Source organism: Pieris rapae, chromosome 24 (assembly GCF_905147795.1).
Source record: "Pieris rapae chromosome 24, ilPieRapa1.1, whole genome shotgun sequence".
Classification (NCBI taxonomy): domain Eukaryota; kingdom Metazoa; phylum Arthropoda; class Insecta; order Lepidoptera; family Pieridae; genus Pieris; species Pieris rapae.
Window position 1 is genome coordinate 4,380,426 of NC_059532.1, and position 117,809 is coordinate 4,498,234.

At 33.2% G+C, this 117,809-nt stretch overlaps 10 protein-coding genes, 2 long non-coding RNA genes, 1 other non-coding gene and 1 pseudogene across 18 annotated transcripts; 6 read left to right on the forward strand and 8 right to left on the reverse strand.

Annotated features, from left to right (window-relative positions):
* Positions 1-1,117: 1,117 nt before the first annotated feature.
* LOC111000523 (transferrin-like) lies at positions 1,118-20,607 on the reverse strand. The gene is made up of 16 exons (XM_022269980.2): positions 20,436-20,607; positions 17,858-17,948; positions 17,023-17,162; positions 14,186-14,334; positions 13,819-13,963; positions 12,449-12,642; positions 10,371-10,513; positions 9,482-9,648; positions 8,412-8,652; positions 7,881-8,038; positions 7,424-7,566; positions 6,283-6,346; positions 5,231-5,347; positions 4,110-4,251; positions 2,727-2,845; positions 1,118-1,644 (listed from the first exon to the last, which is right to left on the reverse strand). The coding sequence occupies exons 1-16, from the start codon at positions 20,494-20,496 to the stop codon at positions 1,436-1,438; spliced, it is 2,283 nt and encodes a 760-aa protein (XP_022125672.2). The 5' UTR covers positions 20,497-20,607; the 3' UTR covers positions 1,118-1,435.
* An 11,879-nt stretch (positions 20,608-32,486) lies between these two features.
* LOC111000510 (pickpocket protein 19) lies at positions 32,487-39,910 on the forward strand. 2 transcript variants are annotated; one of them, XM_022269965.2, is made up of 11 exons: positions 32,487-32,610; positions 33,340-33,499; positions 34,111-34,305; positions 34,381-34,508; positions 35,102-35,195; positions 36,001-36,183; positions 36,924-37,014; positions 37,164-37,308; positions 38,571-38,674; positions 38,982-39,106; positions 39,743-39,910. In XM_022269965.2, exons 1-11 carry the CDS (start codon positions 32,585-32,587, stop codon positions 39,824-39,826), a joined length of 1,335 nt encoding a protein of 444 aa, XP_022125657.2. In that variant the 5' UTR covers positions 32,487-32,584; the 3' UTR covers positions 39,827-39,910. The 2 variants fall into 2 exon arrangements, with proteins under 2 accessions (XP_022125657.2, XP_045489633.1); XM_045633677.1 differs by lacking the exon at positions 36,001-36,183.
* A 2,247-nt stretch (positions 39,911-42,157) lies between these two features.
* On the reverse strand, positions 42,158-57,118 carry LOC111000511. Its single transcript, XM_022269967.2, has 16 exons — positions 56,377-57,118; positions 55,515-55,693; positions 55,096-55,211; positions 54,590-54,705; positions 53,762-53,878; positions 53,090-53,209; positions 52,475-52,590; positions 50,758-50,940; positions 50,211-50,330; positions 49,179-49,316; positions 48,719-48,831; positions 47,629-47,749; positions 46,756-46,846; positions 45,387-45,463; positions 43,984-44,043; positions 42,158-43,189 (listed from the first exon to the last, which is right to left on the reverse strand). The coding sequence occupies exons 1-16, from the start codon at positions 56,609-56,611 to the stop codon at positions 43,076-43,078; spliced, it is 2,016 nt and encodes a 671-aa protein (XP_022125659.2). The 5' UTR covers positions 56,612-57,118; the 3' UTR covers positions 42,158-43,075.
* A 254-nt stretch (positions 57,119-57,372) lies between these two features.
* Positions 57,373-58,639, forward strand: LOC111000515 (dioxygenase tasH). The gene has a single exon (XM_022269970.2). It carries the CDS (start codon positions 57,605-57,607, stop codon positions 58,523-58,525), a length of 921 nt encoding a protein of 306 aa, XP_022125662.1. The 5' UTR covers positions 57,373-57,604; the 3' UTR covers positions 58,526-58,639.
* Positions 58,640-61,084: 2,445 nt separating this feature from the next.
* Positions 61,085-62,113, forward strand: LOC111000520 (dioxygenase tasH-like). The gene has a single exon (XM_022269977.2). The coding sequence runs from the start codon at positions 61,157-61,159 to the stop codon at positions 61,961-61,963; it is 807 nt and encodes a 268-aa protein (XP_022125669.2). The 5' UTR covers positions 61,085-61,156; the 3' UTR covers positions 61,964-62,113.
* A 448-nt stretch (positions 62,114-62,561) lies between these two features.
* Positions 62,562-67,608, reverse strand: LOC123690379. Of its 3 annotated transcripts, XR_006751049.1 has the most exons (6): positions 67,090-67,608; positions 66,472-66,540; positions 66,387-66,398; positions 64,922-65,059; positions 64,245-64,347; positions 62,562-62,812 (listed from the first exon to the last, which is right to left on the reverse strand). It is a non-coding gene; the product is annotated as an uncharacterized LOC123690379 (long non-coding RNA). The 3 variants fall into 3 exon arrangements; XR_006751048.1 differs by having other exon boundaries at positions 65,200-66,540; XR_006751050.1 differs by lacking the exon at positions 67,090-67,608 and having other exon boundaries at positions 65,200-66,611.
* Positions 67,609-68,110: 502 nt separating this feature from the next.
* Positions 68,111-71,277, reverse strand: LOC111000519 (tetratricopeptide repeat protein 1). 2 transcript variants are annotated; one of them, XM_022269976.2, is made up of 5 exons: positions 70,970-71,277; positions 70,487-70,714; positions 69,521-69,677; positions 68,724-68,905; positions 68,111-68,221 (listed from the first exon to the last, which is right to left on the reverse strand). In XM_022269976.2, exons 1-5 carry the CDS (start codon positions 71,142-71,144, stop codon positions 68,124-68,126), a joined length of 840 nt encoding a protein of 279 aa, XP_022125668.2. In that variant the 5' UTR covers positions 71,145-71,277; the 3' UTR covers positions 68,111-68,123. The 2 variants fall into 2 exon arrangements, with proteins under 2 accessions (XP_022125668.2, XP_022125667.2); XM_022269975.2 differs by having other exon boundaries at positions 70,487-70,717; positions 70,970-71,274.
* A 2,233-nt stretch (positions 71,278-73,510) lies between these two features.
* On the forward strand, positions 73,511-77,542 carry LOC111000512 (serine hydrolase-like protein). The gene is made up of 7 exons (XM_022269968.2): positions 73,511-73,827; positions 74,313-74,429; positions 74,990-75,142; positions 75,419-75,518; positions 75,987-76,074; positions 76,234-76,331; positions 77,197-77,542. Exons 1-7 carry the CDS (start codon positions 73,773-73,775, stop codon positions 77,489-77,491), a joined length of 906 nt encoding a protein of 301 aa, XP_022125660.2. The 5' UTR covers positions 73,511-73,772; the 3' UTR covers positions 77,492-77,542.
* Positions 76,759-76,832, reverse strand: Trnai-aau. The gene has a single exon. It is a non-coding gene; the product is annotated as a tRNA-Ile (tRNA).
* A 133-nt stretch (positions 77,543-77,675) lies between the features above and the next one.
* LOC111000513 lies at positions 77,676-79,832 on the reverse strand. Its single transcript, XR_006751022.1, has 2 exons — positions 79,687-79,832; positions 77,676-79,605 (listed from the first exon to the last, which is right to left on the reverse strand). It is a non-coding gene; the product is annotated as an uncharacterized LOC111000513 (long non-coding RNA).
* A 134-nt stretch (positions 79,833-79,966) lies between these two features.
* LOC111000516 lies at positions 79,967-85,948 on the forward strand. Of its 2 annotated transcripts, XM_022269971.2 has the most exons (6): positions 79,976-80,176; positions 80,418-80,498; positions 80,909-81,117; positions 81,518-81,703; positions 82,402-82,561; positions 83,898-85,948. In XM_022269971.2, exons 2-6 carry the CDS (start codon positions 80,418-80,420, stop codon positions 85,341-85,343), a joined length of 2,082 nt encoding a protein of 693 aa, XP_022125663.2. In that variant the 5' UTR covers positions 79,976-80,176; the 3' UTR covers positions 85,344-85,948. The 2 variants fall into 2 exon arrangements, with proteins under 2 accessions (XP_045489670.1, XP_022125663.2); XM_045633714.1 differs by lacking the exon at positions 82,402-82,561 and having other exon boundaries at positions 79,967-80,176; positions 83,898-84,027.
* Positions 85,949-87,698: 1,750 nt separating this feature from the next.
* On the forward strand, positions 87,699-95,817 carry LOC123690340. Its single transcript, XM_045633679.1, has 4 exons — positions 87,699-87,829; positions 90,126-90,220; positions 91,040-91,163; positions 95,584-95,817. The coding sequence occupies exons 1-4, from the start codon at positions 87,813-87,815 to the stop codon at positions 95,693-95,695; spliced, it is 348 nt and encodes a 115-aa protein (XP_045489635.1). The 5' UTR covers positions 87,699-87,812; the 3' UTR covers positions 95,696-95,817.
* Positions 91,573-100,783, reverse strand: LOC111000507. Its single transcript, XM_045633678.1, has 5 exons — positions 100,715-100,783; positions 94,909-94,977; positions 94,018-94,622; positions 93,136-93,511; positions 91,573-91,820 (listed from the first exon to the last, which is right to left on the reverse strand). The coding sequence occupies exons 1-5, from the start codon at positions 100,722-100,724 to the stop codon at positions 91,600-91,602; spliced, it is 1,281 nt and encodes a 426-aa protein (XP_045489634.1). The 5' UTR covers positions 100,725-100,783; the 3' UTR covers positions 91,573-91,599.
* An 11,582-nt stretch (positions 100,784-112,365) lies between these two features.
* On the reverse strand, positions 112,366-113,764 carry LOC123690390 (annotated as a pseudogene).
* Positions 113,765-117,809: the final 4,045 nt, after the last annotated feature.

Sequence of the window (117,809 nt, forward strand, 5' to 3'; positions counted from 1 at the left end):
TATATCATGTTATTTTTGTATAAGGTCACTTGAGTAAGTAAATATTTTTAACTTTTTGTAGATAAAACAAAAAACGTAGCACTTTATTTTTTTGCCCTCAAATGGGTCAAAATTGAAACAAAATAATTAAACTGAAGTATTTCCGAACCAATTCGACTTAGGGTCCACTCACAGGGTACGCCCTCGCGAGCCCTCTGGCATTGAGAGTGTCCATGGGCGGCGGTATCACTTAACATCAGGTTAGCTCACCTATCAATGCCAGAGGGCTCGCGAGTGCGTTGCCGGCTTTTTAAGAATCTGTACGCTCTTTTCTGGAAGGATCCTAAGTCGAATTGGTTCAACTAGAATTCCTAATTCTATTGCAGTATGCGAGTGGTTAGTAGGAATAAGTAACAATAAAATTCTCTATAATTTAAAGCTCCTGGATGATGGAGGATGTGACTACAATGTAAAAGTTATTTATTTATTTCAGAAATAAACACCTTATCTTTACAGCCTATGCTAATACGACAATGTGGAGAACCATTGAATAGAATATAATAATGTACATTAAAAATTATACACGCATAATATACACAATATCGCAACTGTGAATTCACTCTGCGAACATACAAATATGTCGATAGTATCGGAGACAGCATTTAGTAGGCGCAAAAAGTTCTTGCTAAATTATGGGGAACGTGACTACAATTTAAAAGTTACTTTCTAGGATTAAAAAAAAACAAATTTTAATTAAAAAACCTTTATTCTAAATGTAAAATGGAAAACAAAATGAAACATAACTTAATTTAAACCTACACTTGTACCATTTTGAAGTATAAATATGTGCGATTTCGCTAATTCATACAAAAAATCGCTTATTTTTAATGTTTTAAAATTAAAAATCACGTAGATTGATAACTCATTAATTTCTGTTGTTTTGTTGATGCTAAATGTCATTGCTGACAGAAGTAATACTCCATCTGTCAAATTGTCATTTGTGATATGAAATGTCATGAATGTCCCGCGGATTCCTATTGAATAAATTTAATACCACACATCTATTTTTTACGACATCTTCAAAACTAACTTTTTATACGTTTGGGTTCCAAAAAATTAATTCAATTAAAAAAAACTATTATAATACTTTTTTTTGGGATAAAACGTGTATGATATGTCAAACGGAATGATTTAGCTGTCAGAAATTACACACTCTACACTGTTCTGTACACTGGAATGTCAATTATCTATTTCCATTTGGTATATTGTCAATGTCTAAACTGTTTAAACTAAACAGTTTAGACATTGACATTGTTTAATTTAAACTCTAAGAGAAAGAGAGTTGAGAATTAGCGTCATGATTCCTGTATGTCAAAAACTTATTGGATTTTGACAGTTACGAGAACGAAACTAAGCATCGACTCTGAATCTCACTAAGACAAGATACAAACAATTATTAATAAACAACGTATTTAGTCATAATAGCCATGAGGACAAATGTGACATAGCTGTAATAGCTCTTAGCTCCATTTCCTGAGGCTGATGATGTACAGGAGTCGAGATGTTTGAACAACTCGTTGTAGTTACGTGAAGGTTCGTTAGCAGCTGCACTGGATGGCTCTGATAAGCCAACTGCTGTGTTTTTGAAGAGGAGGTCGTTAACACCTGGGGAAAAATTTAGAACTAACTCATTCACTCTCTCACACACTTACTCATGCCCACAATCAGGTGTGATGATAACGGTTTAAAAAGTAAAAAATAAAAAGGGAATGAATTGGTTAAATTATTTTAAGTAATTAAGTTTGTTATGGAAGAGCTGGGAACCCTAACACAGGTATATTTACTTAAAAGGGTTCCCAAATCTTACACTATGAAAAGAAAGATGTACCAACATAAAATGAATATAGACTTATTATTATTATATTATTATTATATTATAACATCAAGCAATGTGCATGAGTAACCCAAACAGATTTTCAGCAGGGTGCGTGGTATAGTCTGGTTCACTTCTTCGTCGCTCACGCAAGAATTTTGTTTTATCTACGGATAATTTGTTTTTTTATCTATTCAGAGTATTTAGACCAAGCTTTGAGAACGGTTATGTTTACAACAACTGTTATTATTATGACATCATGATAATTAATACAAATAAGAGACATTCGTATACCTATTTTAATAGGACTGATTGGGTGTTTTTTTTTATAAATCATCAATGAAAATGAAATGAAAAAATTATGACGAAATGAGAGTAACTTATTAAAACTTTTATCTGTAATATTTTCTATCGGTGTAAAATATTGATTTGAAGAAAGGTTTGATAGGCGTCATAATAAAATATTACATCTAGGTACATAGTATAGAGAAAAGGAGACTGATTGTACACATTTAAGAGGCAAATGCAGCATGCTTACTATTTAATCATTATTGTAACAGAATACTTAAAACTTAGCTAAAATATGATTTATTGACTAAGATCATGGGAATAGTAGATTAAGAATCTAGAACGTTTCTACCAAAGTGAATAGAAATATGAATTTTAATATCCATAGTGTTACTTCCGCAAACCTTGAATTACGTTTGAAAGCTGATAAAACCAGAATTAAATTTAATTACTATTGAAAATAAGGGGTATGCCAAGGTATATTACTTTGACCCGATTTGTTTATCATTTCCATGAATGAATAAAAATAAAATACATGTAGACTTTGCAATAGTTTCTTAATTACTAGATGAAGACATGTTCTTACCATCGAGAGGTGAGTAAATCGCCAAATTGATGAGTTGGGTCGATGTGGCCGCGTTGTATCCAAAGTGTAGGTCAAGAGTGTCCAACAGAGCATTCAAGCTGTTTAGGAGTGGGTCATTTCTGAAACATTGAAAGTTATTTTTAATTAGATACCTGTGTTAGTTAAATAATTCTTATAACGTTTGCAAGGTACGGATGTGATATATATGAACAAACATAAGTACCTGGATGGCCGAGCTTTGCTCGGTATTTTTATTTTTTTATAAATTGTGTTTTTGGAAATTATATATACGAATTACATACTAATAAAATGATGAAATATGAACAATATAGATTATATATGCTGGAATAGCTTTAGTGTTGTTGTGTCGTTAAAGCAATTTAAAAAAAATAGTATTATTATTCGCCGATAGATGTCAGGAAGATTCATTTTTCAGTTTAAATTGGGACTACTCAAACACCACCTTTTTGTTTTTTTTCTATAATTTATTCCTTCTTCTTTCTTTCTTCTTTATGTCCTATAACCCCTAGGTGGGGCAGAGGGCGTCCACAGCGAGCCTCCATCCTCCTCCTCCCTCCCGTTCGGTCTTGCGCCTCGTGCTTGAAGCACGAGGCGATTTATTCCTAGCTAGATAGATTTATCGCCCCCGAAACCCCCCGTATACTAAATTTCATGAAAATCGTTGGAGCCGATCCCGAGATTCCAATTATATATATATATATATATATATATATATATATATATATATATATATATATATATACAAAAATTGCTATTAAATTAGTAATTATTTTTGGGAAAAGGGATACTCTTACTTCTTTAATAAAATCCCACAGACTCTTTTATCTCTGCCTTTTAATAAATTTAAGAAATGTATTAAAGAAAAGCTGTGTAAAAAGGCTTACTATAAAGTTAGTGACTATCTAGTTGATAAAAGGGCCTGGGACTAGCTCCGGGCAGGCTACTTCTAATTAATTTGCTGTATTTGTTAAACTAAGTATTGTTTAAGAATTTTTTCTCTTCGTCTTCTTTGCCGGTGAGTAGAGATGCCTACAGGTTCAAATTCAATGATGTGGAATAAGTGATACCTGTCTATCTTATGTTCCATAATAAACGTATTTTATTTTATCATTGGTGATTTCGCAATTAAGACTAAGTAGCTCATTAAGAATATTGAAAAAGAATATAAATAATATAAACATTGATCAAATAAAAATCGTTTCAAATTTAGAATGAAAGCACTAATTTTGGAAATTACTTTTCGCTTTCCAAGTGCATATACGTTGACGAAATACATTTGGATTTTTAGCAATAGTAAAAGGAGCACAATTTTAAGCGGATTGCGTTTCACTTTTAGAAAAATAAATAAAATTCATAACTCACCTTCGCGTCAAGACCTCGGAGTCGACAACATCAGCGAGGAGACAGTTCGAATCGACCGAAACACCAGTCGACAACGCCAGGGTGTTGTTGCGACAGAGAACTCGAATTTGTGATGCATCTAGACCCGCTGCTCGTAGATTAGCTGGAAACAAATATATCCAGAGTATGAAGATAATGTAACATAATAACAAATCAGGATATATAAAAATAAATACAAGTTATAATTGAGGATTTGCATCACAGATAAAAAATAATAAAGTGTGAGTTGTAAAGTGCTGTAAAGCTGAAAGTAGTAGTGACGAGTAATTTTACATACTTACGACTAGCAAAGCAAAATTTATAATTTTTAGGGGCATAATATCAAAAGATAAAATATTTTTATCAATTTTTATATCTAATGAAGAAAATGAGTTTTCAACTTCAATAACATTAAAAACATGACCCTAGCCTACTAGATGATGATGCCGTTTGTGTTTTAAAAGTTTTGTTGAAGTCCAAAGTGCAAGCGTAAAACTGACTTAAACGTGACGATTTTTGCTTGGCCACATCAAAAGAATTTGCCCCGGGCAACAGTATAGTTCTGCAACTGGCCGTGGGTTTCAAGTACACAGACGCTAATTTTAAGATTTTGTTATCCCGGGAAATACGAACACAGAACTGGTGCTTTCTCTTTCTCACACTCAAACTTTATGATTTATTTAAATTTTTTTAATTAAAAAAAATCAGTGGCGCTACAACCTCTATAGGTCCTAGTCTCAGATTTCTGAATCTGTTTCATGATCATTTTTAAATCTAATAAGCAAGAAGGTGATCAGCCTCCAGTGCCTGACACACGTCGACTTTTTGGGTCTAAGTCATGTCGGTTTTCTCACGATGTTTTCCTTCACCGTTCGAGCAAATATTAAATGCGCACATAGAAAGAAAGTCCATTGGTGCACGGAGATCGAACCTACGACCTCAGGTATGAGAGTCGCACGCTGAAGCCACTAAGCCAACACTGCTCGATAAAAAAATTGGTGAATGTTTAATTATTATTATTACTATGTAGATAAATACCATTAGATACCTCGTTTGTTCAAAAAGCAATAAAATTGTCTCGCTAGTGATTAAATATCACTTACCATCGATATTCTCCAACTCCACGAACGCTACATCACTGTCTGGATCAGCTAAACATGCCACCGCACCTGCATTGCCATAGTATCTGTTGTTGGAGTCGTATGAACAGATTTCCGTTCCTGCAAATATTTTTTATACCATGTATTAGGTACTTCATCGTGTAAATTACTACAAAAAAATATGATGATAACATCTTAATATATATAAATCTCGTGTCACAATGTTTGTCCTCAATGGACTCCTAAACCACTTAACCGATTATAATAAAATTTGCACACCATGTGCAGTTCGAACTTGATAGATAGGATAGTTTAAAATCTTAAATTATAGTCGCAATTTTATTTTATTGCAAATTCTTTGTTTATTATTTGATACAGTTCTAACAGATGGCGCTGTGTTAAAAGTACCAACGTTTCACATAAGTTCTCCTACCGTTTCCCTTGAATAGTTTACTACTATGACGTAATATAACAAAAACCTTAGCCACAGCAAGTCTTGGACGAGTCTGCTAGTATTATATAGATTTAAGAACCCTTTAATAAGTCAATTTAGTGTTTTCAAACCCATTCAAACCCATCTTTGTTATAAGCTCATGTTTTAACGATCAATTGACACCCATATTTCTTTTTCTTCTTCTCTTTCCATCTTCTTGAACATATATGCTACAGCTGCCACCGAACTTAAGTGTAGATAAAAAAAGTAGCTAAATGCGAGTAGGCATTGTTTATGAAACGTTTCTAAGATAGAAGCAAAGACTATACAAATATATTCTGTACTTTATTATACCAAAAACAGCTGATTTTAAATAGCGGGTTATGAATCCTGTTTTCAAATGATGTCATTGTCATTTTTTTTTGTCAATTGCCAGTCACAGACCTCCTTATAGACGTACCCCGTACGTATATAATTATTTTAGACTAAAATACCTATGATAATTGTGGTATAGCGATGGACTGGCATGAAGAATCTGTAAGGATCCGTTTTGCGGTACGGTGAAAGAACTCAAATGAAGGAGCATTCTAGGTTTCAGAAATATAATATTGTTAAACGTTACCTTCTGGGGCTACGCTGGTATTAGCTGGTTTGCACAAAGAACAGAGAGATTTGACATCGTAATCCTGAAAAAAATATAGAGAAGTGGACATTGAAAATGATTTCTTGAAAATGGCTTAAAGTAAAAACTGTTGGCATTAAAAAAATATTTCACAAGTCAAAGTCCTCCATTACATAATTTTTTACAGTTTATTACATGACCATGAATAATAGAGTGCATTTTTGATAAGATAACAATAACCAAAAATGTAATGAAAAATATCTAAATTACTACATACAAGTGAATTCTACATTTTTTCCTCATTGCTAACAAAAAATATTACCAGCAGATTAAATTAATTAAAAATTATGGAGTATAGGATTAGGTACCAAAAAATATGTGAAGACAAACTAAAACTAATGTTATATTTAGTAAATCAAATAAATAAAACATTTATTTTATTTACTGTGTTAGTAAATTCGTTACATTAATATACAATAATTGAACATTATTAAATGAAAAGGTCAATTGCCTTATCGCTTTCGACCGATCTCTTCCAGGCAACCACTATTTAACTTAGTCTACTTAATCTACTGCTTTACTCAAGTTTTGTTTTCTGTGGAACGTGACTTAGGATATATTAATACTTCTAAAGTCTGTTTTATACTGCCTTTCCTACAACTAAGATTATATTCTCTTTAGAGTAGAGACTCTTGGCAGTGGGGTTCAAGTTTTCATGCGCTAATTTAACATTTAAGTTGGTGCCTGGTTGATAGTACAGGGCTGGTGTCTTCATCGCTCAACAAATAAGTATTCCAATAGCGAGGAAATGCTGCAAGCATTCAAGAGACACTACAGGGACCAAACTATTAAAATGTACTTAAGTTTTCTTTTAGACATTTTTGACAGGCTTTAATTGATTATAATAAAAAAATATGTTGGTTTAGTTTTCTTGTGTTATTAATAATTTTAATATACCGCCTAATACTATACACAGATTATTTTTAATTAAAATAATTAAACTGCCACGATACACGAGTAAATCAACATTATTTGTATACAAAATGGCTATTTCTCGGTGGTTATACAATGAACTACCGTCCGTCTGACCGTTTCATGCGTGAGTTGGCCTGTATTGGAAATAGTCTTTTTCAAAACTTACAGATGAAGCGATAACGTGTGACGCATTGAGCGCTCCCGGTGCGCAGGCCCCACTAAAGAACTCGCCGACCGCGCGGGCGTAGTCGCATTCTGAGCGATTGATCACGTCGCGTTCTTGCGCGGCTCTGATGAAGGCAACGTATGCTGAAATAAATGTTTTAAATGTACTCTGTGTATGAAAACCTGTCATGAACATGATAGGTAGTAATCCGCGCTTAAATGAGTACAATACTCGTCAAAAGTAATGGCAAGGTAATTCAAGATTAGAAGTGTAGCTCTTTTAGTGTTAAAATAAATTTAAATGTATATACATGTATATATTGTACACACACACATATATATATACATACAGATGAAAGAGTTTCACTTCAGTTGTGTAGTCATAAGCACACTCGTTTTTTATTACTATGAGCTGTAGGAATACAAAACTTCAAATTTATTAAATAATTAACACTTACAAATTCCTCCAAACTCGGGGAAGCAGGCCTTCTTCCCGCGAAGGTTCTCGAAGCGTGTAATGGAACTGGTGGCTTGCAGAAGTGTCGCGACGCGGGAGAAGGCGCGCGGGTCGTTGCGAGAGTTCTGAACTAGCTTCACTGATGAGAGACCGTAGTGTCTGCAATATTTAAGGAATATTTTATTATAGAACATAGTCGAATATATTCGGAAATATTTCAGCGAGCAGATGGCACCGATGGTACCTGTTAGCAGAGGCTCCTCTAACTCTTTCCACTGTTCTCTATCCTTTCAACTCTTCTTCACTTGTTCGTCCTCCCATCTTTTGCGTTGTGGGTCTCTTCTTCGTCTTCAATCTCAAGGGTAACATTCCGTCAATTTTTTTTTTTCAATTTGTCATGGTGGCTCCATAGCATATGACCCTCTACCATATTTCTACCACTTACCTAGCTTATATACAACTATTCATCAAAATCAGTAGAGTTTGGTTACAAAAACTGCTGTATATCTAGGAGTTATCAAATGCTACTCACTGTCTGGCCAAAAATCCATAGTTAGCTGGTGCAGCGATAAAATCAGCAGTGTTATCCTTGATGGCGGCAAAGCATTCGAAGACGGATCTCCTCAGTTGGCAGGAAATCGCCGGTTCAATTCCCAGGGTATGCGCAGCTAATTGCACCCAGAGACATTTGGAGTGTTCAGCTTCGGAGATGGTGCACCAGCGACGGGCTGGGATGCAGCTTGGAGACGCATCGATTGCCGATATGTTTCGTACTGCAAATATTAAAATTTTCTAGTAGAAGTAATCTGTAGTTGACTTTAATAAATAAACTGCTACCGAATGATATTTAGAAGAAATATCCTAATCCTTCTAAGGCACCATTTTCTAAGCCTGTCTTATGGTCAAACCGAACCGATTTGGGCCTCAGATATCTGTATCTGTTTCATGATAATTTGTCTTAAAGGCAAGTACATGATCAGCCACCCAGTAACACATACTAACTTATGGGTCTAAAGCCGGTTTCCTCACGATGTTTTCCATCACCGTTTGAGCGAATATTGCATATAGAAATTACATTTGTGTACGAGATTGAACTTATGACCTCAGGCATGGGAGTCACATCTTTTACTATATTTTTAATAAAAATCAATCACAAAGCGCAGAAACCGAAGACAACTGGACTAAATAACAGTATTATTTATTATTTCTTGAACTTTGAGTAAGATTTTTATGAACAATTTTGTATAGAATAGTTTCTAGCAAGATTGTTGGTATGTAGCTACTAAAAGGTGGGCTAAGAAAAAACACATATAATGGCCAAAATTAGAACGCAAGGGCACATAGTAGTTGTATGTAATAAAGTTAAATGTTATGTATTATGTTAAACATAGTAGTATATTATATCGGCAGTAGGAATACGGAATATTCGGCGAGGCCCCTGACTGAATCGCCGAATGTTAGGCAAAATTATGTGACGTGATTGTAGAATCATAGAATCCTACATTTTTCCAAGTCAGAAGATGATTAATACCTGTCCTATGTACCAATTACTACTTAAATGATTACTTAAAATATGTATATATAAAGTAAAAATAAACTTACAATTAGCAGAATAAGACAAATTTGGGAGTGTCTCGTCAAACAATACCCTGGCATTGGAACCTCCAACGATTGCACCAAAGAGCACTGCTTGCCAGGAATTACCACCGGGACTGGCGCCATTTTGCCACCACTGTTGCAAGTTGATCTGGATTCCCTTCGCTTGGTTTCTGGATAAAACAATAATACACGTTTTACCCAACAAATATTAACACATTGAATACTTAAACAATTGATACGAAGTAATAGCCAGAAATCAAAACTTTTTATGGCGAATTTCGATTGAGTAAATATGAATGTTTGAAAATATGTATATTATTATTTTCTGATCGGATCCGAGTGGTCGGCATACAGGTCGAATGCTGAATACTCGGATCTGAAAGCTAGGGATGTCAATGCTTTAAAAAATGAACGGGGCGCTCGCACGGATCCGAGTGGGCGAGACCGCTACTATGGCTCCACTCCACTCGGATCCGAGAAAAGAGCACTTAATGTGTTATAAGCTAAGCTTCTAATGCTCTTCTAAACCTTCAGTAAAAGGAAAGTAAAGAGCAATTCCAAATGGAAAATTCAAGAAGAGACCTTATTAAATAATTTCATTTGATGGTATGACGAAATGATGACTCTGTGCTGTTAAGTAGTAGTAGTAGTTAGTACAACAAACTTGTTGTGTAAACGAATACAATTTCCATATAAAGAGTGGTTTATCTTCTGGAGTCTGGTTATTAAAGATTTTGTTGATAGTACCTGGTGCTTTTCTCGCTCAACAATTGACAAAGCTTTTTAAATTTATTTTAATTTGCTATTGAAGGTTAAGCATAATATTACTTTTCACATATGTAAATTAGTTAAAGAAACCTATTCACATTAATATTGATTGAATAATACTCACGTTGGTGCGATGAGGGCGCTCCATGGCTGCTTAACAAAGGAGCAAGGAGAAGTGCCTTGAGCCAAGACCTCACTGGTAAGTACTACAAGGCTTTCGTCCGGACATAGCAGAGAATATGATGTCGCCTCTTGAGGATTGCGGATCTGGAGAACCGAGATTTTAATTTTTTTTATTAGTAAGGTGGAATCGGAGGCTCTATGAAATAGTGTGTCTATATAGTTAAAGAATATTTATTTTTAATATAACAAGTGATACCGATGGACACTTACAATGCCAACGTTGGCAATATGTTGCCGGCCTTTTAATAATACGCTGTTTTCTTGAAGGACCCTAAGATTTGCCTATTAGATTGACAAATGACCATGAAACAGATACAGAATTATGAGGTCTAGACCTAAAAAAGGAGCCACGTGAATTCTCGACTAGTAATCTTTGCGACTATAAGTAGATACGTTGAGTGCTTTTTGAATTATAATAAAGTAATATAGATTATTAATTTATTGATCGTGCACCTCATATCGGGCCGATTTAATAAATTTAGTATAGTCTCAATTATTGTACTAGTCATTAATTAAAGTTCTTCACAGGATGTGTTCTTCTTTAGATTATATCAAAAACATCGACCCTTTTTCGCACTCCCCTACCGCTTTATTAAAAAAAAACATATGTGCAATTCACACATGGTAGAAGTGAAACCTTCAAAAACATTTTTTTTATTATTAATCATATATAAATTATCTAAATGTGTGTGTTCTTTTAAAACAGTATATTTTAATGATAAATTTTAATTTATAAGTTTAATATAAATTTTTAATTTGGGAAAAACTAAAACATCGAAAGTTTGAAATTCGATCAAATGAAAAAGCGGCAGTAAAGAGAGGCTGTATAATGCCTGCTATCTCATTTTCTCCCACGTTAAATCATATGATGAATTGATGTTTCTGTCTCTCTTTACCGCTGCATCCGGTTTGAAATCACGACGATTCGAAAGAAGTTTATCTATCTCATTTTCTCCCACGTTAAATAATATGAATTAATGTTTCTGTCTCTTTTTACTGTCGCTTTTCCGTTGCACCCGGTTTGAAATCACAACGATTCTAAAGAAGTTTCACTTCAAAAACAACTGTTAATGTCCTAACTCTTCCATGTATATGTGTTGTTGTCATGTTTTTATTTGTATCATATAGTTAGTTATATTAGTGAAACCTATTGTGGGTACATCCAATGTGTTTATTTTATGTTTTATTTTTATTGTAAAGATGTATGTTTTGTTTCCAAATAAATAAATAACTTAAAGAATTTTGTTGTTTTGTTTTGGAATACACTCCACTCACATAATTAGCTTCAAACAAAGCGTTTCATTGTCTCAACTCGCCACTGCTTTGTTTTTGTTTGTAATAAAAAATAAAATAGGTTTATTTTGGAACATAAGATAATCATGGTATCACTTATTCCACGGCATTAAATTCGAACCTGTAGGCATCCCTACTCATCAGCAAAAAAGACAGAGGTTGTACGCCGAGAGAAAAAGCCGGCGTAAAAACTCTCGGCACTCTTTTAAAAAAATGCAAATCGTCAAACTATTCTACAATATTTAAAACAAATATAGCAAATTAATTAGAAGTAGCCTACTCAGCACTAGTCCCAGGCCCTTTTATCAACTAGAAAATCACTAACTTTATAGTAAGCCTTTTTACACAGCTTTTCTTCAATACATTTATTAAATTTAAGAAATGTATTAAATAAATATAAAAGACCCACTGGGATATTATTAAAATAAGAGTATCCCTTTTCCCAAAAAAGAATGACTAACTTTACATAGTCTAGTACTGCAAATTGCATCCTGCGTTTGTTCCGAGTATTGACATTGTGCGTATGTTCTATTCTAGTATACTTAATGACTAAATAATATATACTGATGACTGAAGTATTTCCGAACCAATTCGAATTAGGGTCCTTCAAGAAACTCGCGAGCCCTCTGGCATTGAGAGTCTCCTTGGGCGGCGGTATCACTTAACATCAGGTGAGCCTCCTGCCCGTTTGCCCCCTGTTCTATAAAAAAAAGACGAAGTACTCACATTAAAGAATTCACGAACGTGTTGCCAGGCCACGTATGCCACCCGCGACTCATTACCACGTCGCAGACATTCCAATGCTTGTATATGCCTATTGTCATTTCGTACTCCTGATACCGTCACGCCCATGTCGATGGTGTATCGGGAACAGTCCGAGCCATCACCACAAAGTGAGCAGAGGGATTGGTAGCGGTTTTCTGTAAGTATATTAGTTGTTTATACTACGTATTTGCGTGTTGTTCTCACGAGTATGTAAGTGCGTGCTCCTATTCCACCATGCCTCCTGCTGATAGAGGACAAATCTTTGTTTTTAGTTTAATTTATTATTCTTTATTACTCCAGTCATGTCATATGCATGTAGGTGTTGCAGCTCCTTATAAACATTGTGTAAAAAATAACTGGGCTATTAAAAAGAGTGGCGGAGAGTTTATTGCCAGTTCTTCTCTGCCGTTCTACGCCCTTGATTTGAGAACTGGTAGTAAATGTAAAATTTGATTCATTTAATGTATATTTCTTTTTTTTGACGTTCATAAGTATACATTATGTAACCAATATGAATAAATTATTTTTGACTATGACTTTATTTGAATTTCTTAATATTACCAAACTCAAAATCAAAATAACTTTACCAATATAGGTAACCAAGTACAAATATGAACAATTATTAGCTATTCAAAGAACGCTGCCAGTATCTTCGGAACCTTGCCTAAAGGGACCCCTTTTAATAATATATTTTAGTTATTATATTTTAAGGTTAGTTATTATATTATGCTAATTTAATATGTAAGTTAGTATATCTTGTAAATATTGTTTGGCATGCTGTTAATTATGATTGAATTGGCATTTACTACCAGCCCGCAAGTCACGGCGAACTGGCAAGAAACTCTCCGCCACTAATATAATCCGCTAGTTTTGTGTCACACAATTTGTTTGTAAGGCAAGCTTACCCTTGCCCTTAGTTTGGGCTACTTATTGTGATTTAAACATAATACTTAGATCTATGCTGTCGTCGAGAACTGAGACGAAAATATCTTAACGAACTAGCGAACGCATTTTAAGGAAAAAGTCTACATTTTTTTTTTAATTTAAGTTGGCGCCTGGTAGATAGAACTGGTGAACCCAGAGAACGATTAAGTATCGCAATACAGAGAAAATGACAGCATTCAAGGAACCCTCAATCTTAGAGTATTAAGCCAGAATTCTGGCTTAACACTCTAAGCCCTCAATGCAAACTCTTTAATTTTTTTTAAAATTCTTTTAATCGATTTTGAATTATTATTACTATGTGTGTTAATAATGTATATACTGTATATTTCTTGTAAATAACTAAACCTAACAAGACGCAAGTTTTTAATCTTATATATGATACATACTCAAATCCGCGTCGACTGTTGTATTAGCGCTCCATGGTCCTGGTCTGCAGGCGCTGTTAAAGAACTTGGAGAGCGTTTCCACCTCCATCTCTTCAGCAGTTTTACCGTTGGTGTTTGCATCGGGACAGCTGTCGGTTTTGGCAGCCTGCAGACGTTTACATTTATTGCTATGTAATGCTATATTGAGGATATAAGTATTGTAATAGATAGTTTAACGTTAAATATTTTCTGATAAATCTCGATCGTCAGGCTGCAATTAACTGCTAGCACAGTCATGCATATTTTATTATGGACTCGCAGCTTCACAGAATTACCGCCAGGTTAAACAAGTTACATTCTTTATTCTCTTTCAATTTTAATAGCATACCAGCTTCTCCAAAGTCTTCAAAACCCTAGGTGACCAGCGTAGATCCGGCTCATCCAGTCCTGGGTGGCAGTAGCGACCTCCACGTAGTCCTTCCAGACCACCAGTGTGGCTCGATGCTACCACTGCCACGGCTTCGAAGGCGTAGAGTTCTGGAACAATATTGTAACATATAAACTTGATCATGTTGACGACTGTTATTGTTTTTTTTTTAATATAATATCATCAAGGTATCACTTATTTCACGTCATTAAATTTGAACCTGAATTTGGACATTTGTCACTATTTAAAATGAGTTTCATCTCACTTTAAAATAATGATTTGATTTAATTAAGGGACGCTAATATCGCTTGCCCCGGGAAACAAAGTCGTAAAGCACTATGTATGCATACTTTGTGTGATGTATCATTACTGTAATTTTTTTCAGATTTTTGCAAAACATTTTATTAAAAAAATACCTCGAACTTTGTACTTTTTGTCTATTCGCTGAAAGAGGGACATCGCAAGAACATCGACTTAAGACCCAAAAAGTCGACAAAAGCCTATGTCAGAAACAGAAAGCATATTAGGAAAAAACTTATGACCACGAAACACAAAATCCTAAAAAAATTGCAGAACTAGAGGTTTTGAACCATCTTGTAGGATGCTCAGTGGTACCAGCATCAAATTATACTAAAACTTTAATTCGATTCCTGATTTGACAATTTCAGTGTTGCAAAGTTATGAAAAGTAATAAATAGTGACGTTGCGAAATTATTCGATATGATTCCTCTGGTTTACCGTAGTATATTTAAACAACTACTACTTTAATAGAAACTAAGTATATCAGGAAAAGAAATATTTCTGAACGGATAATTTAGTTATGACGATTAATTTTATTAAGTTCATTACTTTTTCAGTAACAGTGAAAGCTTTTCGTAGACGTTTTTTTTTCTTGGGGACAAGAAAATATCCACGTCTTTTTGTGATGAACTTGGCTGAGGATCCATTTTGATGAAAAACAGAAATATTAACTTTAAAAAAAAAGCAGATGTTTCTAATTAATAAATAATTATTATGAATAATTATGTATTTATTTAAATTAGTAATTTATTCGTTAATATGTACACCAAGATTATGATTGAAAGACATAAACATACATCGCGATTTTTTATCAATTTTTGTGCACATCTCTAACTTTTATATGTGGTATAATTATTTTACAAAATGACAGTAGCTAATGTCAAATTCGGAAATGAATGTCGTGGTATAGTAACCCATATATTCACATGTTTGGTCAATTTAATTATTATTAATAAACCTGTACCCTGCCAGGTTTTGCTGCGGCACATTGTGATTTAAATGGTTGAGAAATAACAAAACAAAGAATACAATTGAAAAAGTTGAATTTAGCAATACTTGTGGATATGCAATATTTTTAGTTTTTTCACTGTCTGCGTTGATATAAAGTGAAAGTCCAGAGTCGAGAGTCCATGTGAAATGAAATATCGCATCGAAATCTAAACCATAGAATTCTAAAGATATTTGAGTTTTTGAATCGTACACAAACTAACATAACATAAAATACCTTTTTTTGTAATAATAAACAATGTAATTGGTAACGAAAATTCTTTCTCATGTGTCTGCGCCATTTCTATTACGATTGTCAGCGAGTGTTTTAGATGGCGCGGGCACTGTGCACAGCTGGTCTTTTAAAAAACTGTTTTTTCGCGGTCGCGTATATGTGACTCATGCGAAAAAATCAAACCATCATTGATGAGGATTATATATCATGCTAAAATTTCAGCTCGATCCGTGCAATACTTTTTGAGTTTTCAGTTTCACAAAGCAACATAACATTTATATATATATATATATAATATATAGATTAGATATGCGTAAGTGTTCGTCTGCATCTGTAACGAGTGCTGATGACCTTGCATTGTTATCATTCACCATAGACACTTCAAAATAAAGCATGCAAATACGATTTTGTCCCATTTTGTGCCGAGAGTCGTGGTTCTAGCGCTATAAGGCTTTTTCTTAAATAGCAAAAAGGTAAGTCGACAGAACTGGCAGCTACCTCGAAAAATATATCTATCAGGTAAAAAAAAGGTATCTTCGAACCCTTGCCTCAAAGGACTCTTTTTAATTATATATTTTAGTTATTATATTTTAAGGTTATTTATTTTTTTATATATAAGAACTGAATATTTAATTCAATTTATTCATTTAGGTAACATAATGTTCATTTATGAACGTCAATAAAGAAATAGATATTATATGCGTTAAAATTTTTACCCATTAGCGTGGGAGTTAAAAAAGGGATTGTATTTTAACCAAGCAATATTTTGATAAAGAAAGTCTTATAATACATCAAACTATGTCTTTAAGATAGCACTGTTCTAAAATTTATTAACGCCACGGTCGGAATAATTTGTGAGCCATATTCAGGCTATGATTTCATTTTAGTGATTTGTATGAGCTGAAGAACCAAAAATATGACAGCTTTATCAAATAAATCAGACGTCAAGGCAGAACACCATCGGTATCACCTTGACTTCTGTCGTACCACAAATGAGCGTTTCTTATGGTAGTGTCTGCCGCGTACCACCACTATGTGGAACCAGCTGATCACTGAAGTATTTCTAAACCAATTCGACTTAGCGTCCTTCAAGATAAAACCGTAACATTGCTAAAGGCCGGCAAACCACTTGCGAGCCATCTGGCAATGTTAGCATCTATGGACGGTATTTTTAACATCAGACGACTCTCCTGCCAGTTTGCTCCTATTACATTAAAAAAAGTATAGTAGGCCCTATCACTTGTCCTCATATGATTTTCGTATGTTTCCGACTTACCATTTCTTGTTACGTCTCTGATGGAACCTACGATTCTGTAGTTGTTACCAGAAGGATGCTGCGGCAGTAGGACCATCTCCTCTTCAGAGAAAACGCCCAGATCCGCCTCACCGCGAGATAATTTTATGGCGCAGTCGATTCTAAAAAATATTGTTTACTATAGAAACCCGATAAATTATAATAATTAGTATAGCAACAAATATAAAATTGTCTGGAATCTTTAATTAATAATTGGGCCTCAAATTTCAGTAACTATTCATCACTTGATGAATTGCAAGGCACTTGCCTGATACAAGTCAAATGGGTCACAGTGAACAAACCTACGACATCAGAGATGAGAGTCGCACACCGAAGCCACTACGCCAACACTGATCTTGCACTCAGTGCTGATGAACAACTCAAAATTAAATTCTGGTGGGAGTTCCTAGACCCTACCTTTCATTTCAATATAAATATAATAATAATAAATAATAATAAAAAAGTCTTTATTCATTTTAAGTACATTTTCTTTTCAAAGTGTAAGATTTGGAGACCCTTTTAAGTAAAAAAATACCTGTGTTAGGGTTCCCAGATAATAAACAAGACTAATCAATTCAACTTTTTCGCACTCCACTACTGCTTTGTTTACGAATAGAATGAAGCAACTGTTAATGTCTTAACTCTATTATTATGTATGCTGTTGTCATGTTTTATTTTTTTTTGTATCATATGGTTGTATAAGTGTAACCTATTGTGGATGCATCCAGTGTGTTTGTTTTGTGTTTTATTTTTGACTTTGTTTTTATTATAAGGATGTTTCTGTTTGGTTTCCGAATAAATAAATAAATAAACTTACTTGGACTCGACTGCCTCGCATTTGACCTGACTCCCGTCTTTGTCCAAGCTCTGACATAATACAGGCTGTGAGTTTGGGATGCATACTCGGTCTGGAAATAAAAAATATATATACATGTTTAGTTACGCCAAATGAATTAGTCATGAACTATAAAATCGCATGTGCAAGGAGTAAGGAAGTGAAAGTTGAAAAATCCTGCTATGGAAATCCTTGATATCAGACGAGCTCTATAAATTCATTTAAAAAATATTCTTTTGTAACATATCCCATTTCTCTCATTAAGATTAGCTTTTTCATTTTTTTAGATTTTGTTTTGTTAATTATTTATGCACTTCTTATACCTTACTCTCGGCAAGTTCTTGTTTATTTTTCCATATTACGGTTGCCTCGCAGAAATTGCTAGTTAGCGATAAATCCGCCTTTATTTCATAATTTAACAATACAAAGAGTTCCCTCGTTACTTGTGTACTATTATTACTCAATTGTGAGGAAGTTTCATGGAGACTGGTTTTCTCATGTTATTTTCATAATTATCCTTACTATAATACTAATATTTTCATAAGTATCTGATTGTCATTGGAACATGACTAATATTTACGACAAAAATTAAGCTGTCAAAAACCTGTGTCATTTATGTACCGCCGAGATTTAAAAAAAATCGCTTTTAGAAGAACCACAGAAATGAGATGGTTTATGTGCAAATATTGTGGCTACATATTTAAATACTTGGTGTATTAATTTGACTCATATAGTATATGTACTAAGCCTTATCTAGAGTTATCTTTAGATAACGATTCTCCGTATTGGGAAGGGCAAACTAAAGAATTCGATTAATCATGGATTTTACTAATGCAAGCGGAAATAGTAAAACTTCTATTGTACCGTCGTTCTCCAATAGAGTTTTTATCATTGAGTTCGGTTAAGTCATTTCGTAATGACATTCGTAATATAAAAATATTACGAATATTATATTATTAGCTATGTGCTTAGTACAATGTTGTTTGAATAATCTTTTAGTGTATCGCATGGCTAATTGCCTGATACAGTATAGACTGCATAATCAATATTATTGTGCCGGATTGTACTATCGGATCACGAGGTCATGATTATCAATGACTGCTACACGGCTGAAGAATTGTTTTTGGAGTTTCTTCGTTTATGGCATTTTTTTATAAGATTACTATAGATCAATTCAAGAAATTTTGTTAGTTATATCAATACTGTTTCCATGCAAAGTTAGATATTCTTGAGGGAGGTGGTATTTCTGGAATGGTAATTAGCCCCCAAACATCTTCATCTCTTATAATTAATAGTACCTGGATGACCGAGCTTTGCTCGGTATTTTATTTTTATTTTTATAAATTGTGTTTTTTGTAAATTATATTTAAGTACGAATTATAGACTAATAAAGTGTTCAAATATGAATATAATTATCGAATAAAGATATTCATATTTGAGTTTTTATTTGACTGACATCTTTAAACGTGCAATTCTATGTTTAAGTTGATAAAACACGAATAAAATGACATTTTATAGAGATGATTCCTAGATGGATCGATTTATCGCCCCCACAACACCCCGTATACTAAATTTCATGAAAATTGTTGGAGCCGATTCCGAGATTCCAATTATATATTTATATACAAGAATTGCTCGTTTAAAGATATAAGATAATCCATACCATCGCAAAAGGGTTATGGAAAATGGATATAGATAGTACTTTGATAATAATAAATTGGCTTTTGGAATTCGACTAGTCGAATAGAACTTCTTTAACAAACATACAGCCACACGTCAAAAATTATGTTTACTGGTTTCTCATTTATAATAGCTAGAAATAACACTCAAACATTTACATTTAATAGTATTTTATGATCTCAAATATACTAGGGAGCGATACATCGAAGATGCTTCTCAAATAGTTGGTAGTTCAACATCGATTTCCTGTATTAATGAGTGTATCTTATATCATTTTTATTATAAGTATTGAGTAATAGTATTAATAGTATCTGCAGGAGCCGAAGCAGTACATTTTGCTTAATCAAGCTTACTTAGTTTTATGAGCGTGGCATTTCCTAAATCTTTGGAGTAACGCTTCAAGAGTATAGCCAGACGCAGGCACTCTCTTCTACTGTTACATTGCATTCGTGTGTGATATAGCAATTAACATTTAATTATTTCGCATATAGTCTATTGCTGTATTATTCTTTTGTACACGAGTTATTTAAAGCACTCCCATGACCCGGGAACGCTTTTTTTACGCTTTCAAGCACATGTACTAAGTTTCCTATGTTTGCTGCCTGCATCGTTTGACATGCGTTTTATACCTAGCACAGTGACTAAGATTAAATGTAAAGTGAGTGGTATCATTTAACATGAGTACCTAGTATGAAGACAGTTGAATATTTCAAAATTTCTCACTTTGACTTCTAGTATAACACAGATAACTATTTTTTAAATTTAGTCTTTTTTAATTGAATAGTATTGTTGCATTTATATTTTTTCAAAACCCGAGATTCAATAAATAGACTTTTAGCCACGCCTAGATTAATTGAGATAAGGATTTACAAATACTTACAAGCGTTCTGTGCCGATGAAGCAGCAATCACAGTTAAAAATAATAATAAATTAACACCCATTTTTCACAACACTACATCTAAGTCAGTCTTCGTATTAAACAAGCGTTTGATTCACTTGCGGATACATATATAACTATATAATAGTGCAAAAGTGTTAGGTGTTCGTAATATTGTTATCAACGTTTCGAAATTCACTGTAAAGGTGGGTGATAAATAAACACTGATAATGTGATAAGAGGAACGATTAGATTGGACGGGCGTGCTACAAGGTTCGGCATTGGGGCTTATTTTATTTCAAAGTTTTATTAGTCCTATATTGAATTGCTCTATCGTTTTGAAAAAATGTATAATTATTATAATCATATTGAACGGAATTATTATGTGCATTTCTAAAGAATGAAATTTTTTGTTCATATCTTTATGGGTTAATGAGGTCCTATATAGCGTTTGGCTCGATTTAGGCACATAACTTAACTGTATGTAACAAAAAAAATAGTCTATATATATTTATTTTCCCAGCAGATATTTTAACAATATGGTTTAAATAATTGAGTATAATAAGGATTAAATGTCTAACAAAATATTGAAATCTTTTATGTCATTAATATAATACATTATTTAAAATGATAGTAATAATTTAGTTACTAACCGATAAAGATAACTGAATATAGGGTTGATAGCATATCTCCTTATCAATATATTACGGACGAAGCGCGAGTATATCGATGAACTAATTCAGATAATTCAAAGTTAGCTGTACAAATATTAAAAGCAATTTAGAATATTTAAACCGTCTTTATCAAGTCAACACGCGAAACTATAAAAAAGGATGAATACAATTTAGAAGAGATAGGCCTCACTCATAAAACAGCCGAGGCACATGGTAGAGGGTAGCAGTTCAGAAATGGCACATGGAAAAGTGTAACATAGATGAAAGAATGTATCTAGTATCTGAAATAATGTGGCCATTGTTATTAAGGCCGATAATAAAACCGCTTTAACTATTACTTGGACTGTTCTAAGTTGGAATATAATTTTAATCAAAGTCATAAGACAGAAATTTGTGGAAAAACAAAATTTTGAATGCCTAAATATGTGTTTAGTAAATAAGAACAGATTAATTACACAAATAATTTATTAGCTAAATCCCCAGATATGATGTCATCGCAGGTAATAAGTCACGTATATGTATATACAACTTAAGTTAATGATATTGAGAACCCGGATGAATAAGGGACTACTACCTATTTCTTGGATAACATTTACATAAATAAATGATAAATTCCATAAAAAATTGAAATTAAATTGAAATCAATCCATCCAATTAACCAATTGAACATTATGTATTTTAAGTTCGCCTCTGTTACTAATAAATTAAACTAAAAATCTAATCTCCCGTATTTATGAATTGCGATGCAATACATAAGATAATATATACTATTACAAAAATCATGATTGAGCAGGATAGAATTTTAGTGTATATAGAAGACTTTTAACACATTAAGTGCTATTTTCTCGGATCCGAGTGGAACAGGGTCATAGTAGCGGTGCCGCCCACTCGGATCCGTGCGTCCGTCCCGTTCATTTTTTTAAACCATTGTCATCCCTAGTTCTCGGATCAGAGTATTGGGCACCTAATGTGCTGTATGCCGACCACTCGGATCCGAAAAATGTTTTGTTAAAAAAAAATTAAAATACATATTTTCAAACATTCATATTTATTTACTCAAATTCGCGATAAAAGTTTTGGTTTCCGGCTATTACTTGGTAACCATTGTTTAATTATTTACAGTATATATATATTTATATTTTTATTATTATATATATTATATGTATATGTATATATATATATATATATATATATATATTACAGTATTTAGGCCAAATTGTAACACAATAATAACTACATAAAAGTGGTAGCCAATCGTATGGAGTCGGGTAGCGTATTCCACATTTTAATCAAATCAATATCTTTATTCATATAGGTAAACATGTACACTTATGAACGTCAAGAAAAACTAATTAAATTAACTGTAAATTTACATTTACAACCAGTTCGCAAGTCAAGGGCGTAGAGCGGGTAAGAAGAACTGGCAAGAAACTTTCCGCCACTCTTTTCAATCGCTAAGTTTTTAATACAAATTGTAATGACAGAGATCCTAAACGAATTAACTTTAATTACTAATTGCCTAAGGATAAGCTGTGAGATAGATATACTTATTTGTAGATTAATAAATTATTTAGAAAAAATAATGTGAAATGCTTTCCGAGCATCGAAAGAAAATCCAACCCTCCACGTTTTTTTAACACAATCACCAGCCATTCCAAATGATTTAGCCTTGTCAACATATGCATATACACATATAAGTTCTAAATAAGTATATATAGGTGATAACGTATTCTGGAACGTTATCGTAAATTTCTATGACACGTGAAAATTTCTTGAATTATTACAAGAATTCCTAGAATTAATAAATATATACCTTACAAAAATTAATAAGAAACTTTGAGTCATAGGTGTCGTTATATTTACCGGAAGTGAATCATATTTATGTCACGAACGCACACTATAAATATCTACAATAAATTAAAAAATATTTATTTCAGACATAAAAATAGAAGATTTATTTGGTCTTTATCATTATATTAAACCGTTCTTACAAAGTTTATTAAAATAAAACTTTTGATAAACAAAATTAATTAAGATTGAAATTTATTTATTTATTTAAATTGCATTTATAACCCATTTTTAACATTAAATTATACTAAAATAAAGCGTTTTTAATAAAATGACCAGAAACCCTTTTAATCTGTTCTAAGTACATTTTAAAATTAGGATGGGGCTATTTTACCCCTGCCCCCTGACGCTTTACAAATACATCGAATACACAATTAACTGTCATTTTAAATAAGGTAATTAACATTATAAATGTTATTGAACGTGAATAATATTTTATTTAATAGTCAATTATCCATATTTTTCCTACAAGTTCACAAAAAAGAGTGCGGATTTAGATGAATAACAATATATCCTATACAATAATTATGACAATTATATATAATACTAGTGACCCGCCCCAGCTTCGCACGGGTGCAATGCTGATGAAAAGCAATACATAATAAAAAGGTTTTTATTATGTATTGTTATTTCCGTCGCTGGAAAGCTCCGATAATATACGCGAGTCAAAATATCTCAACCAGTGAGATATTTAAAAAAAACTTTATTTTTAATGATTACACTTTTAATAAGAAAAATATTACAAAATTATTCTAAAGATAATAATAGCTTAGTGCTAGGTGGTGATGTGAATGTCGTTTGTCGTGGTCTCCAACTTATATAGTGTAGGTGCGACGTCTGCGGGGGTAAGATGCCGGTGGTCACTGGTATCATTCTCACAATGCATCATTATTTTACAATGCCTCATTAAAATTAATGACTTAGGGTGTCATTCCAGGGTGTTATGATCCTCGGTAGTTTATCTTTATGAGAAGTATCAGGATTCTCAATGATAACATCGTTATTATTTCTTTTAAAAAGAACTCTAGTGACTTGGGTGGCTTCACTCTCCCCTTCCAAATTCGAAGTCCTAGGTTTCCAAACCTTAGATCTGAGAATTTTAACTGAAATTATAATAACAATTATTATGGTTATAATGCTGATCCAACTATATTGAATGATCTCGTGTTGTCTGTGTTCGCTGAAAGAATCTAAAACTTTTAATTGTTTTAACTTAGATTTAATTTTTGTAGCATCGTATGTAATATCCATCTCTGCTGCAGTTTCTATAATTGGAGTTTCAATATTTGCAATTATTATTTTGTCTTTAGATTCCGTAGTCTTGAACATTCTAATACCAGAGATGTTTAATTCACAATTTTCTCCATATAAAATGTTCGATCCTTTTGTCCATATAGTTTCTTGATGATCATTACAATTTGCACTTACTTCTGTAGTTTTATTAAAAAACATGTATATGGCTTTTGGTGAAATCTGAAATACTTCCTGAACTGGACATCTTATTGGAACAGCTTGACATTTGTCGCTTTCCTTTTTATTTAATATTTCTGATTCACAAGTGTTAATTTTTATTAAGTTTCCTTTACATATAAGAAAATCCAAATCTCGGCAGTCTTCCACTTCATATATCTCTTCATCATTATATGCTAAAGTAACCTTTTGCATTATAGGATAGGTACAGGAGGGGTTATTCTGGATAATAGGAACAATTTTCCTTGACTTATAAATTTGGATCTTAACTAATGGTATATAAATAATAAAATATATTATTTGATTTATAATACGACTATTTACTGTTATAAAGGATTCAATATCATTTATATTGTTAGACAACATTACTTCTTTTGGTATATCCTTTAGAGTATCTTGCAAAATATGAGATTGTAAAATGCTATAATGAAACATATTATGTTCCGCAAACGTAATCGCAGTACTAAGTCTTTCAGATACATCTTGTAAAGTTTGAGCCTGTAATAATAAAGAAATTGCTATTTTTTGTTGTATTCTAGAATTAAAGGCTCCTTGAAATTGCTGATTGATTTCCTGTTGAATCAATGTAATATTAGCAATTTGTTTATTATATTCTTCTAATGTATCATCTGTTATAGATATTTGCTTATTATATGCTACTCTTAATGTTTCTAAATCTTTTTGAATATTTTCTAAATCATTTTGATCTAAATTTCCTGTAATGGATTTAATTACAGATCCTAATCCATTAATTAACCCTCGCTTAACACGATTATTACTCTGTATATTTAAATGTTTACAAATTTCCTTAACATGTTCTAAGATAATATCAATCCTCTGATATATATGTTTTGCTTCATCAGATTTAAATCTATTGAGAGCATTTTTCATAGAACTTTCAATATTATCTAAGTTATATCTTATAGGTTTTATATCTAATTTATGAATAATTGCCCACCGTCCTTCTAGTAATCGAGTTGGTTTGGATTCTATTAGAATTACATTTTCCGAAGGGGTTAGCTTTCTAAACTTGAATGCTGTGACGAAGAAGATGAGTCTGGAACAATATTTAGTTCTTCAACATGATATGATCGACCATTACTCAATTTATATTTATTATGTGGTTCTATACTAACTATGGTAAACGGACCTAAGAATCTAGGTTTAGTTTTGTGTCGATCTGCCATGCTATTTTTTAAATAAGCTACATCACCTATTTTATATACTTTAGGGTTTTTTACCTTTTTATTAATTCTTTCATTTCTAACCTTTTTTCCTTGTTTTAATACTTCGTGTACATTTTTATTTAAATTCTTTGAAAACTCTCGCTGTTGAGCTGTATAGTTTTGTATAACTACCTTGAGATTGTCAAAGCTACGTAGTTTTGCCTTTCTTCCAAAATGGACTTCAAATGGTGTCATATTTATAGAACTATGCACTGTATTATTGTATGAATGTGTGATTAAGTTAATTTTTTGATTCTTTTCTAAATCTGACTCTCTCTGTAAGCGATATAATTCTTGTATAGTGTTATGTAATCTCTCTACATCCGAGTTAGATTTATGATGTTGAGGCGTAGTTGTATGATCTTTAATATTATAAGTTTTAAAAAGTTCTTGTATAATAACACTACAAAATGATTGTTCGCCGTCATGAATTATTTTATTCGGTGTACCTATTAATGCAAAAATTTCACCTAAAGTATCGTAAACTGTGCTCTTTTCAGAAGGTTTTACTATAGCGTATTTTGAGAATTTATCTATTACTGTAAGATACCATTGTCCTTCTAGAGACATGAAATCAATGTGCCATATATCCATAGGTTCGTATGGAGTCTCCGTTTCTAAAGATAGAGATACATTAGGATGTCTGTTATATTTTTCCTTTTTACATATTTCACAATTTAAAATAAATTTCTTAATTTGTTTACGCATATTTTCCCAATAATATTTATTTCTTAACTGTTTATACACACTTTCTATACCAGCATGTCTATTTTCGAATAAATGATATTCTCTAATTAAAGTTAACTGTTCCTCTTTTTCATCTATTTCAATTAAATTTCTTGTATACCTTACTGGCTTAAATTTACTATGATCAAAATATTTTCTATAAACTTCTGTGACTTTATAATATAATTCCTCATTAGGTATAATAAATGCATATTTATCCTTACTTAAATATTCTAACATAAATTCTTTAATTATTTGTTCCTCATTATTTGGTGGAATGTAAAAATACCACATACCTCTTTCATAATTCGCTTTCTTATATGGAGCAGCTTCAAACACTACACGTCTTAATCGTTTAGGTGGATAACTGTTAATGATCGGTATACCTCCATCACTGTTCTCCTGACACGAGTGTATTGTATTACTTAATGACTTATTGTTCTTGTCTGATATCCAAGAATTAGTGTCAGTATTGACTGGTGTATTGTCTAATGATCTATTGTCAGTGTCATGTTGTACAGCTAATGAGTCTTCACTTGTGTGGTGTAATTGTATTCTACTTAAAGCATCAGCTACATAATTTTCTTTACCTTTTACATGTTCGATTTTATAATCATAATCTTGTAACTTTAATTTCCAACGGGTTAATCTTTGATTTGGTTCTTTTAATTTTGATAACCAAATTAAAGCTTTATGATCTGTTCTTAGTATGAATTTTCTACCATAAATATAAGGTCTAAAATGTGTAACCGCCCATAAAATACCTAGTAATTCTTTTTCTGTCGTATTGTATTTTTGTTCGGTTTCACTAAGCGTTCGCGATGCATAAGCAATTGGGTGACTTTCTTGACTTAATACGGCTCCTAATGCTATATCTGAAGCGTCAGTAGTTAATACAAAAGTTTTATTAAAATCAGGAAAAGCTAGAATGGGAGTATTACTTAATAAATGCTTACATTTTTCAAAGGCTTCTATATATTTTCTATCTGTAATATCTATAACTGCATTTTTCTTAGTAACCTCTGTAAGTGGTTTTATAATTTTACTTAAATTGGGAACAAATTTTCTATAATAGCCAATTAATCCCAAAAATCCTCTAACTTGTTTTAAAGTTTTTGGTATTGGAAAATTTTGAATAACTTCAATTTTAGATTGATTTGGTTTTAAACCATCTTTATTTAATACATGACCTAAGAATTCTATTTCTTCTTCCATAAAAACGCACTTATTTTGGTTTAACTTTAAATTAGCTTTTCGTAATGCTTCAAAAACTTGTTGTAATCTATTAATATGGTCCTGTCTATTTTTTGAATAAACAATAATATCATCTAAGTAAACTAAACAAATGTTATGCGAAATCTCATTCTTTAATACGTTATTCATCATACGTTGGAAAGTTGCGGGTGCATTCTTTAAACCGAATGGCATTCGAAGAAACTCATAGTGTCCGTTAGGTGTACTAAATGCTGTTTTTTCGATTGAATTGCTTTCCATTAATATTTGATGGTACCCTGAAGTTAAATCTAATGTGGTAAAATAATTATTGCCTTGTAGTTTTGAAAATAACTCCTCTATGTTTGGCAAAGGAAATTTATCTGATTTAGTCCCTGCATTTAATCGTCTATAGTCTATTACCATTCTCCATTTCTTAACACCTGATTGATCCATTTTCTTTGGAACTAAATGAACAGGAGACGACCAAGGAGATTCAGATGGCCTAATTATATTTTCATCTAGCAACTTATGAATCTGATTATCGACTTCTTCTTGTTGAGTTTGTGGTAACCTAAATGGTCTTTGATAAATAGGCTCGTCATTAATTAGTGTGATTTTATGACGTATTGAGGTGGTTGCACTATTCGTTACATCTTCAGTAAATAAATCACTATATGTTTTACATAAGTCTTTGATATTTAATGAATTTTCATCGGACATATGAAAAATTAATATTTCATTTTTTGGTAAAATTAATTTTCTTTCCCTTAAATCGATTAATGCCTCTATTTGTTCTATCATATCAGTACCCATAAGAATGTCATATTTATTGCTAAAATTAAATATATAAAACTTCATATTACCCTTATCTACTTCGCCAAAATACTTTTTCCAAAAAGGTGTTTCAATTAATCCGTCATGATGTGTTACACCATGTGAAGTACGTACCGTAAATTTTTCTGGCCTATAGTATTCGCTAAAGTTTTCCGCAGCTTTTTTTGTAATAAACGAACGTTGACTACCGGTATCTATTAAAATTTTTAATTTTGGGTTATTCGTTTCGAAATATGGTAAATATGATTTAACATGGTTAAATTCTATGACTCTTTTATCGGTTTCTCTTTTGGTTGAAAATTTTCATTTTTATTAACACTAGGCTGTAAAGATTCTAGAAATGTTATATCATATTCATCGTTATATTGTTCATGAGGATATTCAAAATATTCGTCTTCCCCTACATTTTCGTCATGGTAATAAACTTCTTCTGCTACGACGCCTTTCCCTAGGTTAATTTGGCCTGGTTTAAGCTGAGGTGCTGTTCGCATTGATACGTCAGCCGTTTCATTTTGAACTTTACTTTGATATCTTTGAGGATAGTTAGGTTGTTGGTTCCTAAAATATTCGTGTTTAGGTCTAGCAAATGCATTATTTGGACTCGGTGTCCAAGAATAATTTGGTTTATTCAATGGTATTCTTTGTTGTGTTGGTGGATACATATGTCTTGCGTTGTGTACATTATATTGTCGTGGATACTGATAACTAGGTCCTGCTTCATCATGTATAGGGTAGCTAGGTCTAAAATTTTGTTGTACGATTTTTGGTGGAGGTAGGATTTGTGAAAACTTTTGTTTTATGTTATCAAATCTGCCTTCCGCCTCTAATTGTAATACCCTAGTTACTGTCTCCGAAAAACTACAGTTAGTTACTGTATTTTGGTCATGAAAAGGAAGATTATTACGTAATGTGTTCTGAGCAACATCGACATATGTTATCATCATATCCTCTACTCTACTCCTATCTTTAAAAATATGCATTAACCTACTTTTTATAAAGAATAATTTATGCTTTAATTCAAAAATTAACTCACCAAACGTAGTTTTTCTTTTTAAGTTTATTATTTCTATTAGCAACGTTTTTAATTCGCGATTATCCCCACATTCTTTTTTTAAAATTTCTTCTACATTTTCCCATTTAAATTCATGGTCCATCATACTAACACATTGGGACGCTTTGCCCTCTAATTTACTAATTAATAACATAATATTCTCCGGGGACTCACCTCCCGCGAGCATTAACCATTGTTTGGCCCTATTTAAATAATTATACAATGTATTTGCGTCTCCATTATATGATGGGACGTACACTAGTAATGTTTTAGGATCCATTACTTTTAATTCCCTTTTTACTTGTGTCTTTAAATTATCTAATGAACTTGGCACACTATGGAGCAAACTAGAACTTCCCTCAGTACTAGAAGGAGGGTGATTCACACCACTATTGCTAACACTTACTCTATTATATACAAAAGTCGGAGGCTTTAAAAAGAAAGGAATTTTGACGGGATTTATAATGCAAAGGTACTTACAGAAGACCTTGTAGTAGTTCCCGGAACATGTCCTTCTTCTTTCTTCCTTTTAAATATTTTGACTTATTTATTTCTGTGATTCCCAGCGATTTTGTTTTTGAAAAAACTTCGTAATTTCTTAGCCGTTGGAGTCAACTGGATCGATGATCGCGTTGTTAAATTATTTTTAATTTATAATGCGACGAGAAATTACACTGCTGGGCCCCACGTTGGGCGCCAGTCAAAATATCTCAACCAGTGAGATATTTAAAAAAAACTTTATTTTTAATGATTACACTTTTAATAAGAAAAATATTACAAAATTATTCTAAAGATAATAATAGCTTAGTGCTAGGTGGTGATGTGAATGTCGTTTGTCGTGGTCTCCAACTTATATAGTGTAGGTGCGACGTCTGCGGGGGTAAGATGCCGGTGGTCACTGGTATCATTCTCACAATGCATCATTATTTTACAATGCCTCATTAAAATTAATGACTTAGGGTGTCATTCCAGGGTGTTATGATCCTCGGTAGTTTATCTTTATGAGAAGTATCAGGATTCTCAATGATAACATCGTTATTATTTCTTTTAAAAAGAACTCTAGTGACTTGGGTGGCTTCACTCGCGTTCCATCGCTGCTAAATAAGCTGTAATGGGCTGTATAGATCTATATTAAATGCACAATGTATTCAAGGTATTTAATTGGTTAAGCATTAATGCTGTATTGGTTAAAATCGCTTCGAAAATTAGCCATTATTTGTAAAAGTAAATGACAAAAAAAAGTTATTGTGGGTTATCCATAAGAGATAGACATATACCATCACGGACTTTTCTATAGACCTTTTCAATGTGTACAATACTTAGTACATTATTTTGATAAAACTCGTAGGGTTAGCCTGCGTTTTCAATGTAAGCGGAAAAAATGTAATTATTTACGACATCACATTAGAAACCTCAAAAATAACAGTACTTCTCCACTATTTAATGGATGTTATTATACATATAAATCTTCCTTGAATCACTCTATCTATTTAAAAAAACCGCATCAAAATCCGTTGCGTAATTTCAAAGATTTAAGCATACAAAGGGACATAGGGACAGAGAAAGCGACTTTGTTTTATACTATGTAGTGATGTTGACTTACATGTCTACAATACTAATAAATAAAACTAATGTTCAGTAACAGTCTTAGTGTTTAATCATGTTGTGACACAATGTTCTTGTGTCAGAGATACCGCATAATCTCTATATATAAAAAATTCTCGTGTCACAATGTTAGTTCCCATATTCCTCCAAAACGCCTCGACCGATTCCTGTAAAATTCATTATGCATATTCAGTAGGTGATCGGCTACTATATTATTGATAGGGGGTGTCCAGCCCAATAATTTATTTTTTAGACATTTTTTTTTTGTTTTTATTTTTTTTATACAAAAATATATACAACCCTTAATTTTCAATTGTTTAATTAAAAGCTTATGACATGAACTCTGAGGTTCATATAGAGATAAATTCACTTCCTAAAAAGTTTTCATTCCGGAAAACCAAACAGTCTCTGGGGTAGCATAGTAAGATGATCCATGTTGGTATGTACTAAAGGTAGGCTAGGCATTAAAGAGAAACAAATTTCATGGGGGCAGCTCTAGTAATATATAACAGTACCCGGAGTTGAATATATTCGATATTGGGTTGATCGGTTTTAAAGAAAGCCTTGTTCTATCTATCTTAAAACTTATCGGCTGTTTTGCTGGGTGCCTAACCAACTTAACTTAACTTTCGTTATATTTTATCTTGTATTTCTTTTGGTAACATTTATGATTAGCTAATTAGTTTGTAACATATAGATTTAGTACTATATAATTGGTAAAATTTAATAAAGAAATAGCAATTTTGTATTATATGATAGTATTTATGATAAAAGTTCCACACGAATTGGACATTAACATGACTATTGCATTACCATTACTGACACGCATTAGAAGTGGCACATTTGTGGGATATTATTGTGGTTAGTGGGTGTTTGGTGCCTTTTTAATCATGTCTAATGTAATTAAAAACATTGCGTCATAGAGAAATAATACTTATATAAGCATTTTTGCAGTATGAATCGCGTCAAGTTTTACAACCACAAAAAACCATCCCGGCCGTTTGAATAATAAAAAAATATTAAAAAGCCGTAAAAATAATAACAAACTTTAATTTAATTATTTCAAGCAGTTCTTAAGTTAATTGAATTAGATTAAATAGCTTGCGATATTCTAATAAATAGAGAAGAATTATATAAATTCTACTATTTATACTGTAAAAATTAGTATTAGAGAATTTCCAGTAGTTTAGGTAATCATTTTTTTTCACTGTTTGTCATCAATGTAACTTGCCAAATAAAAAATATAATTGTAGTTAACTCTAATATACCTAATAACTAACCTTAAAATGTAATTATTAAAATATATTATTAAAAGGCATCCTTTTATTCCAGGTTCCGAAGTTACTGGCAGTAATTTGAATAGATATATATTAATAAGTGTTTTCGTCTGATATGAAAATGAAAAGAAAACATAGTCTTACAAAAATAATTGTTAAAAAACTAATAAAATGTGGGAGAAATTTCTGTCTACGCACAAGTGTACATGGGTTGAATCATGTGGCCATGCCGCATCGTCATTGGTGTGAGCGGTAAGATTTGTTTTTGAAGTGAACCTTTTTAGGCGCATGGGGGTAATTTTTTACGCAACGTCACGAAGACGTGCAGCGTTTTTGTCGAAGAAAAGAGAAAAAGCGATTGAGAACGAGTGAGAAAGGGAGATCGAGATGTATTCGTTTAGTACATATTTAGTACCTTTAGATGGCAATTCTGTCGCATGACGTCGTGTAAAACACTGTTCTTTTGTTTATTTATATTATCATTAGCACGTATACAGTGTGTGAAAAGTGTGAATATAGCTAAACAAATACATAGAGTGATCACTGATCATTTACTGGTACATGATCATCTATTGGAGCTTTTACCTGAGCAAATTTTAATGTACAAAGAAGTATCTGAAAGAAAGAAAGAAATAACTTTATTAGACACAAAATACATTAATTGTTTCTATAAAGTAGAGTGCACTGGCCCCCACACTAGGATTCCCTGTGTTGTGGGCAGCCAGTCTCTTCCTTCTTCTATCTATCTATCTATCTTCTTCGTCTATCTACTTCTGACATGTGTACTTTGTACGCACGTGTTTTTTTTTACAAACAAGGTCCACATCCTAACCAGGCAGATATGTGACTGAGTGGCTAAGCAACAGACATTATTAACTGAAAGAAGTTTATCCTAAAATATAAATAATAAATTGGATAATATTGCAAAATTTTATATTTTTCTACCCGTATATAGTAATAAAATAGTTGTAATATTTTCAGTTTGCTTTGGACCGCTATAACTATAGGCGCCGTATGGGCAGCTTTAAACCTCTCACTTGGGCAATTGCAACGCTATAATGACAACCCTACGGTGGTAACACTGGAAAAGGATTACCGACGATGGCAATACAGCTTACCAGCCATTACTTTATGCCCTGGGGTAAATTAGTCTCCGCTACTGCTAGAGTAACATTAATTAATATTTTCTTAGCTTACGTTCTGACTTATGACCAATTGCAGAGTTTTACTGCGAATTTTGTACATGTACATTCTTTACCAGTAACATGCACTCATGAGGGAATTTTATAATCCATATAACCAAGGGCACATACATTTTTTATAGATATTGATATTGTTACGAGCTAAGGGATCGAATAGCCGTAGATTTTTTCAAGGATTTATTTTCAATTAAATCTACAAGGAATTTGTTTAGACTAAAAAAAGGGAATTACACACTGATATTCACTAAATACACATACACAAAATACTGTCATTAATCACTTAATTAACGGACACTTCACACAGTACTTTATCACTTGTGTTAACTTTATTCGCACTTTTTACTTGAAATGAAAAGAAGTTCTATTATTTGCTAGTAATTAACTTAAATTCAATTTCAATGATTTTTTGATCTCTTTACATCACCTTATAGTCTATAAAAACGTCACTGGATTAAAATTATTAATAAAACTTCAATAACTTTATAATAAATTGGTTTACGGTTCCGAAATTCATTAAATTTGGAAGTTAATTTATAACGTTAATTTCTAGAATCGAACTGATCCAATTAAAATGGTAAAAGCAATTAAAAAACGATGGAATCTGGGCCCAGACGACAAAAGATATCCGTATTACGCTAACTTCGTTTTAGCCGTGGCCAATTCGGACCTGTTCCATCTCCAGGAGTATGAGAAGTACAAAGATGATGATAGTCTTGATGTAGACCTTTTTGAATTGGCTGTAGAGGTAATTTATTTATTTATTGACACTTCGTTGCAGTACTTATAATACTAATAAAAAACACAAATACATCTTCATCAGGTGATGCCAGAATTTCTGATGAAGATCTCAGCATCACAGCCAGTAACCTACAAATGGGTACCAGTGATGACAGAGAGTGGAACGTGCTATGTCACCAACTCCGTGGCAACCGCGGATTTAGCTCTTATGTTAGTATTGAAGAACATACAACGCGTTGTATATGAGTTTTTATAAGTCTGTTATTATGACTCGTATCTTTAACGAACGATAAATCTATATAGTAATTGTATAAGATATTGTATGGTTAAAGTCATACAAATAAAGCCAATCATATCTCATTGAAGACAGTTAATTAATCAATTTTTATCAGTTTTTAATTATTAATATTATGTAGGTTAATAATATAGTAGATACTTTATTTATATATTTATTGATATATACTAAAACAATGTGTATGCTTAAAAAATACAAGAAAATATGACATCACAAATTTACACACATACACAAACTAAAGAAACGACCATAAAATAAAATAAAATAAAAAATAATAATAACTAAAACTAAAAGATAAAAATGACAGTAATAAACACACAAAATGAAAACATAAACCACATTAAGAGCATGCCAAACAAGGTAACGTTATTTTATGGCTTTATATCGATTGATTTTATATATGGGATTATTTAAATAACTTTTAAGTAATAAATTAAGTAGTATAGCCCCAAAAAGGCACACACCTAAAGTTAGAAATTTTTTAATCTAAACTGCGATTATTTCTCAGAAAATTGCATCCAAATTCAACACATCAGCCAATCACCTGCCACTATTCAGACAGCGTTTGCTATGTTATATTTGAAGTGACGAAAACTTCATATGTGAGTGACTTATTCATTATCAAAGAGAATAGATACAAAACGAAACAAAAAATCGATTTGTCTGTAAAGTCGGTTAAATGACGATAGTTGAACGTGACGTCATAAGAAAATACTGATGGAATTGTTGCATTTTTCAAAAGAAAAGTTTAATTTTATTTGTTTGATAGATTTATCACTTAACATCATCTTGAAGGACCAAGAAAAGAGCGTACCAATTCTTAAAAGGCCGGCAACGCACTCGCGAGCCCTCTAGCATTGAGAGTGTCCATGGGCGGCGGTATCACTTAACATCAGGTGAGCCTCCTGCCCGTTTGCCCCCTGTTCTATAAAAAAAAAAAATATTTTGAATGGATATAGAGGAGCATAACGCGATATCCTGCTTCAGTATGGTAGGCACTGAAGAGCGAACCAATTCGAACTTTCATAAAAAATAACATTAGTTCCTAGAAGTAACACCATAAATCAGTGGCGCTACAACCTTTTTAGATCTAGGCCTACGATATCTGTTTCTGTGGTGATCAGCCTCCTGTGCCTGACACACGCCGTCGACTTGTTGGCTCTAAGGAAATTTCGGTTTCCTCACGATGTTTTCCTTCACCGTTCTAATGTTAAATGCGCAGAAAGTCGATGGTGCACAGCCGGGGATAGAATCTATGACTTCAGGTATGAGAATCGCACGCTGAAGCTACCAGGCCATCGCTCTTTGCTCTGCTCCAATAATCCATCAAAAAAACCTTTTAAAATTTTGGTTTGTAAGGAGTTAAATGGTATAACTGGTTCTCCAGAACTTGAATTATGATTTCAGTACCACATTCATTCACCATACGACGTGGCAAAGATGTCAGACAGAACTGGCAAAGTGTATCCATCATTAAACCGCTTCATAGAGCTGACTGTGACAGAAACTCGTACTGGGCATGGCGTAAGAGAACTGTCTTCGCGACGTAGAGCCTGTCTTTATCATGATGAGAGCGAGGAAGGGAGACAGGTATATACGTTAAATGTTTAATACTTCGTGTAACGCAATCGAACCATGTTATGTATTTATAATTTAACAATAATGAGTTTTGTTCACGCACTCCAGATACTTCTAGTCCTCTCTGTTCACATTTTTTGTTTCTCTTTTCTTTCCTTACCGCTCCTAATCCTAAAACTGTTTTCCTTCTCTTACTGTTCAATTTTAGGAGCCATTATTCATGCTCCCACGCTGGAGAGAAGATTTGTAAGCTTTAATGATTTATACAGAAAAAATAAAACTTCAAGTTTCTGTATATATTACTAACATATGATGTAAAATTATAAGTTATTATTTTAGAAGGAACCCTCTACACGGACCAGTAGTCGTTCTTCTTTCACAATTGGGGTCACTGCTCCGTTTTGGTACTTTTTTTAACGTCACTCATGTCCATCTTGAGGACTCCCCATATATTCTTCCAAGGCCATTTTACATTAGATAAGCCACCATGACCCATTAAAAACCGTGGGCCATTTAAGTATCGCAAAGCTAGGAAATGCGGCCAGCATTAAGATACACTGTCACAGGGACTAAACATCTAAAATTTGTTTTTATTTTCTAATTAATGAAGTGACAACGTCTTAAAATACTATCGCACGCACGAAAAAACATGATGCATGCAAAAAGTCGACGGCGTGTGTCAGGCACTGAAGGCTGATCTGATTGTCTTGTATTCATATAATTATCTTCTATATTAAATAAATATTTTCCAGGTGTATAGCACACAAATGTGTCGTCTGTCGTGTCGCAGCCGCCTCGCATTGAAACTGTGTGGTTGTCGGCCATTTTACTATTTTTACGAAGGTAAAAATGAACGCCTGTAATTAATTAGCCCCTAAAAGATATTCTGGAAAAATACTGGATCGTTGGAAGAATCTACGAAGACAATTCATAACTATAGGAAGTTTTTTTATATATTTAGAATAAGTTTAATTCAGTATTTTCGTCGGCAGCGGGTCCATTCTGCAACCCCAAGGGCATGTGGTGTTTGTCGCAGTACAGCAAAGTATTGGCTAACTTCGGAGGCATCAAATGCAACTGTCAGGCCTCCTGCCTTCACGCTGAGTTCAAAGAGAAATTCGTGGAGGATAAGATATGGTATCACATCGATATTTTACTGCTAACTGAGGTTTAAACGAAATCTCGCCTCTAGTTATAAGTAATCCAACAGCTTATACATACATATACTACATACATATACAATACATATACTTATATATACTTATACATATTAATGAGACAATGCAGAATATAAAACAGGAAAAAAGCAATATACAAAGATACAAAAAAATTAAATTAAACTGAAATTTAACATTTAAAACAACAAATAATACTTAGAATTTAAAGCTACTTAAAATTAGAGCCTTCTTCAAGAACTTCTTGACATCTTTTTTTTGGGGTGGAAAAGATCAATGTCCTAGTTCGATAAAATCCGAAACATTGGCTAATCATGCAGGTAATTCGAGTTCGTACGAGGCACACGGAACAATATTGTGTATCTTGTCGCATGAGGAATTTTAAATGAAATTAACGATAGCAAATCATTTCAGATACTTTTATTACACATTTATATCTATATCATTATTTTTATGTATCTGTCTGCCCTTTTGGCAGAAGGCTACCTCCAATTCTTGCTTGTACAGTGCCAGTTGCCACTCTCTGCCATGTATTCCCTTGCACCTTCTAAAATGACATCTTCTTCGGATATTATGCTTCGTAAACCAATACTTTCCTATTCCACTTTTCACTTGCTCTTGTCACCGCCATTTCCACTTAAGTTTATTTAGATTCTGTTATGCTCAATTTTTTTATGTCATCTTGAAAAAAGGGCTCGAGAGATGTACTTCTTCTGTTACGACTTTTAAGTATGGAATTTTTTATCTCATGTTATTAAAAACTGGCAAAGAACTGGCAGTAAATGTAAAATTAGAAGCATTTAATGTTACATTTTTTTTACGTTCATAAGTGTACATTAAGTTACCTACATAAAAAAATTATGTTGAATTGAATGTTTTTTTATAGAACAGGGGCAAATGGGCAGGAGGCTAACCTAATGTTAATTGATACCGATGGACATGGACACTCTCAATAATCTGCTAGTACGCTCTTTTCTCAAAGGAATAAATAATTGACTTAAACGCAATTTCGGCTCCGTTCTTACTCAACAACAGTGAAGTATCTACAACCGTGGCTAATAATTTACGCCCCGGTCAGTTATTACATAGCAAACAACATACAAAACAAGATGAAGGATAATTTTACATTAGTAGCGCTCCAAACTTTGCTATTATACAAACCACAGCCGTTTTCAAATGAACCATGTTTTCGATTGTATTGGTTAAAAAAATTGGAACTTTTAGGGGCAAAGGACCATTTCAAGACCGCGGTGCCTTAAGACTGTCAGTGGAGGCTCCAAGGACGCGCTACACACGCGAAATTGTCTTTCACTTCGAAGATTTAGTTGGTACGTCTTGATTTTATGAATCCGATATATAGATCTGTAATGTATATTTTTTGGGTCCAGTTTACCTTCACCGTTTGATGTTAAATGCGCACATAGAAAGAAACTCTAATGGTGTACAGCCGGGGATCGAACCTACGACCTCAGGTAAGAGAGTCGCACGCTGAAGCCACTAGACCAACACTGCTCATAACATGGTCCGTCTGTATTTTACGTATGTTTAGATGTAAGGCTTGATGATGATGATTCCTTTATTTTTTCCTTCAAAAATATTTGTGATAAAAATTGTCGTAAAAATAAAAATTTACAGTGTCATTTGGAGGCGCAGCTGGCCTCTTCCTTGGAGCAAGTTTCATCAGTTTCGTGGAAATAATATACTTTGCGATGGAGAAATTATTCAAGTTTTTCTCGAGGGAAGAGGAGATACAACCAGTGGTAATCATTACGTTAAGAAAATTGTAATAACACAAGTTTTTTTATATAATTTGCCCCCGGGAATAGACAGTAGACTCACCCGGCAAGAAGGCTTCTTTCGGCGCGATGGAGAGAAAAATGATGAGAGTGAATTTTTACGATGCGCGGGCGACACCTGACATCGTAAAGTTAGGTCTTGCATGAAAATCGATAACTATGTTCAAGTATTGTTATATTTAGAACTCGTATTTCGTAACAGAATAAATAAATATTATTTTGGTTTTTAAATCAATTTCATATACGACGGTGATAGTATTTACTAATAATTCTATTATTTCATTAATTGTATTATTTATCGTTAATAATTATAATAAAAGCCCTCTATTCGCTGACCATTTATTTAGTTTAAATGCTGTTCTTAGCAAACAGTAATATTCTTAAATCTAATATAATGAAAATAATAATTTATCTATCTATTATGTTTATGTCACCTGGGTCGAACACCTGATTTCTTTTTTTTTATTTTTTTTATAGAAGAGGGGGCAATGGGGCAGGAGGCTCACCTGATGTTAAGTGATACCGCCGCCCATGGACAACAGGGTTGAGTACCACTGGCATGAGAATAATCCTGTGATGTTTGGTTTTTGGTGGTTTCAGATAAAACAAAAACGCCCGTACGAGGAGCGATTAGAAGAAATAGAAATCATGCTAAAATCCCTTAATTCCCGGCAAATATCTTAGCTAAAAGTAGATTTTAAAATAAATGATGACTTTCACCAGTATAATACGCGTAATAAAACTAATTTGAGTGTGCGACCAACCAGGCTCCAGAAGATAAACCACTCCTTATATGGAAATTGTATTCGTTTTTACAACAAACTCCCAAGCGAAATTAGAGAACTATATCAGTAAATAAATCAAAGCCCTTGTTAAAAGTAAATTAATTAATAAAGCCTTTTATAAATGTGACGAATACTTAAATGATCCTAATCCTTGGGATTGATTTGCTCCAGTTCAAACAAATTGTATTGTTTGAACTGGAGCTATTGCTTGCGAACTGGTTGTAAATGTAAATTTACTATTAATTTCATTTGTTTTTTTTTTGACGTTCCTAAGTGTACATGTTTACCTATATGAATAAAGATATTTTTTTGAGTTTGAGTTTGAGTAGACATAGACATAGACATATTATTTATAACAAACAAAACACACACACATAAATACACAACACAGCAGTAATCAAAGAGAAAAAATTAAATAAAAGATATAAAGAGAGGTATATTATTTTTTTCCCTTTCCCCTTCGGTCCGTCTCAAGCATATATTGCGTGTGTGCTGTGGCTGTAAATGGCCCTGGCTCAGCATTATGCTGAGGAGCAAAGTGTTCCACAGCGCTGGTCATTCTGCCAGAGACCACATCAGCTAGTTTGCGCCTCAATCGTAAAAAAAAAGAATATATTAATACTCAGTAGGAAATGATAATAATAGTATTATTGAAACTTAGCAATATCGGTAACAAAGTCTTGTGTAATATGGTGTGAAGTAAATAGGTAAAATTGAAGGTTTAAATAAGAATAATTGTTAAGTTTTATTATTACAATTTTTATTTTGGCGGATTAAAAACTAGATTACTGAACTACTGAACTGAGTCAGATACGAAACCGAGAATGTTGTATTTGCTTTACGAAACTAATGATTAGATTATATTTAATGGATTATTTAAGTTCAAAATTACACAAAAAGATTATGAATAATAAAATAAAAGGCATGTTTGTTATGCTGTTTATTCATTCCCAATCAACTTTAAATTCAGCTACATAAATAAAATAAAAAAATAAACTCCTGCAGACCTCTCATTTCTTGCGTGGAATTTACAGTAATGGCTTCAGTCTAGCTTCCCCCAACCTTAGCCAGGTTTGGAGAAGCTAGGATTTGTATTTAAAAGTGTGTTTAGCGTTTGCACTACTTTGTTACTTACGACTCTTCAGAAAGCCCATTGGTACACAGCCGGGGTTGAATCTACGGAGTCACACTCTGAGGCCTCTAGCGGCCAAACCCAATAACCTATCTCAATCCATTTTTGACCATCTGAGATATCTTAATCCAAATATTGATAAAAGTATGCCAATAACCAATCGACGGATTGTAATAGCCGTCTGTCGATACAAGCTATCCATGGTAGGTTGGATCGGTGTATGTGGATATATCTTTGTATCAAAATGAAAGTTTAACTGTGCAAATAAGCTATCTTAAGAATTTAACTTACACCAGTTTAAAAATAAATAAAAAGCTATTTGATATGTTTTAAACATAGACATGTATATTTTAATATTAACGGTTTTTTTTACTTTATTTGGTATATTGATTATAAAATATGAGCGTAAAGAGCGAAGAGATTGGATTCTATCCGTCGCCAAAAATGGATTGTCCTCGTAGGAGAGTCCTGAGATTGTGGATAGGTTGTTTTCAGATAAATCATGAAATAAAATAAATTTAATTTTAAACACATTTTAATATTACATTGATCTATTTTATAACAAAATTACAACTTTTGGAGCGTTAAAACAATAAACTAAAATCTAGAACATTCCATAGATCCAGGGGTCCCACACAAATGAACAAAAAATACAAGGCAAGAAAATATTTTATTTAAAATAAGTTTTCAATAATTAATTAATTGTACTGTGAATTGATGTCAAACAGTAAAATTCATTTTTTATCATACTCTATTTATTTTATTCCGTAGAATTCTGACATTGTATAAGTGTTACTACTTAAAAAAAGTTATACGCCGAAAAAGGGTCAAATTTGACCAATTTGGCCCACAAATGGGTCAAATTTGTCCCAAAATAAAAGGAAAATCTAAATATTTACTTATTCAAGTGACCTAATAAATATATGTATATATTTCCATATCACGAACAAAATATTAAATTAACTAATGACTTTATATTATTTCTTTAGCTGGCATCACTGGCTACTAATTATTATTTATAGTATAGTAAACCTTTAAAAAAAATATCTTTACTAGTGCATTTTTTACTGTTATAATGAAAAGTGATGTAATTATCACTAGCCGATAAACTACTTTTAATGAGGAGCAATAGAACTAATAAAAATGTATATATTCACTAACAAATAAAATGTATGTATAAACTCACATGTTCAGACGGGTATTGAAATTTAAAAAATGTGCGCAGCCAAAAAAGTTTGCCATCTCTGACATGTCAAAAAAATGACAGCTGTCAGAATTCTACGGAATTAAAAATTAAAGTATAATTAAGTAAACATTTTTTTTTTAATTTTAATTGGAATTCCAAATTCAAAAATCCAACGATTTCCAAATATTCTTGACAAGGAACATGTTGGTAGTATAGGGTGTCCACTGGAACCAGAAAAAGGTCTATGAAAAAACATAGTTTAAAATTAATTTTAAATCGGAAATGCGTTGCAGGCCTTTCCTTTTCCAATTTCTTACAACTAATAGATAATATAAATAATAATCTAGTTAATATTTACACCTTATCACCTGGTTAAATTATTTAATCAAGAACACAATTTAACTAAAACGATATTATACATTTAAAAATTACTACAGATCTAAGTAGATAAACAGTTATATACAGTCCGACAATTATTTCCAATATGACGTCAGCGTACTTGATGTGTGTACGTCTACGTCGAGGCATTTTTATGACGTAAACATACTTTACCGTCTACGTACATTTACAATGTATGCCGTAATAGACGGTCCAACTAACATTCAAACATACGCAACCCCTCGCAATATCAACTAAATTCATATTGTCAGTTACGTCATTTATCGATATGACGTCACTTATAAACACACTATAACGTTAGTAAGGCTCTTGGCATACGGTAATGACGTCATCCAACATTGCGACGTCATCAGACCCTTTCACTCTGTGCAGTCAAGGAAGCGTCTCGACTCGAGGTCATTTAGTGACGTCCATTCCTAGTTGTGACGTCATCATTGGTGTATAGCGTGGTGTGGCGTGAGTACAGCGCCCCCTGCCGGGAGCACCGACGTGATCACCGGAGCGCCTCCGCCCACGTTGTTGACCCCGCCACCGCAGAATATCACCTGTAATAACAATCTTTATTTCATATATTTTACAAACTAGCAGACTCGGCCAAGCGTTGCTGTGGCTAAGGTTTTTGTTATATTACATAGTAGTAAATTAATCAAGGGAAACTGTAGGAGAACACACGGACCTAAACTAAACTACCTTTAACTCAGCGCCATCTGTTAGAATTGTATCAAATAATAAACAAATGTTAATGTTATCGTAATTTTAGTAAGGATGCCTATTTTTTTTGAAAATGAAATATAGCCTATGTCACTCAGGAATGATGTAGCTTTCCAACAGTGAAAGAATTTTTAAATCTGCCAAGTAGTTTCGGAGCCTATTCAATTCATACAAACAAACAAAAAATCAAACCTTTCCTCTTTATAATATTAGTATAGATAAGATGCATCTGATAACGATATTCAATAGGTGATTAGTTTGCCGATTTATCGGTATCGGCGATATTTGAATTGCCGTCATATTCCTCTTATATACATAACTAGCTACTAGCAGATCCGACAGACGTTGTCTTACATAAAAAAAAACTCTTATAACTCCACTTGAGAAAATTAAAATTTCATCAATTTCTGTCAAGCCGTTTACGAGTTTACGCACTTAACACATACCAGCTGTTTATTTGCTGTATATATAAATATAACCAACATACCGACTGCAGCGCCATCTGCAGGGCTGATCTGTGAATTTAAACCATCCAGGGCGCGAAATAAACGTAAAAAATCACTAAAATCGATCGAGCCGTTTAAGAGGAGTTCAGTGACACACATACAGTAGAATTATATATATTCACCTGTGAGACTGGTGTGGCCGCTTGCCCGGGCGTGGCTAGCACATATTGCTGTTGTCTGACCTGAAATTATTAAAATTGGACTTTTAAAACATATTAAGGCAATAACTTTAAACACTGGAAATAGAAAATTTGACTTGATGAAATAAGATCATCAAATGATTCTGCAATCATCAGCTATGGGAGCTGAAGAATGAAAGAAAGAAAGAAAGAAAGAAAGAAAGAAATAACTTTATTAGACACAAAATACATTAATTGTTTCTAGAAAGTAGAGTACACTGAACCCCACACTAGGATTCCCTGTGTTGTGGGCAGCCAGTCTGAGCCAGAATGAGGTGACAAAGACGTGGGAATCCAAATCACATTGCAATTGCTGGCAACGTAGCATAATTTCAGAGGCAAAGGAAGCTAATTACGATGCCCACAGCTTTGGAAGATTTCAAAAAGGAATACAATATACTAGGTGTCTAGTAATAGTAAGTCGTTTATCAAAAGAGTGCTAATTCATTATTAAAGTATACTCTGGTTTTTAATTCTGTACAATTCTGACAGCTATAATTTTTTAACATGTCAGATATTTCCATATCTGACATGTTAAACCCTTTGCCCGGGCACATTTTTCAATTTTAATACTAGTGCACATATAGTCTATGCATACATTTTATTTGAATGTATCTATGTTATTGAGTGTGGTGCTCTACATTTAAAGTTGGATTTACGGCGAGTGCTAACGTCCATTATCATCACAAACAGTAAAAAACGCACAAGGAAAGATAACATCTTATTGTATTAAAAAAGTTTATAAAACCTGGAATAAGTAGCCGGTGATGCCAGCTAAAGAAATAAAATAAAGTTTATTCGATATATTAGTGATATTGAAATATTTGTTATTTTTGTGTTCGGTCACTTCAATAAGTAAATATGTAGATTAACCTTTTTGTAGGTAAAAAACTTAAGACCTTTTCAGTAGCAACACTGAAATGTCAGAATTAGAAAAAAATCAGAGTATATTATTCATTAATTTTTTCATCTCATAAATTAATTTCATCGTCAATAAAGAATGTTTATTTTTTTTATGACGTACTAGACTCGACGTTCTGATGACGTCATCGTACGTTTCAAAATTATTCAAAATTTGTTTAAAAATTGACTGCTACTTTATTGCATACTTTTATTAATAAAATTTAATTAATTTTATTGAATAATCACTATTTTTTAAGGATACAAACACAATCAAGTGGAAGAGAAATAGAGATAGATAGGCGCAAGCGTACAATGATTGTAACGGGACAATTAGCGTAACGGGACAATGCGCCTTGGCGAGAAACAGGGCCTTATTTTAAATAGCAATTTTAGGTATATTTTAAATATACTTTAAGGTCAAACAAAGTCAAAATCAAACTTACGGGATGTATTTGTTGATGCTGTGTCGTCCGCGTTGAATCACTCTCAACAACCACTTGTTCCATATATGTCCCACTCGCTGTAAAAAATTTTTCATTAACAATACATGATATATATAATTTACAATGGTACGACATATACACAATATAAATAAGAGATAAATAATAACAATTAAGTATACATTTTCTTGAAAAACAATAAAACAGTAATATTTTTACAATTTTTGAGTTTATAATTTTAAGTATATATTCGTCTAAATCAGTGATTCCCAAAGTGGTCTATATCGACCCCCTAGGGGTCTATGACGTCAGCGAGAAAAAAAAATTTGGGGTCCCACGAGTGGATCTCAACACATACACTGATAGTATACTACGGTCGCGGAGCACGAAGAATTTCGTAGAATGACCCGTCATCTTATGTCTTTGTCGCTCGCGCATAAACATATTGCCGTTGCGCTCACACAGATGCAGTGACCGCCGTATTCAGAGATTGTCAACCTTTTAGTCATAACCATTTGTTTGTTTTGTTATAAGTAGTAATTCCTTTTTTAACGCTTATCGGTATTATTTTTTTATGTTATGTTACTGTTAACATGGCCAGTAAACGGAAAGCGATTAAAAATTCCTATTAATTTTAATTCTTAGAAGAGCTTGTCAAAGAATAATACATACATACCCTCGAAAAATATAACCCTCCTTCTGGCGCAGTCGGGTAAAAAGCTATCCTTGGGTACTTACCTATATTAAGTCGATCATCTTATTTACAAAGCTTACTCAAATTCTAAACTACCGTTTTAATATTCGTACTTTGAAAAAAAATGTTTTCAACCACTGGCAGTAGGCCCAAAGGTCATTGTACGAAATTCTTCGTGCTCCGCGTCCGTAGTTATAGCTATTTACTTACATCGTACTATCTTATAATATCAAAACATATACATTATATATAAAAGTACCAATGAAGTAAAAAAATTAAGTAGTTTTAATTTAAATTCAATTAATAAATGTATAAATTAACATGTGTAACTTTTAAATTTTTAACACTACACTTCACTACAGTCAGTAATTTACAGGAAATCAATATCAGGTAAGTATGGGGTCTACCCAAAAACATGGCAAAGGGTCTACGACGCAAAAAAGTTTGGGGATCTCTGCTCTAAATTACTGTCAAAGTAAAAAAGTCTAAATCCGGGACAAGCTGAAAGCAGTGGATTAAAAAGATCTTTTTTTTTTTTTTTTATAGAACAGGGGGCAAACGGGCAGGAGGCTCACCTGATGTTAAGTGATACCGCCGCCCATGGACACCCTCAATGCCAGAGGGCTCGCGAGTGCGTTGCCGGCCTTTTAAGATCTAGATCTAGATAATAATGTTTACCTGTGGTGGTGGGTGTGTTGCTGGCACTATCGCATCCGAATAGACAATGCTGGACCGTCCAACGCGGTTCGAACGGTATATGGGTTTTCACCTTTAACAAAAAATATAATATATATATGTATGTCATGTTTGCCTCTAAGTGCTTGTCACATTCAAAATTGTATTTTGTGTTTGTTTTTGTACCAATGTATCATTGTACATTTTAGGACATTTTTAGTACACTTTTAGTGCATGTTTAGTACATTTTTAAGTGCATTTTAGGACATTTTTAGAACATTTTAGTACATTTTTAGTACATTTTAGTACATTTTGTCGTGCATTTTTAGCACATTTTAGGACATTTTTAGAACATTTTAGTGCATTTTTAGTACATTTTAGTACATTTTGTCGTGCATTTTTAGCACATTTTAGGACATTTTTAGAACATTTTAGTGCATTTTTAGTACATTTTAGTACATTTTAAGTACATTTTAGTGCATTTTTAGTACATTTTTAGCACATTTTTGTGACATACCAACATGGAACTTTTTTGCTATGCAGAGATTGTTCGGTTTTACTGTGATTTTTTTTCTCTATATAAACCTCAGAGTTCAAGTCATAAGGTTTTAATTAACAAATAAAAATTAAGGTAGATCGTAGAGGGTTGAAAATTTAGGGTTGCGTGTATTATTTTTTTTTATAAATTATTATTAAAAAATTACCCTACCCAATATGCACACAAAATTTCATGAGAATCGGTCAAGCCGTTTCGGAGGAGTTTAACCACAAACACCGCGACATGATAATTTTATCTATAAGATAAAAAGACAGAATTGCCATCTAAATTTCTAAGTAACTACTAAACGAGCAGCCCAAATATGAAAAAAAAATTACCTTCAGTTCAGTCGTGAGCATTAGAATATGTCTGCAGGGCAGCCGGAAGACCTTGCTGAAGAGACAGGAACACTCCTGGGTCGAGGTTCCGTATTTGCAAATGGCGGCATTACTGTGTCGTCTGCGGATAATTGTTATTTCCTTATAATTTTATTGACATGCAACCAATTGTGTAACTTTTTTATTTCTTATATCTTTAAACGAGCAATTCTTGTATATATATATATATAATTGGAATCTCGGGATCGGCTTCAACGATTTTCATGAAATTTAGTATACGGGGGGTTTCGGGGGCGATAAATCGATCTAGCTAGGAATAAATGATAGAAAATAACAAAAAGGTGGTGTTTGAGTAGTCCCAATTTAAACTGAAAAATGTATCTTCCTGACATCAATCGGCGAATAATAATACTATTTTTTGTTTAAATTGCTTTAACGACACAACAACACTAAAGCAATTCCAGCATATATAATCTATATTGTTCATATTTCATAATTTTATTAGTATGTAATTCGTACTTATATATTAATTATTATTCTTTTTTTTATTTAATTTCCAAAAACACAATTTATAAAAAAATAAAAATACCGAGCAAAGCTCGGCCATCCAGGTGCTAATATATAATACATATAAATGTAATAAACAGTTCATATCTATCTATAGCAAAAAAATATTTAAAAAAAAATGAAATTAGCTGTTCCTTAGAAGCATGATTGCATTGTCATTTGAAATTAACTTCGTAGGCGTGCATGGTCATCGCAAACTATTTAATTCGTTGCAGTGTCACTCAAAATTAATTTTAAAAATCACCTTTATCCCCAAGAGTATAGTTGTCCCAGTATAATTAGCCAATATATATATTATATATATGCCAAATCCATACATACATTTAAGGCCGCCCTTTGCCTTATAACTTTTGTAACTGTTTTTTTTATTTTTGTTATGTGTGTTTTTGTATAAGGCGATAAAGGATAAATAAATAAAAATTTAAGACAAAATTCGATCTTAGCGCTAAGTGTTAGTACATATAAAAACTACCACTGAATTGTAATTAACGCGTTTTAATCCGGTAGATAATGTGAAGCTCACCTGCCACCCCTCTCATCCAGACACTTTTGGGCGAGCTTCGTCTGATGGCTCATCAAATTGTACGCGTATTGAGTTATCGTGTCCGTCGGAGATTGCTTCAATGTTTCCGTATCCTGAAAAAATTTAATATTAATTTAAATTACGCATTTCTCACTTTTTATTTTGCATTATCTGTGCTTGCTTCTCGCTCTCTACTCTGTGATATTACAAGTTACAAATATTATCTGATATATTTTTTTAATTAATAATATTTATATGAGCATTATATGTTTATTTTTCAATTAAGAAAACTAAAATAAATGTGTGTTTTAAAAAGTAGTCTAACCAAATTCATCAAAATCGGCTCAGTAATATTAGATATGGGCATACTCTATTTCTAAACATGTATGTAATAGTGTTTTTTTTTTTAAAATAAACTGCTTTAAAGTGACCATGCAACATTTTTAATTTCATAACTCACCCGCAACCTATTAAGCGCGAACGTCCTCCTCTCTTCTTCCAGTTGGTTAGCGACATTAAAGAAGAGAGATACAAAATCATCTGGCTGCATGAAGCTCCGTATGAGACTGCTAAATTTACCAATGAGACGCTCTAAACCCTGAAATATACCAATATGAATCGGTTAGTTCTCGCTGAAAAATAGTGGCGCCTTGGGGTTTGGGTATGCGCAATGCATTCCCCCCCAAAAAAAAACAGTAATACGTATTACGTCACGCAATTCTTGAAGATTCTTGACCCCCCCCCCTCCCATGTACGTGGCCGTCCATATATTACGTCATTATAAATAAGGGGGGGGGGGGTTTGGTCTGCGGATGACGGTAAAATGATTGATGGAGGGGGGGGTGTTTCGAAATTGACGTCATTCTTATTTATTTACTTAAAGTTTATTTTTCACGTACAAAAAGATTTATTTCTAACTAAAATAACTCATAATAAAAGAAATGGTAATTAAAAAGGTATATTATATCAAAGTAAAAATAATAAGAATGTATATTATATCAAAGTAAAATAATAAAAGGTGATTCTATAACCAAGTGTTTTAATCATATAATACCCTAATTTTCTCTAATCTGCAATGTTTTATATTGTCAAACTGGTAATGACGTCAATTTTGGGAGAAGGGGGGAGGAAGAGAGAAGGAGGGAGAGAAATGACGATAGGATGATTATAGGGGGGGTCTAAAATCGGGAAAAAATCGATGACGTAATTTATGGACGGCCCCTAACGCTTTTCTGTACCAAATAGTAAAACGTTTCGTGAAACGTTTCGTGATACGTCAAACTTACCATTACATGGTGTAAAGTATGTACTGGAAAGTCGTCAATAATATTAACAATAACGCCTGATTTAATCCCCCCACCCCGTATCGTAACGTTTTAAGCCAACCCCCCAAAATTGATTTTAAATTTATTTTCATTATTTTATAATTATTACTATAAGTATAAAAATAAAAAACATCCCAAAACTTCCAAGATAATTAAAAAATAATTACCTTATGCAATATATTAGTGTAGTTATCCTGTTCCAGCCAAGCGTCCAATTTGGTGATGGGTTCACCGGGTCGGTTGAAGAGCTCACCAGCATTGGTGCCAATTATTCCTCGCTTTAAGACCTAGAATTATATTTTTTTTTATGAGAATAATGGTTATACTTTTTGTATAATTGCTTTAAGACATCAGGTGTAGCCGTCTGCATCTACATCTTAGTCTGTATATGTATGTCTATGTCTGTCTATGTCTATATATGTCTGTCAATGTCTGGCTATGTCTATATATGTCTGTCAATGTCTGGCTATGTCTATATATGTCTGTCAATGTCTGGCTATGTCTATATATGTCTGTCTACGTCTGTATTTGTATATATATATGTCTGTCTATGTCTATATATGTCTGTCAATGTCTGGCTATGTCTATATATGTCTGTCAATGTCTGGCTATGTCTATATCTATGTCTAAGCAACTTCCAAAAAAACAATCCGAAAAATTGGACTGAATTCAAAAACACTTCTAAACCTGATCATCATCAGAGAAACTTCTCACCTGAAGCTGCGCTGGAGTGTGTTCCCCTCGCAGCAAAGCCAGCGCATATATCTTACACCTAGCTGCCACATCCTCAGCTGCCAGCTGAATCTCATCCGAAGCTGACACCAGCTTCCCAAGGGCTCTGGACGCTTGCCAGACAGAACAGGATACATGAGATGATGGAAATGCAGCACGCACCGACTGGAATTAAATAAACTAATATTTAAAACAATCAAATATTATTGGAAGAATTTATATCTATTTCAGGATATTCATTGATTATAATTAAAAAAATGTGTTTCATAATTTTCATTCATTATTGTAAGCACCTGGATGGCCGAGCTCTACTTGGTATTTTTATTTTTTTATAAATTGTGTTTATGGAAATTATATAAAAGTACGAATTACATACTAATAAAATGATGAAATATGAACAATATAGATTATATATACTACTCAAACACCACCTTTTTTTATTTTCTATCATTTATTCCTAGCTAGATAGATTTATCGCCCCCGAAACCCCCCGTATACTAAATTTCATGAAAATCTTTGGAGCCGATCCCGATATTCCAATTATATATATATATATATATATAAAAATTAAAATTTTTATATATATATATACAAGAATTGCTCGTTTAAAGATATAAGATTTAAAAAATATATCTTCTTTTTTTTTACTATATATACTACTATCGGGTTTTCCTTCCTGACGCTATAACTCCAGAACGCAGGAACCGATTTCCACGGTTTTGCATTCGTTGGAAAGGTTTCGTGAGGTTTATAGCAATAATTTTTTTTATTTGCATAAAAATTTCAACAGAAAAGCGGGAAACTATTTTTTTCAAATACAGCGCCATCTCTGATACATAGCATGTACATACCATTATTTTAAGTAGTTACATAATTCATTTGCTACATTTAAAAAAATAATTCATGATTTTCATTTATGATTGTACTTAGTCTCTGTACCTTAATTTTCATTGATATATATTTATTTATATTTATAAATCTCCTGTCACGATGTTTGTCCGCGATAGACTCTTAAACTACTTAACCGATTTTAAATTAAACTGGCACCGTGAGTAGTCTGATCCAACTTAAGAGATAGGATAGCTTAGATCTTTAATTACAGCAATTTATTTTATTGCAAATTATTTGTTTATTATTTGATACAATAGATTGATATAATAGATGGCGCTGTATTAAAAGTACCAATGTTTCACATAAGTTCTCCTACAGTTTCCCTTGAATAGTTTATCTTATATCTTTAAACGAGCAATTCTTGTATATATATATATATATGTATATATATAATTGGAATCTCGGGATCGGCTCCAACGATTTTCATGAAATTTAGTATACGGGGGGTTTCGGGGGCCGATAAATCGATCTAGCTAGGAATAAATGATAGAAAATAACAAAAAGGTGGTGTTTGAGTAGTCCCAATTTAATCTGAAAAATACATCTTCCTGACATCTATCGGCGAATAATAATACAATTTTTTTAAATTGCTTTAACGACACAACAACACTAAAGCTATTCCAGCATATATATTCTATACGGCCATCCAGGTACTTACTATGTAATATAACCAAAACCTTAGCCACAGCAGTGCTTGGCCGAGTCTGCTAGTATTTTATAATTTAAAAAATATATATTTCATGATTTTCATGTATTACTGTAAACTGACCAGGCCTGTCAACAAATTTCAATAAATAATATTTTTTACCTGTTGGTTCTTTGTAGGATCACATACGACACACCTCACTTGTCTCCAGGCGGGATTGCAGGACTTGAAAGTTTCCAACAGCCATGTTAAGTCTTCACCAATCAATGTTGATATACCTGAAATTAAAGCCATTTTTGCTTACAAAAGGAAAATATAGCCAAGAATCTATAATCTAGGTTATTGACCCCTTTTTATTAAAATTGTTTAAGGGGAGGTATTTTACAAACAGATGATCCATATTGAACCTTTAGGTCGTACAGGTATTAATGTCTTACAGGTATTTAGGTCTTGCATGTATTTAGGTCTTGCATGTATTAAGGTCTTGCCGGTACTAAGGTCTTACAGGTATTAATGTCTTACAGGTATTTAGGTCTTGCATGTATTTAGGTCTTGCATGTATTAAGGTCTTGCCGGTACTAAGGTCTTACAGGTATTAATGTCTTACAGGTATTTAGGTCTTGCATGTATTTAGGTCTTGCATGTATTAAGGTCTTGCCGGTACTAAGGTCTTACAGGTATTAAGGTCTTGCATGTATTAATACAGTAAAAATACTTCGTTAGCGCGTTTTAAGGTATGACGTCATGGCAGTGTTTTGTTTCATATTTGTTACTTACCACCACTGACTATAACGGATTTGCCATTTCCATCTTCAGCCAAAAATAATGTGACATTATGCCGAATACTGGGATTCCCCGTCCCACCGACCATTGGTATCGCCGTGTTGAATTCGATTCCTGGAAATAATTGTTTATTAATCAATAAAACGTTAGCATCTCTAAACAGGTCATGCTTAAGATTGCGGGCGACTGAACTGAAGTAAAAAATAACTCTATAATAAACATGATAAGCGGTACCGCTAGTAGGCTCACGCACATTGCCAAATGGCTCGCAAGTGCGTTGCCGACTTTTTAATTACTGAACTCTCTTATTAGAAAATAGTGACTAAAAGAATGATGAACGAATAAGTTAACACAATGATTAATGAAAAAATAATGGTGGAATGTATTAGTAAGTAAATGAAGGACGAACGAAACAACAATAATGGAATGAATTACCAAGTAAATGAACGATGAACGAAACAAGAATGATGGAATGAATTAGCAAGAAAATAAACTATGAACGAAGAACTTTAGTGAGCAAATGAATAATAACCGAAACAAGAATAATAGAATGAATTTGTGAGTAAATGAATGATGAAAGGAACGAGAATAATGGAATGAGTTAGTGAGTGAATGATGAACGAAACAAGAACAAAAAAATTTATGAAGAATAAATGATTAATTCACCTGTCTCGATGCATAAAAATTGCGGCACCGCATTGAATGCCAATTGCATATTGGGCGTCGTGAAGTACACACATTGAATGCAACCCGACTGCGAATGGAGGAGTTTCACACCCGCATCTGTAATATGCATTAATTAATCAGAACATATATATTAACATTAAAATTCAATACAAATCAATATTCTGCTACTGAAGAAAATTAAATATGAATTGGTTTGTGGACAAACATTACTCACACATATACACACCTTTAGTATACTCAAATACTACTCTTTTTTGTAGTTGGTAAAAAATGATGTAAGGTTGTGTATGTTTATCACATGAATATACTTCGATTTTTCATTTGTAGAATTCTGTATCATAAGTGTTGCTACTAAAAAAGTTCTTTTAAGTTTTTTTTACGTATCAAAAAGTAAATCTAAATATTTACTTACTCAAGTGACCTAATACAAAAATAACAAATATTTCAATATAACTAACAATATATTGAATAGAGTGTAATTCCTTAATTTTATTTCCTTAGCTGTCACTGCCTACTTATTCCCGGTTTGGTATGTGCCAATGGACTTTGATTTCGTCTAATAATTAAAAAAACAGGTTTAGTAAACCTTTAAAAAAAATGTTATCATTACTTGTGCGTTTTTTACTGTTTGCAATGAAAAGGGACGTAAGTATCACTACTTTTTTCTTCATATATAATTATGAAAGTAGTAGTATTTTATAATTATGAAATTTGTTCAGTAATTTTTGAGCTGCTTAATAACAATCACAAATAAATATTATATTTATAATATAGTATAATCAATATTCTTTTATTAAATACAATTACCATAATTTAGCTGAAGTTTCCGAACAACAAAGTCATATTTCTGATTCAACCAGCGCACTGCACCGCTGCCTGTCGCTATTAATTGAGACTCTGTTGTTATGACTTGCGAGTCTGACCTGAAATTATTATTCAATACTGTAATTATAATTTATACAAATGCTTAAAACCCTTTATTAAAAAGGTGAAAAATAAACAAAGACATCAAAAGGAAACAGGGACTAGCTAATGAATAACAAAATATATTTTAAAAAACCTGTTTATTATGGAATATAAGGTACAGGTATCACTTTTTCCCCATCATTAAATTTAAAATTTATATTGAAGGTGTCATAAAACAAACTATGTATCATTTTTAAGAATACATAGTGTACAAACAATGTCAGTCACTAAAACTTCAAATAGAAAATGTTACTTTTTTCTCTCAACCTATTTAAATCTAACATCCCCTTATAGTCTGTGTATCTGTGTCATAAATCTAAATAGCAATAAATATTTTGAATAGATACCGTTCAGCCACATCTGGATTTTCAATAATGGCAACTTCATAATCATGGTTGTCCACTTGGTTATTGCTATTCATCTCAAACTGTTGGAATGTGTTGCTTGATTCTTCCACATGTGTCTGAAATGCCAATTATTACATTTAATACTCGTCTCAATATCATGTATTAGTTTATAAAATTGTAATAAATATTTAATCGAAATTGTACCAGTAGACAGGCACCAAATAAATATCAGTTAATGGTTTCATAATGTGGTCTGCAAACAATAGTATAACCAACTTTCAAATATAAATTGACACCTTTTTAATTCTTGTTTGTTGTTGTCAACCCAAGATAAATAGAAATTTTAAAATAAATAAGGATATATTAAACAGGCAAATGGTGATTTAGAAAACAATCACTAAGACAAGAAATGAACTCACATTATTAACCTCTGCATTTTGAACAAATGAGGTACCCCCTTCCTCTTCTGGCGCTCCCTTTACATCATAAATCGTCTCCGCCATAACAATACGACCAGATGAATCCACTGTCCACATTCCGCCAAAGGAGAAATTAGATAGATTCCCATTCTGCTCATACAGTATAACTGTATTTGGCCCTGAAGTATATTGATTATAAAATATTAAATTGTTCTGATTTACAACTAAGAACAATTTCAGTAATAGATTAAAAAAGTTCCAAAAGCTCCACATTGGATTAGAGGCATCAAAGGACTTTAGCTGCTGTATACTTAAATCAAATTAGCTCAACCTTACAATGTAACAGATTTTATAAACTACTGGCAGAATTGAGCAGTTTCGGTTTAGATTTATAGGGATATAATTAATAAGTTAAAATCTATGTTAATTTACAGTTTTTTAGTATTTTTACTTCATAAAAACTTTTGATATATATTTCATGGTAATGATTTTCTAATAAGTCCATAAGAAGCTTCTATGGAGATAGGAAGCACTACTGCAGATACAGTCAAAATCTGTAATAACAACATTGAAGGGACTACTAATATTAAGTCATATAAAACTGATAGTTGTAACAGCCAATGACATCTTTATTAAGTACTTAATACAACAGAACTCAGCCGGTACCTTTAATTTTGGTCAATATAAGTAAGTTGTTCTAAACAATGTTGTCCTATACAGCTTCAACTGTAGTTGAAAACAAGTAGTAGTTAGAGAATGCTTTATAGAAGTACCAAAAAGAGTAGTAGTAGTAGTTACCAAAGAGAACATCGTTTATTTCAACCAAATAGGGGGAATTGATATTAGAACATCAAACACATACCAAGTTGCACTGGCTCTCCCTTCATGTTGACAAAGACTGGTTGTTCAAAGTTGCCTTCTACTAACTGTCCAGTATGTACTATCTGTTGCCCTTGCTCAACAGGAACCTCAACGACCTCCACTTCTACCTTTTTATCATCTTCAGCTTTGACCAAAACTTTACTCTTCTTTTCACCCTCCACCGGCTCATCACTTTTTCTCTTGATAACAGTTTTTTTCTTATTTTTCTTGTCCATTTTAAGTTGTTCACAATTTCACTGACACAAACACGATAATATAAGTTATTATCTAGTAAAATGAGTATTAAAGATTACGCCTCGCCCTATTTCCGTCATTGTACATTTTACTTGAGAAAAAAGAAAATTAACTTATTTTGAAATACTATTTAAATTATATAAAACGAAAAAACACAAAATTTCGTCGAGTCCGTTAATTACTATTTATTGTTTTGATAACGATAAAATGAGAAAATCCTGTGCGAAAAGGACAACTCACAAAGACGCCATTTGTAATTTGCCGAATAGCTTCGTGAAAGCAGAGAAAGGGTCGCGAATACGGTGACCGGGATATTGTGTTTACAAAAGATTAAAATATGAAAATTTTGCCCATAAAATTTATAAACTTAAATTAAACAATAGTGAAACATTTACTTGCATAAGAAATGGTAATTCATAAAACAAAATATGAAATCTGTCTCGTTTCATCATAACGAAAGCAACAGTTGGACAGAAAGAGACGAACGAATACTTCATTCAAAACAAATTAATGTAACATCAGTTTCTATTTACATCTTAGGTAATACAAAAACATTATTCGTAATAGCAAATAAAACTATCTTTATCGATTATTAAATTTACATGAAACAGCAATTTTGGTTAGTATTAATCTGTTTAATCGTTTAAACTTTTAGATAAATATCTGTATACACTATACATAGACAGTTCACTGTAGTCAAATATTATCAATATAAAGTGTCATGTGTCAATGATCATACATTGTCAAATCTGAAAACAAATTAATTTAGTCAGCTGATTTGATACAAAAACTTAATTTTTCGTTGTGGACGGGACGGGTTATTTTGTTTCCATAGAATCATAACATTAATTCGTAGATTGTAATACTAAAACAAAAAAATGTTTTACAGCTATAGTACATGATTCATCAAGAACCAAGGCCGTCGGCTCGTGACGTTACATTTAATTATGAAATAAGTTGATTGAGATGACCTAATGCTTATACTTAACACGCTCACAATTCTCATCCAAGTGGTGTTTATTGTGTTAATGTCAATAATATCTATGAATATAATCCGACACTTTACGAGTGTTAAAAGAATGGTTTTTATAGCTCCTGCGTTGTTTGTTAATCATGGAGGTGGTCCACTACCATTATTAGGTGACAAGGACCATATGGAACTGACAAATTTCCTACGTGATGAAATAAAAAAGCATGTCAATTTTAAGGATTTAAAAGCTATCATATTGGTTACAGCTCATTGGCAGGAAAAACATGTAAGTATATCATCCAACAGTCATCATGATCTTTATTTTGATTACTATGGCTTTCCCCCAGAATCTTACGAGTACACCTACAATGCACCTGGACATCCTGAATTAGCAAAGCAGGTGTACTCAGCCCTATCAGATGCCGGGATTGAAGCAAAATTAGACTCCTCCCGAGGTTGGGATCATGGTGTTTTTGTACCAATGATGTTAATGAATCCAGAAGCAAATATTCCAATAGTACAACTTTCAGTTCTAACAAATCAAGATGCGGAAATGCATTATCGAGTTGGTGAGGTATTGCACAAATTTAGGAAAGATGGGATTGCTATAATAGGGTCAGGTATGTCATACCACAATATGAGAGAATTTATGTATGGTAGGAGTGGCCACAAGGTTGTAAATGAGGACTTTGATACATTCTTGAATAAAGCATGCACAGCTAATAATGATAAGAGAAAAGAAATGCTAATGATTTGGGACCAACAACCAGGAGCAAGAGAAGCACATCCACCTCGTGCGGCAGAACACTTCATGCCGTTGGTAGTGACTGCAGGTGCTGGTGGAAAGGCACCAGGAGAGAGGATTTTTAACTGGGATCTAAGTGATAGCTTTAGATTAAGTGGATTTATATGGAAAAATGAATAACATTTTCATTCTATTCACATACCTATCATTGTTATTGAGGGTCCAATATAGTAACATAAAATAACTACTATTCTGTTTTAATTATTTTATAAATAAACTGTTTTTTTATTATAATTTTATGGTTTTAATTTACCATAAATACACAATGGGCTGCATCTCATCATCAGGCTTCTTTAAACACTAAGCTGCATATCAATAAATTTAATTGATTACAAAAACACTTTGTCTTGTAGAGTCCCTTGCAATGTTTTAGCGTTTAGGTATCAAACCCGATACTTGAAGGCTATGGCAGCCTAATCTCAATAACACCAAGGACAAAGTAAAAGACCAGCAATGTACCTCCATTTGGTTCAATAAACGTTGAATGCTGAACAGTTTAACCTTCTTTCTTAATGACACTGAAGGAAACTAGCTTTTAAGATACAGGCTAGGCTTAATTTAAATGCTAGTTCTCATAGATGTATCTTATGTATAAGTATAAGGTTAACCACAGTGAATATAGAATGTAATGTTTGTTTTGAGTCAAATAAAGTAAATTTTTATTATTAATGTTCATACAAAAATATTCCGAAAATGCTGGCTAGGGATGAGTGAGTGGGATTCTTTTCATTTAATTTAGGGAAAATATCAAGATTTAATTATTGTTTAGTTTTGCTAAAAAACTTATTTAATATATGATTTTGTAAATATTAAATTTCAGATTCAAATCATTTAATTCTTTAATACATACTGCTAGATAGCGTTAGAAAAAATTAGCCTTTGTAGTCTGTAGTCAGTCAATATCAGATGCTATTTACTATGATGGTGCTGTTCATGAATTTATAGGCAAATTCTAGAATCAGAGGTAAGGGAAATAGAAGGCGGATGTTTCCATAGACGAGATGTGAAGTGATTTGTTTTATATATTATTTTGTACTGACATTATTTATTTATTTTTTATTAACTTTTTTTGAAGTGAAACTTCTTTAGATTCGTTGTGATTTCAAACCGGGTGCAACGGAAAAGCGACAGTAATAAGAGACAGAAACATTAATTCATATGATTTAACGTGGGAGAAAATGAGATAGATAAACTTCTTTAGAATCGTCGTGATTTCAAACCGGATGCAGCGGTAAAGAGCGACAGAAACATCAATTCATAAGATTTAACGAGGGAGAAAATGAGATATGAGGCATTATACAGCCTCTCTTTACTGCCGCTTTTTCATTTGATCGAATTTCAAACTTTCGCTGTTTTAGTTTTTGCCAAATTAAAGATTTATATTAAACTTATAAATTAAAATGTATCATTAAAATATACTGTTTTTAAAGAACACACACATTTAGATAGTGGAAAATGATTAATTTATATTTGATTAATTATAAAAACTTTGTTTTTGAAGGTTTCACTTCTACCATGTGTGTTTTTTTAATGTGTGTGTTTTTAACTTTAAAAATTACCATCATAACTGCCGGTTAAAACTTATAGTGTCATCTCTTTACGAAGGTTGGCGATCATTATAGCGAGCTTAATTTTGGATGCGGCGCTTTTAAACAATGACTTGGTGCTTTGACCAAACCATTGTCCTAAGTTTTTCAACCAAGACGTGCGTCTGGGGCCAGATCTCCTTCTACCTGCCACTTTGACTTTTATGATTAGTTGAAAGAAATAGTGATAAGCACTTCTTTGTTCTTCTGCATTCTGTCCAGCACTGTCGTATTTCGTATGCGGTCTGTCCAAGATATTTAAACATACGTCTCAAACGCTTCCAGTGTTTTGGACATAGTCGTTGTAATCGCCCAAGATTCATATTTATATAAAATTATTCATTCATTGCTGTCTTCTCTTTGATGCTCCACGGGCATCAAAGAGAAGACGTAACATCGCACAACTTGTCACACTGTACTTATTTTTACTTAGTAAACCTCATAATTCCTTAATATACCGATACTTGATTTTCATTGCGTTGAATGAGAAACGATATTTAATAATTATATTTGATTATGAAAATTACACTATAAAAAAACTCTTATGCACCCAATTGTTTATGTTAAAGATATTAAATTCTTTACTTAATATAGTTTCTAGCAAAACTTCGCAAGAATTTAATTTTTAATTGAATCTTGAACTTTTTACTAAATTAAATAACGTATTATATCAAGGATTCCTTTCGTATCACTGGCGCCATCACACTATAGCCAACATTTTGACAAGAATGAACCCGTTTTACATTTTTTATTGAGTTTCTTTTAAGTCTAAACGAAAATACTTAAGTTTCATTATTCAAACGCTAAATTTTAAACTTGAACCAATGATTCGTCTTCTTGCTAAAAGTAGAAACGAAATACTTTTCGAAATTTCGGCGATCCACCGCATTTTAACCAGTGCTACTAAATTTAAACAGTGTTTTAAATTGTTATACTCGTGTAAATAAATGAGATCCATTTTACAAGTATGAAATGAAAAATAAGAACAAAGACCACAATAAAATATGATAACACAACGTGAGGACTAATTATTTAAAAATGAGGTCTATAAACATTGTTATCACTTATGATAATGTATATAATTAATGCTGCATACTAATTACGAGCAGTTCTATCTTTGAAGTTAAGCAGTTAAACGCATCGTAGATTTTATCTGTTTTATGGAATGGCGTACGCGCCATCTTTGTTTATAAACCATGGCGGAGGACCCATGCCTGTATTAGGTGAGAAACATAACTTAGAAATAGCAGATTCATTACGTAATATATCTTCATTTGTGAATTTTAAACGTATAAAGGCAATAATATTAGTCACAGCACATCGTGAAGAGGACATTGTTACGATATCTTCCGGGAAGAACAACGATTTGATTTACGATTATTCCAATTTCCCGCCAGAGAGCTATGAATTCAAATACGCAGCGGTCGGTGACCCCATTTTGGCGGGAAGACTGCACAGAGCATTCGAAAACGCGACGATACCATCGAGGTTGGATGAGAAAAGAGGTTGGGACCACGGAGTGTTTATACCAATGATGCTAATTAACCCAAAAGCAGATATACCCATTGTTCAAGTGTCAATTTTAAAAAACCAAAATGCCCGTGATCATTACAACATTGGAAAAGTGTTATATGAATTCAGGAAGGAAGGAATCGCAATTATTGGATCAGGCATGTCGTACCACAATATGAAAGAATTTAAAAACGCAGCACAGATATACAACGATGAAGTTGTTGTTAATGAGGACTTTGACAAATTCCTTAATGATGTTTGCTTGGGTGTGTTGAGCCCAGAAGCCATTTTTGATTGGGATAAGACACCACAAGGGTACGAATGCCATCCTTTGGGAGAAGCAGAACATTTGATGCCTTTGATCGTATGTTTGGGTGCGGCTGGAAATAATCCTGGGAAAAATATATTTTCGTCGGTGTTTTATAAAAAATTTAAGCTATGTGCGTTTCTTTGGAACTAATATTAAAAATTTAAAAAAAAACAATAAGAACAATGTGTCATAGAAAGTGAAAATCATTTATACGATTAAGTAACAAAATGTACACTTATAAACGTCAATAAAGATATACACATTGGTACATATTAATTGATAAAATATTTATTGTTCTCAAATCAAGGGCGTAGAACGGACGAGAAGAACTGGCAATAAACTCTCAGCCACTCTTTAATCGCCAAGTTTTTTCACAATATTTGTAAAAAGCTGCAAACATTACACCATGTATCACATAACATCAAAAGTAATTAATAGCTAATTAAGCATAGTACTATAAATAAATAATACATAAATAAAAACAAAGAGTTGTCCTCTATCAGCAGTAGGCATAGTGAAATAGGAGCACGCACTTACATTCTCATAGGAACTACACTATTGTATTTTGAATTGATATAATAAAAATGAAAATTACAGATATTTTGTATTCAAGGTTCCCGGAAAAGCCATTCAGATCAATTGAAGTACCTACCACAAATCATTTCGATTAGTTCATTATCAAGTAATATTTCTTATTCATATTTTAAATTCAACGAAAAACAGTATTGATAGTTGTAAATAAAACAAATTAATATAAAATAAAAATATAATTTATAAAAAATAAATTAAACATTTCCAAACAATAAAACCGATAACAATTTATCTCATACTACAAAAATTCTATAACAAGGTTAAAACGAAAAATCAAGCGTTTCCTTTGATTTTGATTCATCCAACGGGAAGACGGATCACGTGTGAATTGGACTAAAGAAGCTTTGAGATATTTCTATAAGACCAACCACTCAGAGCTTCTTTAATCTAGTACCAATTTACTCTAACCTGAAAGATTAAAAAAAATTACAATTTAATTAAAATACATTCACATAAGCCAAACAGATAATAACATAATTAAGAAACGTCTTTGTACACATTTGTACAGAATAAGAATAAAAATTTGAAACTTCAGTTCAATAATTAAACGTAGACTGTTATAGACTGTCAAGTATAAGTTGGCGTTCCAGTGGCGGCGCCTCCTACAACCCTCTGTGTTGCCACTTTTTTTGTTTAGTTTGGATTGATGGATATTCTTAGATATTACATTAATGGTAAATAAAAAACTCAATAACAAAAAAATATTTTTTAAAGTAATTATGGTCTGTTAGAGGCATTATTCCTTCCATGAATTCTTCAGAGTCATCTGTGTCAGAAGAATCTGAGTCGCTGCTATTCAAATCAATTAAAAATGGTTCCATTACTGTTTCAAGGCGGTTGTCTGTCATACGATAATTATTTTCAACATTTATAACGTGATTACAGTGTTTCTGCCATTCTTCAGCAGTTATTTTGGAAAATGCACTATGGATTCTCTGTTCCATGTTTTCAGAGAGGCCAGTAACATTTGTGTCTGTAAATATTCTTTTGAACGAACTCCAAATGAATTCTATTGCATTAAAGTCACAATGATAAGGCGGAAGTCTTACAGCCTTATGACCATGTTTCTTTAATATTTCATCAATTAAGTAGACATTCTCCTCCTCCATTCTGGAAGGTCCTTGAGCTGCTTGATTAGGGACTTCAGTTCTCGCTGTAAAATTACTTTCCATGATTTTTCCCTCTGAAACTATACGGTTCACGGTTCTTTCAGAAACACCTTAAATAAAACAAAAAATATTTTAAGTTATCCATCAATCACATTTACTTTCAAAAGCAATTATTATTTTTCCCTAAATTTGGGGATATAAATATCACTTTTAACTGGCAATACTTTACCTGTCAAAGCCGCTGTTCGAGCATTCACTTGTTGAAATGGAATAATCGGCCCATTGTTACGTTTCTCCTCTACACAAAAACGTTTTACAGCTAGAATAATTTCTCTAGCTGCACTCCGCACTACTTTTGGCATGTTTCGTAATGATTTTTACACTTTAAAACACAAATTATTAGCACCGACACACGTGAGGCTACCAAGCTGTTAGAACTGTCAACACAACTGTCAAAATTAGTACCTTTTTCTGCCACACGCCAACTTACACATGACAACCTATAAACGTAGGTAACAAAAACGACTAGCCACAGATTATTAAAAACACAAAAATCGCATAGACTATAGAATTTAACGGCCAACCAAATAAAGTGAAATATTTGTACACTTCTGTATATTTATTGCAATGAAACGTAATGTACTGTTTTAATTTAAATATTTAACCTATTATTCGTATCGCAATTCAAATATTACGATTAGATAATGGAGCGGTAGGCTTATAACTCTTACCACGAGAATTTAAGAAGCGGACCTCTTCCTTAGACGGTATCTTCGATCACAACGTTTGCATCTTTTAAATCTACCTGAGCGGGATCGGCATCTCCAGTTGTACCTGGAAAATCGCAAAATTATTAAAGAATACGAAATATATTTTTATATTTTTCTCGACTGCTGAAGATGGTAAATAAATATTTTATTACTTTGGAAAACTATTCAACGTCCGCTTATATTGAAGTGCTTATATTTAACTCGTCTTTTAGTCTTCGTTTAGAGCTACGATCCTCAGAGTTGTGTCAGGGTTCTGCACTGCCTGGGTTGATGTACATAATGCTGATAGGCTTTTTTTTCTTTTTGGCTCTAGCACGGACTGATAGGCCTCCTCGCACTAGGCCTAAACTTTCTACCGACCACAGACTACAGTAGTGTTGCGCGGTGCTTAAAAAATGCTCACTTGTGGAACGACAAATGTCGCGGTAATACGGGTGTATTTATATTTCTAGTCCTTCCTTGTGTCACATAAGGCTAATCACCAACTTGACTAAAAATTGTCACAAAACGGGTACAGAAATCCGCCAATACCTTTAAAACCCTTTGTATAAAATAAAAAGTGGCGATCCTGGGTTGAATTTCCAAATAATAAAATTTTATTTAATCATTACAGCATTTGTATTCGCTATATCTCTTACCGTCCCCGGCTTCGGCAAGAACGTGATCTGCGCCGACGCGACCTCGATCTTCGTCGGCAACGACTTTTTGGTCGTATTGAATAACGGCGATCTCCACACCGACATCGTTTAAACCGGCCCGACTTTGACCGGCAGCGTCTGTAACAGTATAATCTTTATTTTAAAAATAGTAATACATATGTGTACATAGAGACGCTAGTCCCCACACAGGTTAACCAGTTGTAATTAACACTTTTCACAGACAAATAAAAACAAAATAAATGTGTGGCGACACTTACAATCTACGAAAAAAATCACCGCGATGACTTCATACTCTGAAAATCGCTAGCGATACAGTATGAACGCTAAGGATGTACACAATTTCTCGGCTTTCGTCCAGTGATGCCAACTTCAGGGTTATTACCCAAAATATAGGGGGAAAATGTCAATTTTGGAAGTGTATAGGGGGTAATTTGTAAAGGATTTCTTTTTAGAAAAACGCTCGATTCTGTACAATTTATGTTAAACCTAGAAACTAAACCAAACATAACTCCAAGCAGGGCTATCACTGAAATATCAAATAGGTATAATACTATGTGCAACGTGGAAATACGAAAATCGCGTTATACGAAAAAGCGTTATAGGGGAATCCCGTTGTAATGGTTTACTGGTTTACAAAAAAGTGGCGCTATCATTTAGTCCTGGGCCTCAGCTTTTTAACAGGCAAGTAGATGATCAGCCTTCTGTAGCTGATACGCCGTGGAATTTTTAGATATAACGCTGGTTTCCTTCCAATGTTCCTTCAAGATGTTAATTTTCAATGTTAGATGTGCCCACAAAATATAAAGTCCATAGGGGGACCGCAGGGGATCGAACCTCAGGGATGTGAGTCACACACTGAAGTCATAAAATCAGTTAAAACAAAATAATATTTCCTTACCTTTAGACGAATAATACATAAAATATGTTTTGCTTACTAACCCATTGTTATAATTACATTTTTCAAATGAATATGGGTTTTGAGCACCCAAGTGTCCCTTCGGGCGATTTGTACCTAATGGATATGTGCGATGGCGATGGACAAGTTTGTTTGCGATGCCAATGAGAGATGCTCAGAGCTAATATGTTGCACAGATTAACAAAGACGTCGTGCTTACTGAATAATGTCTCCGACTATCGACATCTTTGTATATTCGCTGACTAAGTTTACAGTTGCGATATAGTGTATTTTATGTATTATTATTATTTTTATCTTCGACATAAACGTATTGTTTTTGTATTGTATGGATAGTGTATGTATTTTTGTGAAAAATTAACAAAACAAATCAACTGTTTTTGTTACAATTTATGCGAAATTGTTGCATTTCCCAGATGGCAGACTTAAATTTTTAACAGTTTACAATTGTTAACTGTCACATATGACATCGACATAGATTAACGGTATTCACAATTTGAGGTCACATTTATACCTTATAATCCAACTTACGTTTTACGCATCCTGAAAGAGGTAAACTCATTAAATTTAAAATATATATATTTCTAATAATAATTCAAGTTCACAGACATCATACTTTCGCCCACACTTCCCCATTTTTGACTTCAATAAAACCCGAAAGAGGTTTTACAATTGAATTGCAAATCTGAAAGAACAAATCTATATTTATTTTTTATAATGTAACAATAACCGATAGGAGTAGCTGGGATATTAAAATTTTATTATCTACTCATAGAATTATTTACTCATAGAAGTTAAGCTATTTCGCGCCAAAAGTTGCATGGTAAGTTTCCTAAGGGTATTCACAGATTGTATATGTATATGAATGTAATAATCGCGCGAAATAAATCATCAGTCAATATGTTCTTTAACAATATGAAAGAATTTAGAACTTTGAGCACACTGAACCAAGTTTTGATTAAGCTTTACTACGATAGTGCGGAAAGGAACCAAATAATATTCATTTTGATTTTTAAAAACAGCGCTAAACGAGATCTGTTGTCGAGTTTCGCCTGTTAAAACATAAGCGCAAGGTGCTAATTAAATTTTTTGGGCACTATCTGTCAGCGGAAGCGGAAAGTTCGTCAGTTCTGCTTGATATCTCGATTTATGGAATAGAATTTTTCCTACATACTTATTCTTTGTATAAAAATATATTATAGAGATATAAAGATCGAAACATATTTAAACTTACCTTGCTTTGTCCGAATTATCTTGAAATCACTAACAGAGAATTTTAAAAATTAAAAATAGATGTAAAAATTACGAGATGCTTATCATCGAAGACATGATGTTAAATTCTTTTTTCAAATAGTCAGCCTGTCAGTCTCATTTATCTGTCATAGATATTTTGTCTAAAGAAGTTTGTTTAGCACACTTTGAACTTACTAAAGAGTACTTACTCAGCAGAGTAACTGTTGTAACAGTTACAGACCCGGCTTTTTATTTATTTTATTCAATTAGTAATAGTTATCGCGGACTGTTTTGTAGTCATTGATGTCTTCAATAAAACTGTAACATAGATTGGGTTATTAGGATTTAACAATGTTTTATAGTTATAAATATTCTATAGTTCATGTTGACTCCGTTTTGAAACCTTCTATATCCAGGTACAAAAATGAGAGGATTCTGGGGTTTACGACTTCCCTTATAGCTTGAATATGTATCACAGATTATTAATCACAGACACTGTATAAAAACGATCCGTTCATATTACTAGAAGGTGGAAGGCAGCGTTGGATTGATCAATGCAGTTGGATGACCATGAATAGGCAACGATGGTGGAACCTTGTGAAGCGCATCACATCTGCCGCTTCTATTACCACTACTACATAGCGATCACCACCGCTCTGTCAAGAGTGTACCGGAAAAGAAGAAGAATATTACTACTACTATTATATAAACGATTTACTTAAATAATAAGATTAAAAGAAACTCTGCAATTAGCAAGCAACCGCGGTAGTCCCCAAGTGGCGAGTTATTTTTAATATTACTACTATTTACTATGGTCATATAAAAATATTCGTCTATGACAACAATCTGAGATTTTTTAACAAATGAATAACCGATTCTTTTTCCGAGGCTAATTTATTAAAAACACCTTGAACAAATTATAAAAAACACACAAAGAACCACAGCGACATCAATTGGCTAAACATAGTACATTAATTATTTAAACAATGTATGAGACATATTTAAAAAAATAAAAGACCTCATACAATATACAATTTATTGCTTAAAATTAATTTTATATCCTTTAGATTCGGGATCCTGTTCTAGCTTGAAGTTTTCCGTGGATAGGCCGAAAGGTCGCAATATCATATTACCTGTAAACAAAGTTAATATAATCTATGGTCGAGATATTTGATCGTTTGTATAGATAAAAAATTCGATTTAAAAAAATATGTTTTCTTTTTGCCGCGAACCAGGACTATATTGAACAAGCTGACTTAGGCTATTTCAAAAAAAGAGATATTTATTTTATTTATTATTATTATTAAATCCGACAACGCACTCGCGAGCCTTCTCGCACTGAGTATGCATGGGCGGTATTACTTAACATCAGATGAGCCTACTACCCATAGGACAGAATGGAAACGAGCAGAAACGTAGACAGACTGCAATTTTCAATATCAATTTGTGATAACCCACAAACCGCTATCACATTTCCAGTAATAAAATTTTGTTCTGCGCCATTCTAGGAATCCAGGATCCAGAATCTAGGGAAATTGAGAGATAGAACTTGCTATTGTGCCGTTGCCGTAGCAAGTGCGTTGCCAGCCTTTTTACACACAAACCCGCTAATTTCACCGCGTATCGCATACTCACCCAAATCCTTCAGTTTTCCCATCACCTCTGTTTTCAATTCTTCATTCCTCTTTTCTATCATGGGCGGTAATCGATCCAACGCGCTTTTAGCAGTCGCGTTTGAGGGATCCAATTCTATCACCTTCTTATAATCCTCCAAACTTTCGTCCAATTTATCCGTGGCTTCATATGATATGGCTCGTCTGATATAGAATAAAAACACTGCTATAAGTAATTTGCTGTGAACACTAACATCGATAGCTGTAGTTCTAACTGTAGTCTGTGACATAATAGGGGAAAAGAAAACGAACAAAGAAGCGCCAATATAGCACAAAATGACTCGTATGTCAAAACCCAATACAAGGCCACATACTTTTCTTAACCTGCGAGTGGCGACTGAAAGTGGTACTACCGCCGCCACTAACACCACCTTCAGAAATGAAGAGTGCAATTGAAGAACGGTAAAAAAAACCGCCTACACCGGGAAAGACTAAAACTCCACCAATTAATTGCCAAATATGTATATATAAGTTGGGGTTCCACACAACATTGTGTAGCTATTTCTACTGTGGGGCATGGTAGGAAAGTTCCAACGGAAAACTGGAGAACGCTGTTAACCTAAGGCTTAGTACTAAGAGACTATACTGGTTATGATTGTTGATTATCTGTAGTTTATGTTTAACTTATTTTTTCCTTTTATCTTGTATAGCTGTAAGCTCTTCTCTCAATAAATAAATACAGGGATGAAAGCATTGATAAAGAAAACGTAGAAATCAAAATCAAAACTTGACCCACTACTAATAATACAATTGCTGTACCTTAAATATGCCTTCAAGTAATTTTCTTTTAATTCAATTGCTTTGGTAAAGTCTATTATTGCCTTTTTGTGATTTTCCAATTTTATTTTGGCCGCACCCCTATTACAGTATAATATTCCACGCATTTCTGGGAATTTTAATGGACAAATCCGTAAACCTGAAATATATAAAAATTCAGAAATACACATACACTTCAAGATAGTACTAAACAGGCAGACACATTATTAACTGGTGTTATATTTCCGAGTGGGATAAATTATAAAGATATTTAAAGCGATAATTATTTATTTAAACTAGTAGGGTAAGATGAGACTGGGATAAAAGTCGCTCCCGGTATGACGTCTGAATGTGAACTAACTCGTATTGCATTGCTTGTATTGCATGGTGTCAATTACATTGCAAATATCTGCACAGTTGTAAACCGTACAACTGGAAATGACTACAAAAATCAATACTTTTAATTATAGAATATTTGATTAATTAATTATTTATATAAATTTGCTTTGGTTGGTTTTGCTTGTCTTCCATACACTGATACACTCTTAATAGCATTACAACCACTCTCAATAACAACACCAATTAAGTACTTTTTAAGTTGCAAAATTAGTAACAACTGAGCAGCTGTGCACATACTTTTGTTGCTTTATTATTCTAGATTGCAATAAACTGGACTGTTGGCATCATGCATACAAACGGTAACATTCATGTTGATAAAAAATGGTACGAATCACTTCATGAAAGTAAAGAAATTTGTCTTACATATTTAAGTACCATGAGAAGATATGAGTCATTCTTACATAGTTTAGTTATTAACAAACAATGTGTATTACCTGCAAAAACTAAAATAACTTTGACATATAATGACTAAAGTGTCTATAGTTTACCATTTCATTAACTAAAAGTTGTAAGTCACTAAAACCCTGCACAATGCATTACACAAAGAATAAAAGCATCTCACAAATTTACCTTCAGTATATTTTTCTATACTCCTGTCATAGTCTTCAACTTTGTAAGCAGCATTGCCCGCAACCTTCAGCTCTTCAGCAATAACTCTCCTCTCTTCCTTTTGATCATCTGTAAGATCCATTTCTGCATCTTTTAATGAGAGTTCATCAACATCTGTGTCACTGTCTTCATTTTCACTTTGAATGTTTTTAGAATTTACAGGCTCATCTAATGGAATATCTGAGAATTCTGCTGAAGAAGAAAGTTTTATATTTAGATATCTATATATGTATATGTATATATGTTTATATTATTTGATATAACTAGGATATCATGTTGAAGCTATCTTTGCCTCCAGGTCAATAGGACTTTTACTCATGACAAACCAATTTTATAAAACCTCACTAGCAACTTTGTTAAAGAATGAATATCACTTAAAAAAACTTATTCTTATTTTCCAAAACAACAATACCATTTCTATTTGAGTGAAGACGTTCAATTTACCTTCATTATTTTCATTTCTGTCACCTTTTGCATTCTGACCATCAGTATTTGATCCTGGATTTATGGTATTATTATCATCAACATCATTTGGTCGTAGTGAAAAATTCAAATTCTTTGTTAAATCTTCAATCACTGCTTCATTTGATAAATCGTTATTTTTTAACCTTTCAGACATTGCAAAGAAAAATGTGTAATTAATTTAAAAGTAATCCTTTTTTATTATAGTATTTCCTTTTCAAATTTAAATACAATCACAATATAAGTTTAAGTTTAATTAACACAAATTTTAACAAGGATACTGGATAGGCAATGATTTTTTTATTTATAAAAATAGCACAGACCACGGTGACAGCGGAAATTTAAATGACATATATATATATCAATTGTCAAAGAATAACTATATAATTAAATCTGTCACTGTGTAGGGATGTAGCTATCTGATTTTGTAAATCGTAATGGTTCATGGACTTAATATTAGCCCCATAAAGTCGCATTAAATTACCAATTATAATATCAATAGTTGTTGAATACAAATGAAGGGCTGGTGTGAAGTACATTCTTACAGTGATGAGCATGCCAAGCTTGTTTTAATTTAGCCTTTAATTCCAAATCGATATTTTAGACAAACACACCAAATTTTACTATTAAAATTTAATATTAACCTTAAGCACCTTACTAAAATTTTACTTTTAATATTTATTTATCTACAAATGAATATAATAGTGATGACAAATAAAACATACTTTTTATTTGTCATCACTATTATACTTTACTTAACGACTTTAAGAGGCTTATTACACTATGCGATATTCAGACTGACTTAGTAAGACTGTCTTAAAATCTAATTAGCAAGCTCGCTATTACACTAGACTGAATACCGCATGCTAACTCATTTTTACTCATTTGCAAAGCGTACGTAGTCGGTGACGGATGTCGCCATGTGACTTAAGAAACTACCTTAGAGTAGGAGCTGCCGAGTTTGAATGACTATTAAAATGTTATATTACTAATTTATATTATTATATGTAATTTAATAGATACTCCATACATTCAATATGGCAATAAAAATGGCATGTCTCGGTACAAATCAAGAACAGAACCAGGCTGGCACACTTTAGTATGTTGTCATTAGAGAATCGCAGAAAATTTATTTAAATTTATTGACACATCGTTTGCAGCTAAGATATTCTATAATAAGATTGATTGTCCGAACCTTCTTTCTAAATTTAAGATTCATGTTTGTTTTTACCAATGTATCAGTGTGTCGAGCGTTGGCTAACTTTATCTATAAAAAATAAAAAACATTCCAAAGTACTTAGTTTTCTTGCGAACACTCCATGGTGCACGCGGCCACAGAAAACAAACATTAACAAACGTCTTTGCTCTGCGACTGCCGCGCGCTGACTGAATGATTTAGCGTGCTAAGTCTTATTACACTACACGATATTCAGCAAGTAAGCCAGTAAGCACCGCCGAACCCATTCGGTCGGTCTAATTAGACAGGCTAACTGGCTAACTCTTATTACACTAGGCTGAATCTCAGTAAGACTGTCTGAATATCGCGTGGTGTAATAAGCCTTTAAGTTGTTCGGTGATTTACCGCTATGTGTGACGACACGGGCGCAGTGGGTGGAGCCAGTGGCAACGCGACCAGCGGACAGTGCGATTAGAATTTAGAACTCTCGAACATGAAACCGTGTGCGCGAATTACGAATTCTCCCTTACCCGTAAATTTATTTATAATTTATTTATTTTTGTCTTAACTTATTCTTTTCTCTTACTGTGTTCTCAACGCTTTTCGTTTATTAACTTCGATTCTTCGGTGTAAATTTAAATATTCGTACTTAAGACTTGATAAGGTTCCTTTGTTTTTAAAGTACCTACAATTTAAATACTTAAATATTTTATTTTGAAATGTAACGAGGGGCGCTTTTTTCAAACAAATAACCATGATTACTGCGATACGTTAATACGAGTTAACAACATAAAGTAATATTAAGTTGAAACTAATATTTTCTCACGTACGACACAATCATTAACCCATAATTTATAGTATTAAACTATGTAACTACCTTTAAAGCTTAAAGCTAATGCGATAGTTGCGTACCTTATGGTCATAAGAAATGATATTTAACGTCACTCTGTTTAAACCTTTTATCTTGTAATATGTTAAAATCACAGCATCCCTTTCACAGATACATTTCTTTGCATTGTGAAAAAACGTACCGTTTCCTTTCGACATTGAAGGATTTTTTAATCATTTTTTTAATGTCACTAGATTATAATAGTAAAATTAAACATAATTGATTTTAACTTTGGCATTTTTACTTTGAATTTTAAAACTAATGTGCCAAATTCATCATTGGCATTTAAGATTAGAACCATTTGGTGTGGTTATTGATTATTTAAATTTATCATCTAATCGAATGTCTATTGTCTTCAGCTGACTATTCGATTCGGTCGGGAAACCGATAAAGGATTGAATTGAATCGTCCGACGTCCAACACTACTTAAGTTTGCATTTTGTAGTTTGTACTTTTAGCTTACAAGTTACAAGTTATTTTACTGTACATACGTACTTTATTTATTGTAATTTGAAAATTGTTTTGCATACAGTATTACAAAGCATAAATAATATATGGATAAGTATTAATAAATTCAATAGTAATTTAAAGTTTTATAAAACCTCGAAAACATTATTCTTTCCAAGGATTTCGTTTAGCATTGTTTAATAGGATACTATAAATTTTTTGTGCCGAAAGTTCTTACAAACTTGAATAGTTGTGTCTTTGAAGCGAAAATTATGGCATTGTTGGAAAAAGAATGGTTTATTGAAGCACCCTGGGGAAGAATAAGCAGTGAGTACACATAAAATCTAGAATTTTTTATTTAATCATTTTATTTTCCGGGTACAAAGTCCGTAAAATTACAGTGACTAAAGTATTTATCTTAAACTCAATACATATATCAAAACTTATCTGGTGCATTTTTAATCTCATATTGACTTAAATATTTTACGACATAAGATAAAGGTTTGTGTTCACTTGAGATAGGTGTCCCATATGTTCAAGATTATCGCAAAAAAACTCTAACTCTAATCTCGTTTCTGTATAACACTAATCACCAGCATGGTTTATTAAGAAAGAAGTTTATTGTCAAGATCAAGGATTGTAGCCCCATTGGTAGACATGCAGAAAATATTTCTGCATCTATTTCAATATTAATTTGATTACTACCTTTTTCTTTCTTTTCAATATCTTTCCATAGTTATTGGTATTTTTAATATAGAGAATGAAATAGAAAGGATTCCGCATATTACTTAATACTCAAATTATCGTTTCAGTTATTGCATGGGGAAACTGCTATGATCCACCTGTACTGTTGTGCCATGGATCAATTGACTCTGCTGCATGTTTCAGGCCACTTATCAGACTGTTACCACAGAAGTTTTATTATATAGGTAAATAATATTAACAAAAACATAAATGTAATTGGATAACCATAAAAGACAGCTATACCAGCCCTGAAATCTATTTTGTTGTTGGGTGTGACAGCTGCCTTCTAAGATACTTCTAGTGGTCATGGTATTATAGAAGCCAAACAGGTCAATAGTAAACAGGTCAGGTGGTCTGTTTGCTTATTTTGAATAAATGTAAGCCAAACTATCACCAGCGGCACATTATTCCCATTAGAATATAAGTGGATGCTCCTATTTCACCATGCCTTTTGGAGATCCACTGATAGAGAAAAAATCTTTATTATGTTGTTTTATTAATAATTACTTAAAGATTACATGTAGACCATAGTGTAATGGTTGCAGCTCTTAACAAACATTTTCTTAAATAGAAAACTTGGCAATTAAAAAGAATGACAGAGAGTTTGTGGCAAGCGCTTCTCATCTATTCTACACCCTTGATTTGAAAATAGATATCGAAGCAAATTAATATGTTTATATTTATTTACCAATTACAAAAACAGATAGATATATATAATGGTAACATAGTTTTATATATCTTCCAGGTATAGAGTTGCCAGGTAATGGCAAATCAGACCCATTCCCACGGGGCATGGTTCTAACACTATATGATTTTGTGTATGCTGTACATGTTGTAGTGAACCACTTCAGATGGGAAAACTTTATTAGTATAGCTCATTCATTTGGTACATCTGTCGGTAAGTTCAACAAAAGTAATTAAAGTAACTTCATAAATCTATCAACATTGCTTACTTAGTTTCCTTGTTGCCTCCATATATCCGTGGATATCTATCATAAGAACCACTGAACCAAATTTGTTAATGATTTATTCTTTAGCAGAATGTATATATATATCACTTATTAAGTTTCTTAAAACTTAATAACTAGACAACTATGTAATTAAAATTATTATGTCAGCAAGGTACTGCTACAAATATGTTGATTTGGTGACTTATAAAACCATTTTCTTCCAGTGAAAATGTACAACTTATGTTATCCAGGAAAATTAACAAAGATTATAGAATTTGATCCGGCATTACATAGGATGGTGACCCCAGGAAATTTTCACAGCTGGTAACAATATAAACTTTATATTAGCTTTAAGTATAAAAATACTGCATATTTATAAAGTAACATTGGGTCTTAACTATACTTAACTGAAACTACTGGAACGATTTGAATATACATCAAAGTATTACAGTCAGATTTCTTCAGATAATATATTGAAAAGAAACTCCAACTTGGAGCCGAGACACCTCTTTCTAAGTTAATTATTATTTTTGTCTTTATGGGACTGAGTTTCAAATTGTTGCTATGATATTTCTTTTATAAAAACTGACAAACAGAAGTCATACTTACAGCTAAGTTTGACTTTCATGTGCCACGCATAGTATTTTGACTTATGACAGTCTTACTGAACGCTATATCTCGACTCAATGAATTCTACCTGACGAATTTCCAAGTCATGATTTCGTCTTGACTGCTGTCAAATATGTCAAACTCTTTTCTTTCTTCTTTTATTGTTTTATTAACTGTTTTTAGGTATCAAAAAACTTTTGGTGATTTTTTTAAAAACTTTGAGGAATATAACATGGATATTGAAAAAACTAAAAAGGTGTCTAAGGATGAGGTAGGTATATTGACTTAAATTTAAGTATGGTCGACCTTTTGTTTATATGACAATGGATGAGTGTAGGAACATTTGGTTTATAAGTATAAACTATAATGCTAAAAATATAAATAAAGAAAGGCTTTATTGAGTACATGGTTAAATTGTATAAAATTTTAGGCTCTACAGAGTTGTATGAAACGCCGCCATTTGTCAGAGGAACGTGCGAAGGAGACATTAGAAAGAACTTCTATACCTGCTGGTGATGGATTCATAAGGTAAGTAATAAATAATAATTTATATATATAACACTTGTGTTTTAATATTTATGTACTATTTTGTACCCATATGGAGCGTTCAAGTATTACGTCACCCAATTTTTGGACATTTCCCCCCTTATATATTGATTTAACTTTATGCAAGTTTGAAGTAAAATAAGTCAATGTTCAAACTAGCAAATCAATATTTTTGGCGCCTAAATTAAAATATGGTGTAGAATAAAGAAATTGCGCGCCAAATCAATGTTTCAAGAGCAATGTAGTTCTACTATTTTTTTATCTAAGTTTAATTAGGCATTGATTGGATAATCTATATTTTAAGTATTAAAGTAGATTAAGGATCAGGAATTTCAACATTAAAATACGTTATGATTGGTAAATGTTTATAATTTAGTGTATTTAAATTAAAAAAAAAAAACAAATGTTGTGGCCCATGAGGGGATCGAACCCGCGACCTTCGCGTTATTAGCACGACGCTCTAACCAACTGAGCTAATGGGCCAATGAAAGTTAGTTCGAAATTTTATAACGTTATTTTTTTATTTTTTTTACCTAACATGTGTTGGAGCCCATTACTTATTTTAAATTAATTTTGATATATTACACAAAACAATAAAAAATGAATTTCTAGTGTAAGTCACTACTTATGTTCCTCCATATCATTTCACGGTATACTTTTTTTTTTGGCTCTAACAAGGTTTGTGCATTAGTTGTTAGCTGTGTTGTGGCTGTGAAGTCTGTGCCGGCTCTAAAATTGTCACGTCATAGATTATTTTTAATCTATGACATGACAATTGACAATCTCGGGCTGCTAAACCCGCCACTTTTAACAAACACAAACTCGAATTAATTATTTTATTTTTCAGATACACCTACGATCGTAGGTTAAAAGTTCTACAAACGCCACCATTCACGCCCGAACACTACAAGGATGTTTTGACAAGCGTCAAAACTCCAACCTTGTCTATTGTAGCTCAAGACACAATCGACTCAGGGTTCTATAAGCTGACGCCATTTTTGCTGGACGAAAAGGCGTATCCGAACGGCAATTGTCGGATTAAAATTGTGAAGGGTTCGCATGATGTGCATTATAATAATCCGGAGTGTGTGGCAGATTATGTTACTGAGTTTTTGATGGGTGGTTTTAAAGCTAAATTATAGTTGCAATAAGTAAATGTTTTTAATATTTTTAATAAATAATCTTGCTTTTTATTCGATAAAAATCAATTTAAAGTTAAAGAAAACCTGTTATTGTTTAATATCTATATTATAAATTAATTATAATTAGGTTATTTGGTTTCTGTCAGTCAAAACTAGGGTTGCCACTTGCCACTTTTGTTTAAGAACTAAGAAAAAAGTGCATGGTATAAATAAAATTGTTTATTGCTTTATGCAGTATGTATTAACGTAGTATCTCGACGAGCCAATCGATAAATTGAGAAATAATATCACATCACAAGAAATAAATTATTTTCATGTACCTATAAAGTATAGAGGACCATTACCATAAATGACATACAATAATTTATTATAAAGTACAGGTGGCAAACTGGCAACCCAGTCAAAACAGTTGAGGCTTCACCAAAATGGGTAGTTTTGAGGTCTCACAATTCTTAAGCAGACATAATTTAGGTACCTATTTGAAGTTGGTTTAATTTTTATCGCCAAGTGAACTATATTTTTAACTTGTGATTAAGATTTGGGGATTTGGAATAAACTTAGATTTTTTAGTTCAAACAATGACACTTGGGACCATATTTAGAGTACCTATTACAGTAATGTAATTACGTGATATGATAGTGATGATGGATAATCCTTTGTATTTGTAATATAATTTTGTATAATCTATGTTGTGTAAAGTGCATTTATTTTTTATTTTAGCTGTTGGTGAAAGAAAACAATTTTATAATGTTGTTTTTTTTTTTGGCTTTTTTTCTTTACCTTTATTTATACAAATGTTTTTCATACTACTAGATGTTATATGCGTATAACATCTAGTAGTATGAAAAACATATATGATAGTTAGATGCGCACCAGTTTACCACGAATGAGTTAGTCCTACATTAATATGAATAATATAGGCTACATTAATTTTCTAAATATTTTTATAAATCAATGTCCATGTTGGGCAGTCTTCTCAGTAAATTTTTAGCACAAGTTTATATTTATATAATAACCCCATTTTATGTGAAGCTTTGCAATTCATTTTGTTTAAGTTTCAACCTGGTGCTGCAGGTATCTTTGTGCCAATTGAAATTATCTCACCCCAGATTAACCAAAATCAATTGCTTTCCAAATAAAGTCTGTACTACTGAACTAAAGTGAAAAACAATTGTGTAATTTTTACTAATATTAATGAAATTATATAGTTAGAAGTAATATATTAGTTAACCACTAAAAATGGATGTCCATGGGCTGCATTAGCTGCCCTTTCGAGCCTCGTTTTATCCCCTATTAGAAAAAGAGATGTATTAAAGATTTAATACTTATACTAATGGTATTACACACAAACCTTTTTATAATAACATAATCAGTTCTGTTATAATGCAAAAGCAAAACAAGAATGTCTCTACTCTTACTAACAATGACAAATCAATAATAAAAACTAATCTCACATTAAATTATTCCCTTGTACCAAAAGAAGGTATCATTTGTGCCCAACCACACATTATCATCAACTCGCTCACCATACTATGCCCTGCAAGAAAATTAACTACCAAATGGTCTTCAACAGTGGTAACATAAGTCATTTGAAGTGTACCTTGTGAAGGCACAAGGGACTTAAAACCATTAATACTGGCTTCATTCCAATTATCCCCATTTAATGCTTTACATGCATCTAATCTACATGGAAATGCAAATGGAGGGAATTCTATACCACAGGCCCATATTTTTTCAGAACTAATTGCACTGTCTGTTGTTCCAACATCTATTGCCTGAATCATATATTTTTTTTCTCCCAAAACTTGAACAGGAGCTAAAATTTTTCCTCTAGTTAGTTTTCCATCAAATTTTTCAGACTCATACAAAACCACAGCCCCCACATCTAGTGATACTGGGGCTATAAGTTTATTTCGTGGAATATTGTTGAGTTCATTAACAAATCTCGTATTTTCTTCTAATCTTATGAAAAAGTTACTAGGTGATTCTATGTGACAAACATGTACAAAGCATTTTGCCATTTCACCTCTATTAAATATTGGAACAACTGTTTTTCGCATAGCCTCAGGTAAATAAATCATAGATTGTTCCATTTTATTCTTGGAAATTAAAATCTGTAAAATATATAGTGACTTTATACATTCTTTATCCATACAAAAACATTTTTTTTTAAATTACGCGTTTGACACCGTTACCTATGTTTCTGAAGAATATAAATTTAACTATTAACGTTTATACAATCATATGAAAACCATTCAAGAAGATCTCTAGAAAGATTTAAGGTTTACAGTTAAAATGTTAATTAGAAATAAAAAAATAATAACAACTTTAAACAAATATCCATAAACAGTCACTCAAAAACTGACAATTGACAAATGACAACAGAAGTTGGAAATTTCAATAGGTATTAGCGTTACTCAAGTACGTCAAGTAGTGTAACCACTTACTTTCGTTGGGTATTGTCAAATTGGAATGTCAAAAATCAGCTGAGCTAAATCGTTGCTTCGATTTTTTGCTATTTGCTAACTGTCAATCGGCGATGTCTTCAAGTTCAGCTGTGTTTCACAGGAATTCTATAAAAACAAATAAATGTTAAATTAAATAACAAATATGTAAATATCGGATATGCATTTATAAGATAAACGCTACATGAGTTCGTAGATAAGGCTAAACAATAACTTTAAGGTGTGTATTTAATAAAGAAAAATAATGAATCCTTTGAGAGGTTATTTGATACGTAATTCAATCTTCATAATGAAACAACAAATAATGTTTCTGTTTTTGTTATTTATCAGCATTCACAGTTGTAAATACGTATTCAATAGAAGAAAAAATAACTATATATTTCTTCCGATAGCCAGAGTAATTTTTTTCAAGTTTCAATATATTAGTGAAACAAACATAACTTTTTATAAATGTGTTTCAGATGGCATTATTTAGAAAGCAAGACTTCTCACCTCCAATTTTATCAAAGAAATGGATAGCAATTAAGTTTAGACCAAATATGGTAATAACTATTTAATTAGACTATATATATTTTAGGGTAATTTCTAATGCCTATAGTTAAGTTAGTTAGTTAGCGGATTGGTATTAATTTATCTTATCATTCTTATTCATTAATCAAACCTAAAATTATTATAGTTGTCCACCAGCATGGAACCACCATCTGAATTTATAATATGAGTAATAGGAAAAATAGTAAATAAATCTCGTACACTAGTCTGTAAGCTGCAGAAAACATATTACATGAAAATAAATGCCCAAATTTAATATTGTGATTAAAAAATACTTTTTCCAGAACAATAGAACAATAAAGGAGGACTCTGAATAAATTGACATGTCTGCGTATGATCATGATAAGATAATGATAAAACAAATTTAATTTAGACCTTACTCATAAATGATTGTTAATTCCAGCTCATATACAGTCATGACAATATAATAACAATACTAGAAAGTGGTTTGCTGTTCCGTGAGGATAGTATTGAAGTGGAGCAAGAAGCCCCCTGTCCAGAAGTAGCCTGGGGCCATGCGGGGGGAACGGCAGGTGGTTGGCTTACGAAAGGGGAGCGAAATGGTGCCTTGATAGCTATTGCTGCATGTGTATTGCTGGCACCACCAAGAAAGTAAGTACTTTTTTAGTATATGTACACTACTTATACAATTACATTATATTCATTCTTTGTATGTTGGGCTGACATAGTATAAGAGCAGCTAGAGAGAGACAGTCTATAGGCGTGTTAGTCTGAGTCTGTTAGAGTGGTAGAATTTATATGAAAGAAAAAAACTGCATAAATTAAACATAAATAAATAATTATAATTATAGAAGTTGATAAAAAATGCTATGCTTATATAGCTTTACCGTGGCAGTCACTTCTGTCTAATTCTTTACTACCGTCAAGTACCCGCTAAGACGTGTGTCAGTCATTTTGGGTTCTGACATATTGAAGACAGTTCGTCCTCCTCCAATTCCTATAGAATTTCGAACATACATAGTTATCCGTATAATTATAATTCTCTGTATAGTTTCAACAAAATGACTCTCGCGAGATTGGCGTCCCTGGCGCTGATTCCGGTCGCGATTCGTGCGACGCATCGGTCGCATTGTCGCGGCGCCTTGCGACTATTGGTCGCGGTGATGCGCGACTATATGTCGCTGGTGCGTCGCGCGACTGCCTGTTGCCGGGAGTATGCCGCATTACATGCACAGTTGTAAGTATCTTTATTCGTAGTTTTCATTAATTCAGATAATGCTACTACGTGCCTGTCTTGAAAATCCCTTGTATATTGTATTATATCTTAAAATATATAAATCTCGTGTCACAATGTTTGTCCTCAATGGACTCCTTAACCACTTAACCGATTATAATAAAATTCGCACACCATGTGCGGTTCGATCCAACTTGAGAAATAGGATAGTTTAAATCTCAAATTATAGTCGCAATTTTAATTTATTGCAAATTATTTGTTTATTATTTGATACAATTTTAACAGATGGCGCTGTGTTAAAAGTACCAACGTTTCACATAAGTTCTCCTACAGTTTCCATTGAATAGTTTACTACTATGTAATATAACCAAAACCTTAGCCACAGCAATGCTTGGCCGAGTCTGCTAGTATAACTATATATTTGTTTTGTTAGCACAGGCATGTCAAAAGAAATAAATTAAAATTCTATATCATGATCATTTATGAATCGAATAGGCAAGTAGGTGCCGTCGACTTTTTGGGTTTAGCTGGTTTCCTCACGATGTTTTCATTGTTAAATACACATAGAAAGTCCAGTTGGACATCGAACCTATGACCTAAGAGAAGAAAGTCGCATGCTTTAGCCAAAACTGCTCAAAGCCTTCAATAGCTCACATTAGCTTAAGGCATCAAAAAGTAAAGAAAAATATTTTCCAATTTAGGGGTTCTGTCGTCTCAGCAATAGAATCAACCCATGCGATGCTCTACCAGCAACAAAAAGAGCTTCTGTTGCTAATGTCACGGGCATCGTCCGCGTTGCTAGGCAACGTGCCATGGTTGCGCGGCGATGTCGCCGTGGAGTGCGATACAGATAATTTAATGGTAAATAAGCATTTATTGTAAACTAGCGGATCCGACAGACGTTGTCCTGTCTACACGTCTTTAATTTCAAAATTTCAATTTTTATTAAGCCATTTTGATGAAAATTATTATTCAAATGTTATGACAATATCTAACGATCCAGCACATAGTCACACACGATATAACACAATGATAACAAAACTTTTTTTAAATTTCGGGACAGACTAAAATTAAAATTCGAATATTGTTTAAAATTTGACACTGCGATGGTAGCGCCGTCTGTCGGATCCAATGTAAAACATTCCAAAATCAATCAATCAACAACTAATAAATTAAAAAAACATTGTCCAGCGGACAAAATTGATGAATCTAAACCATTCCCAGATCCCCTTGAACACACACAAAAAATTTCGTCTAAATCGGTCCAGTCGTTTAGGAGGAGTTCAGTCACATACACACGCACACAAGAAATATATATATTAAGATATGTTTTAACTAGGATTTGTATATTTTTTTAAAAATACTGTTAAGTTTAACTGTTCAGCTATTGTTTATGCCTTGTCTATGGCAACATAGATTTGACACTTGAGATGTGGACAGCGCTTGTCAATCGTCAAATAGGTAATAAATTTTACATTACATTTGAGAATTGTGTTTTACATAACTGGAGCTTAAGATGTTGTTGCAAATATTTGAGTGTCGGTAGCAAAGTATGTTATTGTGTATGGCCATGGGGGCGGTATCATTTAACATCAGGTATTCTTCCTGCCCTATGTTCTATGAAAAAATAAAGAGTCGTAGAGGAAGAAAATCTATGAAAATTGCGTCAGGCCATTCCGTCAATTATAGTGTCTCTCTGTATCTTCACAACAATTACATTTGACGAAAGAGACTTGTCTCCATCTCAATTTTTTTCACGGTTTTCAAAGTCCCCCGACCCTTGAATCTTATCTTTAATCCCTTAGTGTCAAATCTTTCTGTCAACGTCAAGTCGCAGTCTCGCTGACTACAACTGCCCTAAAACATTCAAAATAAGCGAAGAATGTGAGAACTCTCGTTAAACAAGTTTTTGTTATATCCTGATGGTTATAGCAAATAAGCCTGAATGTGCTGTTTTGAGACACTGGGTTCATAAACATGCCCATATGCCGGGTGTCTCAAATCAACGTAGACTAATGAATTAAATGTTTTTAATTATTTTACTAGTTAATTAGTTTTTAGTTATAAGTCATAAGTTTTACTAAACTAAACATTACACTACATTTACTAACATTTACATATGGACTTGTTGATTGGTCTAAAATACATGATTTTTATTTTATTTTTATATGTTTTTAATTGGTTGTCCTTGTTCCAGAAACTTCACCACGCCTTTCTAGTCGTGCAATCCACTCTACTAAAATATATTGCGCTGGCGCATCATATCCCTTCACAAGCACTATTACTATACAAAAATCACAATGAAAGAATATACTGGATTCACAATGTGCTTATAGAAAATCTTACGAGAGAATTCAAAGACAATTTTGAATCCCTAGAGCGAATGTATCGTCTGTTAAAAAACTACGGTACAAAAGACAATGTGTTAAAAAAGCCAGGTTCAGCGATCAAAGAAACTTGGTTCTATTCAGATATACATACAGGTGTGGCAAGAACTAGCTTAGAACTAAAATTAGCTCTTAATAAATGTAATGACCTAGATATGTTCTTAGACTCGTGCGCATCAAACCAACAAGATCTAGATTTAGATGCTTTAAACAAAGATATCGACAGTATTATAGATGATGTAACAAAGTGTTTGAAAACAGTTCAAAGTTCACAGATTCGATTAAAAAAGCTACAAAATAAATTCCAAGAAGATCATACGGTGGAAGAGGACGAAGAACACGTAGAAGAGGCCATATTGAAAATAGAAGACAAAGAACCAGAGATAAGAGATGAAGTATTCTACTTTGTCAGAACAGATGACGATGACGCGCTACCGTCGGTCGCTGATGTTGTTACTGGTCCAGGAAAAAAAGAGAAAGAAACCACGAAATTAGTTCTAAATGAATTAAGAAGAAAACTAGTCGGAAGAGAAGATTTAATGAGAGAAAGAGAAAGACAGGCTCTAGCTAAAACAATGCCACAGCTTCAAAATATACCAGAATTTCCTAGACAGATTGATATATTACAATTCGTTGATCGTAAAGGTTTTTTATCAAAAATAAAGCGAGTGGAACGAAAGAAATTAAAATTAAAAAGAACAAAAACTAAAAAGAGCAAACAAAAATATAGATTAAAGATCTCCCGATATATAAATGAAAGTGAAATACTGAATGTCTATGAAGCAAATGCGAAACTGAATATCAAAAGCAGATTGTTAACAATTTTTAAAGATGAAAAAGGTTTTATAGTAACGAAATGGGTTAAAAAAGAAATCAAAGATAACAATTCTAGCGTTCTTTCTGATTTAAGTGACGTAGAATCGGAAACAGGAAATGCAAATGTCACCCTAGCTAATTACAAAGTCAACAAACAAGATTTAAACATATCGTCGTCTGACAGCGATTTTGATTTAGACAATAATGAACTACTGAATGACATAAGAAGATATAGAGCTGTCAGAAAAAAGAACTTTCCCGCGAAAAGGGCGTCCATAGATATGGACGAGAGTATGAAACCCATAGAGTATAGATTCGGAACGGGAATGGCAATGGCGTCCGTTTTACAGAAAAATAACGCCAGAGTTATGATGGCGGAAGAAGTTTTTGTTGGTAATGGCGAAGTTTCAGAAGATAGTGGCCATGATGACGATGCGTGATAAAATGTAACAACTGCTTTGGATTTCTATGATTGATTATTTTTTATCAGATTAATGACCGGAAATTTCTATTTCAGATGATTCGTATAAAAATTCAATTTTTTAAATTAAAATTTAATTAATATTGTAATTATTTTATGGCTTTTTAAATCGTACTAGTCATTATAATTAGTTTATATGTCAGGGCAAGGCGCAGAACAAAATAGGCGAAATATGTCAATGAATAAATTATGTAATAATTAAATAAAAACGTGATTAAAATGTAGAAAATGGTCTATTCTCTATGATTAAGCTATTTTTAGGTATACCGAAATTTGTCATAAAGGTCTCTTATACCTAGAAAATTGCAATCATCCACAAGACGTAAATTTACTGTCTCCATATTAAATTTACTGTCTTTTATAATTCATAGAGAAAAAGACTCTATTTCTTTGTGAATTATATTTAACCATTTTTGATAAGCGACAGTTAATTATTATCATTGTATTCACTTACTCCGCTGGCTTTGCTAACCAAAAAGTGTCTTGGCCTCCGTTGTTTTAATCATGATTATAATTTTAATGAAGATTTAATTGTAATGTTTAAATAATAAATATTAAATTATAGGATCTAGTTTTATTTCTCAATCCCCCTTTCCTCTACGTCAAACATTAAATTAAAAAAAAAACGACTTAATAATGTCAATTATCAAGAGGGCGAGACGCTGCGCGTTGACATTGAATGAATCAATTAGCCTTTCATTCACATTCTCCTCTCCAATCCGTTACACTGTCAAAACTATTTATTGCTACATGTATCTAAATTATACAATATCTACAAAAATACACGAGATAATAAAACTAAACATTAAATAATCATAGACATATCATTTATTACAAACAAAACAATAATCAAAGAGAAAAACTAAATAAAGGATATAATGAGAGGTATAAAATTTTTTTCCTTTTCCCATTCGGTTCGTCTCAAGCATGTAATGCGAGTGTGCTGTGGCTGTAAATGGCCCTGGCTTAGCAATATGCTGAGGAGCAGAGTGTTCCACAGTGCTGGTCATTCTGCCAGAGACCACATCAGCTAGTTTGCGCCTCAGTCGCAAAAAAAAGAATATATTAACACTCAGTAGGAAATGATAATAATTATATTAGTAAAGGTTAGCAGTACCAGGAATTCTTGTCTAAAATGGTGTGAAGTAAATTAAATTAATGGTTAAAAATAAGAATATCTGATCAGCTGATCAATTGTGTGCCTATTAGATTAACAAAAGATCATGAAACAGATATACAGAAATCTGAGGCCTAGGCCTAAAAATGTTGTAGTGCACTGATTTATTTTTATTTTTAATAAAATATATAAAATAACTCCGTACTTGCATTATCAAACAGTTTATGGGATGTTCTATATTTATAAATCACAACCCATTTTATCTTTGTTAAATTGATATATTTCTTCACAAACAACGGTAATTAATTTATATTCTAATAGAAACGCTCAAAGGAAAAAATACATGCTCACTCGTCTTAAAAGTCTATTCTGAGTGACGTCTGTTTTCTTTCCTCTCTAAGTGTCCTGTATTTATATTGCCACATACATCAAAATCGTATAGAAAATACTACACCATATAGTATGTACATTTTAGTGCGTATCTACGATACGCTACAAGTTATTAAAAGAAACGTATCAAAACCTTTGTTATATAACAAACAAAGCTAAAAAGAAAATATTTAATACATGTATTTTACCTGCCTTGACTTACGGATGTCAGACATGGAGCTGCAAAACAAAAATATTCAAACATTAGAAACTTGTCAACATCAAATGGAAAGAAGTATACTTTCCATATAACTAAAAGACAAAGTTCGATTAACAATAATAAGAAAACAAACTAAAATTATAGACATAAAATAACGAATCAAACAACTTAAATAGAAATGGGCTGGGCATTTGATAAGAAGTAATATGGAAAAATGGACCAAAGAAGTAAGGGTATGGTGCCCTAGACATAAAACGAGAAGTAAAGGTAGACAACATCGTAGATGGGAAGGTAGTATTAAAAAGGTGGCAGGAGCCACATGAAAACAAGAGACAGATGTTTGTGGAGAACATTTGGGGAGGCCTATGCTGAAAAGCAAGACAATCAAGAAACCGGTGTCTAAAAGGAATTAATATGAGTAGTATATAAAGTCGAAATAAGATAAAATTACATGATTGTCAATAAATGCTATATTTATTTATTTATCAAAACCTTTTGTCAGTATACTCAGTCACGTTCATAAAGTTTGTGCGGCAGTGGCGGGCTAAAGATGCCCATGTAGGCAAAAGATGACATTTTGAAATATGCAAAACAGCAAATACTTATTATATATAATTGACATAAATTCCAAGAACAAGATCATTATAACAATATTACTTAATGATTCATTAATTAAATCATTTATAGTTAGTGTCATAATAGACGTAGAGATAAACGCAGCTATGGACGCGAAGATTATGTAAGTAACTTTTTCAATTTCCTCTATGGATTATTTAGCTATGAAACCAATACAGATGTTAACGAAAAATAAATGGCGGTCTACGTTACTTACTTATCTATAGCTAAGAATACTTCCTGTGTAACAAAGCAATAGAATACTTCCTGTGTCACGAAGATTGCTGGGTCAGAAGATCAAATTTTGCCCGTCGGTATCTTACGATGATCTTAACACGTCACTTTTATTAATAGATACCCTTGCAAATTAATGCATTGAATATACCTACATGTGCCTTAAATTTCTTCTGTACAAAGATTACCTGTCCACATCATATCCCTAACATTCGTACTAACTACTAACTGGCGTGAGACTGATCTTGATTTAGATTTTCGTGATTCATGTGCACTTTTTACTTTTTGTTTTTCTCGTATCCAGCATCAATTATATGTAATATGTATTTTTGCACTTCTTGCATTCCTTATGTAATTTAATAAATTTTTGAAGTTATACTTATTTTGGCGCCATGGAGAAAAATGAGAGTGAATTATTACGATGCGCGCGCACACAGAGTCCTAAATTCTACATCGTATAGTTAGTTCAAGTTGTATATTCTAGTATTTTTATATTTAGAGCACATGTTTCGTAACAGTACAATTAAACAGTGTGAATAAATAAATATTATTATTTTGGTGTTTTTATTAAATCAATTTCAGTGATAGTATTTACTAATAATAATTTATTAGTATGTCGATATATATATAATGAATATTAGTGATAAAACTGATTTGAGTGCATTTATAGATTTGAGGTTAATAATTATCGGTACGGATAATTGATTTACATCGTTAATTAATTGTTACATTATTATCTAAAAAAATTTTTTTTCGTTTTGTTTCATTTCTGGTATATTAACAAATTTTATGTATAAATAAGAAATTAAAAAATCTGCATTTCAGTTATTTTTTTTTCCATACGCCAAAGGATCATTGCTAACGCGTCTACACACACTCTTTTTTTCTTTACTCACTGTGGTTGCCTGGAAGAGACCACTCGAAAGCGATAAAGCCGCCAGTTGCCCTCCTTTTCATTTAATTTTGTTCTATTTTTATATTGTAATGTAACGAAGTGTTAATAAATAAATACATAAATAAAAGTTCCATCCTATATCTACACTAATATTATAAAGAGGAAAACTTTGTTTGTTTAATTGTAATGAATAGGCTCATAAACTACTGGACCGATTTTAAAAATTCTTTCACCATTCGAAAGCTACATTATCCACGAGTAATATAGGCTATATTTAATTTTAAACTAAAATAGGGTTCCGTTAGATATTAGGGTTTTTCGGACACAAAGTGTCCTGCCAACAACTACCCTGCCTAAACTATTAAAGATAGAACCATAAAATGTTCAAAGTAATTGTAGATCTTATAAATATCTACAAAAAAGTCCGCGACACACTATACCTATCTATGTCGAGTGAGGCACAATAACCATAAATGATATAAGTACATGGCAAAACGATGTTTGCCAGGTCAGATAGTATGCATTATGGGATGGAATATAACCTCGTCCGTCCGTCGTTCCGCAGCTGAGCGTATTAAGACAATCTTTGCAGCACCCATGTGGAAGCAGCTGACCACTGAAGTATTTCCGAACTTTCCGAGTATACCAATACTTAAGTAGCCGGCAACGCACTCGCGAGCTCCCTGGTATCACTTAACATCAGATTATCATTCTGTCTAGGGGGCAAACCTGTTAAGTATATAAAAAGTAACAAAGTGTTGTGTGCTGATATTTGTTTGTATAAAGTTGTAGTAGAAAAGTAAAACATATTCGAGAAATATTGAGGAATTCGTTGGAGACGATCTGTCGAACGATCCAATCTAGATTAGTAGATCGTTCGACAGATCGTCTCTTTATATCTATCTTTTATATATATATATATCTTTTATAATATTTGTCTGGGTTCCCCCGCGAATTTCGTTTCTCCTTAATACCTAGCCTACCTTTTTAGAACATACCAACATGGAACATTTTGCTATGCTACCCAAAGACTGATACGTTTTTCGGAATCAAAACTTTTAGGTTTTCTGTGATTTCTCACTATATAAACCTCAGAGTTCACGTCATAAGTTTTCAATTAACAAATAAAAAATTGTAAAAAATTAAAAAGGAAAGTTTAGCTGTATTTTTTCAAGGTTGGTTTCAAGCTGACAGAATACACGCCATTGTTGCTCGTCCGGAGGCGGGTAGAATAATATTAAACAATAATCGCTATTATTGATTCGACTTAAAATTTTGATTATTCTTTCAGTATTTCGACATTGCTGCTAATCTGTGTACATCTGTCAAAACAATTGCCACAGATGCAAGCCACAACACAGACAAGCGTTACCAAACCAGAAAATGGTATGTCTTTTTTCTTTCTTTAGAGAACGCAGTAGTAACTGGCGGGTTATAATGTAAAAAATAATGCAATATCGTAAACAAAAGAAGAATCAAAGCGCGCTTCGTCTGGTGATTGGTGTTTAAAAGTAAAAACGTCTATATGACGCTGGCGATCAAGTATAACGTAAGTGAAACGCGTCGTAAAGTTTCTTCTTGGTTTTGATAGAGATCGTCGCTATGCTAACGAATAGTTACTTCAATTACACACCTCACACACCCCTGCCCCGATGACGCCTTTGGCTACATTTATTCAGTTCAACTAGAATAATATGAACATAAAAAATCTTTTCAGGAAATAATACCAGAAACGACTGGTTTTTATTGAAGTTATACTTCTTGTGGTGCGTTAGAGAAAATGATGAGAGTAAATTTTTACGATGCGCGCGCACACCGTCCCAAAAACCGACACCCTTAAGCTAACTTCTAGTCAAAATTTTAGTTATTGTGTGATATTTAATTAAACTTTATTGTACTAGATAATGCGTTATAATACAAAAATATGTATTAAACACCTTTTTTTCTATTGTTAGTGTCGTTTTTTCAACAAACGTAGAATGAAGAGTATAAGTAGAAGTACGCCCAAGAAGTATAACTTCTAACGCGTGTACACACGGTTTTTTTTTTGTAAATTCTAGTGCCAAAGTACATACTATCTTTACGGAATACGCCATAGACACAAGGAGCAAGATTTTATAAGACAATATCTATTCACTTAAATGTTTACAAGGCTTTAATAATAGTTAAAACTCTTAAATATTAATTTATGGATTAATATTACAGGTACAGAAGGACTATCGTGTTTAACTGGCAAGGAAGACGATGGCATCTGCATAAAGCGAAACTTCTGTGACTATGGTACACCTGCCATAGACTTTTCTCTTTATTATAAACATGGATATAAAAGGTATTTTGAATGGTTTAAATTAAATTAATTACCAAAGGGATCGATCACGAATATTGTATGAAAACGTTAATGGCAACATATTAGTTGAATTAAAAAAAATATCTTCCTACTTTCTAACTGCTGATGTATAATTATTGAATAGTTACATCTAACATTGGACGTAACAGCGCGATTTTCAGGATATGACGTCATCGCGGTGTTTTGTAGCCAATGATTGTAGGTGTCGCTTATTTATATTTGTTTATGGTTCAGGAGGCTGACCTGATGTTAAGTGATACCGCCCATTGACACTCAATGCCAGAGTGCTCGCGAGTGCGTTGTCGACCTTTTAAGAATTGGTACACTGTTTTCTTGAAGGAAAGAAGTTTTCACAAAGCGGTGGTGCTTTACTTTATTGAAAAAAAAAAACTTTTTATTTCTAGATATCTTTATTTTTTCACTTAGGACATACATGGGCCCACCACTGGCTTGCTAATTGCATCATTGGAAATGTCATATTGCAACAAGTGCACATCCAGTCGGGTTCGGTACAGTGGTCCTCAAAATGATTTCTCACATTCGATACTAAGTTGGGGCCTGTAAATGTCACTTTGCACATCATACATTTCACTTTCATGGAATAATTGTCCAGTTTAACTGATCTATTTATAAGATCACCTGAAAAATCGATTAGACATTTTATAACATAGAAAAGAAAAAACTTGTCTGTATTTTTTTTTGTGAACGTTGGATATAAAAATGTGAGTTATCCATAAGAGATAGACATATACCATCACGGACTATTCTGTAGACCTTTTCAATGTGTACAATACTTAGTACATTATTTTGATAAAACTCGTAGGGTTCAGCCTGCGTTTGCAATGTAAACGGAAAAAATGTAATTATTTACGACATCACATTAGAAACCTCAAAAATAACAGTACTTCTCCACTATTTAATGGATGTTATTATACATATAAACCTTCCTCTTGAAGCACTCTATCTATTAAAAAACCGCATCAAAATCCGTTGCGTAGTTTCAAAGATTTAAGCATACAAAGGGACATAGGGACAGCGAAAGCGACTTTGTTTTATACTATGTAGTGATGTCAAAGAACGTTGTGAAGATCGAACCTGGAAATCTAGGTTATATAGGAAAAATCTTTTTTTTTATTTTATTATTCTTTATTAGTCAAGATGTCATATGGAACATGGTGTAATGGTTGCAGCTCCTTACATTGTGTAAAAAAACTTGGCAATTAAAGAGAGTGGCGGAGAGTTTATTGCCAGTTCTTCTCTTCCGTTCTACGCCCTTCGAGAACTGGCAGTTAATGTAAAATTACTATCTTTGAATGTATTTTTTTTACGTTCATAAGTGTACATTATGTTACCTATATGAATAAATCATTTTTTATTTGATTTGATACAATTTCTCAACCTATGCCTGGGTAATGTTCAAGTCGATCTGGTGAGATTGAAGAAGGCTTCTCCTTCAATGTTGGAGAAAGTGCATAACTTTTTATAAAAATAAGTGGCGTTATAAACTCTTTAGGTCCTGGCCTCAGATTTCTGAATGTTTCATGATCATTTTTTAAATCTAATAAGCAAGTAGGTGATCAGCCTCCAGTGCCTGACACACATCGACTTTTTGGGTCTAAGACATGTCGGTTTCCTCACAATGTTTTCCTTCACGTTCGAGCAAATGTTAAATGCGCACATAGAAAGTCCATTGGTGCACAGCACGAGATCGAACCTACGACCTAAGGTATGATAGTCGCACGCTGAAACCACTAGGCCAACACTGCATAACTCTGACATTATTATGTATGTATATCGAATATGAAAACATTTATTATATAGTTATAATTACACATTAAAACATCAGGAGGCCACAAGAAGGTAGCAATGAGATTGTTTCTATTACCGAATTAAAGTATATCTAAAATAAATAATTTATAGTCACAAAAAATACTATGGTCTTTAAAATACATACCAACATAGATTTTATACATCGGAAATATCTTTTCCTCCAACTGCAGATCTCTTTCAGGATCCTTCGCAGTTTCTTTCTGATCCTTGTATAAATATCTGACATATGCACATGTATTCATGTATCTTTTATATGTTGCATCAGTGTACAGAGTTTGTGGCAATAATAAATTATCTTTCCTAATAAATTCCAATATTTCGTGTGATTCATCATGCGTTTTTCCTATTACATTTATCACCGCCATTAATACATTTCTGTGTACTAGTTTGCTGTTTTTATTGCTTTTAAAATACAAGTCTTGATTGAGGGTGATTTTTTCAGGTTTGTTATTACAGGGCAACACTTTGTTGATTAGGCAATGTTTCAATTCGTGTGATGTCTGAAATCAATGAATTGTGTCGTGAAATTAATTTCTATTAAAAACAATTACAGACATGACGGTTTTAAATCGTGACAGGAATATTTTATGTTTATTTCATAACATACACACAACGGACTTATGAGTCCACCAACCTGATTTGATAAAAGGCTGGAAACGCACTTGCGAGCCCTCTAGCATTGACACTGTCCATGGGCAGCGGTATCACTTATATATCAGGTGAGCCTCCTGCCCGTTTGCCCTTTGTTCTATTAAAAAAAAAAAATGTTTTCCTATATCTTTAGAATAGTGGCATTTCTTCTACTTAAAATAAAAATCAGACACAAAAGGCTGATCCCTGATCTACATGCTTATTTAAAAGAGCAATGTGATACAGAAATGCACATGTCCATTGCTAAGAATGTATAGAAATTAAATTAAGGTATTAATATCCGAACGCAAGACTAAGGTTAAGTGTTGTAGGCTCAAGCCACTAGGCTATTACTGCCCCTTAAATTAGGTCTTACCTCACGTTTATATAATAACCAAGTCATATTTCCATGTTTATAAGTAATTTCAATGTTAATTGTCCACCAGTTGAGAATAGATTCTATTTTCCTAATTCCTGGAACAACTATTGTTGATTTTTGCCTATTAACATTAAACACTGAATGTGTTGGATTCCTTAAAATTAAACTATTTAATTGATTTCGTGTTGCATCTATTACCATTACAACTGATTGGACTGCTTCTTTAGATTCACTCTTTACTTTTTGAGTATTCTTTAACCTCGACACTTCTTCTTTGGCCATTGGTTCAGAGATATCTAAAGCATTTTGCAAATGTGCCTTAAGATGTTTGTATTTTGACTGCAACATGCCATCTAAACTGGCCAAGTTGTTTGCCTTCTTTGCTTCATTAACTATAGTGTCAAATTCTTCCCATAATGGCCAGTCTTTAAGGTATTTTTTTAATAATGTTATGTAGATGTCAACTTCTAAGTTATGTAATTTATATACATCAATGTCAAATTCAACTTTAAGAAGATTTAGGATTTGGTTGTTCGTTAAAATGGTGTGCTGCTTACAGTCATTGTACATAAGCTTTTTAAATAGCTTTTTGATGGGGCTGTCTGGAATAAAACATCAATTATTATTAACAGGAATTTTCACTGGTATTGATAGATAAAATTAACCTATAACACAAAATATATTAATAAGCAACAGGGTATATAATATAGGCAAGTAATCTATCTATTTTATTAACAATTTTGCTTAATAGGCAGCCTGCAGCTTAGAGACACTTAATATTATTAGCTACAACATAGATTCAGTATAGTAAAGTAAATCATAATTTTAATATGATTAAGTATTTTTATTTTCAAAAGGTATTAGAGTTGATAAGCATCTTAGACATACCATCATCTTCATCCGATGTGATGGCAACTATTGAAGCATCATTCGACGAATCGTCAGCCATTGTTCTTTCTGGTATAAATAATTACTTTTAACATACAAAGAAACTGTTTATCGAATTTAGAAATTAATAAGAAATCAATAATTTTACACTAATATATTTTCTTTTATTTAAATGAAATTCTAAATCGGCGTGATTTTTGTTACGAAGTACTAAAAACTGTAAAAATTATTATTTTTTGTTCCTCTTATATTAATATTAATAACCGATTTTCCAAATTCGCACTCATATAATTCATAACACGAATTGTTAATTAGTTTTTTTTGCGGTTTGCGCATTAGCCATGTTTATTAGATACACAATAAAACACAGTGATGCCAACTTAGGCGTTTTTACCCAAATTTAATGGGAATCACGATGTCTTGGGGTTGGTGATACATTTATTTAGGGGGTACTTTATTATTTTCTTTCTTAGAAAAACGCACAATTTTATAAAATGTTCTATTAGGCCTCGAACCAAACTAAACTAAATATAATATCAGAGTTTTATATTTAAAATTACCTTTTAGTATACATGTAGCCAACTAACTTAACCAGCCGTTCAATTAATAGCCTAGCCGTTTAACGAACGGTTAATTTTATTTCTCAATATAACAATTTTGATTTTATTGTTTTAGTGTGTGCTCGAAAGACGAAGTTTGCTGTCCTCAGCTCTCAATAATTCAACATACGGAACCGAAGCAGCCTGATGACAGTTTTAGTAATGAGGATGATGATGATATATATTAGTGTCAAATAATCAAAATAATTTTACTTTTTGATCAATTATTTGTGTTGTTTTTTAATAATTTGCATTATAGTTGTTTACTAACTTACACTACAATAAACGTAAAATAAACTGTTCCTAAACATTTTGTGTTTTCATATGTTTTCGCCTTCTGTTAAATGAAATGCATCTCCTGTATAATATGGTAACATATATATCACACAGATATATATGTTACCGTATGTGTAGTGTATTGGCTAAATAAAGTGTTGCTTGGTTGTCTCATGCGCCTACGTCACGAGTCAGTCGTCAACCGTCACCCGAGCGGAGCGGTTGTGTTTAAGACGACTGTATAGTGTTGTGGTGTTGGTGAGCCGTAATACTCCAAGAGGCAGGACATTACATGTGGCGACGAGGAAAATAATAAGTACACATTTGTGGAAATAAAAAGGGGAAAGATAGTGAAATAAGTGACGTCATTCCCAGAGTTCTTTGCCTATAATTTGCTATGAACCGGTTGTTTAAATTATTCGCTATTGATACCAAAACAATTGCATCTTCACTTCTTTACGATTGTAGATAATTTTGTTCTTGACGAAAAATATGAACAGCACTTACTTTGGTAGGTATTGCTTTAATATTTCACCAGTGTTTTGCTTATATTACAATATTTATTAACATTGTACCTACATTTAAACGGTAAACAGCAAAAATCTACTTATTACTACGTTATTGAGCTAAGAAAATAAAGAAATGAAAACCTAACCTAGGTTCAGCTAAGTTAAACTACGATTACCTACTTGAATGTACAATTGTTTTGTAACACCTACCAACGTAGTGGGAGAAATATATTGTAGTATGCTCGTGTTTAAGTTATGTTCCTATTTGTCTACAAAGATGGCAAGGCTCAAATACAACCGGTGACCGTTAAATCAGTGGGTACCTTCCTACCTAACTAATACAGAGTAATTGAATTTGTTTCACAAATTGAATAAAACTAGGTATGTGGTTGTGATTAATACTGAGAAATAAAAGGGAGTATCTAGTCAAAGCAGTTGGAACCGAACTGATCACTAAATTGATGTCAGTCAATAAAACAAAAGCTTTGCAATAAAATTATTACTGTATGAGGTAAGTTGGTACTAACTTAGCAGATTAAAATCTGATAATTAAATTTATATGTTTGCTGGTATGGATGGCTTAAGTAGATTTATGCGGATAAAAATATAATCCGATCATTAAATTGATACTAGTAAATGAAACAAAAGCTTTACAATACAATTATTATTGTATGAGGTTAGCATGTACTATCCTAGCAGATTAAAATCTGATAATTAAATTTATATGTTTGCCGGTATGGAAGGCTTCAGTAGATTTATGCGGATAAAAATATAATCCGATCATTGAATTGATACTAGTAAATGAAACAAAAGCTTTACAATACAATTATTATTGTATGAGGTTAGCATGTACTAATCTAGCAGATTAATCTATAAAAAAATCTGATAATTAAATTTATATGTTTGCCGGTATGAAAGGCTTCAGTAGATTTATGCGGATAAAAATAGAAATAAAAATAATCCGATCATTAAATTGATACGAGATGAAAACATCTAAGATAAATTATAACTGCAGATACAAAGGTATCTGAATCATTAAATTGATATGAGATGGAAGCATCTAAAATAAAATATAACTGCAGATACAAAGGTATCTGGATCATTAAATTGATACGAGATGAAAGCATCTAAGATAAATTATAACTGCAGATACAAAGGTATCTGAATCATTAAATTGATATGAGATGGAAGCATCTAAGATAAAATATAACTGCAGATACAAAGGTATCTGGATCATTAAATTGATACGAGATGAAAGCATCTAAGATAGATTATAACTGCAGATACAAAGGTATCTGAATCATTAAATTGATATGAGATGGAAGCATCTAAGATAAATTATAACTGCAGATACAAAGGTATCTGAATCATTTAATTGATATGAAATGGAAGCATCTAAGATAAAATATAACTGCAGATACAAAGGTATCTGAATCATTAAATTGATACGAGATGGAAACATCTAAGATAAAATCTAACTGCTGATACAGAGGTATCTGAATCATTAAATTGATTATTCCAGGTCGCTCTAAAGATGTCACTCCTTTCACTGGAACAGTTCGACTGCAACGGTGAATCTACCTCGATGGGTGCACGATGGGAGCGATGGAAACGAGCACTATTAATTTACCTCGAAGCGTCGAACATTGATAAAGACGTAAAGAAAAGGGCCTCTCTTCTACATTTCGGCGGAATAGACTTACAGGAAGTATTTTACAACATCCCTGGGGCTAATGTCGAACCAACTGAAGGCGAAGACGTGTTTGAAGTAGCGATATCTAAACTTGATGCCTACTTTGCACCAAAGCAGAGCAAAGTTTACGAGAGACATATATTCAGGCTCCTTAAACAAGAACCTGACGAAAAATTTGAAAAATTTGTTTTGAGACTGAGAAAACAAGCTGATAAATGTCAGTTTGCTAACAGAGATGAAAACATTATCGACCAAATAACGGAAAAATGTTTCCTAGCCGAACTGAGGAAAAAGATATTACGGATTGGAGATGAAATTACATTAGAGCAAGTAATAACCGAAGCAAATACTCTTGAAGTTGTTAATAAACAATTAGAAGAGTTTAAAACCCCGCTAAAATCAATCGAGAATCAAGAAGTAAACAGGATAGATAGTAAATTTAAAAGGAACTTTGATACATCAAGGAATGTGGAATATGGATGCGGTAGATGTGGTAATCTTAGACATGCTGGAAATGATACGAACTGCCCAGCAAGGGATAAAGAATGCCTAAAATGTGGTCTTAAGGGGCATTTCAGACAATACTGCCGAACGAAACAGACCTTGAAACGGAAAGGGGAAAGAGAATATAGATATGAACATAAGAAAGGTCGTTTCAACAGGAAGAAGAATGAAGTTAATCAAGTGGGTGAATCTTCTAACAACATAGTACATAAAGACGGAGAAACTGAGTATGTTTTTCATATTGATGACGATGTGTAAATATAAAAGAAAAACCAAGTTAAGGTGTATAATCAACTTTCAAAACCCGATGTTACATTTATAACTTATGGTAGCTCTACACCACTGAAAATAAAAGAATCATTTGAAGCTCAGATAAAAGTAGGACTAAGATCTGTACACTCAACTTTCTATGTTTTATCGATGGCGCTAGAAATCTTTTAGGAAAACTTCGGCACATTGGGAGTTTTGATAATTGGATTAAATGTAGAAGTGAATCAAGTAGATTTCCAGATTCAACAATGTATTAATGAACTCGCCAATAGATCAATCAATCCCTATACCTTTAGAGGCTAAAATTGAAAACAAAATTGAAGAACTTAAATACCAAAGGTATATATAGCGGCTCAAAAAAGGCGGCTAAAGATATATATATAGTAGGATCTTCTAAATAGGTGTCCCCTGTTGTACCTGTCCTGAAAGAAAATGGGGAAGTACGTCTTTGTTTTGACATGCGCCGAGCTAACGAAGCCATTGTACGTGAAACTGAAACAACTTGCCAATTGCCGACAATGCACAAGTTGCTACCAAAAATGAAAAATGCAAAAGTATTAAAAAATGAAATAATTAAGACACGATAATAAAAAGTATTTCACCAACTTAAAATAGATCCGGCTTCAAGACACAAAACCATCTTTATAACCAGTAAAGGCTTATTCAGATACAAAATTCTCCTGTTTGGCATATCATGTGTCCCAGAAAATATTAGAACGCATGCCTTTAGGTTGTGAAAGTTTGGTAAATTACATTGATGACGTTTTAATTTATGGAAAGGGCTCGCTTGAACCTGATTCGCCTTTGGAAAAAGTAATATCTATTTTAAATGAGAATAATATAGAGATAAGAAATGATAAATGCTGTTATAGAATGAGAAAAGTGAGCTTTCTAAGACACGACTTGTCAGGAGAAGTGGTAAGACCATTGGAAAAGTATATTGTTACAATAAAATAATTTAGAGCACCTAACACTACCGGAGAGCTACAAAGTTTCTTAGTTCTTGTTACTTATGTCAGCAAATGGATACCCAACTATGCTACGGTAACAGAACCTCTTAAGATCCTACTAAGAGACAAAACAAGATCGAACAGACATAACTGAAAACTGGGGGCCAGAATAAAAGTCGTGTTTTGAGTCGTTGAAGGAAATCATGACCAATATTTCTAGCTTAGGGTATTATAATGTTAGCGATCGTACGATTGTCGTAGCAGATGCCAGTCCACAAGCACAAGCCGTTGGAGATAATATTTGGTCCTAAATCGTAACTATGTGTAAGGATAGAGATCAAGAAAGAAAACAAAAAAAAAAAAAAGAAAAAAAGAAAACGGAGACAGGAAACGAAAGGCTGAAGAGTGTGATTTAATACCAGGAGACAAAGTGTAAACTTATAAAAAAAAATATATGAATAAAGAAAATAAACTAAGCTTAGACTACAATCCAGAAACACGAAAGGAGGAGATATCACGGTAAGAAACGATGAAACCGGTCAGACTCGAAGAAGGAACGTTGTGCAATTGAAAAGAGTTCAAAGGGAGTGTGTGCCAAGATCAAAATGAATTAACGACGAGGAAATGAATGTTGAAACTTGACCCGAGTGTAGCTGCATAAAACTTGAATTTCATTAAATATGTTTGATTCATGTGAAATCCATTATATACATAAAGCGTAGTATAAGTTACATTAATAAGTATTAAGAGAGATTAAATCAATAAAAATAAAAATAAATTAAACAAAAAAGAGATGTAGTGTATTGGCTAAATAAAGTGTTGCTTGGTTGTCTCATGCGCCTACGTCACGAGTCAGTCGTCAACCGTCACCCGAGCGGAGCGGTTGTGTTTAAGACGACTGTATAGTGTTGTGGTGTTGGTGAGCCGTAATACTCCAAGAGGCAGGACATTACAGTATGTAATGTAAATTCTAAAATCGTACCTATACCTATATATATATCATACCTTGTTTCATATCGTATATTTCTATGGTAATTGTGCACTATTGAATTTTGTAAAGGCCCAAAAAGATAAACAATTACAACTCAATTAAAACAATTAATATAAAATTATTCACTCTTTATAAGATATTGAAACTTGATTAAATGCTTAAAATTTTATTCGAGAGTAGTTGCCTTCTTTTTGATATTATTCTATATTATGATATCATATGATGTATAGGTGAAGTTATTCTCTATACTCTATGTCTATAGTGAATAGTCTATTGGTTACATTCTATAGTCTATATACTCTATACTCTATAACTGTAGCGTTCGCGTTCCTCACTTGACTAATTACTATCAAAACGTGGTATATTTTAAATTTTAGTAATATTTGCTTAAAATTTACTGTAAAAACAAAAAGCAGAATTTAGAAGTAGTGACCTTTGAAGGAATGAATCGTAACTCGTCCACCTCCAATAAACGTCCTCGCGTTTAGGATCGTGGTGATAATCCCAAGGCGGATTTTGGCGTTGGGGGATGCGGTGAGGGTAATGATTCTTATTTACCGTTTTCTAAACCAAATTATGAAAAGACTATCCAGAGAACTCTGAAAATACCGAGTTTAAAGTAATTGTCGGAGCCACTAATAAGGACAGACGGCTACAAGAGCCCCATTCACCTATAACACATTTTTGCAACTGAAATAAAAGGTGTGACAAAGACAGGAATTATAACATTCGTTATGGCTAACATATTAAAGAGTTGTACAGAAGGCTATCGTCCATATATGAAATTACTGCAACCAGAAGATTCACAAAGAACATAGGAAATGAGTGTGTTCCTTTACAAGCTGTAAGCCGATTCAGAAGAATTTAAATGAAGAAAATTTGGAAATAAACACTAAAATTACTTATGCAAGTGCTACCTCAAATAAACAAGTGAATAGCAATGACTTTTCCCCACTACAAATATATAAAACACCTCTATATAATAATTTAAACAAACCAATATTTGTAAGTGGTGGCTTTAATGTTCACCATATGTAATTGGCTCTAACAAGAATGAAAAACAAAAGGAATGAAAACAAGTTATACATAGCAATACTAAATACCAGAACCTTACGAATGCTAGAATCTTTATTAGAACTTGAAGAAGCATTAAAGGAACTGGGATATTTTAGGAATTAGTATACTGGAAATAATAAAATATTAAGAAAAATAATAAGAAAGCAGATCAGGATCAGAGGCTTATTATTATATGAAATTGGCAATAGGTCACGTAGAGAGATAAACTAATTTCCACCTTTTTGGATAACTTAACAGATTTTAGTGAGACTAGTAACATGAATACAGTGTAAACTACAACGAAACTCACTTCTAGGAGTCAACAACAACTGTTTAATGTTCTTGAAAACTGAGGATTTTTCGATGCGCCCATAACTAAGAGCTTTCTTTTTTCTGTGCCACTCATATTGGCAGCCACAAGAACTGTAATACGCTCTTTAGACAGTTTTCCTCCATCACATTTTTCCCCTTTAAGTTTTAAAGTGGATGGGACACACAGTGTGTTATTCCAATACTCAAACCAGACAAAGCACCAGAACTTGCAAGCTCATATAGACCAATTTTTATTATCATGTCGTGGCAAATTTTTTGATACTTGACTTGACCGGTATGTTGAAGCTTATCACATCATTCCCAATGGCCACAATGGCTGTAGAAATGGGTGAAGTTGTGCTGATAGTTTCATCTCTTTAATATCTGATCTGAAACATGGGAAGGAAAATAATTTACTTACTGTTTGAATATTCCTTGATCAAGGTGCCTTTAGTATAAATCCTGGCATACTTGTGAAAGTTATGTCAGGGCTAAGAATACCAGGACAACTCTACAAATGGATATATAACTTCTTAAATGTAAGGACAGATACTCTCACAACTCGTAAGTTTTCACATCTATGTGGTTGGACAAGTGGGCAGCCTTCGGCAAAATCTGAGCGAAGCCTAGTCTCTCATGCCACTTTAGAAGGGATTTGCCAATGACTATCTCTTGTGAAAGATACTATAAACTGGAAAATTTGTCGTTTAAATTGTCAATTATGGGCTGAATTTTAAATAGTCTAGTCGGTTCTTTCATTGTTGCATTGTCGACAAAATGGAGCATTGATTTTAGCAAAATATACCTGTTGATGGTCATGATTTTACGAAAATAGCATAGTGGCGAAACCATTGAACTGGAAGTAGGATTCCTCCTCCGGTAAAAAACTGACCATTTCGTCCCTATCAGTTGGCGACCATCGACAACGCCGCGTTGTTTTTGTTCTTTCAATGATGTTAATTTTTGGTTGGCGTATCGATTAGTCTCTGTACAGTGTGTCCATAAAGTCATTGTCAATCATCTTATAAAAAATGTCGATGATACGTGTCGTGTCTGAAATAGTAAAAGTCGGTTCTCCAGTCCCAGTTAGTCTGCCTTTGTTCTGTAAAAATCTGTCGGCCTTTTGTCCAATTAAAATCTAAACAGTCACTTGGCACAGTCTCTCAAAACGAGATCGTTCTGCTGGTCACCAGTACCATACCACTTTAGAAGCGATTCGTCAATGACTATTGAAACTTTTTTATATCGTAAAGTAGACAGAATGAGGTTATATATGGAACAAGATATCGTGCAGATGGCCGCCATGGTTTTGCTGGCACACACGCAATTTTTTAATGAAATTTTCAATGACCTTTTTGCATAAATGCTGCGGTATTCAATTTCCTCTTTTAAGGCTTGAGTCGTCGTCGGCTTATTCGCGTAAACCTTCGACTTCAAAAAACCCAAAAGAAAAAAATTTAAGGTGGGAAATCGCATGATCTAGGCGGCCAATTCTGGTCTCCATAACGCGAAATAACACGAACGGGAAATGACTGATGCAGCAATTGAATTGTTTCTCTGGCTGTATGACATGTGGCGCCGTCTTGTTGAAACCATATTATGCCCTCCACATTAATTTCTTCAATTCTATGCAAGAAAAAACTGGTTATCATTTCACCATACCGAACACCATTGACTGTTTGCGCTTGACCTGTCTCATTTTCATAAAAATGATTCCTCCAGCCCAAAAACCATACCACACAGTGACACGTTGAGGATGTATTTTCTTGTCGTGAATCACTCGAGGATTTTCCTCACCCCAAATGCGGCAATTCTGCCTATTGACGAAGCCATCATGATGGAAATGGGCCTCGTCACTGAAGATGATTTTATCGGCAAAATCGGCATTTTCATGTTGTCTCTCCAATATCCATGTAACGAACTCCCTTCGTAGTCCATGGTCAGCTGGCTTCAGTTCCTGAGTCAATTAAATTTGTATGCATAAAGGTGCAAATTTTTCGTCAATATTCGCTGCTCCATAGTGGATTTGGAGACACCAATTTGCTGAGCTCGGTGTCGAATTGAGGTGGATGGAGTTTGAGCGACATCATCACGTACAGCTGCAACAGTTTCGGTCGATCGACCTGGTTGAAGGCGCGTTGTTGTCTTTACATCACTAACAGATCCAGCAAATTTCGGCAAATTTATCCATTAATCTCTTTACAGTTGACTATTTTGGAGCATTATTGTGACCCCTAATTGATTGCAATTTGGGAACTGCAGCCGCAAAACTTTCACCATTTTGGTAAAACAATTTCACAATGAGAATAGCGTTGTTCATTTTTACTAACCTCGTACCTTCTACTAGCAAACAATAAGAATTGTTGAAATGTTAGACAATGACACTTCGAATGGCGCCAAATATAAAAATTGCGTTCAGACTGTCAAGTATAAGTTGGCGTTCCTGTGGCGGCGCCTCCTTCAACCCTCTGTGTTGCCACTTTTTTTGTTTATTTTGGATTGATGGATATTCTTAGACATTACTTAAGGTAAATAAAAAATTATAATAACAAAAAAATATTTTTTATAGTAATTGTGGTCTGTTAGAGGCATTATTCCTTCCATGAATTCTTCAGAGTCATCTGTGTCAGAAGAATCTGAGTCGCTGCTATTCAAATCAATTAAAAATGGTTCCATTACTGTTTCAAGGCGGTTGTCTGTTATACGATAATTATTTTCAACATTTATAACGTGATTACAGTGTTTCTGCCATTCTTCAGCAGTTATTTTGGAAAATGCATTATGGATTCTCTGTTCCATGTTTTCAGAGAGGCCAGTAACATTTGTGTCTGCAAATATTCTTTTCAACGAACTCCAAATTAATTCGATTGCATTAAAGTCACAATGATAAGGCGGAAGTCTTACAGCCTTATGACCATGTTTCTTTAATATTTCATCAATTAAGTAGACATTCTCCTGATTGATTGTTTTAATAATTTCATACAATTCTGCTTTTTTCATGGTTTCCAAGTATGAAAGATTGTTTTTTTATGAAATCTTGCATCTCTTGTTTCGTACTGTCATTGTCACGCGTTTATTTATTTTAATACAGTTATATGACGCATTGTCCATCACTATTAATGAATTGGGCTCTAAGTTTGGGATAAGCTTTTCTTGTAGCCATTTACTGAAGTTATCTCCATTCATCTCGTCGTGATAATCTCCACTTTTGGTCTGAGATTTGAAACACAAAAGACTATTGGGGATAAAACCTTTCTCACTTCCGGCATTCACTATGATCCATCTCTGACCTTCTAAGACTTCTGTAAGGACACCTTCAGTTTCCTCAGACTGCCAACATTTTTTAACTTTATAGCCAGGGTGTAAATAAGTCTCGTCCAAATAAACGATTGGCCTCGGATTGTCACTCCTTCTATTATTGTCTATTTCTCGTAAAAATCTTGATCGCCAGGCAACAACATCATATTGCTCCATGAGAACCATCCTTTTGGATTTATTCTATTTATAACTAAAACCCAACTTGTGTAGTATTTTTCTGAGAGATTCTATTCTGCCCTTGAAATTGATGTCTGCCTTTAGATCACAATGTAATTTTCTGAGAGTAGGGAAGGAATTATTTAAATAATAAGATTGGATTTTGCGTCTAATAAAACAAAGATCAAAGTCATCTAAATCAGAAACAGTCAATTTTCTTTTTCTACTTTTACCTGGAGTGACTAGTTTTACCGTCTTAGCCTCGGAAGTAGTGTTCTCTGGTGTGGAATTGTCATCACAAGCTGTGGATGTGGAAGGTCCTTGAGCTGCTTGATTAGGGACTTCAGTTCTCGCTGTAAAATTACTTTCCATGATTTTTCCCTCTGAAACTATACGGTTCACGTTTCTTTCAGAAACACCTTAAATAAAACAAAAAATATTTTAAGTTATCCATCAATCACATTTACTTTCAAAAGCAACTCGTAAGTTTTCACACCTACTTGTGCAGCCTTCGGTAAAATCTTCTGAGCGAAGCCTAGTCTTCCATGCCACTTTAGAATGGATTCGTCAATGACTCTCTTGTGAGGGTCGTGGTCATTTTCCCCCACGATGACCAGGCCTGGGGGAGCGTGGTGTTTTGTAATTGTGTTGTTCATGTTATAGGTATGTTGTATTCAGCCTCTATGTACACAATTATTGTTATTGAGTGCTATATAAAGAAAGGGAGATATAATTGCGTGTTGGCAATGATTTGGTAAGATGGATAATTTAAATTGTGGCGGAGTTAGTTAAAGTATATGGTACCCGTGGTAAAGTAAATCTGTTTGACGAATTATTATATATAGGCTTAGGTAGATTACTGTTATAATTAGATAAATGAGATGATATGATGATGAATGATAAAGATCGGCTTAGATGAAGCATGGTTACGTTGCTGTAGATATATTGTATTTAATTACTCTTGAACGTATTCAAGAGACTTTTCAATAGATTCGGGCCTCATGCACCTTATACGAGACCCAAGTGGCTCCTTAAGGCCACCAATCCCTAAGGCCACGAATAAATGCCCGTTTCGTAAATTTTTTGTATGAGTGTCGTTTGGCTTCTATTGTTGTAGATAGGGTTTCGTGTAACGTGACATAAGTCATCATCGTACTGAATAAGGATTGTAACTTATCATAAAATTCTTCTATTACCTTGAATTTGTCAAGAAATATCATTGTACAGGGCCGTCTCATCTCTCTGGTCTGAAAAGTTGTTAATCAAAGCTTCCCCAATGCCACCCCAGCTTTCAGGGATGCCATTACTATTTATGAGGCAAGCGGCTGGTCCAGTTATTTAATTTAAAATAACATTAATTAGAGATAAATTTGATTCGGCGTCATTTTTTTTGAATATTTTTTCACTAATTCGTCATATTCTAATAAATCTAGTTAATTCATGACGGTTACTGTCAAATTCGGGCACCACCCGTAAAGCTTCAAAAATAACATCAGGGTCAAAAGACATTTCTCCTAAGTTTCTTATGCTAACAATAAAATTATTTCTAGAAGACTGTTGGTGAGTAATAACCTCCTTGTTACTTAATTCCATTGGATGGAAAATTGTGGAAAAACTAGGAAACTAGGATATATAACAACACATTCTTGAATGCTGCATCGATTTCTGGATTCCAGTGGTGTTCTTCTTAAACTCGATTGTGGTTTTTAGTAAAAGCGGTCGGCCAGGCAGGGCCTCGAAACCGATATATTTTTCTTGATTTTACGGAAAATCTTGCCCGCGAGGCGCAATCCGAGTATCCTACTGACTGCGCCAATTATATTTCACCCGTTGGTGCAGTCCAAAAAAATACCAATTTAATATAAACTAATTTATTATATAATTACTAATTGACATAGTGCTCTGAAGGCGATGCTTACAAGAATGCCATTCTTTAAAAACTTAGTACTATATCGAAACGTCGCCGGTGGCTTCCTTCGTCAGCAGAAATCGTATTGTATCGTTAGGTGCAGGGCTGGCACATACCTAATTGTTGCGTATTTTCTATAATTTGTTTATGTTTGGTAACATATTCTTGATAGAATTCTTTCTGTAATAATGGATTTGTACTGTCCGGATGTCCGTATCGTAATTCAACGGGGATAAACCCTGTGGCGGAATGAATCTTGTTGTTATAGATATTTTCGCGTATTTCATTAAGTTGGTGGATTCATCTTTATCTGTTAAGCGCTGTATTCTAATGATTTCTGCTAGTGTGGAGTGTAACCTTTCTATAGGTGAGTTAGAATTGGGGTTGTAGGGTGTGGTGAAATGTATGTGTATTTTGTGTATTGCACATATCGACGATTAAGGTCCAATAGTGTTTATCTCAATAAAGTGAACTTTTCACGAGATAAAAAAAGATTTCTCGACTTTGAATAGTAAGATACTTGATATGTTTATATCCTTACATATGAAATTGGCGTTTTGTATGGGAGGAACAAAAAGTCGAATATTTTTAAATTTATTATATTTAATTAATAAACATTGTTTTCTATGCACTTTTGCCATCTCATAGGTAGGGTAGGGTGGCATAGAAGTACGCACGTAAGCTTCAGAGGGTTAAAGGAAAACGAAGAAATTGAGTAGTCTAATCAGTTCTTGTTTTATTTGAATAACATACTAATAACATAATTAAATTATGAGCAACAACTTCTTACGTTAATACAATTTTCAGTAATAAAGTAAAAATCAAAAAATGGGATTTGCGAACTGTTATACACTGGGATGTTTAAGTGTACGCACAGGGGTGGTTAAGAGTACTGCTTACATTAATCGGCACATAAATCAAAAATAAATTGTCCAAACCCTGAATAAGCGGTGCATATTTCATGCCACCAAGTTTTGCATGTTGCACACTGAATCCAGTCTTCTTGTTCGTCTTTTTCTTTGTAAATTTCTTGACATCCTCCACAAGTAAATATAAATTATATTTGGTTTAGTTTTTGATACTTTAGTAGTTTTTTTGTTAGTCTTCTTTGGTTTACTATCTTTTGCTGTATTTAGTGAATTCTAGTTCATTGATCCCTTTACTAAAAAAAACAGTCGGACGGGAATAAAAAAATCTGTGAAGGCTGCATATCTACCTTTAAATGATTAAGAGCGGCAACTGACGAAGAAAAAGTGTCTAAAAATTGCTCAAGGTTATTTGCGTTTGCAAACAAGACATCGTCTTAATATCGTAAATTTGATCTAAATATGAAGTTGCGAGATAACGCTTGTCTTTAAATTTAAGATTTTTTTTCTAAATTTTCAGCCCAAGGTGTAAACCCGGCGCCTAGCTTTGCCTGTAAGTTTTCCTAATAGATAATAAATCTTATCGCGGCGTCCGTAAGTGATTGATTTTCATGTATGGTGGTCTTAAAGTTATTATAGAATAAAGGCCAATGCTTAATATCCCCGTTAAAAAATACTAATTCGATCGGAGGCAAATAGGGCTTAAGCCACCCCGCCGCCAATAAATATGGTGCCCCTAATATTTGGGCTGCCCCATCAGAGTTATATTTTTTCCTTGCAAGAAGTTGTCCAAATTTCGAAAAATTTAAAGTTTTTTAATCTTCCCAATTTGCTTAAAGTGAATTAAAATAGTTTTATCACTGTTAGTGATAAAACTGTATTAACTCACTTGAACCTTAGTAATTCACTAACACCGCAGCCTGCAGCTAACTCGGACGTGGTTTGCGATGGATCCGCTTCCACAATAGCCTTCAATACTTCATTATCAACTTGGGTCTCAGGCCGTCCACGGGGCTTGTTCTGCATGTCGAAATTTCCAGAATGAAAACGTTGGAACCAAAAACGAACTGTGTTTTCTTTTGCAACATGACCGCCATACACATCATTCACCCTGCGAGGCGTTTCCGCAGCACTAGTGCCACGGCGGAACTCGTACTCGTAAATACTATAATGCGATACTTTAAGTTTTTCATTTTGTAAAATGAGTGACGTAAATAAAAAAAAAAACAAATGAATGATGGTCATCAAAGCACAAATACATGAGTAAATAGCTGTACAAATTTGAATTTGGAATTCCATACCAAAGAGGAGAACATCGTGATTAAAGTGGCCAGTACGAAATACGCCAATTTCATATGTAAAAATAGAAAAAAAAAATGCTGAAATACGATATATATCCTAGCATTAGCTTAAGATTGGCCTAGTTAGAATTAATGTGAGATAGGTGGTTTTATTAGTGTAAATATGTTCGAAATAAGTAGTAGTTCGGTTAACTACCTTTTTTGAAATAAAACAGCACAATGAAAAATCACATTTTTTAATAATGTTCACAATGAAAGATGAAATCATTCTAAATAAGTAAAAATACTTTAAAATGACTGAAAAAGACTTCTTAATAACTAATTATATACTTTAATAACTAAAAAATCTTCAAAGTAACTGAAACGAATCTTCAAATTTAGTAGAAACAGATACAAACAAAAAAAAACAACTGACACACACTCACACTCAACAAATGGGGCAGTGTATCACAAAATTTATGACATTCGTTGGTAGAATTGGTTTGAGCTCTGGTAGTTTTTGCTTTGGTACTTCGAGGCAGTTCTAGGAATCATATTTTCATGTAAGGTCAAATAAGATACGTAGGGGTTTTATCTTTTTGGTCTTTGTGGCAAGGCAAACCAATCCTGGTCGAAATTTAGTTTTAATTGTGTCGTCGTTGTAAAGAATAGCTCTTAAGTCTGTTACAGTAGGGGCACCAGCTTTGCGTCCTGGCCTTATAGTTTTGTAAAGCCAAGTACCAAGTAGCCAAGGCGTATCGGCATTATTTTGCACAAAAATATGATCAATCTGAATTACTTCATAGGGATTTGATGCCCTTGCATCTTTAATCATCTTTCGTTGATGGCCGTGGGTAGTTGATAACGATATTGTTATCAACTAATTTCTCTATACACTCTAACAAAAATCGGTCTAAATCCTTTTTGTACAAAATTTTGCAAAATATTGCACATATCAATCAACCGTAGAAATTTTTTTTTAGTCTATTCCGAGCAGCCCTGTAAGCCACCATCACATAATATATAACTCCATCTCCCAAATCTACGCCGCCCATATTCTTATTGTAACCGAGGACAACATTCGGTTTTTCTTGACTTCTTCCTCTCTTTTCAATTTGTCTTTTTGTCATTATGAATTGAACTGAGCAGTACTTTATGTTCTTCCACTTTAAAACCATAAGTTTGCCTTTGTATCTTGGAATATATTAATTTTTTTCAATCGGTTTGTTTTTATTTCACTGGGGATACCGATTCTATTTATTTTCATTGTCCAAACAATGTCGGTGATGTTTTGACACAAGAGTTCAGCCAAATGAATAGAAATTATCTAGATAAATACCCGTAATCGATATTGTTTACGCCTGACGTATTTATACGTCTTGTCCGGTTAACAGGTTAATAAAGTTTTGGATCGAAGTTAGCATATTAGGCCAGTGATAGTTTCTATGAATATGTTTGTATGTTTCTTGAATTCCTCTATGTATCGTTTTACCTTCTCTATTTCGCTTTGAAAATGAATTTTCTGTTTGTTTAGTAAAATTTCCTGATTTATTATTGATTTTATTTTGTGGCGTTATTTTACCGGGGCTAGTTTTATTAAACTGAAGTCGGTTAGCTCGGAGGTCTACTTCCTCCTGTTTGGCTAATATAACGGCCTCATCTTAGTTCTCCACGTGTCTCATTTTTATTGATAGGGACCTTATAGGGCTTAAACTGTTAAGGTGCGTCTCTAATGCAATCTGTTTACGTTTTCTATGTATAACGTTAATGTTCTCCTATTCCCATATGTGGGTAGGAGTTTTGCGAAAGCAGAATACTCAGTCTCTATTTTCTTTTCTTCAAATATAAGGGATTTGTCATCGACCATACTCTTTCCTTGAGCCGTTGTAATCTCGTAGATTAAAATATGTTACTTATATACCTAACCCAAGAAATCTTCACACTTGACACACCTTAAAACCCTTTGGATGTGATAGGGAAGTAAAAAAAGGATTTGTGGAATAAACAGAGTGTATGCTTACGCCACGAGCATCGCCATTTTTTAGGCTCGGGCCTGCCTGTTCTTCAAACCGCTGGTGCTGCTGCTCTTTGCCAGGTTATTCACCTACTGTAGGTTCTTTTTTTTTCGCGTCGCGGATACTTGCTTTATGGGATACGTCTTTAAATCTTTCAACCCAATCACGACGTACCGACTGCGCCAGTTAGGTAGCACTCACCCACATTGAGCTGTTCTATCGTACCACTTTGCTAGAGGAGCTTGGGGACAAGGGGAGCGATAAATTGTTTGGCGATAGGAATTTTTGGTAGAAGTTTGGGCTGTTTGAGAAGATCTTAAAGAATACCGCCTCTTAATAATTGCCGCTTCAAAGTATAAGCCCCGCCAGTTGATATTGCGATGGAACCTTGTCACAATAACAGCTGCGTGACGTTATCTACCGCAGAAAAATACAGACAGCAAAAAAATAATATATTAATTTATTTGCAGGTGTGTCAATCTCTATCGGTAATCTTCTTTTCGTGTGAGGTGTTGCCACCTCTGGTGAAAAGAGTGTATAATATAGGGTTATGTTATAGGTATTTATATTATATTGCTTACATATATGTAAAGATATTTAATTATAAATATTTCCTTAATTAAATAATAAATCAGGATAACGAGAATAAAAAGCAATAAAAATATTTCTTAATTTATGTCCGGTATATGTGGTAAATAATTATAAATAAAATCAGGTTGGTATGTAACAATGTACATATGTTTATTTAAAATCTTAGCCTATTTTTTCAATCCCACTCATATTGTCTTCCGAATCAGAACTACTTTCTGTCTCAGTTGTTTCAGATTCACTGTCGTCTGCCGTATATATGATAAATAACTCGTCAGTTATTCTATCTTTTTGCCAATATTCCTCTTCGAGTCATTTCACGTGGTTTACTTCCTTTCGCCAGTCATCTGGAGTTATTGATGACAACGCCTTCAACGTCAGAGATTCAATTCGACTCTAACTGCTCCACATTCTTTTCTGACACCCTCATTTTGACTAGGTTCCAGATGTACTCCATAGGGTTGAGGTCGCAGTTGTACGGCGGCAACCTAACGACCTCATGGCCATTGTCAGCTAATAACTTGTCGATGTTATAATTTTTCGGCGGTTTGTGCTCTTTAATTAATAAATATAGTTCTGGTTTTGTACTCTCGCTGGGAAATTCGATGTTGTGAGCTTGTAGCCACTCAACCATCACCTGTTTTCTATTATTCATGTTTGGTGGCCTATTCTCTTCCTTACTGTGGTAAGTGGCGTTGTCCATCACAATTAAAGAGTTGCGGGGTATATTTTGTAACTTTCACTTTGTAAAATTCTCCGCATTCATTTGGTCGTGATAATCCCCCGTTTTGGTGTCTGCCTTAAACATTAAAAGGGCACTGTCAACAAAGCCAGTTTCGCTTCCCGCGTGAACTATTATCCATCGGCGGCCGGTTACTGTTTACCAACTGTTTACCAAATACATCGGTTGCTGTTTGCCAACATTTTTTTACTGTGTAGTGCGCGTTTATCCACGTTTCCTCAAGATAAATAACTGGTCTTTTGTTAGCACCAAGCGAGTCATTTTGTTTCATACGACGTAAATAATTAGCTCTCTACGCTTGTATTTGGGGTCTTTCAATTAGAGCCAGTCTTTTTTGGTAACATCTTTTAAATTGGTAGCCTAAATCACTTTTAATTATTCTTCTTAATGAAGTTTCACTACCAGTATAATTAAGGTCTACTTTTGCAGCCGCCAAGATTTTGCGCATTGTAGGAATTTCTTTTCTCACCGTATACATTGAATGAATTATATTTCTTAATGCTGTTAGTGAAAATCCGTCGAAGTATTCCTTCCTTTGCCTTTTTGCTTTGGTAGGAGTTCTCATTTTGCTGCCACTTGCTGTTGCTGACTCATGCTCTCGTCGTAATTTCGTCACAGTATTTTTTGCAACGCCTGTGGCACAAGCCACCCGTTCCGTGACTTTGGTAGAATTTTGCAAAATATTCAAAATGTCTATTACCAGTTGCTTCGGCATTAAAATGTCTTCAGTAGTGTCCGAAGCACTTTTTAAGGCACAGTTTATATTTTGTATAACTATATAACTTAGAGTCCTCTTTTTCTTTTACAAAATAATTGTCCACTTTAATTATCATTTCACGAGCACGACTGTTAATTAATTTATTACTCATTTTAACGGGTACTACTAAAATTTAACAATAAAACAGTATAACAAAAACAAAAAACTATAGGTAACAATAACTCGATGCGCGTAAGCACGTAAGCGCGAGCTGACCTTGCGAACGGTACTGACGACTACGTCACCAAGATGGCCGCCAGTCGCAATTTCAACTGACGGGGCTTATAAGAGATATTGTCCTGGGACATTAACATTTTTATAGATTGCTGTCGAGAAAATTCTGGAAAGCCCTTGACAAAAGCAAAATGTTTACCTGAGCAATGTAAACATGTCGATGTTTCTAAGTTGATATCGCACGTACCACCTGTATGGGGCTGAGTACACCTGTAACATCTGGGCTTAGATCGGCAAACCGATTTGGTATGACCAAAACGGCAGCAGTTCAGGCACTGTATGCTTGAAAGTTTGTAGGTTTGTAGGGAGGGAAGTGTGGTAAGAGTAAACCTTAGCAGGGAGCATTTGCCTCCTGAAGGTAAGGACGACAGATTGTGTAGGCACCCAGGTGGTTAATATCTAAACCTTTTTAAAAACAATAGTCTGCGAAGTCTACAGGGATCGAAGCCGTTTCGCTCATCGTTTGCGAAGTATTCGGCAATTGAAATAAGGCGCTCACATGGGCCAGTTCCCACGATACTCATATACATAATGGCTATTGAGTAAACGTGGTGATGAATAGAGTTTTTTTTGTTCTTGCCAGTAAACTATAGGATCATACTTTAGGTACACAACTGCCTGCGATAAATAGTGTTTAAATTTTTCGTTTAAGCCTTGACTTTCTTGTGCATTTGCATTACATTTTTTTTACTTTTTCACAAGCAATTTATGAAAATCCCAAATTCCTTTTTTCATATCATCAGTCCCTTCTATGGCGTAGACTTCACTGTTAGTTTGTGAAAGTTGTTAGCTTAAACTTCGTGTACTTTTGCCTAAAGCTGAGGCAAAAGTACATAAGCCAAAGTTTTTCGTGTCGGAGGGGAATATGTAGAATTTAACAAGTAAATAAACTTTTTAAATTCAGCTCAATCGTCCTTTCTTTTTCGCTCACTAGCTGCTGGGTTGGATTATGGTGGCTACACACGATCAGTTTTCACTGACAGTTGAAACTGTTCAGTAAAAAGTGTCAGTTAAAACTGACGTCCCTTGTGTACGCACACGTTAATTTTTAACTGAAAACAAACATCGCTTTTTCATTTGCTTGTGTTGTTGTGATTACAAGATGCCATCTGATGATGATGTTTTAGCCGTGTTTTCACTATTATTAATTTTGTAAATAAAAAAAAACAAAATAAACGTAAAGAGTGGTTGAAAAAAAAGGAATGTTTATTCTCAATTAAATTTATTAACAGAACTAAAAGTTGTTCCAAAGGATTGATAGTAGCTCCACTCATTAGACAAACACTCCTTAGAAAAAATGATACGGTTATGAGAAAAGCCATTTCGCCAGACGAGAGATTAACAGCGACGCTACGTACGTCTTTAAGAAATTGTAATGAATGAGATCCAGATTTTTGTGAAGCTTTTACTTTTCCAAGTTTTTTTTCTGAATGTGCAACGAATAGTATTAATTTTACTTTTAACTGTATCTATTGTTGTCAGTTGCCTTGGAGTCCACTTCTTCTGGCATCAAAATTTTGGAAAACTTTCGTTAGAGTTTCCCTCGAAATGGATACCATTCCTGCCCGAATGTTCAGCTTCAATTGCTGCAGAGTTGTTGGATTATTAGAGTATACTCTACTCTTAAGGTAGCCCCATAAAAAGAAGTCTGCTGAAGTGAGATCGGGGCTTCTTGGGGGCCAGGAGATGTCACCCCTTCGTGAAATTTATTTTTGTGGGAACATCTTACACTTCAATGCTCACATTAGGAGTGTGACACGTAGCCCCATCTTGCTGGAACCAAGTATTCCTGGTATAGCCTCTCGATTCTTGCAGCTTTGGAATGAAAACTTTTCAACATAGCAGTAAAGTGTTCGGAATTGACAGTTACCGCTTGGCCACGGTTGTTCTCAAAGAAAAATGGTCCGATGATTCCCCATTTCGCAATGGCGGCCCAAACTGTAACCTTTGGTGAGTGTAGCGGCTTCTGATGTTTCAACCGAGGATTTTCTGCTGCCCAATACCTACAGTTCTCTTATTTACAAATCCATTCAGGTAAAAATGGGCTTCAGAGAACAGGATGTTGTTGAAATTGTTGAACTCATCCCGTATTTCATTTGCAAATTTCAATCTTGATTCGAAGTCTGTTGGCTTTAGTTCCTGCACTAGCTGTATCTTATAAGGATGAAATTTTAAATTCGCAGCAATGTCGATCTAGAGACTCAACGTCGACGAACGTTTGCGCTCCGACATTCGTGCATTATTCCCTATAGCATTAACACATCCCACAAGAGTAACGTTCTCACCATGCTCAGAAGTGCATGTGCACCCTTTTAGCACCTTTCTGAGCAATCACTGTTTGTTGATGATGTAATGTTAGCCAGCAGCCCTTCTCGTCCATATTATAAATCTTCTCCGGATGGTAATGAAGATATAACTCATCATAAAGCTTACGAACTTCATGAAAATGATGAGCAACAATAACCTTATTTAATGTCGAGCTGGGTTTAGGAATTGTGCTTTTCCTTTTGCTAAGCTGGAATTTCGTTTTAAAAATAATCTTAACCAGCCTTTTCCTGCAAGTCCTGTTTTTTTGTTAAAGTAATTGTCAATATTGAATTTTTTGCAAAAAGCAAATGCTTGAATCAGAATCATTTTGAGAAAGAGGATATATAAATCAGAAAATTTTATTATACGGCAAACGAAATCTTTTTCTTGCTCTTTCGTAAATATAGCCTTTCTTCCAAAGCTCTTATGTACAATACCAATTTTAAGATGATTTTTAATGGTTCTTCTCAGCACGCCATATTGCGCCGAAGCTTTGTATGTCGACAATCGTCCAGAACGTACATTATTAACTGTACTAATTGAGTTGGATTCAATATGTCATCAAAAAGGTTTAGTAGACTCTTGAATAATTTGAATTGTTGCAGATTCATTTCTCTTAATTCAGGTGCGAGACTATTTAAAAATGACATACCAGAATCCGTGGACGTCTAAGATTCATTTATGCGAGTAGATTTCTGTTTTATGAAATGCTTATCAGTCTCGTGCAATGAAGATTTCTTTCGCTTACGTTTGAAGAATAATGAGTGGAATCATCATGAGTACTAGGAGGGCTAGGCTCGTCTACATTACTGCGCTCAGTAGATTGCTCGAACTCGGTAGGCACATCAGTTGTCGTATTCTCTCTTGAACAAGCAAGATGATGATGATTTTTGATGGCAAGTTCCTTGCCTCTTGCGGAATCACCGGTTTTACATATGGTGTTAAAAAATGCATGTAATTGAGTAAATAGTATGGTTTATTTCAGAACCACTTGGCAAAGGTTTCAAGTGTCTTATAAAAACAACACGCACATTTCGCCATTTTCCTTTGTAAGCGACACTTGAAACAAGATTTAAATAAAAAAAAAACATTAAAAAGCGTCTTTCAATGTTATCTTTAGATTTACTATATTTATATTCTTCATTCTCTTTATCAGTATCATTCTTGCGAGAGTAGCTTGAAAGTGTTGTATTGTACAAGCAAGGATGCTTCTCAACTTCCAATACGAATTGAATGTTTTTAGTCTTCAGCCATTTTGTCGAACAGAAAAGACGCCAAATCCGACACGAGTTTCCTGCACGCTGATCTGCAACGCGTTTAAAACTAGTTGCGACGTGTGTTGTCTCTCAAAGGTATCTATAGCATAAACTCAAAAGTAACTAGTAGTTGCAGTTGCTTTTCACCATGTGTGCTAGGCCTACGACATTTCTTGTGTGTTTTGGTAGTGTGAATGTTGAGGCCTTTTAATGATTTAAATGACTTATTGCGCTGTGTACATGTATGGGTTGCGTTCGACGTGCCATCATATGAAAGGGTCTCGGTCTGCATTCAAAAAATGAGTCACTTAAA

What these genes read in the sequence shown, in the direction of transcription:
- LOC111000523 (XM_022269980.2), bottom strand. Translation starts at nt 20,496, where the DNA reads ATGGGTGTTAATTTATTATTATTTTTAACTGTGATTGCTGCTTCATCG. An exon ending in TGAAGACTTTGGAGAAGCTG is followed by an intron (nt 13,964 to 14,185) that starts GTATGCTATTAA and finishes AAACGTCTGCAG; the next exon opens with GCTGCCAAAACCGACAGCTG. An exon ending in CCCCGAGTTTGGAGGAATTT is followed by an intron (nt 7,567 to 7,880) that starts GTAAGTGTTAAT and finishes CATTTATTTCAG; the next exon opens with CATACGTTGCCTTCATCAGA.
- LOC111000516 (XM_022269971.2), top strand. Translation starts at nt 80,418, where the DNA reads ATGGCATTATTTAGAAAGCAAGACTTCTCACCTCCAATTTTATCAAAG. An exon ending in GCCGCATTACATGCACAGTT is followed by an intron (nt 81,704 to 82,401) that starts GTAAGTATCTTT and finishes TTTCCAATTTAG; the next exon opens with GGGTTCTGTCGTCTCAGCAA. An exon ending in GCGATACAGATAATTTAATG is followed by an intron (nt 82,562 to 83,897) that starts GTAAATAAGCAT and finishes TCCTTGTTCCAG; the next exon opens with AAACTTCACCACGCCTTTCT.
- LOC111000512 (XM_022269968.2), top strand. Translation starts at nt 73,773, where the DNA reads ATGGCATTGTTGGAAAAAGAATGGTTTATTGAAGCACCCTGGGGAAGA. An exon ending in AAAAGGTGTCTAAGGATGAG is followed by an intron (nt 76,075 to 76,233) that starts GTAGGTATATTG and finishes ATAAAATTTTAG; the next exon opens with GCTCTACAGAGTTGTATGAA. An exon ending in GCTGGTGATGGATTCATAAG is followed by an intron (nt 76,332 to 77,196) that starts GTAAGTAATAAA and finishes TTTATTTTTCAG; the next exon opens with ATACACCTACGATCGTAGGT.
- LOC123690340 (XM_045633679.1), top strand. An exon ending in CGTTACCAAACCAGAAAATG is followed by an intron (nt 90,221 to 91,039) that starts GTATGTCTTTTT and finishes TTAATATTACAG; the next exon opens with GTACAGAAGGACTATCGTGT. An exon ending in TATAAACATGGATATAAAAG is followed by an intron (nt 91,164 to 95,583) that starts GTATTTTGAATG and finishes TTATTGTTTTAG; the next exon opens with TGTGTGCTCGAAAGACGAAG.
- LOC111000510 (XM_022269965.2), top strand. Translation starts at nt 32,585, where the DNA reads ATGCCGCATCGTCATTGGTGTGAGCG. An exon ending in ACCGCGGATTTAGCTCTTAT is followed by an intron (nt 34,509 to 35,101) that starts GTTAGTATTGAA and finishes ATTATTTCTCAG; the next exon opens with AAAATTGCATCCAAATTCAA. An exon ending in AAGAGGAGATACAACCAGTG is followed by an intron (nt 39,107 to 39,742) that starts GTAATCATTACG and finishes TGGTGGTTTCAG; the next exon opens with ATAAAACAAAAACGCCCGTA.
- LOC111000511 (XM_022269967.2), bottom strand. Translation starts at nt 56,611, where the DNA reads ATGGACAAGAAAAATAAGAAAAAAACTGTTATCAAGAGAAAAAGTGAT. An exon ending in GGGAGAGCCAGTGCAACTTG is followed by an intron (nt 55,694 to 56,376) that starts GTATGTGTTTGA and finishes AATATACTTCAG; the next exon opens with GGCCAAATACAGTTATACTG. An exon ending in CTGGATGAGAGGGGTGGCAG is followed by an intron (nt 47,750 to 48,718) that starts GTGAGCTTCACA and finishes AATTATCCGCAG; the next exon opens with ACGACACAGTAATGCCGCCA.
- LOC111000515 (XM_022269970.2), top strand. Translation starts at nt 57,605, where the DNA reads ATGCTTATACTTAACACGCTCACAATTCTCATCCAAGTGGTGTTTATT.
- LOC111000520 (XM_022269977.2), top strand. Translation starts at nt 61,157, where the DNA reads ATGGCGTACGCGCCATCTTTGTTTATAAACCATGGCGGAGGACCCATG.
- LOC111000507 (XM_045633678.1), bottom strand. An exon ending in GGTTATTATATAAACGTGAG is followed by an intron (nt 93,512 to 94,017) that starts GTAAGACCTAAT and finishes CATTGATTTCAG; the next exon opens with ACATCACACGAATTGAAACA. An exon ending in GATGTATAAAATCTATGTTG is followed by an intron (nt 91,821 to 93,135) that starts GTATGTATTTTA and finishes TCGATTTTTCAG; the next exon opens with GTGATCTTATAAATAGATCA.
- LOC111000519 (XM_022269975.2), bottom strand. Translation starts at nt 71,144, where the DNA reads ATGTCTGAAAGGTTAAAAAATAACGATTTATCAAATGAAGCAGTGATT. An exon ending in CAGAAATGAAAATAATGAAG is followed by an intron (nt 70,718 to 70,969) that starts GTAAATTGAACG and finishes TTTCTTCTTCAG; the next exon opens with CAGAATTCTCAGATATTCCA. An exon ending in GGGAAAACTGAAGGATTTGG is followed by an intron (nt 68,222 to 68,723) that starts GTGAGTATGCGA and finishes CTTTGTTTACAG; the next exon opens with GTAATATGATATTGCGACCT.